General features: G+C 39.2%; 4 protein-coding genes and 1 long non-coding RNA gene across 5 annotated transcripts; 3 read left to right on the plus strand and 2 right to left on the minus strand.

Moving 5' to 3' along the window:
• Window positions 1-301: 301 nt before the first annotated feature.
• CIP2A (cellular inhibitor of PP2A) lies at window positions 302-18,744 on the plus strand. Its single transcript, XM_053454980.1, has 21 exons — window positions 302-491; window positions 2,088-2,235; window positions 4,187-4,299; window positions 4,853-4,947; window positions 5,722-5,818; window positions 6,671-6,793; window positions 8,916-9,061; window positions 9,586-9,661; window positions 10,668-10,904; window positions 11,558-11,717; window positions 12,162-12,303; window positions 12,660-12,759; window positions 13,016-13,134; window positions 13,864-14,050; window positions 14,322-14,396; window positions 15,365-15,475; window positions 15,868-16,064; window positions 16,308-16,421; window positions 16,598-16,680; window positions 17,165-17,304; window positions 17,949-18,744. Exons 1-21 carry the CDS (start codon window positions 390-392, stop codon window positions 18,117-18,119), a joined length of 2,736 nt encoding a protein of 911 aa, XP_053310955.1. The 5' UTR covers window positions 302-389; the 3' UTR covers window positions 18,120-18,744.
• An 8,132-nt stretch (window positions 18,745-26,876) lies between these two features.
• Window positions 26,877-60,800, plus strand: MYH15 (myosin heavy chain 15). The gene is made up of 43 exons (XM_053454984.1): window positions 26,877-26,985; window positions 27,159-27,283; window positions 27,678-27,781; window positions 29,450-29,593; window positions 29,701-29,857; window positions 30,106-30,133; window positions 32,099-32,195; window positions 33,160-33,180; window positions 33,329-33,421; window positions 33,904-33,967; window positions 34,651-34,749; window positions 35,098-35,201; window positions 36,341-36,479; window positions 37,326-37,444; window positions 37,726-37,875; window positions 38,399-38,569; window positions 38,694-38,873; window positions 39,382-39,514; window positions 40,517-40,584; window positions 41,152-41,239; window positions 41,472-41,589; window positions 42,211-42,334; window positions 42,696-42,832; window positions 43,095-43,350; window positions 43,706-43,948; window positions 44,098-44,274; window positions 44,702-44,847; window positions 45,424-45,514; window positions 45,950-46,339; window positions 48,267-48,393; window positions 48,670-48,788; window positions 49,857-50,053; window positions 50,455-50,804; window positions 51,069-51,193; window positions 51,659-51,774; window positions 51,949-52,141; window positions 52,658-52,861; window positions 54,024-54,149; window positions 54,345-54,515; window positions 55,502-55,606; window positions 57,336-57,431; window positions 57,999-58,133; window positions 60,595-60,800. Exons 2-43 carry the CDS (start codon window positions 27,193-27,195, stop codon window positions 60,610-60,612), a joined length of 5,814 nt encoding a protein of 1,937 aa, XP_053310959.1. The 5' UTR covers window positions 26,877-26,985; window positions 27,159-27,192; the 3' UTR covers window positions 60,613-60,800.
• A 37,149-nt stretch (window positions 60,801-97,949) lies between these two features.
• Window positions 97,950-115,401, plus strand: IFT57 (intraflagellar transport 57). The gene is made up of 12 exons (XM_053454982.1): window positions 97,950-98,216; window positions 106,303-106,530; window positions 106,754-106,916; window positions 107,016-107,134; window positions 108,065-108,155; window positions 108,348-108,419; window positions 109,724-109,843; window positions 110,467-110,538; window positions 110,801-110,932; window positions 114,281-114,343; window positions 114,714-114,780; window positions 115,111-115,401. Exons 2-12 carry the CDS (start codon window positions 106,376-106,378, stop codon window positions 115,269-115,271), a joined length of 1,215 nt encoding a protein of 404 aa, XP_053310957.1. The 5' UTR covers window positions 97,950-98,216; window positions 106,303-106,375; the 3' UTR covers window positions 115,272-115,401.
• Window positions 115,402-116,445: 1,044 nt separating this feature from the next.
• Window positions 116,446-128,914, minus strand: HHLA2 (HERV-H LTR-associating 2). Its single transcript, XM_053454983.1, has 7 exons — window positions 128,664-128,914; window positions 123,244-123,355; window positions 122,762-122,853; window positions 120,764-121,091; window positions 119,453-119,695; window positions 118,176-118,487; window positions 116,446-116,788 (listed from the first exon to the last, which is right to left on the minus strand). The coding sequence occupies exons 3-7, from the start codon at window positions 122,813-122,815 to the stop codon at window positions 116,631-116,633; spliced, it is 1,095 nt and encodes a 364-aa protein (XP_053310958.1). The 5' UTR covers window positions 122,816-122,853; window positions 123,244-123,355; window positions 128,664-128,914; the 3' UTR covers window positions 116,446-116,630.
• On the minus strand, window positions 121,746-122,754 carry LOC128472987 (uncharacterized). Its single transcript, XR_008346233.1, has 2 exons — window positions 122,121-122,754; window positions 121,746-121,981 (listed from the first exon to the last, which is right to left on the minus strand). It is a non-coding gene; the product is annotated as an uncharacterized LOC128472987 (long non-coding RNA).
• Window positions 128,915-144,179: the final 15,265 nt, after the last annotated feature.

Genomic DNA, 144,179 nt, shown 5'->3' on the forward strand with positions numbered 1-144,179 from the left:
CTTTTGAGATATCAATAAACATATATGTTTCACTAGCGCCATCCCGTGGTTGCCCAGTATTGTTCACGAGTACTAGCTCCGAATCTCTGGTTTCAATGTAAAACTTCGTAGAAATGTGGGCATTTGTAAACAGTTGGTTTTTCATCAACGCCGTTTACAGTGAATTACATTTTCATCATTTCCCCCCTTTGCAACTTATCCCAAGGGACAGAAACGGGAACCGTCCGCATGAGACACCTTTCTGAGCCCGGCCGGCCACCACCGTTCTACGCGTTTGACGTCATATCCTTCGCTCAACCAAAATGAAGGCTTAGGGCGCCAAATACGATTTGCCTGTCGCCTGTTTTGCTTCTAAGCGGGACCGGGATCCTGAGGTTTGCGTTTTAGTCATGGATCCGACCTCCTGTATGAAGACCCTACTGATGGCTGCCGCGCAGTATAAGAGTGCAAAAAGCGACAACAACGCGGCAGCTCTGCAAAGACAACTGGAGGTATCGTAACGGGGCCTTAACAGTAATCGTTTTATACAGTGACACAACGAATTCACCGCGATACACATGCACAATATACACACTGCAGCGAGGGTCGTGGGGACAGTTATTGTGACTCCTAAATTCTCCTTTTACCTGTCATTTACTACGCGGTTCTTTATACTTCACAACATCTGACGTATAAACAACTGGATACAGCATTAGGGTTTCTAGAATCTCAAATATTGGTCAAAACTGGTTCTTGTGCAGTTTACCTTTAACTACCTTCCAACATTTCAAAAGGGACACTTTTTTTTTTTTTAATCGCTCTCGCGGAACTCATCAATGCAATTGCACTTTACAGTGCATCGCTACTTAAAACACTGTACATTTTTGTCAGCACAGCCATGCATATTAAAAATAAAGAACACATCAAATTCCCAGTAGGCTCAGCCAGACATACTACTTCCATGATGCTGGCTGGGGAAGTGCAGTTAATAGTAGATGTTAGCTGTGAATTACAATTCCCACGATGCTTGGCCAGCCAAGTGTCCACCATAATGCTGAATATCATTGGAAGAGTAGTCCACAACAGCAGAGATTAAAAATAAAAAGGCTAATGGTAGCCACCCTTACACACTGCCTTTACACACACCTGCCCATAAACACACATACACTCATACACTGTCCTTACACACGCGTATAAACGTATACTGCCCTTACACACAACAGCCTTTACACGTGCATTGTGCTTACACACACATATACACATAGACTGCACTTACACACACCTGTTCAAACACATACATTCAATATACCCATTTCTCCCCATCTCTTACCTCTTCCACCATCCTTTCTCCATCCTGTTGTGGGAGCGCGAGCCCTGTCACTTCAGGGGCTGTTGCACCCAAATTGGGACAGTTGGGGGGGGGGATTAGTTTGTCAGTCCTGGATAGTCGTTAATGCCCATGCCCCTGGGAAAAAATATGTGGCCCTGGTTATGCCTCCCCTAATGCTCCACACCTGGGTACCACTTATGATCTGCAACACCAGATGGTGAAGGAGTGCTCTTCGGATGGCCTGTTCTGGGGCATACACAGACCTAATAGCATCCTTGGCTGTTGCTGAGGGGACCCTACAGAGAACTTCTGAGAGTGAACCAGGGCATTTGTCCCTTTTGCCCACGAGGAGGCATCCCCTGTGCCTTATTGGCAACCGGCCCTTTAGACTTTGGAAGTCTGTGCCTAGCCCCCCAGTCCTGAGGAAGAATGCCGGGGTATGACGTGCCCCTGCACAGAATACAGAGAGCACTAGGAAGAGACCCTGGTCCAAGGTTAGGTCTAAGGTAGCGTCACTCGGAAATATACTATTTTCGAATTGGGGGAAAAAAATCCTTATCTGTGTTTATAGTTGTTTACATAGAAAACTTATATATACATGTTTGATCACTAAGCACCAAGCTAAAATGAAACATCAACTTAAAAACACATAATAAATAATTAGTAAGATAATGACTAAAACAGATTTGGTGCTTCGGGCGACTGTTTTTGTTCTGGGGATCTGAGCAGCTAAATTGTGTTTTGTAGGTTTAACCTATTGTCTGTAATTTATTTCTAGGTGATTATTGGATTGAAACTGAACAAATTATTTGCGTCCAGTCAAATATTACCAAGTGAATGTTTAAGCAGTCTTGTGGAACTTATTGAAGATCCAAACACCAGTCCAGCAATAACTGTGAAGACTCTTAATCTGCTCTCTAGTTTAGGTATGCTCTCACACAGTGGTCGACCAACTTTTTTGGATCTATGAGCCAGCCAAAAAATACAGGAGCCAGTGGTTTTTTTTTTTCCTGTTCAATCATGTTTTTAGTTAACGTTTCAGTTATATCATATCTTTTCTAAGGTGATGCTCCGCCGTCATACCTCCCGTTAATATAAAATGTTATATAAATTGTAATGAATAGAAAACATGTTTGATAAATTATCGATTCATACATTAAATATTCGGCAAATATATATCAATGTTAATCCATATCATGAAGAATTGATAAATCAGTGAAAACATCAATTTAACAAGCTGATTAATACAAGTTATTACTAAATTGATAAATATTACATTGATGCATTGATTTTTCTCCAGTTATTTAAATGTATTATTCACCTAAGGATTGGACAGTTTTTAACATTTCTGTGGTGTTTGTGTTTAGCTGCAATTTTCTTTCTCGTTTAGTGCATTCATACAAAAAAAAAATTCAGGGCAAGAAAGGCTTTCTTTAGATACCATTATTTTAATTATATCTAATTTACTAATAAAAGTAAAATAAGGTTAAACATTTAAAGAAAAACACTTGCTCTGACTTATTTAAAAAAATATTTTCCACGACTACAAAAGCTAATGAAAAAAAACATGCTAAATAGATTCTAATATCAATCCTGATTTTACAAATACGCAATGTTTTTAATTTTATTTTTTATTTTTTGCAGTTTATAGGGTGATAAGTACAAGTAGTGTATTGCTATTGCAAAACCATTTTTTCCCAAATCTGCCCATCCTTTGCCCATTGTCCCCCCTTCCACACACACATTGTAATTTAGGTATGAGTTATAACTCCTGCCAAACACCAATAAGTAGTCAGCAGCATCTCCTGAGTACAGTGATACCACCCATGCATAGGTTTGTCAGGTTGTTTGGGGCTTTAAATGCCACATTTGGTATTAGCTCATTCTTTCTGGTGGTAGAATTAGTGCCTGGGAATCGTTTAAAATGCCACCATTTTAAATATCTGGGTGTCTAGTTTTAAAAAAATATGGTATGTATGATATTTCTTTTTTAATTTGTTGTAATATATATATGTTTAAAACCCCTAAAAAATAATAATAAAAAAAACCCTCAAAACTCACAGGCAGCAAATGCTGGGTTAAAACCCTATTCCTTGCCAATGAATATGCCAATAATCACCATTAGATGTTGCTAATTGCTTCCATACTGCCTTTCAATATGGCGCTTGTGATCACTCTGGAGATCACTTTGGGTGAGCGAAGAAAGCAATCTTTGTATACGCTCGAGTACACACATGCTAACACTATACACTAATATACCCTCTCTAACACCACTGTGCGGTCAAATTCAACCATTTGGAATATCCTGGTGTCTAGTTTTCAAAAATATATGGCTGGTTTGATGGGGTAAATTGAATTGGCTGGCTTCAAAGATAATAGAAATAGGACATGGGCAAAGGATGACCAGATTCAGGAAAAATGGTTTTGAAATAGCAATATGCTACTTGTACTTTTTGCCTTTTAACTGGCAAAAAACCCCAAAAACATTGGTTATTTCTAAACTCAGGGCAAATCTATTTAGCAGTTTTTTTTTTCCATAAGGTTTTGTAGACAAGTAAAAACAATATATATATGTATACATTTTTACCATATTATACAATTTTTTTAATTGGAAATTAGATAATGGTATCTGTCTTCTTGTCCTGGAAAAAAGCCCAATGTATAATTTTGTGTTGGTTCAGTAAACGAGAAAGAAGGAAATTACAGCTAAACACTAACACTGCAGGAATTCTAAAACAGCCATAGCCATGAAGGATACAAAAATGTAAAAAACACCCGGTCCTTAAGGGGTGGAATTCTTTAACACAAAATTAAAGGATGGCAAATATCACTTATTTAATTTGTTGTCTTAATCAGCGTTTCTTTTCCATTTAACAGCTTCTGACATTGAGACAAAACAAGCACTTCATTCAACCTACCATCTCACCAATGTTTTAGCTGGAGTTGTTCATCGTTATAGCTGCATACTTAATGATCCTGTTTTGTTGCAGGTAGGATGTACACGTTGAAAGTATCTGGACTGTACTTCTCCATATTTCCATATTGGACTCTAGTAATTGTTGTCATGACACGCCTAGATTTTTCCTTATTTTTTTTTTCTTTTAAATGAAATGTACTGCCTAGTTGCTTTAACCTTGTCAGTGCCGTCCATATATGTCCCCTTCCTGAACTAAAATGTTTAGTTTGTAAGCTATAGAGAGCAGGGACTCTGTCTGCCCGTGTAAATATTTTTTTAAATGGGGGGTCTGGAAGCATGGGGATCCACAGCAGGGATTGTTCTTCTCCCATACGTCATGTCTACCTTTTCATTACTACCTTTTTTCCTTTTTGTTTCCTACCCTCCCCTCATTTTTCTGATCTCTCCTGTCAGTACATACATAGTTATATTTCATAACAGCCCCAGTACTTAAGTAGATAGAAATTTAAGAAACCTATTAAAAGTCCTGACGGTGGGGAGTGTTCCTGTCTCCTATAACCTTTCATTGCTTGATACTGAAAGTGTTATAAAGACACTTGTTCAGATTGAGTATTTATTCATTTCAGAGTATTCAGCTGCTGCAGAGATTGACATATAATGTAAGAGTTCTGCATGCAAGTGTCAACATCGAGGAGCTCATAGTATTTCTGATGAACCGTATGTAAGTAAACTTACACGAGGGTTGTAACTATTTTATTTATATTGTTACTTTTATGTTAACACAAAATAAAAAAACATTTGGTAGTACGTATGTTAAGAACTGGCTGTTGCAGTATGGTGTATCCCACAATGTACTTCTCCTGTGCCAGTGTGCTTGTGAAAAAACACTTGTTCTCTCGCTGATTGGTTAATTCAAGCAGCCAATCAGTGGCAAGGAAGCGCTCCCAGTCTTGCATATTCATAGACACAGGTGGACTAGAAAAATATTCTAGTAAATAAAATGAATAAATGATAAATTAAAAGCAAAATGTTGCATTTTTATGGTACTATTCTCTTAATGCTACATTTCCATTTTTTCTTATAAACTACTTGCACTACTTGCCACTATTTAAATTAAGCTCACTGGTGCTGGTACTTGTGACAGGTTTGTAGTTCAAGTGAGAATAAAGTTCTGGGTTAGGTTACCTGAAATCAGACCTGAGAGTCCTGATTTTGTCTGACGAGAGTAGACATTTTTATGTATAAATGTGGTTAGGAGAAAAAAGTATTACATTGGAATCACTCTTTCATTAAGCAGGTGGCTGTTGAAATTCAGTGTGTGTAAGTTTCTTGCTTTGTACATGCTTTAAATGTATTGGTGCATTTTTCACGTTTTATCCATGCTTCTTTTGCATAGTTCTGCAATCAATTATATACTTCAAACCCTTTGTTTACTAGACAGCAGGAGCAGTTTATACATTTTTATATATTCATTCACGTTTTTTTTCCTTTTTAGTCAGTCTTCAGAAGATGAACTAAAAATGCCATGTCTTGGTCTCATGGCAAACCTTTGTCGGCATAATATTTCTGTCCAGTCATATGTGAAATCTTTGGTAAGAATTTGTTTAATTGAACAAGTATTGCAAATCCCCCCCCACTATTACTCTATATTAGCGTAATTGTTATGGCTTTTATTGTGCCATCATATACTAATTTAAAAATAAATTTAAAAAATGTGGGTTAGGCTTATTTGCCTGATTTGTAAGCATTTACCTGTGTGTGTATGTATATGTATGTATGTATGTATGTGTGTATATATATATATATATATATAGATAGATAGATAGATAGATAGATATAGCTGTCGGGATTGTACACTTGTGAACAAAAATACAATTGCAAGTTTTCAACTTAATTATTAATAGTAATGCTAATGTGAGTCTGTTCTCACAAAGCACTGAACAGATAATGCTAGTAAGACTCTGGGACTATGCCATGAACACATGATCGCTCACAGAACAGAAAACTTAGCAGTAAGTGCCATTTGATAAAGGCAATGCATTTTTCAGTGCTAGTCTCCTTTTTCTATGTGAGGAAAATTTAAACTTTTGTTCTTTAACTAGACAACTTGTACCCCTCCCCATAGATGGATAAAAATTTACCATTTAGAAAAAAACAATGTTTCAGATATGACAGCATGCTATATGAAATTCATTGCTAGGTCATATGGAACATGGTTTTCCATATTTTTAGAAATAGTTAAGCCATAGTTGCAATTATATCAGACACTGATATTATATACTAATATTATAGAATATATGTAGTGGAAGTAGCATCATTGTTTTATTTCCAAAACTGTGTAGCTTCTTTTTCCTCTTATTTATCTGCTTCTCTTAATGGTATATAAATAGTCACAAACTATTATCGGCTGATTTTCTAGTTATTTTTTGCCTTCTTTTGTACAGAGTAACGTAAAGGCATTCTTCCGAACGCTCATTAGCTTCCTGGCACACAGCAGTTTAACCGTTGTGGTGTTTGCTCTCTCAGTACTTGCAAGCCTCACGTTAAATGAGGAGGTTGGTGAGAAGGTAAGATCCACATTTCAATATTTATAAAGTTGTCTACAGACCTGAATAAACTCATCTAGCCTTTCTGAAACACAATTATTTCAGTAACCGCAAAGGTGATGTTGGATATTAGGAGCTATTTCTACATATCTTTTTAAATTTGGTTCTGCTGAATATAAATATCAAATGTTTGCATGTATGTATAGATATGTTACTGTGCATGAGTATACATTTTATAAAACAAATGGAAGAATACAGCTTGTGACTTGTATCTGTTGGCTTGGACTCCAGGCTTCTAAGCACTGCTGTTTATTTTAGAACACTGGCCAGTAGCCTATCTACAAGGACTTAATTCTAGGTATGGGGAGCCAATGATAAACAATAAGGTACTTAAACGTTCTGCCAGAAATAGAGAAATTGTAAATTCTTATTTTCCAGATTCACTAGTTTAACTTAATGATCCTAACAGATGTGAGACTTGGTATAGGTATATATTTGTAACATAAGTGTGGTGTGTGTGTATATATATATGTGTGTATATATATATGTGTGTATATGTATGTATATATTTTCTTTTATATTATACTTTTTCCCCCCACTTTAAGTCTTTAAAGTGGGGGTGCGGCCTATATTCGGGGTCTAGCGCCCCCGGGCAGGCAGCGGGGTTAGGATACAGATCCCCCGCAGGGGACCTGCATCCTACTGTCTGATACGCTCAGACAGCCTCCCGTGCCAGCACTTTCCACGGGGGGGGGAGGACCGGCACGGGAGGTTGTCTAAGCGCATCGCACGGACGTTCACCGGCAGCGGCGATGCGCCGTTGCCGGTGAACATCCGCACGATGCATTTTAACCCCCCCGACTTACCAGAGCAGAGCAGCAGATGGGTGTCTTGCAGGGCCGGCGGAAGACATCTACGCAATACGCGTATACAACTTCCGGTTCCGGTACTTCCGCTGAGTGCCGGCACCGGGAGTTGTATACACGATGTGCATAGATGTCCCCCTCTGGCCCCGTAAGACACCCGGGAGTCTACTCTGGTAAGTCGGGGGGGGGGCAGAGTGGCAGCATATCGAGGGGGAGGACAGAGTGGCAGCATATCGAGGGGGGGGAGGACAGAGTGGCAGCATATCGAGGGGGGGGAGAGGACAGAGTGGCAGCATATCTCGGGAGGGGGAGAGGACAGAGTGGCAGCATATCTCGGGGGGGGGGGACAGAGTGGCAGCATATCTCGGGGGGGGGGAGGACAGAGTGGCAGCATATCTCGGGGGGAGGAGAGGACAGAGTGGCAGCATATCTCGGGGGGGAGGACAGAGTGGCAGCATATCTCGGGGGGATGAGAGGACAGAGTGGCAGCATATCTCGGGGGGGGAGGACAGAGTGGCAGCATGTTTTTGGTGCTTTTTTAAAGAAAAAAACTTTTTCTTTAAAAAAGCACCAAACTTTTAGGGTGCGGCCTATATACGGGGGCGGCCTATATCCGAGCCAATACGGTATATATATAATTTATTTACACATACAGTGTTTGTGGTGAGCAAAAACATGATAAAAGCCCTACAGCGTACAGCAATCTCTACCTAGGATTACTTACCTAGAATTACTTACCTAGAATAATGCATTGGAAACTGCTCTTATGAATTCAGATCATTTAAATGAAGCTTCTTGCCAAATTTTGAAACTCCCTATATGTTCTGGAATGCAAGCTGCTGTTATTATATTGTTGATAGCAGAACACTGTGTGATAATTTCTTTTGGCTTTCAACTTGCTTTCAATTGTTTCTGTAAAGCAAGTGTTGTGAATTGGAGTGAGTGGAGACTGCAGACAGCTGTCACTAGAAGGTCAAGCCTCTCTTCAACATCTTCTGTTACTGTGCATAGGTCGCTTGTCTCCTTAATGTCAAGGGGTTTGAAGTGATTCTCTATTAATTCATCTTTCGCAATCATGTCGCTTGCTTCGCAAAAAAAAAGTTTTTAGAAATTGAGCCCTTGGACATTTAAAATGGATTTTCATAGTCTCGTAAATGGTACCCTCACATTTAACAATGATGTTTAGGTGCATTGGACTGCTTTACGCAGAATTGCAGAATGAAAAAACTAGTTACTACAGAAAATAAAGTAATTTATAATTTTTTATATTTTTTTAGCTTTTCCATTCAAGGAACATCCATCAGACTTTTCAATTAATATTTAATATTCTTTTAAATGGAGATGGAACGTTAACTAGAAAGTACTCAGTGGACCTACTGATGGACCTCATAAAGAACCCCAAAATTGCAGATTACCTCACCAGGTAGGAAATATTGCTTTGTGGTTTATATAGTTACAAGTGGTGGTGTTGTGATAATAGCAGCTGTTTCTAGCCCATTCTTGCCTTATAATAACTATTTATAAATCACGGACTAAAGGACAGATGTGGTTTAAGGTTGAAAGGACAATTTGAATTCCAAGTCCTTTTAGTAAATATTTCCTTTGCCTTGGCTTTTGACAATGAAATCAATGTGTAATGGTGTGTGTGTATATGTGTATATATATGTGTATATATATACATGTCTGCACTTAAAGCAGCTTAATGCATGCTAGTAACAGTTTCAATACATCACAATTGCAGCAATAGGCAATGGTCTCTGTCAAAGTCTATGAATTGTTTTTCCTTAGAATTAAGTCTGTCTATATTTACTATTAAATTCATCATATTACAGATGCCACCCACATAGGCCTTTTACTTGTGATGTCTTCCATTGAATAACCAAATCTCTCAGTCTCAGTTCTTTACCTTTTGATAACCCTAAAACTGCTCTGTTTGTTTTCACATAGATATGAACATTTTAATTCTTGTTTAAATCAAGTGCTTGGTCTTCTTCATGGGAAGGATCCGGATTCTGCCCAGAAGGTACTTTTTTCCATTTATTTTGTGGCGACTTATTTTCTTAAATGTACCGTATTGGCTCGGATATAGGCCGCCCCCGTATATAGGCCGCACCCTAAAAGTTTGGTGCTTTTTTAAAGAAAAAGCTTTTTTCTTTAAAAAAGCACCAAAAAAACATGCTGCCACTCTGCCCCCCCGAGATATGCTGCCACTGTCCTCCCTCCCCGAGATATGCTGCCACTGTCCTCCCTCCCCGAGATATGCTGCCACTGTCCTCCCTCCCCGAGATATGCTACCACTGTCCTCCCTCCCCGAGATATGCTACCACTGTCCTCCCTCCCCGAGATATGCTACCACTGTCCTCCCTCCCCGAGATATGCTACCACTGTCCTCCCTCCCCGAGATATGCTACCACTGTCCTCCTCTGCCCCCCCCCCCCCCGACTTACCGGAGCAGACTCCCGAGTGTCTTGCGGGGCCGGCGGGGGACGTCTACGCAATACAACTTCCGGAGCCGGCACTGGATGTTGTATACGCGTATTGCGTAGACGTCCCCCGCCGGTTCCGCAAGACACCCGGGAGTCTGCTCCGGTAAGTCCGGGGGGGGGGCGGTCCGCACGATGCGCTTAGACAACCTCCCGTGCCGGCACCCCCCCCCCCCCGGGAAGTGCTGGCAGGGGAGGCTGTCTGAGCGTATCGGGGAGTAGGATGCAGGTCCCCTGCACCGCTGCGGGGGATCTGTATCCTAACCCCGCTAGACCCCGTATATAGGCCGCACCCCCACTTTAAAGACTTAAAGTGGGGGGAAAAAGTGCGGCCTATATTCGAGCCAATACGGTATATTCAATTGTGAAATATAATTTTTCCTGTATTTTTTTTTTTTTTTTTTAAGTCCTCTATTCCTATGTGGAGAAGTCAATAGGTACCCCAATCTCTGATGACCACTGGTTGTATAAATCGGAGCTTCACATTATTATTATTGATTATCATTTTATTTTTTTTAATATTTGTTATGTTGGTATATTTTTCAGGTTTTAGAATTGTTGCTGGCTTTCTGTTCTGTCACTAATTTACGTCACATCTTACGGCAAGCAGTATTGGAACAGTCTGGCATTTCAGGATCGGGAAATGGGAGACTGGGACCCCGTGCCAAATCCACAGAAAAGCTTGAACCAGCTGTTGCACTTGTTCATTGGTCAAGCCAACCGCTGGAAGCACCTCATAACTGCACAGTGTTGGCCCTTGAGCTCTTCAAAGAAGTTTTTGCGGTGCGTGATATTTTAGCATTTCAAGGCTTATAGCTGCCCAGATCATGGCTTTGTCGTATCTTTCCTCCCAGGGCTTCATACACACGCTTGAGTCTCCAAGTGAATGAAGTTTTTTTTTTTCTCTTAAAGTACTGCCACCTACAGCGACATTATGAATAATATCCATGGCATATGGTAATTCAGCAGTAGACTTATCATCTCCACCATTTTCACATCCGCGCCTATTTTATTAGCACACTTTTTCTAAAAACCTGCCGCCTCTTTCCAAAAACGTTAATTGTCATTCACTTAAAGGAAAGTGCATAGTGTCCCTATTTTCTCAGTATATTGTTTTAAAAGGAAGTGGGAATATTTTCTCTGTACATTTGTGGCATTACTTGTTAAGAGCAATAGAAATACTGAACATTTTTGGAAATTACTGTTATTTTTGGTATTTTTTATTTTTAAGGTGCTTTTACTTGTGGCTTTTTAGTGTTTCATTTTTTTTCAGTTGCTGTAATGGATGGGGCAGGTCTTTTGGTGTAAAATGGCAAAAAAAAAAAACTATTTTACCAGTGGTAAAACCTGTATAACTGATTATCTTGTGCTGAGCTCTTCTCCTACCGTCTCCAAAGATTGCCTTAGACAAATATTAGACTAATTTCCTCTTCCAGGATTCTATTGACATAGCCAATGGACATTCAGCGGAGCGAGTTGTAGATCTACTACTGCCGGTTATTCTTGAGCACCTCCATATTCCTGATCAAATGTTGGATGAAGTATTTGCAAAGAAGCGATGTGAAAAAATAGCCAAAGCCACAGAAGTTTTAATAAATATCCTTTTAAAATATGTTTACATATGTTTCTAAATGCAAAAAAAATGCTACAGATCGATAATTATGGGGAGGTTCCTTCTAATGGCCCACACATGGGAAGAGAACACCTTGTGCTTGTTAGACAACAGCCTCGGTATTTGTGGGGGGATAGCCTCAAATTTATAGTTTTGGTTGTATTATATTGGGTAACTCTAAGAGAATTTTAAGACTGTATTCTTAGCACTTCCCCTGTTTTATCTGAAAATAGATTTTCGTATGGATAGATTTTTTTTTTTATTTTATTTTATTTTAAACCTCCCAATAAGTCATTGGGTAATTAGAATTTTTTCAGTAACATTTCTGTTTTTTTCATGCTTAAATAAACAAAAATGTCTAGTTTATTAGTGTAATGTTTTTGTACTACTACAACACTGTTGCATTTATGCTCCTTAATCATGTCTACTTCTATGTGGTGATGACAGTTTAAAGTCCCGTGTTGCTAAAAAGATTTCTGTCAACAAATGTGTTTCCTTGGTGGATTATCAATTCTCATGCAGTGGTGTGGATTCAGGATTTGGTACCCCAACAATAGATTCAGAACTCTTGTAAGTATTAGAAGACTTGGTCTATGCAACAGGCAAAGTACTTGGGTTTTAAGTGAAGAAAATATGTTTGATTCAAGCAGCTTTTGTAAGATGATCGTGAGATATGAGAGGTAACTTTAGAAAAGGAAATGTGTTAGATGCAGCTGATTCTGCCACTCAGACACAAGTCTCCACTGTCCCGAGTTAGGTTTATACTAAGAGTAGGTAGTTTTAATAAATTTACTTATGCTACAAACTGACAGTGACTTCCCTTTAGACTCTTTTGCTACCACCTGTCTGCCACAATAATCTGTTATGGGTAAGGTAAGAATGGTGGATTGGTTTGCTGAACTAATAAATATTCATCATTTTTTAAGCAAAGTTTCTGCAGATGTTCTTCTGAAGATATTGGATCTGATGAGTAGATTAAAGCAGTTGGTAACAAACATGGAAGCTGCCTTTTACAAGATACTTCAGGTATGGATTCACTTGCATATCAGATCGTGTTGACAAATTACAAACCCACCAAAAAGTCTATATATCTATTTCTTCGGGTTTGTAAGTGCCTCATTAAAGGTGAAATTGTGTAATTTCTCTCCTCAGTATATTTGCAAATGTATTAGAATTATGAAGACCCATCAGCAATTCATATGACTGTTTAACTGAGTTTGGTATTCATTTAATGACACTTTTTTGTGTTTTGTTTTTAATCTATTTGCTTTTCTGGTTTTAGGACCATCGTCTAATCACCGCATTGTCATTTGCATTAACATCTGATAACAGAGAGAGGGTCCAAGCCGGACTAAGGATACTGTTTGAAGCTGCACCCTTGCCTGACTTTCCTGCTCTCCTGTGAGAAAATACATTTATATTTACCTGCTGCAGACTTGTGTAATTGTCCTCTCCCTTGCTTTCTTTTCTGGTTCATTGTTTTATGGCTTGATTAACATCTGCAAAAAAATCCATTAAGACTTTCTGTAATATTACTAGCAAAAATATTAAAAAGTACTTATCCGTGAGGTACCCCACTAATAACAAGTTCTTCCTCTGAACATACACCATTAATTAGAACCTTTTGCCTCCTATCACACAAGCCTTATCGATTTAACGATTCTGGCATCCAAACCCAAAGATTGTATGAGGGACGGTGTTGGATGCCTTACTAAAATCTAGATGAAAATTCAACAGCTCCTCCTTGTGGGTTCTCCAATATGGCCTTTTCTTTGGTTTACTGCCATCAAAACCTGAATGCATATTAAAGTACTCTGAGTACTTTTAAAATGTGTTCTTCAAAAACTATAGCCCTCACATAAGGTAAAAAGCTGCAGCTACCCTACTCTTCTGTGGTCCAAAAGTTCTCGCTACTGATTGGCTTTTTGAAACAGCCAATCAGTGGCTGGAAAGTGCTCACTTTTAAATTAATGGGAGTGAACCCAGCTGTGTTTTAAATGCAGCTGTCCTATAAATGCTGTAGTGTATAATGCCATAAACCTGGGTTGCAGTTCACATTTTGAAAGTGTTAAATTATTATACCCTGAAAAGAAATAACTTTTTCAGTAACATTAGTAACTTATTTTTTAGCCTTGGTGAAAGCATTGCTGGTAATAATGCGTATATACAGCAGGAAACGGATCACCCAGCAAAAAGATTTGGAATGCCTGTTCCTGCCAACAGCTTTAAAATCCAACACAGCTCTACTGTGCAGAATATTGATATTTCAACCCCAAACATCCAGGACCTTATACTGAAGCTTCAAAATGGAATGGAGGTATGAGAATCAGGTTTTTTTGTTGTGAGTTTATACATGTAGCCTTTTAGCACTCAAGTGTGTTTCACGCCTAATCAAGACCTAGTTAAATAAAAGGGGATGTAATTTACTATCAGCAATATATGTATAAAGTCGCAAAATGCCAAATATAGAACCATCAGGAAAAAGCATTTTTTTTGTTTTGTATTGCATTTTAACAATTTATTTTTAAAAATCAATGTGTGTGTTTAGCAATTGCAAAGACCACAAGAAATACTTTTTTTTTCTTCAGCTGAAAGAGCAAGTAAATGATGTGAGGATTTCCGATATTATGGATGTGTATGAGCAAAAACTATCGGCACTTGCTGTAAGTATCTGGCTTCAACTATTTAAAATTCTGTCTGCAAGCAATTATTCTATTGCATTATAGGACCATGGTTTAAAATTGTTTATCTAGATTATTATTCCTGGATGTGCATAAATTGGTAATGGTGAGGCACACGTCCTGATATTATGCAGTATTGTACTCAATGTATTATGCATAAGAGGACAGGCAACTCATTGAAGTTGATAGTTGCAACGGTCATGTTCAGTATTTCTGATGACCAGTCAGGGTGTCTCATGCTGCGCAGGTAGACCAAAGCTGCCTCCGATACTGCCATGGTAGCAAATAAACAATTTGTTTAAACTTCCTTGGAGTTTGACATTTTGGCAAAATATTTTTTCCCTTCAAATTGTCTGAAGGGTTTACCTTTACCATCGCTTACAAAATAAAATGAAGGGAAACACAGCAGAGCAGCCATCATGAATCTGGTGTAGCAGTTACTTTGAGGCGCCCGGCGAGGTCACATAAGGTACGCTACACGTAGTGCCTCATGTCACTTGCTTGATTGCACACTGGTAGGGAAGCATAGTGTGCCTGAGTCACAATGGCAGGTGATTGGGGAAGTAGTGTGTGTGTGTGTCTGTAATGTGTATGGTGTTTGTTACAGTATGGCAATGGCATGAATCTGTATGTTGGTATATTGCATGTATTAGTATGTGGTGGTAGCATGTGTGTTACTGTACTGTGTTTGTGAGCATTTAGCGTGATGTAAGATTTTAGCGTGTCTGTTACTGTATGTTAAAGTGGATAAATGTATGTTAGTGTATGGCAAGGATTGACAAACCATGGGCTCCAGGTTGGGTAATATATGAAAATAAAAATATGATTTAGGGAAGAAGGGAAAAAAAAGCTGGATCCTAGATCCAAACCAAATTTGTCGGCCTCAATAAGCTGATAAATTGAGTATTCTGTAGTAATGTGCTTTTTTATGTATTGTATTTTCTTCCCAGTCTAAAGAAAGTCGGCTACAAGATCTTTTGGAAGCAAAAGCGCTGGCCCTTGCTCAGGCTGATAGGCTGATTGCTCAGTACCGCTGTCAAAGAGCCCAGGCTGAAGCAGAGGTGAGGAGGATGCATTCAAGAGTTATCTGTCAACACCTTACCTTAGATGTACAAACTAGTTAACTTTATAATTGCTTGTGGCTTTCTAGCACAATACTTGGCTCAAGCATTTATGTCTTGGCAAAGTTTATAATTGTAGTGTCCTGAGCTAAATTGATGAGCATATTTGGAATTGGCAATATTGCCAATTTTTAGCAGTGTGTAACTCATGTAAGACATTAGCCAATATACAATTAAATGAAGGATGTATGTATTAACAAAATGTAACAATGAATTTACTTTATTGGTTTGCCAAATTGTATATACGCATTATGTGTTAAACGTCAGGATAGGAGGCATATTAAGCATTCTTGAGCTAGAAGTAACTGTCCTTACTTTGTGTTACATTGTAGGCAAGAAAGCTTGCTGTGATGCTGAAGGAGACAGAAAGAAAGAACGAGGAGCTGAGTTTGCTGTTGAAGTCTCAGCAGGTTGAGTCTGAGCGGGCAAAGAGTGACATTGAGCAGTTGTTTCAGCACAGCAAGAAGCTGCAAGCTGTTGCGGAGGAACACGAGACATTAAAGATCTCTTATGCTGATCATCTTGTGAAGTAAGCACAAAGATTATTTGTGTTCTCTAAATTAGTATTTTAGGGCAACGTGTGTGTATATATATATATATATATATATATATATATATTTATATATAAATAATAAAATATATATATATTTTTATTTTTTTTTTCCAAAAATGGTTTGTGGTCACATAAGGGGGCCTGCAGCAGACATATACATTTAGGTTGATATGAAAGTTAAAATGATGTAAAATACATTCACCTGATTTTTCTTTTTAGGTATGAGCTTTGTGAGAAGCAATACAAGGAGCTGCAGGCATCATATAATGCATTAAACAAGCAAGCTGAAACGATAAAAAAGTTAAATGATTCCCTCAAAGTGCAGAATGAAAAGTAAGTTTTATGTTGATGTTTCCTCGTTTTATATACTGAAATCATTACAAGAAGAACAGCTAATATTTATATAATATATTTAAGAATATTTAACATAGGTTTGGAAAGGGGTTATTGTCTTGCAAAAAGGGTCTTGTGTCTGGGCTCAAGCTTGATTTTCGCTTGATCGTTTTCAGGACCATTTCACAGCTAGAGGATACTGAAAACCAACGGAAAGATTTGGCCAAACAACTACAAGACAGAGATACTAAAATACTGAGTAAGTAATTTCCTTTTAATAAAATCGGATCATTTCAATTTGTGTGCGTAGATTTTAAATTGTGGGGTTTACCAAACGTCATATACACTAACTCTAGAAAGAAGTTACAATTTCAGTAAGTATTTTTTACTTAGTAAATATGCACACTCCGTTTTTAATGTTGACTGTTTTGAGGGATGAAAGTAAAACCCCTCAAGTGCCACATCACTTTGCCTTCCCAGCATGACATGTGCGACGTGGTGTTTTGAAACCAAACTCCATGTAAGGTTGTAGCCCGCTGCGTAACACAAGTATGCATATTTGTAGCATGTCCCCCCATGGCCATGAAAAGGCCTCTTTACATCAAAATTTTCATTTAATGTTCCTCACGTCTGTAGGTGGAACAAGGTATCATTTTAGAAAGGCATGTGGGGTACATACCTATGGTAATATACATTTTACAAGCAATCATAGTTTGGTAATTACAATGCCTTTGTTTTTGTAGATTTGCAGCAGAAGGTTAAGACTTTGGAGGAGAAAATGAAGTCCAAACAAAAAGAGAAAGAGGACATGGAAGAAACCATTGACATTCTGCGGAAAGAATTGGGCAAAACAGAACAAGCGAGGAAGGAACTCAGCATTAGGGTAAAAGGGTCACATGTGACTAAACTACAGCTAAACATTCATACTCGCCAGCTCCTCATAGTTCTATTAATATTGGGTAATGAAAGAGGTGTATTTTATTGCAATCCTATTTTGCTTAGCGGTACGCAAGAATGGTATCTTACGTAACTAGCAACCAGTTGGATGTTAATGCTACTACCATTCGAATGGTTGCTATGATGATTAGGCCACTCTTGAAATAAAGGGATTTTAAAGCAAAGTTTTAAAAGTGGATTTATTACCATACCAATCAATGAAATGATCAAATCAGCTGATTATTAATTTTTGTTTTATATAAAAAGAACATTGGCTTTTTTATTTTCATTAGTGTGAGATTTAAAATGTTTTAGAATAAAAAGTATTGTGATGTTCCCATTATTTAAAACAACTCCAGGTTGTGCATAATATGATGGTTTCAGGCAACTGCTGTTTGAGTTAACGTTCTTTGTCTGGGTTCAAACCTAGTTAGCCTAATAGGAGGATTCCAATGCAATCTTCTTACATGAAATAACAACATGTGATGGTTTTTCAAAGATATATTTTTATTATGCTTTGGCAAATGTAGTAAGTAGAGCTTTGGTGTCTATTTGTTAGATTGTCTTCGTAATTTGCTCTGTATATCACAGGTATCCTCTCTAGAAGTTCAAAAGACGCAACTGGAAGCACGGTTGGAAGAAAAGGAAGCTTTGGTGAAATTACAGCATGAAGAACTGAACAAGCACTCTCACATGATTGCTATGATACACAGTCTCAGCGGTGGTAAACTGAACACAGAGAATGTGAACCTCAGCCTGTAGACATCTATTGATAGCTGTGACATTTACTGAATAGCTGCGGGGCAAGGACTCGGGAGCCCCGCTTTCCATCTGATTAGTAGATTCCAAAGATGTGCATTTACTATGCATGGAGTTCAAGCATTGTAAAAGACCAACATCACTGAACATTTTCTGCTAAAAAACAGTGTGTGTTAGCCTTGCATGGCTTGTGGCTAACACACCAACTTTTTCTTAAAGGTCTTCTCCCTGATTTATCTATGTGCTATACAGAACCAACACAGCCCTTTATTTATTAGACACTAACTGGGGATTGCATGGTAAACAATGAGTTAAAATGTTTAGCTCTCTTGCAATAGAATAAACTTAATAGAACAATAGAATTTTTTTCTCTCAACACCTTTTTGAATAACTTGCCTAGCAGTGTATCTGTCATCATCGGTATGTCACCTGTATACACAATAGGGGCAAATTAAATATTTAAACTGTAAGTCATTTTAACCAGTAACTAATGTACAGATATTTTAAAACTATTTTAGAAACTGTCATGCTAAATAATTTCATTATGTATCGCTTGTATGAAAAGTCTAAATTTCAGTGTGTGGCCAAATGTATTGCACAGCTGAAGAATAAATTAACTGTATTGCTATTATGTGTATTTCTTTCCCCCAAGATAACGTTTTGGATGCACTTTTTGAAAAGATACATTAATAAAAGTAGTCGCATTTATTTTAGATCCTTTTTCCCCATTTAGTTCACTTGCACTGACACTAAACCAGCTATTTGTTTACAAAACAAAAAATTGGTGGCAACTTTGACATGGTTGACCATAGTTTGACACGGTTGAACCCTTCATGCTCATGGCATCCGTGGCATAGCTTCTTCCAGACAAAAATCTTACCTCTCTAACCGTACTTTTAGTATCTCCTCTGGAACTTGTTCCTTTCCCATTCAACTATCTGTTGGTGTTCCGCAGTGCTCTGTTCTAAGGCCTCTATGCTTCTCCATTTACACCTTTTCTTTTGGCTCCCAATGACCTAATCCACATTTCCTTTCCTGAGATTTTTACTCTCTGTTCTAACTCGCCTCACAACTGTCTTTTATGGAATTGCATTATGGATGGTGTTGCGCTACCTGAAGTCTAAAATGTCAGATGTGTGCTTATAGTTATTCTGCCATCCCCTCTATGCAATTCGACATCTCTATTACTCTTGACAATTCCACAATCCAACCAGCTGACCAAGTTTGCTGGCTGGCTCCCTACTTCATCCCTCACATCCTGTCCCTTATGAAATCCTGCCACCTTCACTTGAAAAACATCTCCCCCGAATTCGTCCATTCCTCGCACACGAAACAACCAAAATATTAATCAATTCCCTTATGATATCCCATCTGGATTATTGCAACCCCCTACTTAATTGGTCTCTTAATTAGCTTAACTAATATTTCTGTCACTGTTCCTCATCTCTGGAAACCCACCCTTTTCGAGAAGCATATAACCTTTCTTCTTAAGACTCGGGCAGCATCCTAATCAAGCCATCCGAACAATCAACAACCTCTACAGATCACTCTGATGCATTCAACTCATCCCTGTCCAAGCAGTCTTCTCCTGCCGACTTCCACCATAACCACCGACTAGATTGTAAGCTCGCAAGAGCAGGGCCCGCTTTTCCTTTTGTACCGGTTTTATTGTGTGCGATTTTAAATTATTTTACTGACTCAGTGCTACAGAATCTGCTGGCGCTATGTAAATAAATATAATGAAAATTGTTAGAACGTCAGATCCTAATCCACATTGTTTAAAATCTTATTTGTATAACAAAACTTGCAATTAACCATGTCCTGTAGTCTTCAAATTCGAGTAAGCATACTTCAAGTATACTGTCCATAATTGCAGAGTAACACGGGTCAAATGGCTACAAGCTGAATTTGCAGAACTAAAACATTTGTTTTCTAAAAAGCGCCCCTTATAATATAAATAAATAATATAATAATAAAAAAAAATTGACAGCATGGTGGTGGCCCTCTTGCAAGAATATTATTTCTATTTTAATTTGTGCAGGTTCATTAAATATGGGAAAAGGGAATCATGGTTTAACAAACATGGTAAAAAATGAAGGGTTTTATACTGCCTTCGTTAATGGAATCAGACAAGAGAATAAAAGTCATAAGTATATTAAGTTACATTTATAACTTTTTTTTTTGTTGTTGTTATTCTTTCCCAAGCTGGTGCCACAGAGTTGGAACAACTGGTCTGCAATGTCTTTGTATGCTGTAGCATTAACATTTAACTTTTTTAACTCTTTCTCCTCCGGTCTTTTCTGGTACACCGGTACAAAGAAGAAACTCCATTCCCCAGAAGGGGCTCTATGGGCTTCTCAACAGAGGAACCTATTGAAGAATCCATTTTAATGAATTTAAGTATTTAATTTCCGCACATATTGTGGTGTCGTTTGTAAATTTTGCGCAGCACTTTATTTCTTTGTTTTGTGTAGCATTAACATGACCTTTCACTGGAATTGTCATTTTTTATATTGACCAAATCTGTTTCATTACATGTTTTGTTCCAGGTGATATTGTAAATGATGTACAAAATATTTAATGGTGCCAATAATGTTGAACGGTTGGAAGCTTATGACTGTGTGAGATCTAGCAATCCCAAGCATGCCACGGTCAAAGTGAATGGTTCTTATGTAGGCTTAACAAGATACTTTTCCTGGTGTGCTTGCTTGAAAAAAAGACTGCAGAATATGTAAAATGACAGCCAGAATAATAGGAACACCCATTATACAGCGCTATGGAATTTGATGTGCGCTATATAAAACAATAAATAAAATAATAAAAATGTGTGTGTCGTTACTATGGACCTGCTCTATTGTCTGTGCATAATCCCTACCAAAGGCAATGAGTGATATACTCTGCCACAGCACATTAAGGGGCAGCTACAGCAGTTGCAAGCAGGGCTCATGAAGGCACCAACATGTGTATGGCTGAGAATGCAATGTGGGCACCATGCCACTGAAATGGACATTTTATAACATCATCGCAGATGCTCCCTAACAGGACTGAACTAGGGCTTGCTGGTGGTGATGGTAAAAAGTCTGTGGGACTTGCTGCCAGAATATGGCTGCATCAGTTACACAGGATCATCTCATCTGTCATGCAAGAGGTGATCTAAAAACAGATAGGACCATGGGTGTCCACAGAACTTGGGAAAAATATTTGTACTCTCCAGGAGGTGCACAGGCAGAACAAGAAAACTTTCTCAGAGAATTTCTGGAAGGAGCCAGTGCCTCACCTTGCGAATGCCTACGAGCAGGTCGACTGCTTGCAAACGATGGAACGTTTGAGTATAGGCGGTAAAAAGTCTCTGTCTCGACTCGAAGTAATGTTTAGCCCAGTAAAAACATTTAGCTGGCCACCAGTTAGCACATTATTCTCTTTCGGTGAGTTTCTCTGTTTTCATTAGCAACACTGGTGTTTTGACAATCTGTGTGGCCTGGTCTGCTGCCTGTGGATTTAAGATCTGTGCCAGGTCCCAAGTATTCTTTTTTTGGTCATTTTCTGGTCAGGGAGTTTCTCTCATTAATCAAAATTACAGATTCAGGGACAGTGGCATGATGTAGTAATAGCCTTGGTGAATTTTGTAGCCTGGCTGGCGGCCTAAAGTTGCATGTTTTTTTTCTGGGCCAAACATTTCTGAGGCCTTGAATAGTTAAATAGTTATGTAATTACAAAGGCTGAAAAAAGACATGCATCCATCAAGTTCAGCTTTTCCCATATCTGTTAATTTCTTGTTGTTGATCCAAAAGAAGGCAAAAAAAACCCCAATTGTGGCTCTTCCCAATTTTGCACAAATTAGGGAAATAAAATGCTTTCTTGACTACAGAATAGCAGTCAGATCTCTCCTTGGATCAAGAAGCTGTTTCCCCATAATTTAAAAATGATATCCCTGAATATTATGTTTTTCCAAGTATCCATCCAGTTGCAGTTTAAACGTCTGTACAGACTCCGATAAAACTACCTCTGCAGGCAGAGAATTCCACATCCTTGTTGTCCTTACTGTAAAAAACCCTTTCCTCTGCCTTAGACTAAATCTCCTTTCTTCCAGTCTGAACGCATGACCACGTGTCCTACGCATAGTCCTGTTTATGAATAGATTTCCACACAATGGTTTGTATTGGCCCCGAATATATTTATTCTGAGGTGCCGTATTTCTAAACTAAACAGATTTAAATTTGTTAACCTTCTTTCATACCTAAAGTCTTCTATACCTTTTATTAATTTTGTAGCCCTCCTCTGCACCTTTTCCAGTGCTATAATTTCCTTCTTTATAATAGGTGCCCAAAATTGCACAGCATATTCAAGGTGCGGTTTTACCATTGATTTATAAAGAGGCAAAATTATATTTTTATCCTGCGAGTTGTTGCCCGTTTTTATACACGACAATACCTTACTGGCCTTAGCAACCGCAGACTGACATTGCACATTGTTGTCTAGTTTGTTGTCTATAACAATTCCCAATCCTTCTCATTTGTTTTTATCCCTAATTCACCAATTCATTTAGGGTGTAAGTTGCTTGTGCATTCCTTACCCCGAAGTGCATAACTTTGAATATGGGGGGCGGGGGGAGTCAGATGGGTGAACTGGAGTAGGGTAGGAGTAGGGTATCCTATGCATACTGTAGTTTTTTTTTTTTGGCTCAGTCTACACGCAAACACACATAGTTCTTATACTTCCTGACCAATTGACTGTCTTAGTCATATTCAACCAAAGGAAAGCAAGACTTCAGTGCATACCCAGCGAATACCATTTGAAAAACAACTTTCTAAGACGTATTGGGGATTCAATCGCCCTACTTATATTGTTTAGCCCGCCACTACATCAAAGTACCCCAGGTTTGGCGAGTCCTATCTCCTTAAGTAGCATTGCCTTAATTAATTAGCTGAGTGTGATGTTTGAGTTTGGAGTGTAACTGAAATGTCTCCATTGTAGGTACTCAATGTCATGGTATGAAATATAATTTCATGACATTGGCTATCTACAATGGCTTCCTCCAGTTTTGGTGATACAGCTCACTGGAACATTGAAACAAAACCCTGTTATCTTCAGTGCTACAGTGTACTGTATTCAACACTATATAACGAAAATATGAGACCTTTACCTTTGTAAAGGTTAAAAAAAACAGTTTAAATGTGTGTTTTTGTGTGTCTGGGCACATATTTGTATAGCTGAGCCTGTTCGTGTTATTGTCCAGCCAGTTTTGTTGGTATTGTACTAACAGAATTCTATGAGCTAGCATAGTTATGAGAAGCATCTTACTAATGTTGCTTCATCACAGATAAAACTGTCATCAGTCTTTCCTCAAAGATTGTTTTCTTTGGTAGAAAGCACTGCACTCATAAGTGACAATACACAAACTTGTGTTTGATGGGACTTAATGTACTTCTGGAGCAATATTGTGATTTTATACATATGTATAATATATATACAGCTGTGATCAAAAGTTTGCATTCTCTTGGAGAATTGGTAATATGTGTACCATTTTTAAAGAAAACATGAGTGAACGAAACACATTTCTTTTATTTCTTATGGGATTCATATTCAACTGTAGGTTATAACAGAATGGCACAATCATAAAACAAAACATGGCAACAAAGAAAAAAATGAAATGACCCCTGTTTAAAAGTCTGCATACCCTTAGTTCTTAATACTGTGTATTGCCCCATTTAGCATCAATGACAGCGTGCTGTCTTCTGTAATAGTTGTCTATGAGGCCCCAAATTCTTGCAGGTGGTTTAGCTGCCCATTCCTCATGGAAGATGCCTCCAGGTCATGCAAAGTCTTCCATCGTCTTGCATGAACTGCTCGTTTCAGATCTCCCCAGAGTGGCTCGATGATATTAAGGTGAGGAGGCCGTGATGGCCACTCCAGAACCTTCACCTTTTTTCTGCTGTAACCACCGGAAGGTCAACTTGGCTTGTGCTTGGCATCATTGTTATGCTGGTAAGTCCAAGAGAGTCCCATGTGCAACTTTGGTGCGGAAGAATGCAAATTGTCTGCCAGTATTTTCTGATAACGTAACACGGAGGGGAGCTTTTGATATAAGGCTATATGGGACCTTATCTAAAGGCGGTGAACAGACAAGTTATCTCCATTATTTAAAACCATATTTTTCTTATGGTTTTGTTTAAATTATGATTATCGTTGATACACCTTTAACATAACCAGTCACCTGTCAATATTCTAAATGAGTAAGAATGCCATGACCTGCAAAAGAGCCTAAGATCTTTATAGCAAGCTACTACCCCACTCTGATCGTTTACATTATTTTGGAAATTATATTTTATTTTGTTTTCTATGCACAGATTATTAAAGGAGAGTTGCGGCAAACTGCTATAAGTATATTTATGGATTTATAATGTGGCTCCCTGTTGCTTTTAAGCATTGATAACATGAAACCAATAAAGTGCATGTTATTTGGACAAGGTCAAGATTAAAACGCAGCTCAACAGAAGTTTGGCAACCACATTGTGCATTATCACGCTGTTAGACTAGATATAATCCATGTTTCCACATTCTTTTCCTACATGCTGTTTTATGAAAATAGCCTCATGGGAGTCTCATCAAATATAGTCTTTAGAATCTGAGAATCTACTTATGTTGACTTCCAGAGGACACACAAACCATGGAGTGTTTCGAAACTGATTCTTGTGGACAGTCACACTAGCCTATATTTAATGCATACACAAATATTTAGTTCCATCACAAACATACATAATATATCTATAGCTACCCTTTTTCTAACCATTCTAACTGTAGTCTCTACACATTTATGGTTTATTAATAAATTACTGGACTTGAAAATGTGTGGTCCAATTAAAGAAAAAGAGAGATTGTAGAGATGCACAAAAAGTTATAAAACAGGAAAAAAAAATACGAGGTGCAGTGCCCTAATTAGCCCATAGAAAAATAGAAAAAATGAGGGTCTTTGGCAAAAGATGTTTTGCCAAAATGTTGATGGATCTCCACGATCTCATCACTACTAGAGCTTGTTTTTGTATTTTATATTTGCCTGCTGGTGTGTGTGTAGTTTTTACTTTATATACTTATTTTTCTGTACGTTCTTGTTTTATCTTTGTACTGAATAAATATATTTTAGTGTGTGCGTTTGCTTTTTTTTTCTATCTTTGATTTTAGTAAAGCTGCAGTGGTGTGGTTTGCTCTGACGAGGATGAGACACAAAATCAATGGATGATCGGGAATAATTAAGTGAGATCCTAAACACGTTAGCAATTGTTTTGTGGGTCTGTGCACTTGGAGGTGCTAGGGAGCATGTTTTTAGTATATGATTTGTGTAATGCATCACATGTGTAAAATTAGTAATGGATTCATTATTATGTGAAATTTTGTAGCGATACATTTAATCTCGCCTGCTTTTTCCGCTTAATACATTTTGCTCTATGTGTTATTGCAGAATCGTTGGGATGAAATGTTTTTGTACACCAATTTTCAATAAAGACATGTTCATTCTATTTATGAATGGGTTTAAATACAATTTATGACATTTTCATCTGGCTTATGTCTAACTGATGTGTGGGGTGGGGGTCATTCATTTATTTAGTGCTGATTTTAACACTAATGTGCTAATAAACATAAGGCTTATATATATATATATATATATATATATATATATATATATATATTATTTAATCATACATTTGCTTTAGAGCCTGATCATTGGAGTTTATTTGCATAAACTAAACTTTAGATATTTAAGCAATGTTTCCACATATACAAAACCAAATATTTTTGATTTGTTAAGCATTCTATTTATACACCCCAATACTAAATTAATATTATATGATCTATGAATACCATAAATCAAAAGCATGTGGTGATGAGGTTAGTATTATTAATATTGTTAATGTGTATATTTTTTAATAATATATATATATTAATATATTATGGCTTTTATGTATATAACAGTTTGGATTTGTGGTTTGGAGTTGGATAGTGCAAAAAGTATCTAGGTGATTGTATTATTATTATTAATAATAATAATAATAATCATAATAATAATATATTTATTTTGTAGGGTTTGATACATATACAGATGACTTTTAGATACCATTATTTCTAGAAAGTGTTACTAGAATCATACCATGACACTTTTATAATATGACAAAGGTAAATTTCATTGTTCACCATGCAATTATTCTCGATAAGGCTAGAAATCAAAATTGGAAACTTTACCAAAAATAAACTAGCCACAAAGGAATAGCTAAATTACCAAATTTGTTTTTTGGGGACCACGTGAGATTATGTTAAAAGCAAAATAGTAAGATCTCTTAAAGAGAAAATCAAAACATAAACTACCTGTATATTTTGGGGTTTTTTTTTGCACTTGCATTGTTTTTGCAAGTAGTATTTTTTTTTTTCGTCGTGGATGTTAAAATCAATGGCAAAAGGTGGCAGGACTAGCACGCCAATGAATGTTCTGTTCTGTTACCAACAGAATATAGGATTATTCATATTTGGGAAAAGTGATAGACCCACTTTAAGTTTGTCATTAATGCTGAAGTGTTGTTCTGATAACAGAACGTTTGGGAGCCAGGGAACACATATCCAGCCATGTGTTTTTGTTACATGTGATTTGGAAAATAAATTTGCAATTCCATTAGGTCATGTACTAACAATGAAGGGATGACACAAATTAGAAGAGGGATAAACCACTCCCCCCGGAATTGCATGTATATTGTCACTGGAGCTTCCATTCTCAGCAGATTGTTTTCGGATCAAAGGAAAGGTGCTTGGTCTGAGTGACCTTGACTTGATATAAAAGTCAATAGTATCCAGGGACTAACATCTGAATCATTTACTTAACCGGGTATGTATATTAAACTTTTTTTTTTTTTAATCTTATTATATACAGCTAACTTTTTTTTTTTTAGTATTAACCAATATATGCTTAATTATTTCAAAAAATATGATTTTTGTTTTTTAAAGGAAATTGATTAGGTTGTCATGTTTCAAAAAAAAAAATGTCTTTGTATATTTTAGTACCTGATTCGTAATATTACCTAAAGTTGCCAAAATGATGGACATGTCGGACTTTGGGGAGGCAGCTCCCTTCCTTAGGAAGAGTGAGAAGGAATTAATGATACAACAGACGGTGGCATTTGATGGTAAGTTTTACAAACCATTCTCATTCATTCTTTTTGTATGATTGATAAAAACCTATGGTATGCTTATAATATAACCCCAGTTATAATGATATATAGATTATACTCCACAAAATAAAACACATTAATGCCGATATAGACATGTCTAAGACACACACAAAGACTCAAGGTATGTGACTTTCTGATTCTTTAACCAAGGGCTTCCCCATGTGCACGATTCTCCTGTTTTTAAGCCTTTGAGCATGGCATAGGGTTTAAGATGCATGGGCCTCAGCGTTCCACAGACATACAGCTGCTTCTTTTTTGATCTTTTGAGTGCAGGAGAAGAACAACTCTATTAAATTATAATTATGTGTCTACTGCTTAATATTAATATGCACATTTTTTGTACTAACAGGTAAAAAGAAGTGTTGGATTCCAGATAATAAGGAAGCCTATCTGGAAGCTGAAATCAAGGAGACCAGCGGTGACAAAGTCACCGTTGAGGTAGCAGATGGAAAGGTAAATATTGGCTTTTGACATGGTCTTAAGTAATATAAATTTGAGTTGATTTAAGATAATGAAGGGATTATATTTGTTCTTCTGGAGTTATTAAAAGACAGACGCCTTACTTTTGTAGAATAAGTGTCACATTATGGTGTACAAATGAAAAATGTAGGTTGCCTTCTTGTCCTGGCTCTGGAGTAGAACTGTCCACTCTGGGGTAAAATGTGCTCAGTCCCAGTTTCCAAGCAGTACCATAGCATGGATTATTTATGAGAGATCTGGAAAGTAATTAATTCAAGCATCTGAAATATATTGATATATGAATAAACTCATTGATGTTACATGAGACGTGTGATCAGTTTTAATGTTTGAGTTGATTTTTGAGATGTCCTCAATATCGGACCTGTTTTTTAATGCTTTTGCTGCATTCAAATATTTTATTTTATAAATTATTACAGCAAGTACCCTTGTTAATTCTTATTAATATGAAATAATATATGAACAGTCTGAACATTTATATCGTTGTTTCAGTATAATACAATATATAATACAAAATGCACAAATGCACAACATAGCATGTTCTGACAATCTTTCAATCATATATTTTTCCTTAAAGCCTAAAGGATACACTAGTTTTGCAAAGTTCATTTAAACTTAATTACTGCTTGCACAGTGCTGCAACCTATGAGGATGCTGTATAAATTAGAAAACAAGAATAAGCATTAGTATGTGAAATCATTTAAAAAATATATTATAAATAGCTTCAATTAAAAGGAAACCAAAAAAGCTTGGAATTTGCTTTCTTTGACAATCTTTCATATTTGTGACTACAATTATTTAACTTATTATTATATCATGTTCTTAACATTTTATTAACTAGCATAACATCATAACATAACAGCATAACATCACTTTTCAATTCATAAAGGCCTTCAATTGTCTTTAAGCAGTGGACAGACTTGAGTTATATTGGGTACTTTTTCTCAACAGCAAGCACAAGTAGCTTCTTACAGGATATAGGAAACAATTGCTACTTTTAAGTGTAAGCATGTGGTCCAAAGCTCCCACCATTGAGTATAGCAGCAGAAAACCATTCTGCAAATATTAGCACCATTAGCCTCTGGGATCAGCCCTAGAAGGTTTTCAAGAAGCAGTCCTCTCCTATTGTCTCACTTCCCCCTCAACCACCGACTTGATTGTAACCTCGCAAGAGCAGGGCCCTCTTCTCCTTTTGTAGCAGTTTGTTATTGTATGGATTCTTGTATGTGAAATTGCTCTACTGACGGTAACAGCGCTGCGGAATCTGCCGGTGCTTTATAAATAAGTGTAATGTAAATGTAATAAAGATCTTCAAGTTGGTAGTCCTTGATATGAAGATAAGAGCTGATAAATTGCGAAGATTAGAAAATGTTTTACAAAAAGTGTCATATCATTTTCGAGGTTGACTGGCCCCAGCAATTTTGCGTTGCTGACTTAATTGTTTCCAAAACTAAGTTAAACGATCTCACAATGACGCTATAGACACGGCAAATTGATCATGAATCAATTCACTGCAAATCAATGGGTAGCCTACATATTGTAGTATATAAAATTGTGCACTACATATCTTCAGTGCTCTTGAGAGCATCAGTTTAATGACATGTGTAAGAACTGCATTATTTGTATCTCTGTTTCTGTGTTTAGACTGTCATTGTGAAGGATTCAGATATTCAGCAGATGAATCCACCTAAGTTTGACATGATCGAAGACATGGCCATGCTTACGCACCTAAATGAAGCGTCTGTGCTATCTAATCTGAAGAAACGCTACGCTAACTGGATGATCTACGTAAGTTATTGGAGTTAGTGGAGATTTTCATAGCATCCAAAACGAGTATCTAGTGATGTAAATCATTTGTCATTAAAGTTCATGTAATTTTTTTAAATTCATTTTAGACCTATTCTGGCCTCTTCTGCGTGACCGTCAACCCATATAAAGCCCTTCCGGTCTACAAGACTGAGGTGGTCAGTGCTTATAAGGGCAAAAGACGATCTGAATCCCCTCCTCATATCTTCGCCATTGCCGATAATGCTTACCATGATATGTTACGTAGTAAGTGCATTGCTATGTTATCCATTTAAATGAAACTAGTCATAAACTGTTGATACAGGGCTGGAGAATGCTATAAGCATGTCTTAATAATTGTGGGAAATCATTCAGTCCTTAACCTCACCTTTTGTTCAATATAACCTTATGCCTATCCTACACATACTTTACTGCTTATACTTGAAGTTCATGAATATTGTTTGCAGCTATAGTGCTAATTCCAAGTAATCCTCACAGTTATACCTTTCTTTTAGATCGGGAAAACCAATCAATGTTGATTACGTAAGTAAACGTTTTCATTTATTGTAAATTTGCTTGCAAACAAAATAGAACGAAATTTGACTTTTTACGGCAAATTGAGAATTGACAACAGTTCCTACTATTTCTATGGCTATCTATATGATTTCAATGAGAAGTTAATCTGACAGCCCATGCATCTTACATCTCCATGCTCATACACTTGGCTGCAGAAGGCAGGAGAAAGGACATTCAAAGCCCAAACCTCAAACAAAAGAACAGACAACAATGGTAGGGTGAGAATGGCCACAGCTTTATTATATAAACATATAATAAATCACTTGCCCATACCATGGATAAATTGCTCACAAAAATAGCATACATATAAATAACAATAATAACCAGAGCTGAAGCAGGGAAAAATTGTCCACCTTCAACCAGTGATAGCCTTGGATACCCTACACTAGAGATACCTCCTGGCTTTTTCAACCTGCTTCCAAACAATCACACAAGGTGAAAACATGGGCGAGGTTCTAACAAAATCACCCAGTATACAATTAATTAAATCAATTGTCTTTCTCAGCCCCAAATAATTCCCCCTGCTTGCAGAATCAGGATCATCGGCTTAGGTGAATTATTCCTCATGTAAAACAACTCTGTAAATAACTGTGACCAACAAAGGCCCCGTACACCATTCCACACTACCTCCAAATCCTGAAATCGTTAACAAGTACCGCCGGGATAAACAAATGGCCACCAATCCATAAGCATGGGGGAAAATGACCTTCTTTGGATTTTAATGACAATAAAAATAACCGTGATGTCTTTGGTAGAGGCCAAGGCTATGTTTAGTTGGCCTGAGGTATATGACATTTTCTCCAATGACCAAACAAAACTACTTAAAGCAGCAATGTAAAGTGGCACTTGGCAGCATGTGAAATGTATAAACTAACAAAATGGAATCAGCTACCAAGTTATGCATGTGCTGGTCAGTAACGTCAAAAATATATGTGTCCTAGAAGAAAAATGGCCAATATGGTCACCATATTATTACACTTTAAATATGTTTATTCACATGCTGCCAATGTTAATTTTAAGATTTAGATACTATTAATAAAATGTGTTAACAAAAGCTATGCATGGTTTCAGTTTATTGATTCACAGCCAATGGCTTCTTTGGATAGAATACCCAACATCCATCTTAAATCAAACACACTTCTCTTTTCTGAATGCCAGCATCTCGTAAAAAATCATTATATGTCAATCACAATAGCTGCCAAGATACTCAAATAAACCTACCTACATAATTCACAAAGTGACCAGTGTCATTAGTGATATAGCATGTGCTAAACATGGTTGGAAATAGAAAACTATATGAAAGTAGAAGCAAAAAGGAATAGTGTTACAGGCTATAAGAAGATTAAAAAAAAAAAACACATTCATGTTTAGTCTCCAAACCAGCGCACATATTTGAGAATCATATATTTTGATTCAAGAACTTCGTAATGATCTGTAATTGTTGTGATTTAACTACTTAATCTAAGGGGATGTTCTGCTAAAACAAAGTATTTAGGTATCTTGCAAAAGAAATAAACTTTAGCGGCTTTATCATTTTAGTCTTTCCACTAAAGACTAAAGCCATAAAAGCAACTTTCGAGGGGTTCTTCTGTGTTCTTCTGTTTCCTTGACAACCAACCTGTCAATTAAGAAAATTGAGAAAATATGAAGGAGATAAAATTTAACATGATTAATTTCTGGAAAGGGTATTCAACAGTACTAGGAATTGTTTCCAATGCACCTTAAATATTGTATTATTCTGATGCTGGTTTTTTTTATTACCAAGTTATCTCAGAGAAACACCTTTTACCATTATTACAATTTTAACTGCTAATTTCTGCATAACATGTAATGGTGTGCCTCTCTCGTTTGCTGTTAGTTATAATTGTATGTTAAAGAGAAACCAATTAATATAATTAATGTAATTAATTATATTTTGTTTAATTTCTTTAGTGGAGAATCTGGGGCCGGCAAAACTGTGAACACGAAACGTGTCATTCAGTACTTTGCCACTGTTGCTGCTATTGGAGACCCAACTGGTAAAAAGAATGTAAGTAGTACAGTGTTATGCTAGAACATTTTTGGTCCACTTGTTATTCTGGTGTTTGGTAACAGGTATCTAGTGTCACGTCAGATATTGAGCCAGGTTCTACCTCCTAAAATGAAGGTGCATGGAACCAGTCCCTGTGGCTGACCAATGTTGGGTACCTTCAAATATGTGAGAACTGAAAATCTCCCCATTTATTGTGAGTTCTTCCATCAGGTGTAATATTGATGCCCGTGAGCCAATACATGGTAACACCTCAAACTAACATCTATGCTGCCCAGCATCTTGCAACAGGGAGCAGATGTCAAACCTGGCACCCAACCGACCCCTATGAAATTAGGAATTTTTGGGCCTTGATCCTAATCATGGGTATTTTAAAAAAAAACACCATGGACCCCTATTGGAACACATACCCCAATTTTGGCACATTTCACATATAGCATAGGCCTAGCGGAACACCCTGACCCAATATACTGGCATGTTCTACCTTGTGTCCTGTGACATCCAGAAAACCAAAAGAAAACTATGCATGTGGGGCATTTCCATAATCAGGAGATGCAGCTGAACAATTGTGGCTGGATTCCCCTGCAACAACACATAATCTGTGCAAAGAGCTCTGTCTCTTCTCAAAAAAAAATATAGTTTACATGGGTACACTATTCACAGGAAAAGGGAATAATGGTTGCACTGGCATATGGGCGAAAAAATGGCAAAATAATTCTGGTATTTGAGGTACTGAAAAACCCCGGTAGTGAAGGGGTTTAAGAATTGCCTGGGATGCTGTGATGCTTTCTTGATATCTCACAAGGTTCAAGGCACCATATGAGAATATCTCCCTGTGATTTAGGTGCTGCACGGTCTGTTCACTGGTTCTATGTGTGTGTTACAGGGGATCTGTCATTGTATATACATTTTATATTTTGTTATAAATGAAGCTCTTAATTATTATATTTTATTCTCATTCCAGCAACCAGCAACCAAGACTGGGGTAAGGAATTTTATTTTTAAACATTTCAGTAATAAAACCAAGAGCTGTTGAATGTAAAGATTTTTGTAAACATTGCATGTTAAACAATATTACAATTTATATTACAAAAACATTTATGCTCCTTCTGAAATATTAACTTTTACTGTAGGGAACACTGGAAGATCAAATCATCCAGGCAAACCCCGCTCTGGAAGCATTTGGAAATGCCAAAACGCTGAGAAATGACAACTCATCCCGTTTTGTAAGTATATTCTTCCCTCATTATTTTCCATTGCCAGTCAAACATTGTGTTCTCATACTCTGACATTTGCTCATCCGCTTGAGGAACTGATTTGTATACTTTATCAGTAATTAACCTATGCTTTTTGGGTAAAGCATGGCACAACGCTAACAATGTATATCACTTTACCTGATGCAGACACAACTGGAAACCCTTCAGTAAAACCTTAAATGAATTGAATGTTTTTGTGGCCCCCGTGTTAAAACATTCCATTAGTTAACCTGAATAGGGTGACCACGTTGTCCGTTACTTTGCATGGGCTCATTAGCAACATTTGAAGTGTTTATGCGCAGTGGGAAAAATGGCTGATGTCGCCCAAATACCGTTCATATAGACATTCAGTTTCACCCATTCTTCATCTCCTTTTCACCCACATTCATGCAGATTTGTGTTGATTTTGATTAGCAAAGTATGTTGATTATTTTCCATTTTGTGCTGCTTAGGGTAAATTCATACGAATCCATTTTGGCACTACTGGCAAGTTGTCATCTGCTGACATAGAAATTTGTAAGTTTGCGATTCATCCTTGTTTTCAGAACACTGGCTTGTCAGAAAGGGTTAACTATATACTTTGTATTGAATTCAAAGTTATCACCCGTGATTTGCATAATTGAGATACCTGTAAAATTTCTTTTATTGACAGATTAGTTATCTAAGTTATATATGCGTCCATTATGTTAAATTACTCACTCACAAGGCCACATTTGATACTTTTCCTATAGATTTTGCTTAATTAATTAATTAAATTAATTACTATTGATTTGCAATCCCCTAATATCTAGAACACTAAATATTTATGATGTTTATCTTAGTGCATTGTTGTTTATTACATTATATTAGTCATATCTCTTATTAATGTAAATCATATTTTCCTTCGCATATATACAGAAAATGCTATATAGAATTTTATATGGTATGGACTTATATTAGACATTTTACAATGTACCAGTCATAGACAGGTAAAAATATTGATTCTATATAGCTATAGTACTAAACCTACCACAGAATCGATAAAGGTTTATATTTTATCAACACATCATCTGAACTTCATGTACCAAAAATGTGCCCACAATGTTACCAAATTTTTATGACTACTAATGTTCTTACGTGATTTAAAATATATATATATATATATTTAGTGTTTGAAGAATGGATTGCCAAACTTTTTTTTCTTTTATATTGTCATGCAGATTTACTGGAAAAATCCAGAGTAATTTTTCAGCAACCTGGAGAGCGAAGTTATCACATCTTTTACCAGATAACAAGTGCTAAAAAGAGTGAACTGCAAGGTATGGCCCAGTTTGTAGCCATTGTAACATTAGAACGTGACATGCTAGAGAAGTTGTTCCTCTTTATAACATCTACTTATGGCCTTATAGAGATTCTTTTTAAAGTTGGTAAAACATTTTAGATCCCATTTGTATTCTTTTAAATTTAAGACAAAAGATACACTGTAATCATAATTCATTGAGGAACCAGTGTCTAGAGGAGCTACAACCTTTGAGGGAACACCATAAACCAGAGGAGTCCCTGAGCAGCCACTTAAGCTGTTTATATGATCTAATATGATAAATCACATTTGTACACATTTACTGTATATTATTAGTTAAACTACATTTTTTGGCATTTATTTACAGATTTGTTGTTGGTGAGCACAAATCCTTATGACTTTCACTTTAGCTCACAAGGTGTGGTCACAGTGGATAACTTGGATGACGGGGAAGAGCTTTTGGCAACTGATGTAAGTAGTGTATTTATTTACCCACTTGGTTATGAAGGTAATGTTGACTGTTACTTTTACTGCACACTGCTAGAGGAACTGTGGCGGGTTGGGGAGATCATGGATCTCCCTCTAATTGCCCCATTATAAAAAAGGAGCATGAGGTCTGTTCATACATATGTCATGTCCCAGCACTCAGCACTGAAGCCACACTCACTGTGATGGAGCAGTAAAACTAAAAAGAACAGACCTCATGCTAGAGGACTACAGAAAGGTAAGAGGTGGGGAAAAACGGACAAGATAGATAGTAGGAAAATTGAGACATAGAGAGAAAGATATAGGGGACAATAATAAGAGAGATGGGGATTAAGGGTAGAAAAAAGAAATAAAAGGAAAGACGTGAGGTGGAGATAAAGGGGGGGAGGATAGTGAGAAAAAGAAAGATAATGAGAAATGGAGGAAAGATAAAGAAAAAAGAGAGAGATGAGAGAAATGGGAAACATAATGAGAAATGGAGGATCAAAGCAAAGGGAAGAGATGGCAGAAAGGGGAGTGGTATTAAGAAAGATGAGAAATAATTAAAATGGTGAAACATTATGACAAAAGGGGAGAGAGAAAGTGTGTGTTTGTGTTTTCAGAGTGGTTGTTAGGGTAAGTATGTCTAAGGGCAAGCAAGTGTATGGATCCAAGGGCAAGTGAAAGCCCGGATGTTTATATGAAAGGACAAGCGCGAATATGCATGTGTATATATGGCCAGGCATGTGTGTTTATGGACAGGCATTTGTAAGGATAGAGTATAGTGTATCTGTTAATGTTTTGGTGATATAAAGGATATGGAATAAATACAGGGTGCACCTTTGCCAGACTGAGAGGAGAGCTGAGGATCATTGTGGGTAAAATCCGGTTGCTAAGTAATTCCTGTGGATGCAATCAGGGCAAGTCCGGCGTCTGAGTGCTGGTGCAATTCTTGTGGGTATGATTTAGATTCTGAGGCAAGTCCGCTGGATGCAATATGGGTGCTGGGGTAAATCCTATGCGTGCAATCTGGGTGCTGGGCAAGTCTTCTGGATGTAATCTGGGTGCCGAGCCTAGTCCTATTTGTGCCCACGAGCTCACGGATTGTTAATTTCTATATACATTTCTATTCTTACTTTTTCCAGCAAGCATTTGATATTTTAGGATTTATTCCTGAAGAAAAATATGGTGCTTACAAGCTGACAGGTGCCATCATGCATTTTGGAAATATGAAATTTAAACAGAAGCAAAGGGAAGAACAGGCAGAGGCTGACGGCACAGAGAGTGAGTCCGCTCTAAAGTATATTTTAATGGCATATAAAACACGTGCTTTTATTGGAACGATACAATAACCTTCTCTAGGGTTGTAGCGTTATAAAACCATAAACAACATATATTTGCTATTCTTTATAGATATATCAATAGCTATTTTGACCAAATGCACATCTAACAAAACACTAAGACATACGAATGAAATGAGCATATTACAATTAAATACCAGTAATAAAAAAATACGCTGTAACCACACAAAATAAAATACAGGAAACAGAAAAGCCTGATACCTGTTCATCTGGTAAAGCCACATAATATCTACGTAGGAGCGTTCTGTAAAAACAAATAACTTTCTGCACTTTATTTTCTGTGGTTGTTATTATTATTCTTTTTTTTTATGTTTTTGTAGTAGTGGTGCTGCATTTTTGTCATTTTTCCGGTCAGTGAGCTAAAAGAATGTTTTCTCTCATAAAAAGTTTATAGGTTGCATTGAAATGCTTTACATGAGTCAGCTGTTAAAATATTTTTAATAATAATGCGTTTCAATTGTATTTAATGTAAGATTTGAATCTTTCTATATTAAATCTTACTAGCATACCTGGTACTATTTTATAATGTCCCTATTAAATGTCTGTGGGTATCCAGTATTATTTACATGCAGCAATAGTAGATATGAGCTAATCTGAGAGTTAAAAGTTGAAATTCTATTGTTGGTTTTCAAAATGGTAAATATGTATATATCTTTAGCCAAGGCTGACACAATTAAAATGTCAGACAACATTGCATAAGGGGGACATATTTCTATTGTCTTCTTTTTCTCATAGCACAAGTAACTTTCTTTATTTCTAATCCTGTTAGATACTGACAAGGCTGCCTATCTGATGGGTATCAGCTCTTCTGAGTTGGTAAAGGGCTTAATGCACCCCAGAGTAAAAATTGGGAATGAGTACGTGACCAAAGGTCAGACAGTAGAACAGGTAAGATCTGGTTCTGTAATGATAGTCCAAAAAAGGGTAAAAGGTAGCTTAATCTAGAGTCAGATCACACGAGTTGTGTTAGTCATATGCCATGACACATTTTCATTCTAAAGTAAAGCAAATTACAAATTTTAACCCACATTGAAACATTGTCAAGTTATCAGGTCCAGTATTTCTTAATTGGAGCTCTCTTTGTCTCACCTCTTGATTGCATGATCTCAATATTTTTTAGTATCAAATATATTCTACCCTTTAAAAAGTCAAACTGTTGTTTTCTGTAGGTTGTCTATGCAGTCGGTGCATTGGCCAAAGGCATTTATGACCGAATGTTTAAGTGGCTGGTGGTTCGCATTAACAAGACACTGGACACAAAGTTACCCAGACAGTTCTTTATCGGCGTTCTTGATATTGCTGGATTTGAAATTTTTGATGTAAGTTTGTTAAATGAAGTTATTTTGCCTCAGACACACTGTAATATTTAGAACTATGTTTTGTGAAAGGGTCCTTAAAAATGAGATGCGCAAAGAAGGATTCCTACCCATATTGGTATGGGAGGTTTAGCAATGTTCTATGAATGTCACAATACACATCTTTTATTTTAACTGCAGTTTTCCTTTAAGTTGTTTAACACACAAGACAAATTCTGTTATTGTTTGTTTGTAAGAGTCCTTAAATCCTGGGACCCGTACGAAAAAGCTTATATGAGTTTTTCATTTTGACTTAATGTATTGTGTTTATATAATTTAATAAGTATTATGACTATTAAAGCGTATACATTTAAATTTGAGCTTATAATATATGATATACTGGTATAAACAGAATTTTTTTGTAAAGTAAGAATCATAGTATCATTTACAATTACGATATGTAATTTATGTTTCATTTACTTTATACCTTTTTTATTTTTTTATTTTTAATCATGTTAAATAATATACCATATTCCCTTTTGTGCAGTTTAACAGCTTTGAACAGCTTTGCATTAATTTCACGAATGAAAAACTGCAACAGTTTTTCAATCACCACATGTTTGTCTTGGAACAAGAAGAATACAAAAAAGAAGGCATCGAGTGGGAGTTCATTGACTTTGGGCTAGACTTGCAGGCCTGCATTGATCTGATTGAAAAGGTAAAGCTGCCTCATTGCTGCTATTTAAAAGATACAGATGTATATTTTATATTTCTATAACCGCAAGTGGAAGATTTTGTTTAATATCGGTCAACATTTAATGTGTAACGTGTCCTTACATTAGCCAATGGGGATCTTGTCAATCCTTGAAGAAGAGTGCATGTTCCCTAAGGCTACAGACATGACTTTCAAATCCAAACTTTATGACAACCATGTTGGAAAATCACCCAACTTCCAAAAGCCCAGGCCAGACAAGAAAAGGAAATACGAAGCTCATTTTGAACTTGTGCATTATGCTGGTGTGGTAAGTACCCTTATAGTAACGCTAAAAGTTTACAAAAGCTTACTCTCTAAATTTACTTAAATACATCTACTAATTGTAATGATTTAGTAGATATTAAGGTTGGCTTAGTACACATTGCATATACATTGCATATACTGGGTCTACTAAAGCATTTTATCATGTTATTCTTATTGTGACTATTGGCATAAACATACTGACCCCAAAGGCCATTAAAATTATGTTTACGTTTGTAAATTAGATTGCAAAAAAAATGATTCCACCAAATTTCAAAACAGTCTTTCACCAAATTTAAAGGAGCTAAAAACTCCTCCAGGTTACTTATATTGTATTAGTAGGACTGCCTGCAATTTACAGAAGTGTTCTGTGGTAATCTATGTTACTGTCCCTAATGTCTTTAAGGAGACAGTTTAGTGTTAAATGCTTATATGAATATATAACTACCTCCATTTATTAACATTTTATTTTCCTTTTTACAATGGATTATGTTTCTTCTCTGTGTGGCTTTCAGGTACCATACAATATTATGGGCTGGCTAGAAAAAAACAAAGATCCACTAAATGAAACAGTGGTGGGTCTCTTTCAAAAATCTTCCAACAAATTGTTGGCTTGCCTTTTTGAGAATTATATCAGTTCTGATAGTGGTAAGTAACAAGACTCATCTGTAATGAAGTAGGTTGTCTTCAATAGAAATCTACATGTTCATGAATAAATCATTTGTCAATATGTAAGGTAACTTAGTTACATATTTAAAATATGCTAAAAGAGGTCTTTAGGTATAACAAGCCATTAACATCAAGGCAAAAGGGACAGTCCTTTAAGTTGCTTTGGAGTCTCTTATTTTGCCCCTTGTCCATGTAGCAGATACTTAAGAAGTCAGAACACAGTCTTCAATTAACAAAATGCACCATTAATATTACTATTACTATTAATGCATGGTAGAGGGCTGCGTTTAGCAAGTGTCCCTAAGCAAAAATCACAAGGCCAGTGTCATGATTGACCAAAGGAATGGGAAATATTTATTTTTACCCAATGAAGTGTTCTTTGGAAGGGAGACTAAACAATTATGTGATCTAAATTAAAGTGAGGCGTGCATGAAGACTATAAAAATAGGAAGTGGTGGTAAAGGTGAGGGTTTTGCCCACCTTTTGGAAGAAGTCTGTAAATGTTCAGTGCATGATGTCTTAGAAGTAACAGGGGAAGGCAACAATGAACTACCCAGTCCAAGCAGGACCACCAGTGGGTCCAACATGTAGAAATAAAAACAAAACTGATTTGTATTAGACTCTTGGACTTTAAGAACCAACTTCTTTAGGTTTACCTTTTATAACTTTCCTTTTAGATTTAGATGTTTCACCCTCTGACTAGTTATCCCCAGTGTCCGTAGTCTGCATGTGAAATAGATTGCTAGAAAGCAAGGTTTATTTTTGATTCTACACTAGCGTAAAGTGTTCTTAAAATGTTCTGCTTATGACTTATGGATAATAAGAACTGTTAACCAAATGTATCATCCCTCTCTGTTTGGTCCGAGTGTAAAGATTTCAATATTTTGCACCCACATATGTCATGTCAACATATTTACACAATCTATTATTGAATAGTTCCATTTATACTGTAATGATTAAATGTGTTTTATTCATATCCAGCTGACCAAGGTGGTGAGAAGAAGCGCAAGAAGGGTGCCTCCTTCCAAACAGTGTCATCAATGCACAAAGTAATTGAATATTTTTGGGGGGGGCCAAAAATCATTCATTCTTTCCTTGGTGTCTGACATTTTACACCCCCTTCAATCATGTGCAAATGTTGGTTCAACAATAAAAAGTTGTTCTTTGCCTTTTATGTTATGTGACCCTTGAACAATGAATATCAAGTTTATATATATATATATATATATATATATATATATATATAATAGGGCATGTTTCAAATTTTGTAACGTAATATTTAACCACAAAAACGATTGCCCTAAAAAAAGGTAGCTCAAGTACTCTCAGTGTTTCTCATGGAAACACAGCTTACAATTTGAAAACGTTGGAAAACAAAGATAAGCTTGCCCTTATTAAGAAAGAGAATTATTACAACTTAAAGAGTCACTAAATTGTGACAAATTACATGTAACCACCATTACATTAGAACTTTTGCAGGGATTAACATATAATTATTTCTTAGTAGAATTATGGCTAGAAGTGTGTTAGCCTATAAATATAGACAAGTAAGAATCATTTTATTTATATATTTATTTAAAATGCATTTGTTGAACTAATTCCTCACTCTTTTTTAGGAAAATCTGAATAAATTGATGACCAATCTTAGATCGACGGCACCACATTTTGTGCGTTGCATTATCCCCAATGAAACAAAGACCCCAGGTACCCTTGCAACTCTCCATCAATACGCTGAAGCAGTCTGCCATGCAACAATAACACAATGACACCATTTGTATCTTGCTACTACACACACACACATATCTATATATATATATATATATATATTATTTTTTTTCTGCTTGAAACCCACAAATTGAATGTAATTTGGTAATTAAAGGTTGTGTTAACGATATTGCTTCATGCAATGAGGTTGCTACATTTTTTTTCATACAAGGGGCAATGGATCCATTCCTTGTTCTTCATCAGCTACGCTGTAACGGTGTCCTGGAGGGAATTCGTATTTGCCGTAAAGGTTTTCCAAACAGAGTATTGTATGCTGATTTCAAACAAAGGTATTTTTACATAAATAAAAGTATCGATGCTACAATCTTTGCCATCTCTTTATCTCACAGTCCCTGATCACTGGGTACACAGACATACAGTACATAACACTACTACTACTACTAATAAGATAGCAGCAGCTTAAGGGTACGTTGTCTTCTCTAAGTAGAACAGTACTTTTAATGTGAATCTATCCTTTTTTCACTTTTCTTCAGAAATGAAAATGTTTTTCAAAACAGTAGAATTCTTTTAGAGGCATCGGTTATTCTTTATAGACTACCTTCTGTTAAATTGCAACACTACATGTTTTTTGTTCTCTTCTACTCAACCCCTCATTGGATATAACTGCTTCCACGGTTTCAATAGATTGTGTTAAAAGAGGACAATTCCAGATACGTAGCGTATTCAATACTAAATGTTTCAACGCCCTTTTTCGGATTTAATGGTGAAATTATTTAGAATATAGCCTGTAATATTTGGATTTTCAATGGGAAAAAAAGTTTATTTGTAAATATTGAACGACATGGCCATTTATAGCCTACAAATACTCGTTACTCGTTCCTTCCTAATTACTCCGTATTTGCATGAGCTGGCATACATGTGCCTAATTATAAACTCACTTGTTCTATCAGATACCGAATCCTCAACCCAAATGCTATTCCTGAGGACAAGTTTGTAGACAGCAGAAAAGCCTCTGAAAAGCTTTTGGGCACTTTGGATATTGACCACACTCAGTATCGTTTTGGACATACTAAGGTAAAACCCACATTGAGAAATAGACAGGCTGATAGATAAATGGATATCTGAGTAGATTGATTGACATATATAGACATAAAGAGATACTGTAGAGTATATGCCTATATTAATTACCGCATTATATAATAAATGTATGTAATGAACATAATGCATAATATAATATAATATTATATAATATTTGTATTATTTCTTTCAAATGTAAAGAAAATATGCGATGCAAAATGTTGAAAAGGTTCTTTTTATATATAGCAATGAGATGGTAAGATTACAGCATTCCTTCTGTGGCCGTAGTGATAAGACCAGATTTTCAAACCTTGTTATATCTTATATTATTATGTAATCACTATATTTTATAATACAGGTATTTTTCAAGGCTGGGCTCTTAGGCCACCTGGAAGAAATGAGAGATGAACGATTAGCAAAGATTCTCACACTGATTCAAGCAAGAGCCAGGGGTAAACTAATGCGCATTGAATTTCAAAAGATCTTGGAAAGAAGGTAAAAATCTACATACCCTATTGTAATTTGTGTCTGAGAAACCTATATAAAAATATATGAAAATGTGCTATAATAATTTGCCTATATCCATAATCCTACATTTTGTTTCACTTTCTGTTGGATTTTTTTATTTTAAAATAAAGCAAGCATTTAGACCTCAGGTAAAAATATATTGATTTGGTGTTACACCTCTGAGGTTCTTCCTCAATAGTTCTTGATCATTTGTATTTGTAAATTTCACACCTAATTTCATCCTCACTAGGGATGCACTGCTTGTTATTCAGTGGAATATCCGGGCTTTTATGGGCGTCAAGAATTGGCCTTGGATGAAACTGTTCTTCAAGATCAAACCTTTACTGAAATCTGCAGAAACAGAGAAAGAAATGGCAAACATGAAAGAAGAGTTCTTAAAGCTGAAAGAGGCTTTGGAAAAATCTGAAGCAAGAAGGAAAGAACTTGAAGAAAAACAAGTGTCTTTGGTGCAGGAGAAAAATGACCTAACCCTTCAGCTGCAAGCGGTAAGACCATAGATACTTTATTATGTAATGTGTATATTGAAGTGTAGACAGAAGGGTGAGCGAACAGTATCGGGGTCAAACCACGTTTTTAAAATACTTTTAAAATATGACATCTGGTCACATAATGACACAAACACTGTTGGAACAAAGCAAGGAGTCCATGCCCTGATTTGGCTGACAGTTATTAAATAAGTTAATTAATTAATTAACTAACTGTCAGAGAATGGAATTAGTATTAAAAATAACCTATTTTTTTGAAAAAAACCTCTCAGCATGGGAATTGCCACCTTTTAGGTTCTGCAATAATTAAACAAAATGTACATTAAGGCTACAATGACTAGCATTTGTCTCCCAGGAGCAAGATACTCTGGCTGACGCAGAAGAGCGATGTGACTTACTCATTAAAACCAAGATCCAAATGGAGTCAAAAATCAAAGATCTCACAGAGCGCATAGAAGACGAGGAAGAAATGAACTCAGAGCTAAGTTCTAAGAAACGAAAGTTAGAGGATGAATGTTCTGAACTTAAAAAAGATATTGATGATCTTGAAATTACTTTGGCAAAAGCAGAAAAGGAAAAGCATGCTACTGAGAATAAGGTATATCACTGTGTTCATGCTGGGCAATTAGAGGAATATTATTTTATTATTTAAATAATCTTGCCTTTTCATGTTATTAATGCCATCGATGTGGTGCTTGTTTATATCTCATTTACATGATTCATTTTGAAATCACTGCTTTTTCTAAGGTGAAAAACTTAACAGAAGAAATGGCAGCTCTTGATGAAACTATTAGCAAATTAACTAAGGAGAAAAAAGCTTTACAGGAGGCTCATCAGCAAACTCTTGATGACCTTCAAGCTGAAGAAGACAAGGTCAACTCGTTGACGAAAATGAAAACAAAACTTGAGCAGCAAGTGGATGATGTAAGGATGAATCAAATCCACTAATCTGTATGATTGTATATCGGTTCTAATATCTCCAGATATGGGTGATTAGCCTTATAGACAAAAACTAAAAACTAAATAAATAAAAGCATGCATTGCTCTTTTTTATACATGCTATTTTATGTCCTTACATGCATTATAATTTCCTATGCATTCTCCACTGTCCCTTCCACATTATAAAATCCAATCAAATGCCCTCCTCTATTGTATACTCTATTGTATACTTCTGCTGTCAACCAATCATATAAAATGCAATTGCATGGGCATGTAGGTTGCACATCCAGTGTCACCTAAATAAGTTTTACCCACAAACGGCTTTTTCATCCTTGTTTAAACTCTTGATATTTATTGTTAGCTGCTGCTTTAAGTCATTACTGTGTGTACTTATTTGTCTTCCCATGTTCAGCTTGAGGGTTCACTAGAGCAAGAAAAAAAGATCAGGATGGATTTGGAGAGGGCCAAGCGAAAGCTTGAGGGGGACCTGAAGCTGACACAAGAAAGTCTCATGGATGTTGAAAATGATAAGCAGCAAATGGAGGAAAAGTTTAAGAAGTAAGTTTATTTTGGAATGATGATTATGCAATATACAGTATTCCTGTTATGCATTATTTGATGTGTTCATACGCAAATGAAAAACAATATCTTATAGGTAATCTTCATGGAATAAATGTTTTTTCCCCCCAAATGCAGAAAAAATTACCAGTACTCACATCCAAATCCAAAATAAGTCTTTAGGCCCAGAAGGTCACTTGCCTCACTAAGACATTAAAGGTGGGTTCCAACTCACATACAGTGTCACTATACCAACCAAGACAAAGTGGTTGGGCGTCCAAGGCAAGCATCTGTGATAACAAATAGCTGGAAACTCTTAGGGTTTCGCCAGTAGACTCTATGGTGAAACTCCAGATTACAGGAATGGCATTGCGGCCATCATTGGGACTGCCCACCAATGTCAACAGAACTCCACACCAACGTCAGCAGGACCTCCTACCACCCTTTAAGGTTAATGTATTTCTGTCAATACGGTACATTCTTTCCTTTCTGCACAGGTAGCAGGTATTGCATGGATATTATATGGTACATATAAGGCACACTAAATGTGTTTTTTTTCTTTAATTACTTTGACAGAAAAGAGTTTGAAATGAGCCAGCTAACTTCTAAAATTGAAGATGAGCAAGCTATAGTGATTCAGATGCAGAAGAAGATTAAGGAGCTTCAGGCAAGGAGCGTTTCATATTTGTTAATTGCTTTGGAATTCCTGTAACAACTGTGCAGCCATAACTGATTTTCTCTCCAAATGAAATATCCAATGCTGTGTGATAAAGCACTTGTAACTTTTTAAACCCTTTGCAATAAAAGACTAATGTACTCATTCCAGAAATAAATTTGCTTGAGTAGTACATAACTTCTTTATTTTCTGACTATTTCCTCAAATGTGGGAATGGTAGCTTGTAGGCCTGGGGAAAGCCCACAAAGTTACCCCAAAAACATCCCACATGCAGATCTGTCACTCTGTAATTGTAATATAATATAATATAAATCTATATAATGTAATTATATAAAACCCTTAGTCCAAAACACGTGCAACACAGTTATTGAAAGTTTCTAAATTGATATTATCCAGATCTCTGTTTTTACCAATTTATTGTTTTAGGCTCGTATAGAAGAGTTAGAAGAAGAATTGGAAGCAGAGAGAGCAGCTCGAGCAAAGGTAGAGAAACAGAGATCTGATCTTTCCAGAGAGCTGGAAGAATTAAGTGAACGACTTGAAGAAGCTGGAGGGGCAACATCTGCCCAGTTGGAAATGAACAAAAAACGGGAGGCAGAATACTTAAAATTAAGGAGGGATCTTGAGGAAGCAACTTTACACCATGAGGCCACAGCTTCAGCCCTTCGAAAGAAGCATGCAGACAGCGTGGCCGAGTTGAGTGAGCAGATTGACAATCTACAGAGAGTGAAACAGAAACTGGAGAAAGAGAAGAGTGAACTGAAGCTTGAAGCTGATGATCTGGCTTCGAATTTGGAGCAGCTAGCCAAAGGAAAGGTAAAACTATTCCTAAAAACAGATTTTAGTGATAAATATATTAAAGAATGTAAAATGATACTCATTGGTGAATATGTAAAATAACCCATTTAAGCTACAAATTCAAAAAGACACTCCGCCCATCATGTGCACTTTAATCTGTTTTGCAGATGCATGGGAGCATTCTGCACAATCCCCCAAATGCATTTGCTCCCCCCCTCCCCCAGCTAAATGCCCTGCAGGAGATCAATTTGTCAAATGCTTCTCCAGCACTGGCTCTGCTAAAAAATACATGGGGTTTAGCCCCAGTGCCTAAGTGTAAAGTCTTTTCATCAGTCAGGAGTTAAAGGTCCGTATAAGCGACTCTATTGGTCGCCCGCACTGAGCTCTTCTTACATCAACCAATGAAGGTTAGCTGCTATTCATTGGTTAATGCCAGAGGAGGTGTCTGCCGGCGACCAATAGAGTCAATCGTATGGACCTTTATCTTCTGGAGCCACGTTGCTCCATGGTGTACCTTGCCCTTTTTCACAGAGACTGAAATCCCCATTCCAGCCAAGCTGCTCAGAGCAGTTGTGTGCGACAACTGCTCAGAGCAACTTGGCCTGGGGAGCCTAACGGCTTTGGCGCCAGGATTTTAAAGGTCCGTAAGAGGAACTCTAAGATGAGCCCCCTGCCAGAGACCAATAGAGTTCCTCTTACGGACCTTTAAAATCCTGGCGCCAAAGCTGCTGCATACTGTTACCACATTAACCCCGTATTAACTCCTGCTAAAAAAACAAACACAAAGAATGTACACGGATATTCACCGAAAAGAACATGGGAACGGGCGATGAACACGAAGACCTTCACAAAGACTTGGCCGGCACCCAAATCTAATTATAACTATGACCGTAACTGTAATTCTTTCCTTTATATTCTATTAAAACTATTGTATCTTTCACAAGCCTCTAAAACTCAATGTGTCATGTGAATACAAAAATTTCTGCTATTTTTGATAACATGCCACCAGGATTGTAAAACAGGTTTTGCACCAATTGAGACTGGCTTGTGCTAACATTGGAAAAACCCTTGCGTCTGTTTTCATAATTGAAATACACACATGCAATAACTAGGATCTATAAGATGTACTTTACAGAGACAGGGAATCTGTTCAATTATATAATTCTAGTCATATTTCCATGTATTTCTGTTTTTATATATTTCTGATAAAAATACTATGGCAGTGAAATAAATGTATTCATCGCACTGAAAGGGCGAAGGTTTTCAATAAAAGAAAAACAAAGAAAAATCAGCCAAACCCAGGGTTTACAAAACCAGCACTACAGAGAATGCGACCGACTCCTGCAACATTCGTTTTTACTCCCTATCATTATATCTTATATAATTGTTATGTAATGTTTTATAAGTCATATGGTTTCAAGATGGATGTAGAAATTGAAAAGCAACCAGGATGTCAATGGTTTATTTAATATTATTATGTAAAATATTTTCAATAGTACTGGGTCTGCCTGTATCTGTTTCTAAAACAACCGGAATCCTTTCTTTTTTTCCTTCTCTTCTTCATTTCTTGAAGAGACCTCTTAGGTTCCAAAAGGCTATGTTACTTTACATAGTTTTCTATTCCATCCCAATACTAAGTATATCAACTTTGACTAGAGATTCCATTATTTATACAGAAATGACAGACAAATGTGTTTGTGAGATACTGTAACCCATGTAATTACATTTGATCATTCAAACTATATGTTGTTTCAATCAATATATAGATGCAGATATAAAAAGGCTGGCACATAGATAATTTAATTTAGCAAGACCTCAAAATTAATGTTAAAGTTTTGTAAAGTATTTTCATATAGTGATGCGTTTCAAAACGGATTTGTAACCTGGTTTTAAAAGAGAAAATGTATCACCTCTAATATAACGCATCAAAATATCTCTCTTTTAGGGTATATCAGAAAAGCTTTGTCGTACATATGAAGACCAGCTAAATGAAACTAAGGCAAAGTTAGATGAGATGACCCGCCAGGTGAATGAGCTGTCCAGCCAGAAAGGAAGACTCCAAACTGAGAATGGTAAAACCATCTTTAAAACATTGTCAGTGGGTCATTATATATATATATATATATATATATATATATATATATATACCGGTATATATACACACGGTATATATACACACACATATCTACTGCCCGACCATGTAATATCTATATAAGTATGTGAAAAAACTATCAAATCTTATTAAATAAAACTTACTATGCTGTTTACATCGAATAAATGTCATATGTAATGTGTATGTGATGAAATATAAAAACATATAAAACATTGCATGTGTATTCTTGTAACAGGAGAGTTTTCTAGGCTTCTGGAAGAAAAGGAATCTTTAATAAGCCAACTATCTCGGGGAAAATCTTCTTTCACACAACAAATTGAGGACCTTAGAAGACAACTAGAAGAAGAAACTAAGGTAATATTTATAGAGTTGTATATATTCTTTTTTTAGTTTTCCATGTATTTTACATTGAAATATTTGTTAATTATTAAGCAGTAATTTAAAAAATTGAGATATAATGTGTTTGCATGAAAGCACCACATATAAGAATGTTTTAAAAGTTATTTATCGAGTATCAATAAAAGTGCAATCAATATTTTTGTTATTTATTCTTACAGATGAAGTTATTCTATAATGTGTGTCCAGCAGCTACATACTAAATACTGTGTTAATATGTAATAGATTTATTTTTTTTTATTTTTTTTTTTACAATTTTCACTTCGGATTTCTTCCACATCATAATTACAATAATACCCCGCATACATAGATTTTTATGTTCAAGAGGGCCATTTCCATTCCTTACAAATTACCTCATAGTGTATTGGTTTTTTTTAACACTACTGGTTTAAGGGGTTTGGGAGTAGTGAAGGGTTTTTGTTTATATAATATTTGTTTTTGCAGTATTCATAGTGCACTATGGGTATTGATCTCTCTAATATCTTATGGACGTGAGAGATATCACAGAAACATCACTGAACTTACCTTTATAGTTTATTTTGTTTATTTTTCTTTTTATTTCATTTTATTTTGCATTTAACCATTTTTTTTGGAAGAGGGAGACATTTTCTCTCTGATCTCCCTTGCACTGATCACACTATGATCAGCAAGCTTTGCTGCACATGTAATTGCCACTGCAAAATAGTCAGGACATACGTCCTAAGGGGTATCTTGTCACCCTTTTTGTTGTAGTACCTACACGTCAATAGGGACATGAAGTAGTTAATTGAATCAGTCTTATCGTATTCATAATTTTGCTGGGAACTTTTAATTGTCTTGTGACACCAAAGCAGACACTGAAACTGAAAAGGTTTTTTAAATGTCCCTGTGTTGCTTTTATGTAATTAAACCTTAAGAATAACCCGTTAATGTTCATTTGCTTAACATACAAGAGTGCACATTTTTTTAGGTCTAAGTAGAATATAATCTTTAATCAATGTCTATATATTTTTATTATGTTCGCCTTTAAAATACGGTTTGTTGTAGGCCAAAAATGCACTAGCTCATGCTCTGCAGTCTGCAAGACATGACTGTGATCTTCTTCGAGAGCAATTTGATGAGGAGCAGGAAGCTAAAGCTGAACTCCAGAGGAGCTTATCAAAAAGCAATGCTGAAGTGGCATCATGGAGAAATAAATATGAAACAGATGCCATCCAGAGAACAGAGGAGCTTGAAGAAGCAAAGTATGATAGCTATCTGTGTATTTCCAGTTTCTGTGGTAATTATAAATTACTTATATAAGAACCAGTCATTGTGCTGATTCAAAATCACTGCATGTAGGGTTTGCACCTGCATTTGCAATACATAAATCAACGTCTGAGGCATAATGTTAAATTGAAATTGTGCAAAACAAAAAATCAGATGGCAGAGGAGCTCCCTGCCGGCGACCAATAGAGTCGTTTGTACGGACCTTTAACTCCTGGCATTGAAACCCCACCTGGGGGGGTCTCCCTGCTCCAGGAGTTAAAGGTGTGTCTTCGTGTACGTTTTGGACAAGTCTAATTATCAGTCTTAATTCCTTATCCTATACCAGTTAGAAAGGAAAGGTATAGTTGTATCTTAAACTTATGTCTACTTTTAATAGGAAAAAGTTGGCTGCGCGTCTTCAGGAAACAGAGGAAGCAGTGGAGGCAGCTAATGCCAAGTGTGCCTCTCTGGATAAAACAAAGCACCGTTTGCAGAACGAACTTGAAGACATGATGATTGACTTGGAGAGATCAAATGCTGCAGCGGCAGTCATGGACAAAAAGCAGCGCAATTTTGACAAAATCATTACTGACTGGAAGCAGAAATTCGAGGAATGCCAGGCCGAGCTGGAATCCTCTCAGAAGGAAGCACGTAGCCTAAGCACTGAGCTGTTTAAGTTGAAGAATGCTTATGAAGAAGCCCTAGATATTTTGGAGACTGTCAAAAGAGAGAATAAGAATCTTCAAGGTAAAAATAAAAAATGTTTACACCATAAACTTAAAGGGGCATTCAAGCCACCATTGCATGGTCCCTTAAAATCTTCATGGTGCCTCACTTGCAAACTAAATGCCACTAAGCTACTTGAAGGGCAATTACAATGAATATATTGTTCTGCAAATCGAGCCAATACAGTATATTGTCTGAGCTGCATGTACCAAATATAATTTTAGGTTTATAACACAGATCACCAGATCACTCAATAACATAACTTCTGAAATAATATCTTTTTAGAGGAAATTTCAGACTTGACAGATCAGATAAGTGAAGGAAACAAGAGCCTCCATGAGATAGAAAAAGTGAAGAAACAAGTGGAGCAAGAAAAGTCTGAGGTGCAGTTAGCTTTGGAGGAAGCAGAGGTATGAATTGAGTTACTTACAAAATGTCCTTGCATGTGAACTGTAGACTTTACATAAACACAATCATAATGTGCTTCTATGATTGCTAAAGAGTGTGAGAGCAACGAAAGCATAAACAGTGGTTATAGGGTGGTCTTATATTCAGGCCTTTTTCTTTCATTAAGATCTAAAGTTTGGGGAGGCGCGTCTTATACTCGGGGTGGTCTTATAATTGAGCAAACGCGGTGTTTCTTCTCACCAGCAAGAACTACATCATATATCTATATATGTGCTTTGGTCATGTGCTCAACTGTGTTTTCTCTGTTATGTTAGAGGTCCATAATATGATCGTATGTGATTGAGTTCAGCAAATTCAAAGTTAAACTTGTTAAAACAACTGACTTTTTGTTTTTGTATTCATCTTATTACAAATTACATTGATATGTAATTTAAAAAAGTCATATTTCTCACTGGTTTTAATTTAAGGGTGCGTTGGAGCACGAAGAAAGCAAGTCCCTTCGCTTCCAATTAGAATTGTCTCAGATCAGAGCAGAATTTGAAAGAAAACTTGCAGAAAAAGACGAAGAAACAGAAAATATAAGGTGTGTATCGATACCTACTGAACCGAAATTTTAATGGTGTGTCATCCTCAGCCAGAGAGGAAAAGTGTATTATCATAAGCTATTCATATAGTGATTTAAGCAGCACTTCTCCTATTGTATGGGAAATCAACACAAGTTGTTCATAAAGTTTCAACACCTCTTTCAAAAAATTAGGAGAAACCAGCAACGTATCATTGAGTCACTACAATCCAACTTGGAATCCGAGGCCAAGAGTAGAAGTGAAGCAGTTCGAATTAAGAAAAAAATGGAAGGGGATTTGAATGAAATGGAAATTCAGCTAAGTCATTCTACTCGTCAGGCAACAGAAGCCACAAAGGCACTACGTACTCTTCAGGCCCAGATCAAGGTATTACCAAATTTCAGGAGGAGAAATATAATATTTATTAAATTATGATATATTGTAATGACAGGTCAGATTTCCATGTAGTCAGACTAGGCATGTGTCTTCATTGACATTTTGTTTAGGAGTGCCATGTGAGCTGGACTTAGTAGAAGTCCAGGCTTCTCCCACCAACAACACCTGTTGTGTAAACATCCACTCCCATCCTGTATATTTTCTCCTTACTCACTGCCTGTTTTATGTCTACGCCCTCCCGTCAAAGTCTCCTGAAAAATACTAGGTATGACATGGTAAGAAAATTAAATAATTCTCCTTCGTGCTGGCAGCTGATGATTGATCAGAAAAAAGTTGCAGAAATAGTTGCTTGATACTTGCTTACAATCAGAAGATTCAGAGTAACCTCTTTAGCATTATTTTAAATTAATGAACTATGTAAACCAGAAAATGCTTTAAAACATTAGCTTTCATGTTTTAGCTTGTATTTTAAATTGCATCAACCAAAAGTGTTTTTGTTTTCTATAGGATCTTCAAGTTGAGCTGGATGATTCCATTCACTTTAGTGAAGACCTGAAGGAACAGCTGGCTGTTGGTGAGAGAAGGAACACTCTCCTCCAGTCTGAGCTGGAGGAACTTAGAGCCGGCTTGGACCAAACAGAGCGAGCTAGGAAACTGGCAGAACAAGAACTTCATGAAGCTACAGAGAGAGTTAATTTGCTCCATTCCCAGGTGATGACAATACATTGCTTAGAATCAAATTTGTATGTGAACAAAAATCTGTATGTAAACCTTAACTTTAACTGTAATATCAAGTAATACATAAAACAGCGCAGGGGAGAAAACCCAAGAACAATAAGGTGGCTCAAATATCATGGCAGACAAAATGAACCAAGTGTGCTATCCAGCCCTGACCAAAATATATTTAGAGAAAGAAAAATCTAATTGTTAGAGTTTGTTAGAATAAAAATTGTTAGAATTACTTATCAGACCAGCCCAGGAGGCGAACCGCCTACCCTCCCCTGTTAGTGCCACAACTGTTTTGAATATGGTATAGTCTAGTGATCAGCAGGTGGTGTGGTAAGGTTGCCCAATTTATTTTAATATTTAACATGCTTTTTATGTATTATTTTTTTAATGTATGATACATAAGTACATATGGTTTTTGTTTGCATTTCACTCTCACATTCTCTCACAATCTTTTACGCTCTCTCTCAATGTCTCCCTACCTTCTCCAGTCTCACTTTCCAAAGGTCCTTTTCTTCTCTTGCCTTTTCTTGTTCTTCGGTCTTCTTTCTTCATCTGTTTTTAACCGGTAATAGCTCTGTTAACCAGGCCTCCCAGAGCACTTTGGCAGAGCGAGGGAGAGGCTGTCCTTGTGGCCTTTTGCGGTAGTACTCAAGAGGCCAGAATAAAGCAGATGGATTCACAGAGAAAGAAAGATGCAGAAACGCTTCCGTTTCTCCTTGGATCCATCTGCATTATTATTATTCTTTGCTCCAATCAGGAGATTGTGTGAGAGTATGTGTGGAGGCTCCACCATTTTGGGAAAGTGTTCCAGGAGGCTTGATGAACGCAGCTCATATAGGGGAGAAGCCAACAAAGAAAGAAGACAGAAGAACAAGAAAAGGCAAGAAAAGAAGCGGAGCTGCGAAAAAGGATACAGGGGCACAGAAGTGGTTGGTGGATTAGGTAGGGAGACATTGTGGGAGAGAGAGTGAATGAGAGATTTTGTTTACGCATAAGAAAAGCCCTCCAAATTGTGTCCGAGCCGAGAGGGCAGGAAAACTAAATTCATTGTCCAAAAACGAATGGACCAAAAATTAAACAAAACAATATATTGTGTGACATTTAAACAGCAATGTAAAGCTTAACCATCTTGATTTTTTTTTAGAACACCAGCCTGATTAACCAGAAGAAAAAGTTGGAGAGTGACCTTTCTAATATGCAGAATGAAGTGGAAGAGGCAATTCAGGAATGCAGAAATGCTGAAGAAAAAGCAAAGAAAGCAATCACTGATGTGAGCCTAGTAGTTTTAATTTTACTATGTAAAGCTTTTCCAGTAGAATATTCTATTACACAACTTTATTAGTAAAGAAACAATTGTTTCATTCACGTCTCTAACATTGGGGTCTGATGCTTTTTATAACTGCAACATCACCAGATATTCCTACTATGAGATATGTGATTTGAAACAAGCCTCGTCTATTTTAAGGCTGCCATGATGGCAGAAGAATTGAAGAAGGAACAAGATACAAGTGCTCACCTTGAAAGAATGAAAAAGAACATGGAGCAGACAATCAAAGATCTGCAAAAGAGGCTGGATGAAGCAGAGCAGATAGCACTGAAAGGGGGCAAAAAGCAGATTCAAAAATTGGAGTCCAGGGTATGATGCTTATTTTTGTGTAGTGTCACTTTAGGGTCTATTTACCAAGACATAGAGTGGTCAGTCAAATCAATTGTTAATACCATTCATGCTAACACTTGCTAGAGAGTGCTGGAGGAGGAACACTCACTACGGTGAAGGCGTGCAACTCAAGTTCAAAGGGCTCTCCTTATTACCAGGAGCTCAGTATGAGCTGCACCCACCACCAGATAAGAAACAATGTGTGCGTGTAATATATGTGTGTATGTGACTGTGTTTGTCTCTTTGTGTGACTGTATGTGTGTAACGTCTGATAATGAAGGGTGAGAATTGTCTGAGACTACTCATGTGTTTCTAAGTATCAGCTATTGTTATGCTGTTTGTTATTGACTACCCAAAGGAATGTATTGGGAGATTTGGTATTTCGCAGTCTACTTCTTAAATACCTTTTATACAAAACCCATTCATGGACACTGCAGAACTGCCATTACTTGCGGCAAACACGTCATCTCTAATGGTAGTTATATAATAACAAGGCGTGAAATTATCTGTTGGAGCCATCAAACATCATTTAGATATTCACTTTTTATTTGCCCTTTACAGTTACTTGTCATTTTCTGTAGTAAGCGAGACCTCATTGCTTTGTGTGTTTAAAATCCAGTTACTTATCACATATTTCCATTAAAGTATATCACATTTGGTTAAATAACAGTATTGTGGTAGGGGCATAAGGGTAGTTTGACCCCAACATTTTATTAATTTAAGATATTAGATGATATGCCATTTAGAAATTAAAATGAACACAAAGGAGTAAAATCAATAGTAAAAAAGTGTGCTTTCATGTTTCTGGCCTTTACATAGTTTCTTGTTTTGTTGTGCACAATACCTTTAGTGCAGCTCCATCCTGGTTTGTTGTATTGGTGCTATGGCATACCAAAAATGACGCACGCACTGCTCTACAGTTTAGAAATCTTGATCAATTCTATAATAATTATCCTTGACTTTAGGTACGGGAGTTGGAAAGCGAACTTGAAGTGGAGCAGCGTCGTAATGCGGATTCACTGAAAGGAGTGCGCAAGTTTGAAAGACGCATCAAGGAGCTTACATACCAGGTTGGGCCACTACTTTGATCTGTGAGCTGAAATGGCAATTGTGACATCTACTCTACTGAAAATGAAAGCAGCAGGGCTTTACTGCAAATGTGTTTAAACAAAGTTAGCGATCTAGGAATTTAGGTTTCCTTAACATAACAAAAACTTAAAGGAAAATATTCTGCTTTTAGCTCCTTTATCTGAGGACCTTAAGTGAGTAGTGAAAAAGGATAATTATATAACACAAGTCCTTTATTGCTGATTCCAATAGTAAAAATAAAGTAAATTCCTCCATGACACAGGACAAAAAAAACAAAAGAAAAAATAAATCCAAAGCCTCAATGGAGTAGTGGTCACTGACACGTTTCTTCCATGTTGCTTGACTCTATGGTGTCATAGATATACACCAATCCCTTTCAGGTGGTATTTGTAGCAAATGTTTAATGAGGGGGTGTGTATAGCTTGGGCCACTCTCCCACATCAATTAAAACAATTACAAGTAAAAACAATCTTTGAGATATTTATAAATCATTGAAATAGAAAAATAGTATTTAAATAGGATACTAGGACCTATTAAGTATTTTTACATGGTATGCATTTATAGAAAATATGTGAAAAGATAAATAAATAAACTTAACCAATAAAATAATATTGGCTCCTATCCATAACTAATGAGAATGCACTATGACCATGTCTAATAGCCAATACAAAATCTATATAATAGTTGGTTACTAAAAGAAATTACCTAAATTCCATTCAGAATTTAAACCCACTGGTATACGGGTACCTAACTCAAAAATCCAAAAGATCTCCCTTTGACAAAGTAATCTCATCCTATCACCACCTCTGATAGGTGTTCTAACTTTTTCTATTATTTGACATTTGAAGGGCTTAGTCTGCCTTCCAAATGGCTGTGAAAATGTATACCCACTGGAAATATTCTTACTCTGGATTTTTTCTTCTCTTGTTTGTTTGATCTAATTGATGGCATCAGGCAGCTGGCCAGAAGGCAACAACTACTATTGGAGTGGGGTTGCTATACTTAATATTATCATAAAATATGTCTAATAAAACAGACATATCTAAATGACAGAATGGGACCCTAAACAGGTCTACTACTAATATAGTAATATAGCAGCCACCTCTGCCTGCTGCTTTGAGCCTTCAGATGTGTAACAGGATGAAGACACAGTGGGGTATGTTGGACATTGTCATACCAACCGTCAGGACTGGCCTTGGAGCTCTCCTCTGCCTGCTCCATGGGGGCTGGAGTAATGCTGCATCAGTAGTGTGCTAGCAACACACAAGGACAGAGGTAGCCATAAAAAGATCAGAATTGGGGATGCAGGGAAGCCAAGGGAAAAGCATGTGAACTACTCTCCAACCTAGTGATTGAAAGCTGTCTCAGAGATGCAGTACTACAGCCTGGTGCCTGGCTAAACCTAGAGAGTTCCTAGGCATTGACATAATTAGTAATTCTACACGGGTACTATGGTCTATGTTTTAGATACCTAAGGAAAAAATAAGTTAAACAAAACTAAAACGTGTATTTTTGTTGTAACTCTTTGAAAACCTGCATACGCTTTCACAAAATAATTGTGTTTTATTTTTACCTAAATTCAGTGATCTTCGAATAGCATATATATAAGGAAGACATAAGTCATAGGGAGAAGGAATTGGAAAAACCCCCTAGACTTTCCTACAAAGTTGTGAATTATATTGTTCGATTATGTTTTGGTTTTTCTTGTAGTCAGAGGAAGATAAGAAAAATCTAATTCGTATGCAAGATCTGATCGATAAGTTGCAACTTAAAGTAAAAAGCTACAAACATCAATGTGAAGAAGCGGTGAGTGACTCAAACGATAATCTATACTCAGCAAAGGAATTCTACTTTTACTTATATTGAAAGGTCTAGCTTGGGTCTTAAAGTAGACCAGTCACTTGCTCAAATCATTCATGCTGCAGTTCTGGACAGTCTAAACCATATACTGTTGGGATAACTTAATGTCCTGTTTGCAAGATCTGCATGGTAATCATCTCTATTAAGTTACCTGTTGCCTTTTGTTAATAAAATGTAATGCAATATACTAAACTGCGGGTCTGCTTCCACATTGAAGGTTCAAAATGAAAGTTACATAGCTTTCAGTAAGAGCGGTTTATATAAGAACACTCAGTGAAGATGAGGACTGTCATTGTTCTGCATTTTTCTTGTTACATATTTAACAAGGGAAAAGATAAATTGGGATGTGAGCGTTCTTTATAATGTAGGTAACATTACTGGGGCTCAGATCTCAATTGGATATGCCAGATCTGCTCTGTGCCACAGGGAACATATTCCATTACTAGTGTGAAGAGGGACAAAATCCAAATTAACTAACTGTATTTTTTCACAAAAATAATCTTATTTGTATAGGAAGAACAGGCCAACCAGTATTTGGCTAAGTACAAAAAACTGCAACACGAGTTGGATGAGGCCCAAGAGAGGGCTGACATTGCAGAGTCTCAAGTAAATAAACTCCGGAGCAAGACAAGAGACGCTGGAGGAAAGGTGATTTTTCTTTAAATTTAATAGTATATGATAAACCTAAGACTCAAGAATAATAGTGGCAAAAACCTGTGATGACAGAAAAGTAATCTTAAAAATTGTGTTTGCCTTCATCTGTATGATATAGTTGTGTAAGTGAATGAATGCAGTGAATCGCTCATACTACTGGAACACAAGGGTCAACAATAAAAAACAATCATTGTAATAAATGCTATGGAATCCTTACATCTATATAAATACTGCATCACACCCTGTCGAAGAGTGATTTCGGATTCCACCGACATAGATCTTACTTCTGCCATCTGAATGGTCAACACATTGCTAGGGACTTTAGGAGTGGCATTATATGAGGTCATAACCTGGCAGTTCCTGTTGTTCAGCATTGGCAGGTTGGGTGAAGTACAGCTATTTGTTATAAAGTCTGTCTGTCCCGTACATTGCTTGTGAACATTAGATTATATTACCTATATTACACTTCTCCCTGCTAAACTACCAATGACCGATCTTTATTAAATATTCACGTCTTTTGCTTGGTAATGGTGTGCTTGTCAATGTGCCCAGTGTGCAAGCATCTATTAAGAGCCGCCAAACATAGAAAGGGGGTAAAGGAGAGAGTATGTATGTATAGTATCTCACAAAAGTGAGTACACCCCTCACATTTTTGTAAATAGTTTATTATATCTTTTCATGTGACAACACTGAAGAAATAACACTCTGCTACAATGTAAAGTAGTGACTGTACAGCCTGTATAACTGTAAATTTGCTGTTCCCGTAAAAATAACTCAACACACAGCCATTAATGTCTAACACCTTGGCAACAAAAACGAGTACACCCCTAAGTGGAAATGTCTAAATTGGGCCCAATTAGCCATTTTCCCTCCCGGGTGTCATGTGACTCGTTAGTGTTACAAGGTCTCATGTGTGAATGGGGAGCAGGTGTGTTAAATTTGGTGTTATCGCTTTCACACTCTCTCATAATGGAAGTTCAACATGGCACCTCATGGCAAAGAACTCTCTGAGCATCTAAAAAAAGAATTGTTGCTCTACATAACGATGGCCTAGGCTATAAGAAGATTGCCAGACCCTGAAACTGAACTGCAGCACGGTGGGCAAGACCATACACTGATTTTACAGGACAGGTTCCACTCAGAACAGGACTCACCATGGTTGACCAAAGAAGTTGAGTGCGCATGCTCAGCGTCATATCCAGAGGTTGTCTTTGAGAAAAATATGAGTGCTGCCAGCATTGCTGCAGAGGTTGAAGGGGTGGGGGGTCAGCCTGTCAGTGCTCAGACCATAAGCCATACACTGCATTAAACTGGTCTGCATGGCTGTCGTCCCAGAAGGAAGCCTCTTCTAAAAATGATGCACAAGAAAGTCCACAGTTTGCTGAAGACAAGCAAACTAAGGACATGGATTACTGGAACCAATGAGACCAAGATAAACTTATTTGGTTCAGAGGGTGTCAAGCGTGTGTGGCGGCAACCAGGTGAGGAGTACAAAGACAAGTGTGTCTTGCCTACAGTCAAGCATGGTGGTGGGAGTGTCATGGTCTGGCACTGGGGAGCTACAGTTCATTGAGGGAACCATAAATGCCAACATGTACTGCGACATACTGAAGCAGAGCATGATCCTCTCCCTTCGGAAACTGGGCCACAGGGCAGTATTCCAACATGATAACAACCCCAAACACACCTCCAAGACGACCACTGCCTTCAAAAGAAGCTGAGGGTAAAGGTGATGGACTGGCCAAGCATGTCTCCAGACCTAAACCCTATTGAGCATCTGTGGGGTATCCTCAAACGGAAGGTGGGGGAGCGCAAGGTCTCTAACATCCACCAGCTCCGTGATGTCGTCATGGAGGAGTGGAAGAAGACTCCAGTGGCAACCTATGTAGCTCTGGTGGCTACACAAAATATTGACACTTTGGGCCCAATTTGGACATTTCCACTTAGGGGTGTACTCACTTTTGTTGCCAAGGTTTAGACATTAATGGCTGTGTGTTGAGTTATTTTGAGGGGACAGCAAATTCACACTGTTATACAGGCTGTACACTCACTACTTTACATTGTAGCAGAGTGTCATTTCTTCAGTGTTGTCACATGAAAAGATATAATAAAATATTTACAAAAATGTGAGGGGTGTACTTACTTTTGTGAGATACTGTATGTTAGCATGTGTGTGTGTGTCTAAGCGTGTAAGTACAAGTGTGTATTCTCGTAAAGACACATTCATTAACACATATACGTATTTACTCTCACACTAAAACACACTTATGCTAACACACACATACTTACACATATGAGCTCATGCTAATTGATACACACTTCACTGTGCCAGTCCACTCTGACATTGTGGCTAATAGTGTAAGATGGCTTGTTAAGAGAATATTCATGAGTCCCTCCATTGGATGCTTTTTGTTTCATTTTGCCACTGGGTTCTAATAGAGTTCTGATTTTCCAGGTGCGTGAAGAGGAATGAAGATACTGCAACCTAACGTTGTGTGTGCCTTCAAGTAGCACAAGGGGAGCTTAATATAAGCCCTTCTTCTGAGAATCAGGAGATACAAAGTTCAAAAACAGCTGGAGATCTTCCTTTAAGGCAACCCTTCTGTTTCTTGTGCACTTTGAGTTATAAAAACAGCATTGCAAAATAAAAATATCAATCATTGTTGTGCTGCTTGATACTGACTACACAAATAAAGGCTAGCTCTGCAGCCAGTTGCATAATATGGCCTAGGCTGGGTATTTGGGTCTGCAACTTTCCAGTTATAGGCCAAATCCAAACTTAATTCAAATCATGCAATAAATGTGGGCATCAAAACAAATCCTAACTTGAATCAGCCAATGAGAGAAAAGGCAGAATAAATAAATGGCAAAAAAAATAATTAACAAAGAAAAACATATGACACACTTAACACATATATATTTGTATTACATTTTTTAATTAATGTCAGTTTCTGAACTGGGGCTCAGACCAGTGTCTGAATTTAAAACCACATTCATGTCAGCAAAGCAAAGCCTGTACCAACAATGGTTTTCCAAGCAGTACCGCTGCGATAGTATTGTTGGGAGGCAGACCCCAGGACTACAGTACCCAGTGCTGGTGGTACAGTTTGACAACCCCCTTCCCCTTCAGTTGGACCTTTGGGTACATATACCGTATTTGCTCGATTATAAGACGAGGTTTTTTCCAGAGCAAATGCTCTGAAAAATACCCCTCGTCTTATAATCGGGGTCGTCTTCTAATCAGACCCCAAAAAAATGCTGGCGCCATGCTGCTTACCGGTCGCGAGCAGCGTCTCTTCTGTTAGAAGCAGGGCAGGAAGCTTGCAGCGTCCTCACAGAACTCTATCTCCCCCCTCCCTCCTCTGAGGGCGGGGCCAGAGAAGTTGCTACAGCCGGTCCCCTGCAGAAGTCTGCGAGTGGGAGATCTGCAGTTCAGGTGAGGGGGTGGGGGAGGGTTTTTGAGTATGTGTGAAGTGTGTGTGATTAAGGGAATGAATGAGTATTTAAATGTTTGTGAATGAGTGTGAGTGTGTGTGTGATAGCATGGATGTGTAAGGGGGGTGGGGGTTGTAGCATGGCATATGGAGGCTGTAATCCCACTGCTATCATCCCCAGGTTCCAGCATGTACTGGCTGCCTTGGCTTGATAGGAGTGTGATTGCTGTTAGCAGTTTGATATATATATATATATCAAACTGCTAACAGCAATCACACTCCTATCAAGCCAAGGCAGCCAGTACATGCTGGGTTAAAAGGCATATCATGGGGCTGAGTGGCATATAGGGGGTTAAAATGCATTTCTGGACCTCCAGAAATGCATTTTAACCCCCTATATGCCACTCAGCCCCATGATATGCCTATATACCTCCAGAAATGCTTTATACCCCCCTATATGCCACTCAGCCCCATGATATGCCTTTTAACCCCCTATATGCCAGAGTGGCATACAGGGGTATAAGGCATATCATGGGGCAGAGTGGCAAATAGGGGGGTATAAAGCATTTCTGGGGGCAGAGTGGCATAACTGGGGGGGGCAGGTTGGCAAATAAAAGGAAATTTAAAAAATATATTTTTCTCAATCATAGCTTTTATTAAATATGAAAATAATTTACATTAATTAATATTTACTGGTAAAACTTTTCCCTATAGGGTAGTCTTATATTCAGGCTTTTTGTTTTTTTCCTAAATTAATATTTTGATTTTGGGGGGTCGTCTTATAATCGGGGTCGTCTTATAATCGAGCAAATACGGTATTTGCCACACACAAAAACTAAAGGTGTTCCAGAAATGATCTAGGTAAGATATAGTTAGATGTAAAACCATGATTGGTACATAGATTATTGTAGTAGGACCCGCCACCATAACCCAGGGACTAGAGATGATCATGGTCATAGACAATCCAAAGGTAGGAAAATACATGATGCAGAAAACAAATATTGGGGGCCATTTTCAATAAGCCTCCTCAGTACAGCATGGTTTCTGTGAAAGGGAAAAAAACAAATTAAATATTAACATATTAGAAGGAATAGTATTTGCATTTTAATTTATATTAATATTTAACAAAAAGGAAATTATCATAGCCTACAGAGTTTTTCTATGAGAAACAGTCTACAGAGCTGATAAGTGCATTGTTTGTCTCACATTTATACCCTAACCTGTTCACTGGGCTTCTGTGCCACTAGCACTTATGAGGTACCATTGGGTTCAGTTTTGAACCCTGCTGCCCTGTACAGCTTACATTTTATAAGGCCTGAGATCATTATCAATGACCCAAATCACCAAACAGCATCCAAATGCTATCCACTTCATTTTTGCCCCTTTTATTTTAGCACCTCTTTTCTTTCCCTACAGGCAAAACAGTGCTAACCTATATATAATTCAAGTAGAAAATAAAGGGCAATCCTTTCCACAGTCTCACGTTATTAGTTATAAAAATACAAAAATAATAAATGATGGTGCCCATAATCCCCTACATTCGTAGTACAGCTGAAGGACCATTTGGACACACAACATGTGCATCCCCCTGCTTTGGCATCCCTAATTATAAATACCGTATTTGCTCAATTATAAGACAAGGTTTTTTCCAGAGCAAATGCTCTGAAAAATACCCCTCGTCTTATAATAGAGGTCATCTTCTAATCAGACCTCAAATATATATAATATAATAAGACCTATATGCCACTCAGCCCCATGATATGCCTTTTAACCCCCTATATGCCAGAGTGGCATATATGGGGTTAAAAGGCATATCATGGGGCACAGTGGCATATAGGATATAAGACATTTCTGGAGAAAGAGTGGCATATAGAGGGTTAAAAGGCACATCATGGGGCAGAGTGGCAAATAGGGGGGTATAAGGCATTTCTGGGGGCAGAGTGGCAAGCCTGGGGGCAGATGTGAATAACTGGGGGGGGCGGGTTGGCAAATAAAAGGAAATAAAAAATATATATTTTTCTCAATCATAGCTTTTATTAAATATGAAAATTAGTTTACATGAATTAATATTTACGAGCAAAACTTTTTTACTATAGGGTAGTCTTATATTCAGGCTTTTTGTTTTTTTCCTAAATTAATATTTTGATTTTGGGGGGTTGTCTTATAATCGAACAAATAAGGTAATATTAATTAAGGGCACAACTGCACAAATGTATTTTGTGGTCTGCAAAAATATGAGGTGCGGCGGTTGTTTTTTTTTTGTATGTGCAGTATCTCGCAAAAGTGAGTTCACCCCTCACATTTTTGTAAATATTTTATTATCTTTTCATGTGACAACACTGAAGAAATGACACTCTGATGCAATGTAAAGTAGTGAGTGTACAGCCTGTATAACAGTGTAAATTTGCTGTCCCCTCAAAATAACTCAACACACAGCCATTAATGTCTAAACCTTGGCAACAAAAGTGAGTACACCCCTAAGTGGAAATGTCCAAATTGGGCCTAATTAGCCCTTTTCCCTCCCCTGTGTCACATGACTCTTTAGTGCTACAAGGTCTCAGGTGTGAATGGGGAGCAGGTGTGTTAAATTTGGTGTTATCGCTCTCGCACTCTCTCATACTGGTCACTGGAAGTTCAACATGGCACCTCATGGCAAAGAACCCTCTGAGGATCTGAAAAAAGAATTGTTGCTCTACATAAAGATGGCCTAGGCTATAAGAAGATTGCCAAGACCCTGAAACTGAGCTGCAGCACGGTGAGCAAGACCATCCAACGGTGAAAATGTTTCGCCCCTCCTCTTATGGAGGACACCTCTCTTGAGCCGAAAGCCTCCCGGGAGCTCTTGAGTAAATCTGAGGAACCTTCAGAGTGGCAAGCGCAGATATCTGGGAGAAGCAAATAATTCAGACACACTAACACAAGGTGTTCGTTCTCAGTCACTTCTCAATTTACTCATTGTTGCGAGCAGGTTTAAATACTGTTTCAGGGAGACTGCTACAAAAACAATCACAAAGAAACCTGCAACACTCAGCATAAAGTGGGTACTACTAATCCACATCAAACACAGACTAAGGTCAAAAGTTCTTATTTACACAAGAGTAATTATTGTCATGTTATCTCGTTACTTAAGGATGAGAAAGAAATCATTAACAAGACTTGTCTACATTGGCAAAAGTGTCTATAACAAGATGTATATTTAATACAAAATGGTGTTCATTTAAATTCCACAATCCTTCCTTTTATCACAATGTGATAACTTTACTCTCTATCATTGTATTGAAGCATAATGTCTTCAAATGTAACTTTTGGTCAATCCAGGCTTGACTCGAAATGTGTTACTATTACTGTACATATCACTCTGGGTGGTAAGGCCAAAAACCTGTGTGGCCATAACAATAGCCACAACTATGATAGCCGTCCCACTGATTGTCCAGATGACGTAATTCGAGAGTTTCTTATCCCTTTCTGTCATGGTAGAAGTCCTTTGACTCGTGAAGCATGGATCCATGATGATGACTCTTCTGTAAGGACAGCAGTTCTTGTTACAGCCAATATGGTGGTTGGGTTCTCCGTGGGGTGGTTCCAGACACTTATTTGTTTTTGTCAACTGCAGTTTCGTCTCCAGGCTTCAAACTGGGCTGCTTGACATAAAGGTAAAGGAAGAGACAGAGAAACATCACCATAGATACCATTCAATTTCTCTATCAAATGTTGTACATAACCTTCCTGCATCTGTCCTAAGTCCCCAGACTCCACTGGGCAATACTTACCATTAGCCCCGGGTGTTGGGAACGGCCTCCCCATTAACACTTCATAAGGTGCTAGTTTGGTGGTGATATTAGGGGGTCATTCTTATTTCAGCCAATACGGCTGGTAGATGGTCAGGCCATCTATGAAAGGTTCCATTTGTACCTTTGCGCAATTTGTCTTTGATGGTTCTGTTAGAGCGTTCTACCTGACCAGAGGATTGTGGGTGATATGGGATATGAAATGTCCAGTCTATGGCCAGAAGCTTAGATATCACTTGAATCAGCTTAGAGTTAAAACGGGCTCCTTGATCACTGTTAATCTGTAGTGGACATCCCCATCGTGGGATGATCTCTTTACATAATATTTTAGCTACCGTTTTCGCATTCTCATTGGTGGTAGGGAATGCTTCCACCCATTTACTGAATTGATCCACAATTACCAGAAGGTACTTTAAATTCCCTGCTGCCGTGGGCATATGTGTAAAATCAATCTGTAGTTGTTCTATAGGACCTGTATATGATAATTTATTGAGACATGATCGAGTGGCTCCTGTATCAACTAGAAATTGTGTGGGGCAGCCATTCACATATAATGTCATTAGGAGAGTCTCATACCAGTCATGGGATACAGAATAAAGAGGACAGACGAGGGCAATTGTCCTCAGGCATCCCTATTGGGGTTTAATACCAACACCTTGACTCCAGGGAATATTGTACTGGTACTGACTTGGTGCCTGTGTGAGTGTAGGGCATGCATGGCTACCGGTTGAACTGTTACCTCTCTTGGTTGTGACTTAGGAAGCAAAGAAGCAAATGTTAGAAGCTTTTCATTTATACTTATAATATACTTTAACCCTATAGGGACTCTAACCCTGCATAACCTCAGGGACTCTAACCCTGTAACGCCAGGGACTCTAACCCTGTATACACCAGTGAGACTCTAACGCACTGCCACAATACTTTCGGCTCAGAGGGGGGAACAAAAAACTCTAATTTGAGAATAGATACAGAGACACCGGGAGTCATACGGACAAAATATCACGTACTCATCCGATATGTCTGTATCCCACTTTTGACACCATCTGAAAATGTTTCGCCCCTCCTCTTATGGGGGACACCTCTCTTGACGCATGGCCCCCAACTGTCCCGATTTAGGCGGGGCAGTCCCGATTTTGGGTCTCTGTCCCGCCGTCCCGCCTATACCTTCCTCTGTCCTGTTTTACAGGGGCAGAGGTAGGGTGAGACCAGGGCCGGGCTGGCCTACCGGGATATCGGCGGCCGGAAGAGGCATCCAATCCCGTTCGCAGCCGCTGAGCAGCTATGAATGGGATTGAAAACCTCTTCCGGCTGCGGGCGTCTAATGAAATTAAAGGGGCTGGCGTGCACCAACCGGGCCGCCCAATGGCCGTGCCTCAGTGCTGAGGCACCACGGCCATTGAGCGGAGCTGTGCATTTAATTTCATGAACGAGTGGCATATAGGGGTATAAGGCATTTCTGGAGGCAGAGTGCCATATAGGGGGTATAAGGCATTTCTGGAGGCAGAGTGCCATATAGGGAGTATAAGGCATATAGGGGTTAAAATGCATTTCATGAGGCAGAGTGTCATATAGGGGGGTATAAGGCATTTTTGGGGGCAGAGTGGCAAGCCTGGGGGCAGATGTGCATAACTGGGGGGGGTTGGCAAATAAAAGGAAATAAACAAAAATTCTCAATCATAGCTTTTAATAAATATGAAAAAATAGTTTACATGAATTAATAAAGAAATAAAATTTTCTTACAAGAATATTGTGACATTAGCCTTTTTTAATTAAAACAAATCTCTGCTGCTATGGACTACTCTTCCAATGATGCTCAGCCAGCATTATGGTGGACACCTGGCTGAGAATCATAGGAATTTTAGTTCACATTCACAGCTAGCATCTGCAGGTTTGCTGTTGCTGCAGTTCTCATGACGCTCAGCCAGCATCATGGAAGTAGTATGTCTGGCTGAGCCTTATAGGAATTAAATTCAATGTGTTGGTTATTTTTAATATGTATGACTGCTGACAAAAATAAAGCATGTTTGAAGTGGCGATGCGAGCGCGACATTTTAAAGTGCAATTGCTTGTATTGGTACTGCAAGATTTTTTTTTTTTTTTAAGTGTCCCTCTTTCACATTTTGAAATGTTGGGAGGTATGGGAGCGTCCTTTAAAAAAATAAAGAAGTTTTGAAAGTTTCCAAGAGGGTCTCTTCAGACAGGTATTGCATTCAACCATGCAAGTCAATGGAGCCCATCTTTCTAATCACAATGTGATTAGTAAAATATTTTAAAATAATAAAAGAAAAAAAATATGGAAAAAAATTAAAATAGCTAAAAAAATAAATAGAAAAATGTGGTAACATTCAAAAATAATTATGCATTGATGTCACCATCAGGGGAACCATCCAGTTCCGGCAAAATGTTAAAAAAGTTCAAAAATTATAAAATGAATAAAATATAAAATAAAGTTTATTATTAGGAGCAAGTGCTAAAATTAGTACTGTATATTCCACAAAATCTTGACAGGGAAAGAATTAAAATAAAAGCATTTCAAATAGCCAAGGGGTGTCTACTTTAAAAAAATGAATGGTTTGATGGGGTAAATTGGAGTGGCTAGGTTCAAAGATAGGGCATAGGCACAGACTGACCAAAATGGAGGAAAAACACCAAACAAACCCATGCATTGTGGTATCACTGAAATCAAAAGCTGTTGCTGAACACATATTGTGAAGTTCGACAGTGAGGTATACCAGGAGCTGTAAATTCACACCTGAAGTACAATTTGTGTGATAAAAAATAAAAATTACTACCACAAACTTTGCTAAAGGCTGGTGGTAAATTAGTGCATGGAAAGGGTTAAAATACCAGCATTTGAAATACCTTGAGGTGTCTAGGTTTAAAAAATATACAGTTTGATGGGGTTAATTGCATTGGCCGGCTTTAAAGATACCCGAAATAGCACATGGGGCACAATGACCGGATTTGGGGGAAAACGCTGATTCTATACTGTAGAGTATATTGATTGCATTCATATTGACATGTCCTACCTTATACAATGTCCAAAGAAGATATGACAACAATAGAACCATCACAACCAATGATATTGCATCAATCCAGTGATGTCTTTCTTTGGAATGTACCTTTTCTACAGAAAGAACCAATTATTGAACAAAGTTAGATACCAACTGTGTTGGGTCATTTTAGTGAAAATTCTTCATCATTAAACATTATAAGAAATAACTTTAAAAAGTTAACTATTAATTTATTATAATACTGATAATATCAGAATACTATACAACATTTTGCATACTTTATCCTTAAAATATTAGGAACCCATTCATAAAAATGGGTTTTGTTCCCTTTTTGTCCTCAGAAAACCTCCGCTCATTGAGGCATACATTGTAGGTGTGATAGTCAGGTGTCCACATACTTCTTGTCATATAGTGCATTTAGGAAATAGGGTATCCCCCGATGTGTCCTATTTGTTGGATTGGGACCTTTGACATTGTAAAGTGATCTATTATCTGTCAACATTTGCCCATGAATCCAGTGTGAGTCAAGGAGACATTATTTTAAGGTATATAAAATCAAAGAGCATGTTAGACGTAAGCTAACAGGCTCACATCTCCAATCACTTCAACTGACAAAGATGGGCATTTGGCTAGAGGCATGGTTTAGGGACACTTGTTTACAAGACCTAGCATGTGACCCATCAATAGCTATTTAGGGAATGAAGAATTTTATCATAGAATAATAGAACTTGACAGTAGCAAAGAACCACCGGGTTTGCCTGTATATTCCAGCTGTAAAGGGAAAATGTATTTTATAGAAAAATAATAATATCTTGTGTTTACATTTTTTGATCTAAATTAAACAAGGAGGCAAAAAGCAAAGAAGAAGGTCAAGGAATTAGTGAACGGCAGCTATAATTATGGTTACAATTGGTGATAAATCTGGCCATCTGATAGAACATAATGAGAAATTATGTTTTATATCACAGCCTATGCTTTCTTGGTAAAAGTATTTAAACAACTGTAATTTCTTAGCAGAATTTATATCATTGACTATATTTGCAAAATATGTATTTTCTAAAAAAACATATTTAACCAAGAATGCCTTCTTTTTCAGGAACCATTGCTCCGCAATAGCATGACAACATCTGTTACATCATAGAACAATACAACATTAAAATGATTTAGCTCTGCAGAACAAACTAGCGGAAAAAAAACATGTCTTACCATTTTCTGCCTTGATATTGATATACGTAACATTCATATGCATGCGTTGTGCTGACTTAACAACACACACATATTCTCTATTACTTTCTTCAATGGGTTTGTGTAATTCAAAATATACTTCTTTATCATCATATGCTAAAGACTGTTGATCATTTCCACTAATATTGTAAGTGAGTGGTGGGTTTTTCATTGAGGCAATGGTAGTCTGGCTTGAGCTGTGCTTTAAAAACCACATGACTTCAACACTTGTGTTTTTCTCATCATACAGTTGGTACCCAAGTTTTATAGGCGTTAGCTCGGTCCAATTCAATTCTACAAAGAATAGAACAAAAGTTATATAGTATTCATATATGGATATAGGTATATATATAAAGATATAGATTCTTGCCAGAGAAAAAAAAAAGAATGTAAATCAGGGGTGAAGTATATTCAGGTTGGGCTCTGTGACAACACTGTTACAAGGCTTTCCTTCAAATATATATGTGCATATATATATATATATATATATATAAGATATTGGTGTTTTTGGGTTTGGATATTTTCACTACTGTCACTAAGGTATTCCTTCTGTGTATATCAGGCCCTTTGGTCCTGAAAGGCTTCTTTTATAAGGTTTCGGAGAAAGAGGGTGAGAGTGAGAAAGTGTGCTCATGACTTTATGTAAGCTGTATTTTTTCTAAATTTAGTAGGTGGGGACTTAATGTTAGGCTGGAGTATTGCTTATTACGTCTTCCACAGAAGTTTTCCAGTAGAAAAAATGCCCCAACAGCAATGTCCCTGATGCACAGTAATACACCACACCGATAGTTTGTTTTGGACGTGATTAATGAGCCTGGATTTGCCCCTGCATACTTCACTATTTTTTAATACTTCTTGCCGATAAGCAGGAAATCTGTATTTTTTATATTTCATTTTTACTGGGAGCAATACAAGGTGATTATATTTTTACTTTTTTTTTTTTTTACTTAACCAATCCTTGGGGTCTGCGTAAGCCCCAGGCATCTGTCTTTTGACAAGAGATATGCTAGAACATAATTCTAAATTCTAAGAATATATACTATATAATAATATATAATAAAATGTTACTGTATGGTTTTGAAAAATAATGAATTTAATACCTACCCTTCTTTTCCCAGGTACCCTGCCAGGTTAAATTGAGAATTAAGTGATGTATGAGGCACTTATAAGAATCACTCGCATTTGTAACCCTTATGGAACAATCAGAGGTAACAGTTTCATTGACAATGTTATTGTCCTGAAACCATTTTATACTGGTTTTATTGTCTGGATATGAATATTTAACAGAGCAGTTGAGGTAGTCTAAGCCATCTTTGGACTCGTAGTGTATTGACGGTTGTTCAAATTCTAAAAAATAAATAGAAACATAGATTAGCTGATTCATTTATGAATTTACCCAGACTTTTTCACACAGAAAATCAGTCACCTACTCAGCATCTTTTGGATGTATACAGGTCAGAATAATCCGTGGCTCCTCTGGGTCTGAGATCACTGATGATCTCCCTACATTGCATAAGCCTGAACTCTAGGATATAACACAATATCCTTGTGCTCAGTATTGAACAGTGCAAAGAGGAAGGACTGTGAAAGAGGGGCTGAATTAGTGGAAACATTAACTGAGGAGAGGGACGAGAGATGGAGTAGGAAAATAAAGATGTAGATGAGACAGGAAAATATGAGGTGGGAAAGAGTAAGAAATATATAGGACAGAGAGGTAGGACAAGGATAATTGCATGAGACAGGGTAAAGAGGAGGATGTGTTAAAAATGGGAAGCCATATTGAGGCCACGAAGGGAGTGTAATATGTTAAACAGACACCTAATTTTCTTTAATAAAAATAAAATACATCAATTTCACAATTTCATCTGAAGATGAGTCCATGGTAGCTCCTAGGAAGAAGTTATTTTTCCTTTTTCCAGTCAAATTCGCCATAGAGTTTTTACTAACTCTGATCCCTACGGAAGGGGGACCTTTATGGTGTGTTCCTTACACATTTGTGGGTTATTCTATGTTTATGTCAGGGAATAGGTCACCTGTGCGATAATATTTGAGTCACACAGACTCACTTTGCACTCCAATTGTTACTAAATATAAAATATTTCTATAGTGCTTGTTCACAAAATCTAAACAAATCATCTCCCTGGGGCTTCCAGTGTCAGAGTAGTAATTCAATAATTATGAGTTTAGGGATATTTGTCAAGGTTGGTGAAATTAGTGAATCCAAAAAAAATATACAATGTTGCAGTTAACAGGAGGTTAAATCATATAGTGGTAAAAGGAAAAGGAACTTCGTATTAATACCAGGAAGGCAATAGCAATCACCTAGTACAGGGGTAGGCAAACTTTGGCTTTCCTGATGTTGTGGACTACATCTCCCATAATGCTCTTACAGTCATAATGCTGGCAAAGCATCAAGGGAAATGTAGTCCACAACATCTGGAGAGCCGAAGTTTGCCTACCCCGGACCTAGTAGAACAGACACTACACAAAAAAGGCAGATTTGAAGTGCAATAAGTATTCCCCCCTAAATCTCCTTTTATCATTTTATAGGTTCCCCTTTATTTCATTACTCATCTTTTTGTCCAGGGAGATAAGAGGTAGTGAGTACCTCAAAGAAAAGATGGAGCTCAGTTTTTCTAGTCAAGAAATTAGATAACTTCATTCCTTCAATTATGTAAATGGGAGGGCTGCTGGACTTTCCAAATGCTTTAGATTGGGGTTTCGGATGTCATAAATGGTCACCTCAGAGATGCCTTTGTCTGATTTATCCTCCTCATCAGAGGCTTTTGAGGATGTGTTGCAGGACAACAAATAGCAAGTTACTGATTATGATGTGTGACATTTCCGATAACTTGTCTATACTGAATGGTCTATAATTTCCTTTCAACCCTACAGATTGGGGTTTGAGGCCCAAATTTAAACCCTGTTCATGTTTCCTGGTTTCCTATAGTGCTATGATTTAAATCTCTGTGCATGATTTTCTTTAACAAGGAAGAAAGGTGATAGAACAAACCTGTATCTTAAAAACCCTTTAACTTAAATACACCAAGACAAATCACAACAAATGTTTGAGGAAAATCTTCTTACGTGCAGTTATTAAATTCAGGTATTTGTCGCTGCCTGCCACATAGCAACGATACAATTTTGTATCGCTCTTTTGCAGATTTGTTATTTTAAGAGATGCGTTTCCTTTGCTCACTTCGCTTAAGAAGAGAGATGTTCTGTTTTTGTATTCCTTATCTTGAAGTGTCAAATTATCCTCATTTTTAAAGTAGCTATGTACATACTTTGTTTCTTCAAAAGTCCATTGAATAACTACATTCTGTGTGTTTGGGTCAAATGAACATGGTAAAACCACATCTTTTGATAATTCACCCACAATTGTAGTCTGGCCTGGAATACATAACAAAGACATACAGGTAAGCAATCACAATTGGATTTGAGTGACAACTTCTACATTTCATTTTCTCGTACTGTTTGCATAACTAATTGCTGTTTAGGCATTGTGAAACTGTCAATATGATTCTGGTGCTAGAATCCACATACCTGTATTATTTCATAATATTCACTATATTAAACATTAACACTTGACCATATATCTAACATTTATTGAAGAAATTGTAGTACTTTAGTATAGGGTACTGTAATACCAACCACATGGTCTTGTGGTGGGAGCATTAGGTGTGTTCCTACAGACCACTGTTTCAGTGCTCTCTAACGAAACACATAGGTTTCAGTTCTGAGCGTAAAGGAGCATTAAAACAGAGGTCCCTTGCTCTCCCTTAGTTTTTGGTCATAAGAGATCAATGATCTTCCCAACTAGCCCTCCACCACCAGTTGCCAACAGATCAGTTGGCCTTTGACGGGAATGTCAGTGTGGTGGCCACCTTGTCAATCTCTGACTGTGGCAGCACCCCCAAGCGAGCAGGCACCCTAGGTACGCCTCTTGGGATGGTGCTTAGTCAAATAAAAATTCTCTTCTTGAATCAGTGTTTCTGATGTAGAACGCATTCATTATCTCTTTTTACTCACCTCTCCTTTTCTAAACATGCCTAATGTGAAAAAAAGCACATGTACATGTAAAGTCCTACATGTAACTCACTTACATTGCAGCTTTGTCAGATGTATTGTAGGTACACTTTTGCTTCAGGTTGCGTATTAGATAAGTAATGGACAGAGACACTGCTATTGGTGCACCATGTTTGCACATATGATTGGTTGAATCTTTATGAAGCTGTCATAGTACAGAACAGGTATGAAGAAGATAAGTTGTGACAGAGACTTTTTTTTGGGGGGTTTGGAACTCTAGGCCATAAAGCAATGTTTTATGTGCTGCTAATATGTGGGCTGTATTCAAAGCACCGTTACCAAAAAGGTGCTTTTTCTAGCTATAGTTACTCCATATTTTTCACAGGTTCCTGGTCTATCAATGTTTTTTTAACTGTAGGTCCATTGCACAAAAGCTGGTCATTTTTCCAGAGTGTCAGGCCCTACGTGTTTAACTAGGGCCTTGTTTGCAGATAAACACGATTATTCTATGTTAAGGGTGAAATTGCAATTTAAATGCTGTCCAAGAATTCTAGATATATATTGTATGAATGATAAATACACAGCCCAACAGAACTTACCATATACTGAAAATCCATGTAATAATATAAGAAAAATTACTGAATTTGCATCCATATCTTGCTTTTATAATTGGTTTGCAGAACGTATCCTAGAAGAAATAAAATGGTTTGAATTTTAATGAAATGTGGATTGCATCAAATTGTAAGTCAGAAGAAAGTTAAACCTGAGTTTAAAGGTAGAGTAAAAGATCTCATTTATACTTCTCTCACACAAATTTCCCAATGGCTAGATTCTGTTCTACATCATCTTTACAACTTACAAACAGTTTGAGTTTGATTGTAGAGAAATTAGTTGCTCTTATTCTAGTTGATCATGTGCAATATACAATGATCTCGCAAACACTTTTCTGAGTTTATTTAACTGAAGGGTGCTCTATTTTTCTTTCTTACCCACATATAACCTAAAAGGTCATCATCTTCCTTCACATACGATTTCCTTTAAACCTTCCTTCAAACAAACAACCCTATGGATATTTCTACTTTGCATCACCCTCTGTTGGGGGACATTGTTGAATACACTGACCCCTTTGTCACCTTGTGCTTACTGTTTAAGATACTCTCATTTGAAGAAAGTGAGAATCCTAGCATAGAAATGTCAATTGATTATAAATGGGATATGTTGGTGAATGAAAAAGCAAAAAGGTACACTTATATTTAAACATGAATAACAACGTGTCACCTTAAAAAAGTGTGCAAATTAACCTATTAAATTCCCCTGGTTTGTCTGTTTTTCCAAAAAAAAAAATATATTATTGTTTTTTTTTAAATTGTTGGAATACTAAAAGAATGACAGCTCAGACCATGCATAAATATGTTGTATGATGGTAAGGCGATCTCTCATGGGTCCTCAAGCTCAAATGGAGCATTCACTCCAACCGTAAAGCAAATCAAAGGGTGAAACGCTGGCAACGAGGATGAAATAATCAAACAGTGTGACTAATATTAATTCCTTTATTTCGATTCTTGATCCAATATTAAAAATTCATGTATAACAAAAGAAGAAAAAAAATAAAAAAGCTGACCTGATCATTGAAACACCAGTATACACCCCACCAGAATAAATGATCCAGGATGTTAAATATATAAGTGTAACTGAAACATAGATTAACAAAAATATCAAATATATACCCATAATAAACCTAAATAAACCAAATAAATAAAATATTATAACAATAAGACAAAAATATAACAAATATAAAATAAATAAGCCATACATAAAATGTATCAAATATATACCAATAATAAACCTAAATAAACCAAATAAATAAAATATTATAACAATAAGACAAAAATATAACAAATATAAAATAAATAAGCCATACATAAAATGGAAAGCAAGGGGTTAAAAAACATCAAAGAAGCAAGACACATCATACCGAGAGCAGGGGCGTACCTAGAGTATTTGGCACCTGGGGTGGATCCTGTATGTGGCACCCCCCCACACACACTTTAAAACTGCATCCCTTCTGTCGTTATATACTGGCGCAGACACTGAAGGTGGTACAGCATTACTGTTATCATTATATACTGAGGCAGACATTGACAGTGGTACAGCATAACACTTATCACTATATACTGAGGCAGAAATTGACGGTTGTACAGCATAACACCTACCACTATATACTGAGGCAGACAATGACGGTGGTACAGCATAACACCTATCACTATATACTGAGGCACACATTGATGGTGGTACAGCGCAATCCCTATCACTATACATTGAGCCAGACATTGAAAATAGTGCAGCATAACTCCTATCACTATATACTAAGCCAAACATTGATGTGGTGTAGGCCTACCACTTCATTGTCTGGCTTAGTAGTAGGGATGCACCAAAACGAATTCTGGACTGAAACCGAAAATGCAGCATTTACCTGGCCGAAGCCGATTATGACCCCCCCACACACACACACCATAACAAAATCTAACACTTTTATTTAAAGTAAGTAACACACCAAAATAGGACAAAAAAAATAAATAACAATATTAATATATATATATATATATATATATATATATATGATTGTTAACAGCAATCACACTCCTATCATTCCCAGGCATACCCAGATTCCAGCATTTACTAGCAGACTTGGCATGATAGGAGTATGATTGCTGTCAGCAATTGTTATTATTAGGGCTGCAACTAACGATTATTTTAATAATCGATTAATCGGCCGATTATTTTTTCGATTAATCGATTAATCGGATAAAAAAAAACAATATGCAAATTTTTCGTTTATTTAAAAGAATTTAATGAACTGGATGTTAAAAAACAACTTAAAATTTACATTAACATTCTTATTTTGTTATGATGTAATAAAAAACAATATTTTCAAAGTACAAGAACCCAAACACAATATTTATGAAACAAAATAACCCCAAACATTCTGAAAAGAGGTGGACTATTACTGTTCAAGAAACTTTGCCCCAGCACTTTGCACTTTGCACCCAGCACTTTGCACCCAGCACTTTGCACCCAGCACTTTGCACCCAGCCCTGGCACTTTGCACCCAGCACTTTGCACCCAGCACTTTGCCCCAGCCCTGGCACTTTGCATCCAGCACTTTGCACCCAGCATTCAGCACTTTGCACCAGCACTTTGCACTTTGCACCCAGCCCTGGCACTTTGCACCCAGCACTTTGCACCCAGCCCTGGCACTTTGCACCCAGCACTGGCACTTTGCACCCAGCACTTTGCACTGTGCCCCTGCACCCAGTCTCTAACTCTGCCCTGCACCCAGCCCTGCCCCCACATTCTGCCCTGCCCCCACACTCACACTCTGCCCTGCACCCACTCTGCCCTGCACCCACACTCACACCCTGCCCTGCATCCCCACCCCCACTCTGCCCTGCACCCAGTCTCCCACTCTGCTCTGCACCCACACTCACACCCTGCATCCCCACCCCCACTCTGCCCTGCACCCAGTCTCCTGCCCTGCACCCCCCACCCCCACTCTGCCCTGCACCCCCCACCCCCACTCTGCCCTGCACCCCCACCCCCACTCTGCCCTGCACCCACACTCACGAACCGCTCTGTGCGAATGGAGCCACTCGCACAGAGCGAACCGCTCTGTGCGAATGGAGCCACTCGCACAGAGCGAACCGCTCTGTGCGAATGGAGCCACTCGCACAGAGCGAACCGCTCTGTGCGAATGGAGCCACTCGCACAGAGCGAACCGCTCTGTGCGAATGGAGCCACTCGCACAGAGCGAACCGCTCTGTGCGAATGGAGCCACTCGCACAGAGCGAACCGCTCTGTGCGAATGGAGCCACTCGCACAGAGCGAACCGCTCTGTGCGAATGGAGCCACTCGCACAGAGCGAACCGCTCTGTGCGAGTGGAGCCACTCGCACAGAGCGAACCGCTCTGTGCGAGTGGAGCCACTCGCACAGAGCGAACCGCTCTGTGCGAGTGGAGCCACTCGCACAGAGCGAACCGCTCTGTGCGAGTGGAGCCACTCGCACAGAGCGAACCGCTCTGTGCGAATGGAGCCACTCGCACAGAGCGAACCGCTCTGTGCGAATGGAGCCACTCGCACAGAGCGAACCGCTCTGTGCGAGTGGAGCCACTCGCACAGAGCGAACCGCTCTGTGCGAGTGGAGCCACTCGCACAGAGCGAACCGCTCTGTGCGAGTGGCTCCATTCGCACAGAGCGATTCGCTCTGTGCGAGTGGCTCTGTGCGATCCGTGCACATAGACATGAAGAATACTTACCTCCGGAACGCGTCACATCCGTCACGTAGCTAGAAGAAGGCGGAGACTGCAGAGCGTGTAGCAGAAGCGGGGAACGCTCGCGGAGGTAAGTAAAAGGAGCCGAGTGCTCCAACAACGAATTGATCACTCGATTAATCGATAACGGAAATCGTTATCGATGATTTCCGTTATCGATTATTATCGATTTTATCGATTCGTTGTTTCAGCTCTAGTTATTATTATTGTTCACATGTGAACTCAGCACTGGAGGCATAGAATCAGACATAGAAATCCCGTATTTGCAAGTATACAATAATAATATGGAAACATAGCATTGCAGGTTTAGATCAAGTGGAAATCATATAAAAACTCAGCAATAAAGGTAGAGATAAAACTACAGGCATAGATGATAGGTTGCACAACCCAAAGCCAGCCCTGGCGTCCACACTGCCTACATAGAACCTGACCAGCACCCAGATTACACACATAGGACCTGCCATCTTTGTCCCCAAACAGCCTAGCATGAGTCAACTTTGTCCCCAAACAGCCCGGCCTGTGCCATCTTTGTGCCATAACCACCCTGCCTGTGTCATCTTGGTCCCCAAGGCTCAAACATCCTGCTTGTGCCATCTTTGCCTTTCCACAAATCAATTATACATCTATCATACACACAAACACTTTTACAGTCACTCACTAATTCACACTTTTATTCACATAATTAATTCACACAATCATTTATTATCTCACTCATTCTCACTGTTCATTAATGCATTATCACAAACTCATTAATTATTTCCCTCATTCTCACAATGCATCCACACATTAATTTATTCTCTCACTCATTCTCACTGTTTATTTATTCCAATATACTTACTATCCTCTTTCTCACTATCTACCTTTCCCCCTTCTCACTCCCTTCTGCCCTATCTACCCCTTCTCACTCCCTTCTGCCCTATCTACCCCTTCTCACTCCCTTCTGCTCTATCTAACCCTTCTCACTCCCTTCTGCCCTATCTACCCCTTCTCACTCCCTTCTGCTCTATCTATCCCTTCTCACTCCCTTCTGCCCTATCTACCCCTTCTCACTCCCTTCTGCCCTATCTACCTCTTCTTACTCCCTTCTGCCCTATCTACCCCCTACCCCCCTTCTCACTCCCTTCTCCCTATCTATTGTAAATTATTATTATATGAGGCAAAATGGTTGCCAATGGGAGAGGTAAATACACCTGTCTCAATGTGTGCAATATGTTCCCTAATTCTATCTTTAAGCCTACGTGTGGTACGACCCACATATTGAATGCCACATTTGCTACATGCAATCAAATAAACAACATTCCGTTTAGTGCGATTGATAAATTGTTTGATGTTATGACTACACTTAATAGCAGTGGACATAAAGGAAACATTTTTATTAACATATGAGCAGCACTTGCAAACACTATGTCCACATGGAAACATACCCACTAGATTTAACTAAGTAGGTTCCTTAGGCTTGCTTATGAACTTAGTTGGAGACAAAATATTGCCCAACATTTTAGTTTTTTTAGGAACATATTTAACCCCTTTGGATAGAATAGTATCATAGATGGCATCTGATCTTAACATATTTAGGTGTTTACGTATTATAGATAAAACAAAGAAAGTGCTGCGCAAGATTTACAAACGACACCACAATATGTGCGGAAATTAAATAATACTTAAATTCATTTAAGTGGATTCTTCAATAGGTTCTTCTGTTGAGAAGCCCATAGAGCCCCTTCTGGGGAACGGAGTTTCTTCTTTGTACCGGTGTAACAGAGAAGACCGGAGGAGAAAGAGTTAAAAAAAAGTAGTAGCTTTAATATAAATAAAAAAGTAGTATCTTACATATAAGAATACTTTAACGCTCCCATGGAAAGGACCGGAATAATGCTGTGTTGTAGCAGTAACAGCTTGGTTCTCACAGGATTCCTCTGTGTCCACTTCCTCACTGGGCATATTCAGCACAACGCGTTTAACCATTCGGCTTCCTCAGGGTCATTACACCAGATGTCTGGAATTTTTATTTTAAGCGCTGAATATCACTCTTTTCTTTCCACTTTGTTTACTTATTATTGCCCTGATTTTATTGAACTGATTACTATATGAGGTGGAAAAAAAACAATATGATTCATGTTGTGTTTACAAGTAAAAGTAATATTCAATTCATTAGAATTGACATTATGGACAAAAATATGTATAGAATTAAGATCACCTTCCCAAATAAATAATAAATAATCTATATAATGTCCAAAATATTTAATATAATTAATACACGGCTTACCAGACCTAAACAAAAAATGTTCCTCCCAAAAATTCATATAAAGGTTAGAATTCAAGGGTGCAAATCACTGAAGATATATGTTACCATCAAAACTAAAGAAATTATGTGTGAGTAAAAATTAAATAGCCTGTAATAAAAAAATTATAGTGCCAGGAACATATTCACTATATTTCTGTAAGCACCGCTCAATGGCTCATAGGCCCTTTGTATGTGAAATAGTGGAATAAAGTGAGGTAACATCAAGTGACAACCAACGGTATTCAGGTTGCCATTTAAATTTGCTCATATGTTGAAGCACTTGCTTAGTGTCATGAAGATAACTCTTTTGTTTGGTGACTAATGGTTGAAGATAACAGTCAACTAACTCAAAAGACCTTCACCAAGGCTGCCTATGCCAGATACGATTGGTTTGCCAGGAGGGTTAACTAGAGTGTTGTGCACTTTTGGTAAAAAAATGGAACAAGGGTAAAGCTGGTTTAACCCTATATATATACTGAACCTCATCGATGCATAAAATACCTCTAAAAACACCAAGATCCAATATATGCGATAAATCATTTAAATAATTAGAAGTGAGATCGAAGGGAAGTTGCTGGTAAACATTTGAGTCACATAATTGCCTATTGGCTTCTTTGATATAGTAGGATTTATCCATGATAACCGCTGCACTGTCTGTTAGAAAAATGCTTATGTTAAAAAATTTATGTTATCAGAAATATTATTGCTGACAGGAACATAAAAACAGGAAACGTCTAGACTATGATATATATTTTCGGGGAAACACAGTGTGTGTATATATATATATATATATATATATATATATATATATATATATATATATATATATATATATATATATATATATATATATATATACCGTATTTGCTTGATTATAAGACGACCCCCAAATCTTAATATTAATTTAGGAAAAAAGAAAAAGCCTGAATATAAGACGACCCTATAGGAAAAAAGTTTTACCAGTAAATGTTAATTCATTTAAACAATTTTTTTAATAAAAGCTATGCTTGAGAAAAATATTTTGGTTTTATTTCCTTCTATTTTCCAACCTGCCCCCCAGTTATGCACATCTGCCCCAGAAGTGCCTCATACCCCCTATATGCCACTGTGCCCCATGATATGCCTTTTAACCCTCTAAATGCCACTGTGCCCCATGATATGCCTTTTAACCCTATATGCCACTGTGCCCCATGATATGCCTTTTAACCCTATATGCCACTCTGGCACTTAGAGGGTTAAAAGGCATATTATGGGGAAGAGTGGCATATAGGGAGGTTTAAGGCATTTCAGGAGGCAGAGTGGCATTAAAGGGGTTAAAAGGCATTTCACAGAGCACTCTGCCTCCAGAAATGCCTTACACCCCCCATTTAACACTCCCTCTCCCTCCTCCAAACTTACCGGTGCTTCTGAGTTGGGGGGGCGCATAACACAGGAGGGTCCAGGTCCCCTGCATCTGAGCCCCAGGTGCTTAGTCCGGGCAGCATGTAGAGCTCCACGCGAATCGCATAGAGCTCTACACGCTGCCCGGACTAAGCACTGGGGACTCAGAAGCACCGGTAAGTTGGAGGGGGGCATAACACAGGAGGATGCAGGTCCCCTGCATGCTCCTGTGTTATGCCCCCCTCCAACTTACCGGTGCATCTGAGTCCCCGGTGCTTAGTCCGGGCAGCGTGTAGAGTTCTACGCGATTGTATCGTGTAGAGCTCTACGCGATTATATTGCGTAGAGCTCTACACGATTATATTGCGTAGAGCTCTACACACAGCCCAGACTAAGCACCGGGGACTCAGATGCACCGGTAAATTGGGTCGGGGGTTAACACAGGAGGATCCAGGTCCCCTGCATCTGGGTCCCCAGTGCTCAGTCCTGGAAGCGTGTAGAGCTCTACGCGATTGTATCGCGTAGAGCTCTACACGCAGCCCGGACTAAACACCGGGGACTCAGAAGCACCGGTAAATTGGGGGGGGGGGTTAACACAGAAGGATCCAGGTCCCCTGCATCGCTGCGGGGGATCTGGATCTTAGTCTCATAATCAGACCTATTTGAGGTCTGATTATAAGACGACCCTGATTATAAGACGAGGGTTATTTTTCAGAGCATTTGCTCTGGAAAAAACCTCGTCTTATAATCGAGCAAATACGGTATATATATATATATATATATATATATATATATATATATATATATATACACACTGTGTTTCCCCCGAAAATAAGAACTGTCTTATATTTATTTTTCCTCAAGAAGACACACTATGGCTTATTTTCAGGGTACAACAATGAGAGAGACCCACATTGTTAATGACCCATGTATATTGAACCCAGCCACCCACCTTTGTGTATTGATTTATGTGGTGCCCCAAGCACCCTATTGTGTACTTATACCCCCTAGCCACCTCCATTTTGTATTTAATTGTTGTCCCAATGCAGCCCCCCCTTTAAATATGGCTCCCCTTCCGCCTATTACATCAAGTATTTTTTTAATACTTACATTTTTGCTGCCATCCTTCACTGCTGCTGTCCTCCAAAGTGCTCTTCTAGCTGTCACGAGGAACTGTTCCATGTGACTCCGCCCCCTTGAGAGGCCCATCACATTGACGATGTGACGTGCCGCTCAAGGGGGCGGAGTCACATGGAACAGGAAACTGGGCGGCACTGTGCAGGAACGTGTCTTACCGCCGCTTTCAGACTCACAGCCATATCGGCTGCAATGGCATCTCGGTGTGCCGGCCACGGGAGGAGGCGGCCTGGGTACCGCTTTTAATCCTGCTAACAGCCGCTCAGCGGCTGTTTTGAAGGTTGATCTGCCAGCCCTGCCTATCACTATGTCTTATTTTCGGGGTATGGCTTATATTGCGCAAATTCTTAGAAATCCTGCTACGGCTTATTTTATGGGTATGTCTTCTTTTCAGGGAAACACGGTATTATGATGTGCTTGAAATTGCGCCGAAACGTCTAGAATACGCTTCTCTTGGAATTGTGCTTGACATCTTGACGTTGTGCAAAGAGGCGATAGCTGCTTGAAATAGACCAATCAGAATATATATTTCTAGGAATAGATAAGATGCTATATAAACCATATACTATTAACATATATTCAGACAATGCTTCGATTTATGTTTGTTGTGTGTCTTGTCTCGATTATGCACAAGAAAACTTTCTGAGGAGAATTTGACCATTAATTCAACCAACACTATCTTTATCTGCATTTTTATAAAGATATCGGTGTTTGTTAGAAGATAAGTCTTTCAGAGCTTTATGGGGAGATGTAAGATAACTGTCAGGGTTCAGCCCCAGCCCTGCAAACTGCCAGGCGTGGCCGCCCCTTTAAGTGGTCTGCCTGGAGTTGAACTCCTCTCCACAGCTTGCTGTGTCTGTATTTTATGTACTTTTGCCCTCTTTCCCTCATAGATCTGATGATCTCAGCTCCTCACTCCATCCCCTGTGTTCCTTGCCTTGTTCCCTGTCCTTTGTGACATCCTGTACCATGTATGCATGTCTCACTATGTATATAATTAATGTTCTGTGTAATTATGTTCAGCTGTGTTTGGTTATACTGTTACCCTTCCTCCCTCACCTGAAGCCTAGACCACTCACACCTGATCTAATGAACATGCTTTATACCCCTGCCTCCCAGTAACAGAGTTATGAGTTAATTAAATTCTTTTGAGCTACAGTTCATACCAGACTCTGGATCTGTCTATTGGATTTACCTGGTTGCCAGTTGCCAGTTGCCTGTTGCCAGTTGCCTCTTTCCTCTTTGACCCGGACTGCCTTTTGGATTTACCCTTTTGCCAGCCTGTTACCTGTTTGACCTGAACTACCTACTGGATATCCCCTTTTTGCTTGCTACCTGTCCCAGACCCCTTTTGGCTACTTACCTAGACTTTTCTACCTTCATGAGCCCCAGTAGTCTGTATGCATGATATGCCTCCTACTCTGCTGCTTGTGGTGAGATGTCTTGCTTTGATTTGTGTAATATACCTATAACCAAACATTCCACTTGTGTCATTTGTGAAGTGTTTGTCTATCGCTGCGTTCTTACACTACTGCGCTCTGGACTCCAACATCCAGTTAAGGGCTGCAATATGATGTGCCTGGCAATTACCATATAAACCCTCTTATAGTTTAATAATCTCATGTTCAACTGTATCCTAAAACATGTCCATTAGGGGACCTCTGCTATTAACTGGATAAAAAATAGATTTAGGCTTTTTAACCAGTTTTAATGTTAACCACATGACCAGAACTAAAAGTTTCACTCTGTAAGTCTTCTAACAAAGAAAAAGTATAGTTATCATGAAATTGTAAATCCTCAGATCTAGAACCCATATTTGATTTAATTGTTGGGATACCACTACGGATTAGAAATAATATGCATGGCTGAAAGCAAAAATATCATACTTGATCTGGGTACACAGTAAGCTCAACTAAAAGGCAATGACAAACAGAATATAGAAACATAGAAAAATAGAATTTAATTGCAAATAAGAACAATTTCACCAATTTAGTATTCCCATTGATATGAGAACTCAAACCTTAATAAACGGTTGATCTTGTCTTAGATTCAGGATAGCCATATATCAATTCTACACGATTTAATGATTTCTTTGTATTGGCCTCTGCCGTTTTCAGGTAAGTCCTAGGAGTTATTGGCCCATCACCACAGTCTCAACCCCTTAACCCCTTAACGACAATCCACGTACATGTACGGGGTTGCCGTGCAACGGGTTAACGACAATGCCCGTACATGAACGGGCTGCCGTTAAAAAGCTGCATCGCCGCGATCGCGGCGTTTTGGCCGCGATCGGCGGCTTTGCAGCATCCACGGAAGCCTCCCAAGTGAGGCTGACCGTGGATCCGGGGAGGGCAGCCCTTGGCAGCCCTCCCCGGAAGAAAAATGGCCGCCGCCGCACCGATCATGAAAGATCGCGGCGGCGCCCGGCTAAAACAGCTTAGGAAGCGATCTGAATCGCTTCCTAAGCATAAATGGTGTTACTGACATGCCTCGATATCGAGGCATGTCAGCAACACTACCCCCCTACCCCGATCACCTTGTGATTGCTCCGAAGAGCAACCACAAGTGCCATCCTGTAAATGACGTTGCCGTCATTCACAGGATGGCATCAACAATAGATATGAGTTCATAGAGGGTCTATCCAGACCCTCTTGTGAACTCTCGAGCTCCTCCTGCAGGTTGAATGCAGGTACTGCATCCAACCATGCAAGGTCAATGGAGCCCAGCTCACTAATGAGTGATTAGTAAAAAAAAATTAAAAAAAATTAAAAAAAAAAAATTTAAAAAAATGTTTAAAAAAAATAAAAATAATATGGTAACATATAAAAATCCCCACTGTCACCAAAAAAAAAAAAAAAATGAATAAGCAAGTCCTAAAATTCTTTATCTTTACAAAAATTCCAGCATGGAAAGAGTTAAAATATTGGCATTACAAATGCCCATAGGGTGTATCGTATTAAAAAATGCATGAGTGGATGGGATAAATTGAATTGGCCGGGTTCAAAGGTGTCCCAAATATGGGACATGGGGGCAGTAGGATCAGATGTCTAAATGGCCAAAAAATACACACCTCACAAAGGCGGCCTTTTGCCTCCCAAATAACCCAACAAACCCATGCATGTGGGGTATCACTGCGCTCAGGAGATGTTACTGAACACATATTGGGGTGTTGTTTGACAGGGACATATACCAGGAGCGATAAATTTATACCTGAAGTACAACGTGTATGAAAAAAATACAAAGAAATTTACTACCATAAAGTTTCACAAAGGCTGGTGGTAAAATTAGTGCATGGAAAGGGTTAAATTACCAGCATGTGAAATACATTGGGGTGTCTAGTTTTTAAAAATATATGACTTGATGGGGTAAATTGCATTGGCCGGCTTCAAAGATACCCGAAATGGCACATGGGGGGAAGAATTACCAGATTTGGAAAAAAAGGTTTTGAAATAGCAAAACGCTACCTGTACTTATTGCCCCATAACGTGCAGAAAAAAGCAAAAAAACATAAAAACATTGGGTATTTCTAAACTCAGGTCAAATAGTAGAATCTATTTAGCAGGTTTTTTCATTCGTTTTTGCAGATGAGTAAAAGTTTTTTGTTTAAAAAGTGAGAAAAAGTAATTTTTTAACAAAAAATCCCCATATTTTATCATTTTTTTTATAGTAAATTAGATGATATGATAAAATTAATGGTATCTAAAGAAAGCCCTGTTTGTCCTGAAAAAAACAATATATAATATGTGTGGGAGCACGAAATGAGAAAGAAGAAAATCACAGCTAAACAGGAACACCGAAAAATGTTAAAATAGCCATTGTCCCACAATATACTACGAGTAATAACCCCTATTGTCCTTAAGGGGTTAAGGACCGGGCTCATTTTTCGTTTTGTACCCTGTGGGACCGAGGCTGTTTTGACACTTTTGTGGTGCTTGTGTTCAGCTGTAATTTTCTCCTCACCCATTTAGTGTACCCTCATAAGTTATATATTGGTTTTTTTCAGGACAAGATGGGCTTTCTTCAGATACCATTATTTTGATTGTATCATCTTATTTACTATAAAAAAAACCAAAAAAAACATGGTAAAAAATTGAAAAAAAACACATTTTATGACTTTTATTTGAAAAATCTTTTACTCACCTAAAAAAGCAAGTAAAAAAACTAGCTAAATAGATTCTACTACTTGTCCTGAGTTTAGAAATACCCAATGTTTTTATGTTTTTTTTGCTGTTTTTTGTAAGTTATAGGGCAATAAGTACAAGCAGCGTTTTATGATTTCCAAATCTTTTTTAACAAATCTGGTCAGTCTGCCTCCATCTCCTCTTTGGAACATCTTTGAAGCCGGTTAACTCAATTTAACCCATTCAAACCATATATTTTTGAAAACTAGACACCCCAGGGTATTCCAAATGCTGTTATTTTAACCCTTTCCATGCACCAATTATACAACTACACTTTGTCAAACTTTGTAATAGTAATTTTTTTTTATTTTTTTTTCCACACAAATTGTACTTTAGTTATAGATATACAGGTCCTGGTATATGCCACTGTCAAACAACACCCCAATGTGTATTCAGGAACATCTCCTGAGTACAGCGATACCCCACATGCATGGGCTTGTCAGACTGTTTGGCTGGTAAAAGGCTACTTTTGGGGCATGCGTAATTCAGGTGGTCATTTGGTCATTCTGCCTCCATCTCCTCTTTGGAATATCTTTGAAGCTGGTTAACTCAATTTAACCCATTTAAACCATATATTTTTGAAAACTAAACACCCCAGGGTATTCCAAATGCTGTTATTTTAACCCTTTCCATGCACCAATTATACAACTACACTTTGTCAAACTTTGTAATAGTAATTTTTTTTTATTTTTTTTTCACACAAATTGTACTTTAGTTATAGATATACAGGTCCTGGTATATGCCACTGTCAAACAACACCCCAATGTGTGTTCAGGAACATCTCCTGAGTGCAGTGATACCCGACATGCATGGGTTTGTCGGGTTGTTTGAGATTTAAAATGCCACATTTGGGAAGTGCGCTTTTTTTGTCCATTTTGGAAAGTCTGTACCTATGCCCTATCTTTGAGCTCAGCCACTCCAATTTACCCCACCAGCATTTTTTTTTTATATATTAGACACCCCTTGGGTATTTGAAGTGCTTTTATTTTAACTCTTTGTTGAGATTTTTGAGAAATTTTAGCACTTGCTCAAAATACCGTATTTGCTCGATTATAAGACGAGGTTTTTTTCAGAGCAAATGCTCTGAAAAATACCCCTCGTCTTATAATCGGGTCGTCTTCTAATCAGACCTCAAATAGAGGTCTGATTAGTAGACTAAGATCCAGATCCCCCGCACCGCTGCAGGGGACCTGGATCCTCCTGTCGTCGCCCCCCCCCCCTCCCCACACACTTACCGGTGCTTCCGGAGGTGAAGTTGGCAGCGGGGGTTTGTATGCGTCCGTCGCAAATACCTTCCCCGGCTGTCAGAGGTCAGAGTTCCAGAGTTCCTGATCTCTGACAGCCGGGGAAGGTATTTGCGACGGACGCATACAAACCCCCGCTGCCAACTCCACCTCCTTCCGGCTGCCGCGGAATGAGAGGTCAACCCGCTGCCCCGGCAATACAGGAGGAAATTCGAAGCACCGGTAAGTAAGAGTGTGTGTGTGTGTGTGTGTGTGTGTGTGTGTGTGTGTGTGTGTGTGTGTGTGTAATGCCTTACACCCCTATATGCCACTCTGGCACTTAGGGGGTTAAAAGGCATATTATGGGGCAGAGTGGCATATAGGGAGGTATAAGGCATTTCAGGAGGCAGTGTGGCGTTAAGGGGGCATTTAATAGTGCACTCTGCCTCCTGAAATGCCTTATACCTCCCTATATGCCACTCTGCCCCATAATATGCCTTTTAACCCCCTAAATGCCAGAGTGGCATATAGGGGTATAAGGCATTTCTGGAGGCAGAGTGCTCTATATAATGCCTTTTAACTCCCTTAATGCCACTCTGCCTCCTGGAATGCCTTATACCTCCCTATATGCCACTCTGCCCCATAATATGCATTTTAACCCCCTAAATGCCAGAATGGGATATAGGGGTATAAGGCATTTCTGGAGGCAGAGTGGCACATAGGGGGTCAAAAGGCATACCATGGGGCACAGTGGCATATAGAGGGTTAAAAGGCATATCATGGGCCACAGTGCCATATTGGTGCGGCAAGCCTGGGGGCAGATGTGCGTAACTGGGGGACAGGTTGGAAAATACAAGAAATAAAAACAAAAAAAAAATATTTTTCTCAATCATAGCTTTTATTAAAAAAAATAGTTTACATGAATTAACATTTACTGGTAAAACTTTTTTCCTTTAGGGTCGTCTTATATTCAGGCTTTTTCTTTTTTTCCTAAGTTAATATTCAGATTTTGGGGGGTCGTCTTATAATCAGGGTCGTCTTATAATCGAGCAAATACGGTAATAAACTTTATTTTTTTATTTTATTTTTTTAATACTTTTTTTATTTTTTTTATATTTTTTTTACACATTTTGCTGGTACTGGATGGTTCATGTAGTGACATCACTCCATAATTATTTTTAAATGTTAGCATTTTTTTTTTTTTTTTTGAATATTTTACTAATCACATTGTGATTAGAAAGCTGGGCTCCATTGACTTGCATGTTTGAATGCAGTACCTGTATTCAACCTGCAAGTGGAGCCAGAGTTCTCTAGACCATCTAGCGAACTTTTAAAACTTGATTGTTTTTTTTACAGGGCGGCCGCCATCTTGCTGATGGCGAAGAACACCGGCAGCTGCGGCTGTGACCGCTCTCCGGAGCGGTCACAGCCCACCCAGAGGTAAGTGTTTGGTGTTTAAGTTTAAGTTAAACGCTTTTAAAACGGGCGTCCGCCGCCATACAATGTATGGCGGCTGTTGACGCCCCGATGAGGGGCCAGACATGGCCCCCGATGCCGATCCCGGCCTTGCTGAATGCCTCGACATCGAGGCATTACAGTAAAGCCGTTTAAGCGTTGATCACTTTCTAAGCTTATTTAACTTTTTGACGGTTCAGGACCGTCAAAGGTCATTTAGTGACCTGCATGTCATGACGGTCCTGAACCGGCAAAGGTCGCAAAGGGGTTAAGGTTAAAATAATCCATCATTTTGTCCTGCAATGTACTATATAGATTGTAAGTCTAAAGGTATGTCCTTGTTGGTTCTGTGTTTAGGTTCAATGTTTAGTTTTAGCTTATTTGTAATTCAGTAGGCAGGGTTTAGCGTTAGGACCCACCGAATATTGGAGTACTTTGGCGTAGTGGTGGGCTAAGCATACTATGGCCATATGATGTGACGGCATCTCCAATTGTTATCATATAGTCCTAGGCTAGTTCCTGTATTCATGTTTGTCTGTCTCTTATGTGCTTTTGCCCTCTATTCCCTGAATCATCTGAGGATCTCGGTACCTCTTTCCTCTCCCCATGTCCAAGTTAAGATTTCCTATCCTTTCTTAAAGGAGAAGCGTCTGAGGATCTTGGCTCCTTACTCCATCCCCTGTGTTCCTTGCCTTGTTCCCTGTCCTTAGTTGTGTCCTGTACCATGTATGTATTGTCTGGTTATGTTTCTTGCTTAGTCTCCCTGTTCCTTGCTCGTTCTGTCCCCCTTGCTCGCTATGTTTCAGCTGTTACTCTGCTTAACTTCCATACTCCCAGCCTGCAGCATCCTGCACATGATTCTAGTGCTATGTTTCATGACGGCTCCAGGGTGCTTGCAGGTTATCACTTTGTTTTGTTCTGGACAACATCCGCTGCTATGTCAGGGCATTGGCATGTGATTGCACAACCCTAGGTGCTCATCACCCGGGTGAGTGCAGTCGCCCTGCATCAGGTCCTGTGGCTCCGCTTCTGCATACTGAATAACATCTTTGGGCATTCTGGGTCATTACAGTTGTCTGTATGGACCCAGTTCCTGACAGTTATCTTCTTCTAGTGTGGACACACGTTCCCTAATATGTTTCACATCTTGTTTTATATCCACTGCTTGCACTCCATATAAGGCCTGTTCCAGGGCTCTGTCGATTACTGATACTAAGTTGGCTTTCGTTGACAGCTTTTTTAGAGTGTCCTGCCATGAAGTTTCAGCAGTCTGGGGATTAGATGGGCCCCTGTCGGGATCGATAGAGATGTCATCGGTGCAGTCACTGCCGCGGCTTGATGAAGAGTACTCCATTTTGAGGTCACTGTCCCTCACATGTGGGTCCTACAAACTCTGGAAAAATGCCTAACCAAAGGTGAGAGAGGTCTCTCTCAGTAGCTGGAGGGTTTAGGAGTACCCCCCTAGACTATTTGATCTGCCCATTATTGCTGTGTGCGGCTCAACAAGACAAATTGTAGCAGATGTTATACAGAGCTGTGAGGCCAAGCGGCTATCTTGGTTGAGCCCTAAGCCCCGCTCCCGGATATGCTCTAAATTATTGATCTGTTTTGTGTACTTATTGGTCATTATTATTCTAGCAGCGACCCGGGATACTGAATGTGTATGCCTTATATGCTATTTGGGCTGTACTCCCCTTTCTGTGTGATTTTTGTTGTTGTACTCTCACATATACAAGCTCACTCATACATCTCCCCTCCGTGTCCCTCCACACCTCCAGTGTCTGAAATTATACGCAACGTTTCTTCTTTCTTGAAAAGTTCTGTATTCTTCATGTACATATAACTATACGTGAGGGATAGTAACCTCAAACCCCGTCTCTCGGACAGGGGATCTTAATGCAGTGCTTCCAACGGAGAGAGCGAACCCTCTCATTCCCAACAAGAAATATACTGTCTAGTCTCCAGTGATTTCCCTAAAGGAACTACAACCAATCAGGGCCTTCTATCCTCCATAAATCTATATAGGCAGAAAGACCGATAGGGAGTACATACATATTTTTATGTATTGAAAAAATAAATAATACCGTATTTGCTCGATTATAAGACGAGGTTTTTTTCAGAGCAAATGCTCTGAAAAATACCCCTCGTCTTATAATCGAGGTCGTCTTATAATTAGACCTCAAAAAAATGTCTGGTGGGGCCAGGCTGCTTACCGGTGCTTTGGTCCCGAGCAGCGTCTCTTTTATTAGCAACAGGAAGCTAGCAGAGTGTCACATAATTCTGCCTCCCCCTCCTTCCTCTGGGGGCGGGGCCAGAGAAGTTGCTCGCACAGCCGGGCCCCTGCAGAAGTCTACGAGTGGGAGATCTGCAGTTCAGGTAAGTGGGTGGGGGGTTTGAGCGTGTGTGTGTGTGTGTATGTGTGATTAATGGAATGAATGAGTATTTAAATGTTTGTGAATGAGTGTGTGTGTGATAGCATGGATGTGTAAGGGGGAGGGTAGCATGGCATAGGGAGGCTGTACTCAAACTCCTATCATCCCCAGGTTCCAGCATGTACTGGCTGCCTTGGCTTGATAGGAGTTTGATTGCTGTTAGCAGATATATATATATATATAATATATATATATATATATATAATATATATATATATATATACCTCCAGAAATGCCTTTTAACCCCCTATATGCCACTCTGGCATATCATGGGGCAGAGTGGCATATAGGAGGGCATAAGACATTTCTGGAGGCAGAGTGGCATATAGAGGGTTAAAAGGCACATCATGGGGCAGAGTGACAAAATAGAGGGGGATTAAGGCATTTCTGGGGGCAGAGTGGCAACCTTGGGGGCTAATGTGCATAACTGGGGGGGCAGGTTGGCAAATAAAAGGAAATAAAAAAATATATATTTTTCTCAATCATAGCTTTTATTACATATGAAAAAAATTGTTTACATGAATTAATATTTACTAGTAAAACTTTTTTTCCTATAGGGTAGTCTTATATTCAGGCTTTTTGTTTTTTTTCCTAAATTAATATTTAGATTTTGGGGGGTCGTCTTATAATCAGGGTCGTCTTATAATCGAGCAAATACGGTATAACCAATAAACAGAAGAAAAAAGAGAAAAACAAAAGAGAAAAGGTATGATAAATTGAAATTCTAATCCATAAATGCTAAGACATCAATTTCTGTGTTAAGACCCTCCTTTTTAAAACGCTTCAATTTAAAAATTCACTCTTTCTTTTTTTATAAGCATTGTGCTTCGCTCCCTCCTCTCCAGGTGGGACAACTAAGTCTATACCAAATATACTTTCTAATTTAAATTCCGGACAAGAGTTACAGTGACGTGGTACACTATGTTTAGTATTTTGGTTCCTAATATTTTCCAGATGCTCCAATATTCTTTCCTTAAGTGCCCTTGTGGTCCTACCCACTTATTGAGTTCTACAGGAACACTGAAATAAATATACATTACACTTATTACAGTTAATGAATTTATCTATGGTGTGATTTTTATTATTCTTATGCGGTACTGCCATGGGCACCAGATGTGGACCAAGTTATGCAAATTTATTTGTGGCTGAATGGGAAGATCAACAGATCTGGAACAAGAACCCCTTTGGTGCAAACCTGGTGCTCTAGAAAAGATATATTGATATATATGTCCTTATTATTTGGAGAGCTCATATTAATGGAAATGATTTTAATCTGAGATTCACGTTCAATATACAAGAGGAGAATATAGTTTTTTTTAGATCTTTATTTATTGTGGAGAATCAAATTCATTCTAGGAATTTCTCCAAATTTACTGATGCTAATGTTTTTTTATTGAGTATATCAGCTGCCATCATCCAATGTAGCTAAATAATATAAGAGATACACTGTACCACCCTCAGTGTCTGGATCAATATATAATGATAGTAGTTATGCTGTTGTGGTTGTATATTGATGGGAGTTGTACTGTACCACAATCAGGCTCAGTATATAGTAATGGAAGTCTTGCTGTACCACCCTCAGGGTCAAAATGTGAATAAATCACTTGGCTATTTATTTATCTACTTTCCTCAAAATAACCTTGGTAAACAAATAGGGGGGGATAATTTTCTGTTCTTGCCTTGGGTGCAAAAAGAGCTAGCTTTACCCCTCTTGCTCAGCGGCTTCTTTAACCCCTTCGTTCCCCTATAGACGTACCGGGACATCCAAAAAACGCCCACAAAGAAACCCCTATGGACGTCCCGGTACGTCCAGCCCTTCGTGCAGCGTCAGGGACACATCCCTGCCGCTGCACGGGAGACCAGGCTGTCGTTTGACAGCCTGGACTCCCCACTGACAGCAGAAGCCGGCTTTGCCGGCTTTCTGCTGTCCGATCGCCTGTAACAGCTTCCGGCATGAAAGCCGGTAAGCTGTTACCGGTAAACTGCCCGATCGCGTGATCGTGCAGTTTCAAACGCGCGATCGGGCATTCCCTTCCGGGTTGTGTCACTGCTGACGTAACCCGGAAGGTCATCGGAGGACAGGATATCCCCTGCGGGGATATCCTGCCCTCCGATGAGGCACAGAGACGCTACGATCTCTATACAGGTCTGCCCCCGTTCACAACCCCCAAACCGGTTAAGCCATAGGCATAAAAATTGTATAATTTTGTATAATTGTATAATTATACAAAATTGTACACCTAATAGTATGCTCCCTGGTGCTGGAAAAGTCTGGAAAATCTATATAAATTAGGTATTTCTGAAATCAGGACACCTGAATTGATAAACTTGGAGGGGATTTTCCATCACTTTACCTAATTTTGTGAGGATTCAGAGGGAAAATGTAAAAAAAAATTAGTTTATTTTTCTTATCTTCGCTAGTTTTTACTAAATTTCTCATTCTAAATTTTCAGCTAATCATCCAACTATGGTATCAAACGAAAGCTATATCTCTCCTTGAAAAAACAATATATAGTTTACATGGGTACACTATTCACAGGAACAGAGAATAATCGCTAAACCGACATACCCCAAAAATGGCAAAATTGCTCTGGGCTTTGAGGTACCAAAAACCCCTGGGATTGAAGGGGTTAAAGTCAGAGCGCCTGATGTCACTGACGCATTTAGTGTAATACTGTTTGGGGGCAAATATATCACTGATGACATGTTTGGGCCCTAAATGACACTGACAGGCTGTTTGGGGGACAAAGATGGCAGCAATGAACTGTTTGGGGGCAAAGCTAGCACTGTGGGAAGTGAGTGACATGTACTGTTTGGGGGCAAAGCTAGCACTGTGGGAAGTGAGTGACATGTTACATCGTGAAGTTGGGGGCCCAAAGAGGTGGAGTAGAAATATTGCAGGGTGGGAGTTTATACATGGTGGTCTGCAAAATGTGAAGATCAAGTCTGTCCCTGAAAAATGGCTAGTATAGTCACCTTCCTGTGACAGAGTGAACAGTGACAGTACATACACTGCAGTGGGACCCTGGAAATATGTTATGATAACAGAAAACATGGATTCTTTCAAAAAAATAAATAACTTTTAACGTGCCAGCATTAAGATTCAGAGTTACATAAACTGGAGACCTGAAGAATAGACCTCTGAGGTCCTAGAACAGGGGCGTCCAACATGCGGCCCGTGGGCCATCCACAGGACCTTGAGGTGCGGCCCGCGTGAGATCCGCAGGCAGGGCAATCAGAATTGCAGAATCGCAAGGTCCCTGTTGCTTTCCTGTGAGTTGCTTGCACTGCAGTCTCTTTTATACCGCACAGAGGAAGCTGAACCCAGCAGAGTCACATGAATTTGTCATATCAATGACTCCACTCCCTTCCTGCTTCTGCTGTTCGGCACAAGAGAAGTTGCTCGCGAGCTACACAGGGAGAAACAGCAGCCCCTGCATAAGTCTGCGAGTTAGAGATCTGCAGTGCAGGTAAGAGGGTGGGGGTGTGGTTGTATGTGTGATTGAGGGAATGGATCTGTGAATGAGTGTATGTGTGTGATAGCATGGATGTGTAAGTGGGGGGCATGGCACAGTTAGTCTGTAAGTATATATTAATATTGTTATTTAATTTGTTTGTACAATTTTGGTGTGTTACTTTTATTAAAAGTATATAAAAAAATTATTTTTAAAGATTGGGGGGTCATTTTCTGTTTCGGCTTCGATCCAGAATTTTCATTTTGGTGCATCCCTAGAAGAAATAGAACTATTTCATTTTTACGTATCCAGAGATAAAATGCCCTCCTGAATTTGTAGTCACGTCAGAGGACAAAACCTTCTAGGCCCAGAAATCAGTGAGAGGCATTGTAAAGGATTTTGTGTCATTTACTTTATTTCGATCTGCATGTCCTATTAAAGGCCGTTTTTTCTCTGAGTGCGTCCCCCGAACATATACATTTCTGATGAAGTGGCCCGCTGCAGGAAAAACTTGGACACCCCTGTCCTAGAAGATTATGTGACACTACATCTTTTTCTTTATTGGTATAAGCTTTGTTTTTTCCCCATTTATATTTTTATTACAAAAGTTTCTTAAGACAATTATAAAATTATAGCATTCTAACTACCAAATATAATAGACAACATGACATACATTATATCATACATAAAAGCCCATAAAAATATTGTATTTGCATGGTAGAGGGGTTTAGATCTTTAAATAGATCAAATACTAAAACTAAAACCATAGCTAGGATATATAAGCGCTCTAGATTTCCCAGGCCTCTTGGCTAATCCTATCCTTTGATTTTTTTCATACCTACTGATCCCGTTTGGGAATTACATCTCCAGCATATGGGAGACCTGGATTCATAGCAGAAAGCCTCAGCGGGACCAGGTACCACCTCTGTAAGATCTTATATTGTAATTCTATTCGATTTAAACCATGGACCGATTTGCTATTTGTTTTTATTTTTTTTTTTACATTTTTAAATGATCTCCAGCCAGTCTATGACATCTATAGAGAGTCCCAGGTCTTTCTCCCACCTTGCTATAACTCCTCTTTTACATTTCAAAATTCCTACAAGTTTAACACCATCTAAAAATCTCCTGGTCAAAAGGGCAGACTACATTTCTAAATAATATATATATATCACTTTTTTTCTCAAAAACTTAATACCATCTGGCATTAAATCTTTTAATCTTCCAGTTGGCATACAGTTTACAATTTGTGAAATAAATATTCTTGCCAACATGATTTTTTTTGTGGGTGTCTTTTCATTTTAAAGTAGGGGTGGGGATAGCCACATACAAGATCTGGCCAAATACTCTTCACTTCCTTTGGACTTGAGCATCAAAAAGCATAACCCTCAACATTTCAAATGTCCAAATCAGCACATCTGGTTTAGTGGATGTCCGACCCTGTCTTACATGAATTGTGCAATGGGGCAAAATAAGAGCTACAAGTAAGTGCGGGGCAAAGTAATAGCTACACTGCTTTTTCACCTCCCTGGGCTGGTAAGGGGGGATCAGAGGGACAGCTGCCTGAAACAGCAGGAGAGTTGCCAAAAATCAGGACTGCCTGTGAAATTGAAAGGAACTGTAGGGAGCTATGCAATGTACAGCGCTACGGAATATGATGGCTCTATGAGATAATAAATAATTATATTTATATTTTTATTATATTTATAATTATAATGCTGTCCCTGCCATTCTGAGTCTCACCTTCCATGGAGTTAACAACTAAATACTTCTGAAACATTAACCTGATAACCGATCAAAAAGCATGCACTACAAGTAGTTTTAATGAACGAATCTAGCTTGAGCTGTAATAGAGACATTCCTTTGAAGCTCCAAAGGTGGAAACACCATTTTAAACATACTTACAATAAAGTGCCATCGTATGTACTGTAATGTGTATGACAGCTGAGTGATCCCTTTAAATTTACATGGTACCCGCTGTACAATGTTCTGCAGAAAACAATCCCATACATTAGCCTCTTTCCCTGCCCTTCACCCGTTATATGCAAGCTTTTCCAACTAGTATTTACTTCACTATATTACATTTTAAACAACGTATATTGAAGTGCTCACAGGGTTCTTTACTTTGCATTCTTTCTTGTTAAGGCTGCTGTGCCTTTAATTAAAACATGCAAGGCCTGCTTCGTGCCCACACCAAAAATGGCACCGATAACGCTCCACGTGATTGCCGCCTTGCAACTTGGAATTACTCAAATACCTCTATCTTTTTATGCTATACAATTTTACTATCATAACAAACGACTGTTGAAAAAGGCACGTAGATTCCATAATCTATAAACACTGTCAAAAGCAGCCAAAAATCGACAATTCCCAAGTGCAAGATGGCGGACCTAGTTAATTACGTCATTACAACGCGCCATAGCAGAAAATCTTAGGTAATGGTTGTACCGTTTCTACATGGGGATTTTTCTTGTCGCCTTGGCTTTTTTTTTTTTTGCATTATTGTATCGTTAGCAATGTGTATAATAACTGTCTTTACATTTTTATAAGCAGTGCTCATTTACACAAGAATATTTGTCCTCACATAGCGACGCGTTTCCAAGGCAACAGTGCAGCTTGCGTTTGTTTGTGTTTCGGAGCTAGTTGATCTCTCTATTCCGTGGTTGTCGTGATTTGAGATTTTACAATTATTGCTACTTTAATTAAATGTGAGGTAAGTGCTAAATCTAAGATTTTTTTAAATGTCTTGTTTAGGGCGTAACATAAACCATATTTTGTCCCCAAATCTATTTTGAAGGTGTTATTATTATGCTATATAATTTTAATATGCCGGGTCGTGTGTGTGTATATATAGGGCTTAATATAGATCAATCATTAAAATAATTAATATAGCTCAAACATCAAAAACCAGAGGAACATTCCAGCTGATTTTATTCATTTCAATTGCTTTTAATTTATGAATGTGGCCTGTTTTATTTACCCCTTGCTAATTGTATGGGAGCCTCACATCATTTTTAATCCAGCAGATGATACATTATATGTGTGTGTGTGTGTGTATGTATATATATATAGTGAGAACATTAGCTTTCAGAAGTTACCTCTGCTTCGAAAACCATGTATTCCATTTCTCCAGCAGAAAATGTGTCGTATTTGTAAAATATTGTTATTAAAACATTTAGGTGGAATCCTATATAAAGAGCGATTCTTGTATAATGGTAAAGGTGAGGCAAGAACATTCCAATAAGTACTATTATTATTACTAGTTTGAATTTATAGTTACAATACATGTGACTGTAAGGGAGATGCATTAATCATAATAACAACAGCAAACCAAATGTACAAGATTGAAACGTTTAAATTAAAAAAAACACTTGACACAGATATAGGATAAAGCAGGCCGTGGTCTTGTATGTAGTTTGTAGTTTACATGTACACAATAAAAATCAACCATCAAACTATAACCGCTTGACTTAGACCACAGAGCACACCAAGTTATTAACACAAGCCATCCGCCCTGTAAGCTGGAAGGCAACACTTATCATTACCAGTTCACCCCCTTTTTTGCAGGCAGCACCTATCACCCCAATAAAAGCCAGGACAATTTTTTAAATAATAATAATATATATATATACTTCCTGCTGCTTACCAGGCTCAACAGTCAGTGCAGACAGGTAGCAGTTTGCCTTAAGCAGTGAAGTTTTATTCCAAAACCTCTCTATCTATAATTGTTATTCCCACCAATAGCGATGCCCGCGACCAACTCGGGCAAAAAAATGCTACCTAGTGACTTTTCCTATGCCTAGCATAGCTGATCTCTCAATGACCCTTATCTCCACAGCCACGTCACCCTGTACTAAAGGTTACATGGCCTTGTCAATCTGTAATGTATAGGGTTATACATAGTAACATAGTAACATAGTTCATAAGGTTGAAAAAAGACAAAAGTCCATCAAGTTCAACCTATATACATATTGTGTCCCTACTGTGTTGATCCAGAGGAAGGCAACAAACCCTTATGAAGCAGATGCCAATTGCCCCCATACCAGGGGGAAAATTCCTTCCCGACTCCAAATATAATATTAATATCAGAATAAATCCCTGGATCAACGTTCTGTCCCTATTAATCTAATATCCATAATTTGTAATATTATTGCTTTCAAGAAACACGTCCAGGCTCCTTTTAAACTCTTTTATTGAGTTTACCATTACCACTTCCTCTGGCAGAGAGTTCCATAGTCTCACCACTCTTACTGTAAAGAACCCCCGTCTCTGCTGGTGTAGAAACCTTCTTTCCTCCAGCCGTAGAGGATGTCCCCTTGTTATAGATACAGTCCTGGGTATAAATAGGTCCTGGGAGTGATATCTGTACTGCTCCCTTATATATTTATACATAGTTATTAAGTCCCCCCTAAGCCGTCTTTTTTCCAAACTAAATAACCCTAATTCTGATAATCTTTCTGGGTACTGTAGTCCTTCCATTCTCCTTATTACTCTGGTTGCCCGTCTTTGAACCCTCTCCAGCTCCACTATATCTTTCTTGTACACTGGTGCCCAGTACTGTACACAGTATTCCATGTGTGGTCTGACTAGTGACTTGTACAATGGTAGAATGATTTCCTTGTCGTGGGCATCCATGCCCCTTTTGATGCACCCCATGATTTTATTTGCCTTAGCAGCAGCTGCCCGACACTGGTCGCTACAGGTAAATTTACTGTTAACCAAGACTCCTAAGTCCTTTTCCATGTCAGTCGTCCCCAGGGTTTTCCCATTTAATACATATTCCCAGCCTGGATTTTTCTTCCCCATGTGCATAACCTTACATTTATCTGTGTTGAACCTCATCTGCCAAATCCCAGCCCAAGCCTCCAACCTATGCAGATCCATTTGTAATCGTGCACTGTCCTCTATTGTGTTAACCACGTTACAGAGCTTAGTATCGTCTGCAAAGATTGATACTGTACTATACAATCCCTCTACAAGGTCATTAATAAATATATTAAAAAGAATAGGACCCAAAACTGACCCCTGTGGTACCCCACTAGTAACAGTCACCCACTCAGAGTATGTATTATTAATAACCACCCTCTGTTTCCTATCACTGAGCCAGTTACTTACCCACATACACACATTCTCCCCCAGCCCAAGCATTCTCATTTTATGTACCAGCCTTTTATGTGGCACCGTATCGAATGCTTTGGAAAAATCCAGATATATGACATCCATCGATTCACCCCGATCCAGTCTTGAGCTCACCTCCTCATAAAAGCTGATCAGGTTAGTTTGACAGGACCGATCCCTTGTAAACCCATGCTGATATGGAGTCATACATTTATTTTCATTGAGATTCTCCAAAATAGCATCTCTTAGGAAACCCTCAAACAGTTTACATACAACAGAAGTTAAACTAACAGGCCTATAATTCCCCGGATCACTTTTTGTCCCCTTTTTGAATATTGGCACAACATTTGCTATGCGCCAGTCCTGGGGAACAGACCCTGTCACTATAGAGTCCTTGAATATTAGAAATAGGGGTCTGTCTATTACATTACTTAACTCCCTTAGAACGCGGGGGTGAATGCCATCTGGACCTGGTGATTTGTCTATTTTGATTTTTTTTAGGCGGCACTGCACTTCTTCCTGGGTTAGACAGGCGACATGTACTGGGGCATTTATCTCATCCTTCTGTATATTACCTGGCATTTCTTTTTCCTCTGTGAATACAGCAGAGAAGAATATATTTAATAGATTAGCTTTTTCCTGATCCCCGTCTATAACTTCTCCCTCATTACTTTTTAAGGGGCCAACGCTTTCATTTTTAACCTTTTTACTATTTATATACCGTATTTGCTCGATTATAAGATGACCCTGATTATAAGACGACCCCCCAAAATCAAAATATTAATTTAGGAAAAAACAAAAAGCCTGAATATAAGACTACCCTATAGGAAAAAAGTTTTACTAGTAAATATTAATTCATGTAAACTAATTTTCATATTTAATAAAAGCTATGATTGAGAAAAATATATTTTGTATTTCCTTTATTTGCCAACCTGCCCCCCCCAGTTATGCACATCTGCCCCCAGGCTTGCCACTCTGCCCCCAGAAATGCCTTATACCCCCCTATTTGCCACTCTGCCCCATGATGTGCCTTTTAACCCTCTATATGCCACTCTGCCTCCAGAAATGTCTTATACCCTCCTATATGCCACTGTGCCCCATGATATGCCTTTTAACTCCCTATATGCCCCTCTACCCCATGATATGCCTTAAACCCCTGTATGACACTCTGGCATATAGGGGGTTAAAAGGCATATCATGGGGCAGAGGGGCATATAGGGGTTAAAAGGCATATCAGAAATGTCTTATACCCTCCTATATGCCACTGTGCCCCATGATATGCCTTATACCCCTATATGCCACTCTGGCTGAGTGGCATATAGGGGGTTAAAATGCATTTCTGGAGATATATATATACTGCTAACAGCAATCACACTCCTATCAAGCCAAGGCAGCTAGTACATGCTGGAACCTGGGGATGTTAGAAGTGTGATTACAGCCTCCCTATGCCATGCTACCACCCCCACCCCCCTTACACATCCATGCTATCACACACACACTCATTCACAAACATTTAAATACTCATTCATTCCATTAATCACACATACACACACACGCTCAAACCCCCCACCCCCTTACCTGAACTGCAGATCTCCCACTCGCAGACTTCTGCGGGGGCCCGGCTGTGCGAGCAACTTCTCTGGCCCCGCCCCCAGAGGAAGGAGGGGGGAGGTAGAGTTATGTGAGGATTGTGCTAGCTTCCTGTTTCCTGCTGCTAATAGGAGAGACGCTGCTCGCGATCAAAGCCCGGTAAGCAGCACGGCCCCAGCAGAATGAGGTATGATTAGAAGACGACCTCGATTATAAGACGAGGGGTATTTTTCAGAGCATTTGCTCTGGAAAAAACCTCGTCTTATAATCGAGCAAATACGGTAGTTAAAGAACATTTTGGGGTTTGTTTTACTCTCTTTGGCAATGAGTCTTTCTGTCTCCACTTTTGCTGCTTTTATCTGATTTTTACATATTTTATTTTTTTCCCGATAGCTTCTTAGTGCTTCCTTCCTGTTTTAGTAGCTTAAATGCCTTTTTGCCATTTATTGCCACCTTTACATTTTTATTTATCCACATTGGTTTTCTCTTGTTCCTGACACTTTTATTCCCATACGGTATGTACTTTTCACAGTGAGAATTTAAGATATTTTTAAAAATCTCCCATTAAGTGTCTGTGCTTTTGTTTTTGAGGACATTTTCCCAATTTACAGTGTTAAGGGCTTCTCTTAGTTGATCAAACTTTGCCTTCCTAAAGTTCATAGTTCTTGTGGCTCCTCTAAGAGTTCCCTTATTGAAGGACAAGTTATAATGTATTATATTGTGATCACTATTTCCTAGGTGCCCTCTGACCTGCACATTAGTTACTCTGTCAGGTCTGTTGGTTAATATTAAGTCCAGTAGAGTGCCCCCTCTGGTTGGGTCCTGTACCATTTGGGACAGATAATTATCTTTACTTATAGTCAGAAACCGGTTTCCTTTATGAGATTCACAGGTCTCAGTTTCCCAGTTTATGTCGGGATAGTTAAAGTCCCCCATAATAACCACCTCATTGTGATTTGCTGCCTTGTTTATTTGCTTTAATAATTGATCTTCTGCTGCTTCAATTATATTTGGTGGCTTATAGCAAACCCCGATCAGTATTTTATTATTTTTCTTTCCATATATTTCTACCCATAATGACTCCACATCATCATTTCCCTCACATATATTCTCCCGCAGTGTGGCCTTTAGGCTGCACTTTACATAAAGGCAAACTCCTCCCCCTTTTTGTTTTTTTCGATCCTTCCTGAATAGACTATAACCTTGTATGTTAACCGCCCAGTCATAGCTATCATCCAACCATGTCTCTGTTATACCCACTATGTCATAATTGTCTGCAGACATTATTAACTCCAGTTTGCCAGTTTTATTGGTCAGACTTCTGGCATTAGTAAGCATACAATTTAGAGGTGTATGGTTTTTTCTCCTACGAAGCCTATCCCTATTAACTATTCTAACCCCTCCCTCCGTATATTTTTTATAAAGTATCTTTTATATTTTTTCTTGTACACTTTTTTGACACTGGTTTTTCACAATTCTTTTGTACCTACATCTTCTCCCTGAGCACAGCTGCACCCTCCCCATTGAGGTGCAGCCCGTCCCTACCGTAGAGCCTGTATCCGACAGAGAAGTCGGCTCAGTTCTCCATGAACCCAAACCCCTCCTTCCTACACCAGCTTCTGAGCCACTTGTTTAGCTCTCTAATCTCCCGCTGCTTCTCTGGTGTGGCACGTGGTACAGGTAATATTTCAGAAAATACTACCTTGGAGGTCCTTGCCTTGAGCTTGCTACCTAAGTCCCTGAAATCATTTTTAAGGACACTCCGCCTACCTCTTACTTTGTCATTGGTGCCAATGTGCACCATGACAGCTGGGTCTTCTCCAGCCCCTCCCAGTAATCTGTCAACCCGATCCCCGATGTGCCGAACTCGAGCGCCAGGCAGACAACACACTGTTCGGCGATCCCGGTCTTTGTGACAGATCGCCCTGTCTGTCCCCCTAATAATAGAGTCCCTCACTACCAGCACCTGTCTGGCCTGCCCTGTGCTCGTCCTTCCCTCCTTACTGGAGCAGACACCGCTCTGGAGGTCAGAGGCAGTGACTTGCTGCAGTACTTCTAACTCTGAACTAACATCCCCCTCATCTGCCAACCGGGCAAACTTGTTGGGGTGTGCTAGATCAGGACTAGCCTCCCTGGCGCTTTTCCCCCTACCCCGCCTTCTAGCTGTAACCCAGCTAGCTGCTTGACTGTCCTGTACCTCCATCCCGCTATCCTCCCCCACCTCTACCCGCGAGAGAGCTTGCTCAGTGAGCAGCAGACTCCTCTCCAAGTTGTCAATAGATCTCAGTGTTGCCAGTTGCTCCTCTAGACTCAGGATTTGTGCTTCCAAATGAGCAACCTGCACACATCTCGCACAGCAATATGCACCCTCGAAGCGCTGATCAAGGATTGCATACATTGAGCAAGATGTACACCTGACCGCATTGTCAAACATGGAGGACATCTTGGCAATGGGGATAGCTCAAATAACTGGCAAAAACAGACAGTAAGGTGCAAAATATATATAAATATATATGGAATAACAAGGATGGATACTTTACCCTCCTTTTTGCTTTTTAACTCCTTCTTTGCTTGTAACTCCTCACTTAGAGATGTCACTTAGGAGATTCGCCCCAGCTCAGGATTCGCTTGTGTGTCCAAGCTAAATGCAACTGCAAAAAGCCAAGCAGAACTCACATAAAATTACGTGTCACGAACGCACTCTACTCCAAGCGTGCGCGTGACTTGGTTCTGGTGGTAAAAGGGTTAAAATTCACTATCTGTCTGCACTAGACCGGAAATAGTGATAAAAATACCAATATCCACCCTTAATACCACCCGCGATTAACTATAATGATATAGCAAATATCAAAATAACGCTGCCACCACCAAGACAATTTAGAAATGGGGTGTCTTGGTACCCCAAATGAATCAGACTATAAAAACCCACACAGTATATTTTAACACAATAATTATGTGATTTAAAATTACCAATAAAACGGTCTCTTCAGGTAACGTGAGTCTTTACCAGACAAAGGCAGAACTTAATAAAGGAATATTTATTATGAATAAAAAAATCACAGTGCATACAAAAAAGATGATAAACAGATTTACACCAAACAGATAAAATAAAAAGGAGAAAATTACAGAAAACCTAACTACTCACTGAATGGTAAAGTAACAGTTTTTCTGTCCGTAGGGCTCCGGCAAGGAAAGATGGCGACTTACTCAAAATTAGATCTTGGCCCCTAGTAAGCACACTGACCCATGTTCGCTCGTTAATTTTATACACTTTCCCAGTTCATCTCGAGTTTCCAAGCCGGCCCAGAGGTGGTATAAGCGGAGGGAAGGTGTACCATAAGTGACCTCCCCCTTGTGTGGTGGAAACATATCAGTCCAAATAACTTATATTCATTTTATCGTCCCTCCTGTGCTCGCCACAGCCATAATTCATGCATTTATGAATTTCCTGTAAATTGTGAAGTCCATAGATATGTCACACTTGCTACTTATGACTGAACATCATAGACTTCACAATTCCTTCCAAACCGTTTATGTTGCGCCGTCATGTTTGTACTCTTTTCGTAGGCTGCGTTTTCCCCGTTCTAGGTATGCACACAAGGAGGTATGATAATGAATATATGAGTTATTATTGATATGTGTTGGATATGACCTGGATATGAGATGGTTTTCCTGACTGCTAGTGGTCACTTAGCATATCAAAGAATCCAGTATCTATGAGGGGGATCCAGGCATATGGTTGTCTACATTTGAACCTAGACAAAACGGCAGCTCCACTGCAGGACCTAACACCCCGTAGAAGGCCCCGGTTGGAGTCCGAGCTTCAAAAGGACAAATTTATCTCACAAGACCTTTTGGCACCACATGCCTGTACAATCAAATTAACCCCTCTAATACTGAAATTGGCCATACCATCTCTACCAGGTAGCAAGTCCATGTATGCACTACACAAATTGGTGTGACATTACGTATTTAGACAGATACCGGAGATATGGATATTGCTGCTTTATATCATTTATAATCTAAATGCCATAGTAATTGCAGCATGTTTACTATGTTTGCTTTTCTTCCATGCCAACTTTTCATTTTAGAGTCTCAAGGCAACTTGTGTACTTAAATATAGTCCTAGAAAGCAGAGACTGATCTCCATACATTTTAATAAGGATGTCAGAAGACAGTAGAAGAATGGAGGAGGATGATCGAGGTCCAGGAGCTGCCTTTAATGTCTTTGTGCTTATGGAGGATTTATTGGACAAATTGAAGTTGCTCAACTATGAAGAGGAGGTGTTGATAAAGAACAATATGAAACCGGTGTCCAGGTAAAGAGAGAGCAACGGATCTTCACCTGTTAGACATAACAGGTATAATGGTAATATGCATTTGGACAACAAGTATGCAAAATACTTTTCAGTATTAGTAAAGTGTGCGCAAGCTTTCAAGATACAAACTTACTGCTAAAGTCCAAGGCCCATAAACCTATAAACAGAACTCATTAAAATGTTATGCTGCATCTTAATATTTTTTCTTTCTTTCTTTTTGTAGGCTTTATTTTGCCTTGCAAACTAATCCTGGGGAGCAATTCTATATGTTTTGCACACTTGCTGCATGGCTTATAAATAAAGCTGGACATCGCATTGATCAGCCACAAGAATACGATGACCCAAACGCCACTATATCAAAAATTCTTTCAGAGCTGCGGGCTTTTGTAAGTTTGAAGTGCAAACGTTTGTCCTTGTCTTAGTTGTATAAAAGTTGCAATTAAAGGTGTACCGTTTTTATAACCCCAGACTTCTGTTACCTGCAGGGTGTCTCTGCAGATTTCCCACCATCCAAGTTAAAGGCTGGCTATGGAGAGCAAGTTTGCTATGTTCTAGATTGTTTAGCAGAAGAGACTTTAAAATATATTGGGTTCACTTGGAAGAGGTAAAGTGTGGTATTTTCGGTGTGTCAATTTTTAAAGTGTTTTCCTATATTTTTTCTTATTCAGTTTGCCTTCATGTTAAACGGTGGGGTCTGTTCACTTTAGGGATAGTTGTTTCACTCTACATTATGAAGAACCAATTACAGTGAGCTTCTGCTTCAGAGATACATTGACTTACTCTTATAATTTCATTTTCATTAACTTTTATTTCACAATTTCACTGGGAACACATACAGTACATAACAGTAATATACATCGGGTGTTGAGAATCCTGTCTGTGAGCTTACCATCCAACCTTACGGTACTTTTACACAGTTTCTGACTTTGAGACCTCCACTTGTGAGCTTACCGTTAAATCAGCTACATTTCTTCTGCTTATACATTGAATTATGCATTGACCAGGGCTAGCTCATCTCTTATTGCTGGAGCAAACTACTGCTGGTTGACTACAACTCTCCTGAAGACTGTTGTGAGCTCCTCCTTTAGTGAACAGACCCAAGTGGCTCTTTTGTCACAATTGATTGAGACAGAACAAGCATTTCTGTCTCAAAAAACGTTTTAGTTGTCTTATTACAATGATGTTTTATTTCTTGATCTCATCTCACAATCAAGTGCCATTTGAACCCCTGCAAGACTACTAGAAAGTAGTAAACTACTAGTTTACTTCCAGGGTTATCTAGTGCATAATTAATATCAAGCCATGTTTTACAATAATAATAAAAAATGCTATTCAAAATGAACCGAATTTCAGTGTTATATTCAGTGGGGTATAGTTGATATAAATTTAATAACAAAAATATTTGTAATGCAAGTGTTGACTATATTATTTCTTTTTCTTGTCTGTGATCATTGTCCATTTTGTGTGGTTTAATTATTTTCAATCCTCATTACTGTAATTATATATATAAATACACGGTATGTATATAATGCAGGCCGATATACCCATCCGAAGAACAAGATGAGGAAACTGTGGTGGAAGATGATGCAGAGTTAACACTGAACAAAATTGAAGATGAAATCGCTGTAAGAAATCATTTTTTTCATTTAACTCTTGATCTGCTTGTGCATAATAATAGAAAAAAGAACATCTGAAGCATATGTCATCAGGTTATACCAATAGAAACATTCCAAGTTGTGCTTTTATCAGTCGAGTTTTATTAATATTTGCTTACATGTACATAATAAGTAGTAATTTGATGTTGTATTTTTATTTAGGAGGATGATTCTGATGACGATGAAGATCACTTCATAGATTTAAATGTTCTCAAGACACAGACCAACAAATTGGTAAAGACTTCTGTTTGGAATAAAAGTAATCCACACACTAAAATCTGTAAAGGGGAGCCAACAGGTAGCCTTCTACACTGCCTATGAAGCTCAGCAGTCTTGTAAAAAATGAGATGTTTCTATGACTAGTTGGGCTGTATGACAGTTGGAGGGCTACTTGCTACCTTAATTTAAACCCTGTCTAAACCTGGTACGACATGGGTTAAAAGTGGTCCCACATATCTGTGAATGTTGGGCCAATGCTGTTGCTGACCACCCCATAACCAGGTGGTCAGTCTACAGCCATTTTGTTTTGCATTTCCATGCATTTTATCGCTTCTACAGCTAGTCACATGGACATATGATGCTAAATGTGCAGAGACAGTGCATCTGTTCTCATTTGTCTCTGTTCTCTCCTTCTCACTGTAATGATAAGCTGGTGAGACAGAGAACACTAAGAAACAACTATTCCCTAGGTCCCAAGACCCTAGGTTACCTGAAATACAAGTATTAGGTTACCTTATCCTAAGAGAATATATAATATACACAAACCTTACCATTCAAAAGTTTGGGTTCACTTGAAAATGTCCTTGTGTCGGAAAGAAAAGCAAATTTTGTCTGTTAAAATAAGATCAGCTGGATCAGAAGTACAGTGTAGGCGTTAATGTTGTAAATGTAAATATTGTAACTGTAAACGGCTGATTTTAATGGAATATCTTCATAGGCGTACAGAGGCCCTTTATCAGCAACCATCGCTCCTGTGTTCCAATTTAACTTTAAAAGGCTAATTGATCTTTAGAAAATCGCTTTGCTTGAAATGTTGTTTTCCATAAAAAGTGACCTCGAACTTTTGAACGATGATCTAGATATTTATATATGTGTATGTATATATATAATATATGTGTGTGTGTGTGTGTGTGTGTGTGTGTAAATGTTCTGGGGAGTGGAAAACATAAAATAAATGAAAATGATATAGGAACATCGGCCAAATCAGAGCAGCTTAAAAAATATACTTTTGGTATTTTTTCACGTTGAAACAAGATCTGTTTATTTTTAATTTAATTTCTATCAACATTATGTATTTCTCTTCCATATATCAATATGGTTTACAAAATATATATATCTATCTATATATATATATATATATATATATATATATATATATATATATATATATTGTTTGGGTATAGTAAATGGGAAAGAGGGAAATAATGGTTGAAAAAAAAGAAAGCAAAAGCATGAAATACTGTAGCCCTGTAAGATAAAATAGCTGATTAAACCTATATGCATACTGAGCTTTAATTAGCCCTATTCTGTGTCTTAAGGGTTCTGAATCTTCAAAGCCAGATGAGATTTTGGAGTCTAAAACTGATGCAGCAGAATGGAATCTTGAAGTGGAACGCGTCCTTCCTCATCTGAAAGTTACAATCAGAACTGACAACAAGGTTATTTCTTTATCCTATGCATGTAGATATTTCTTATTTGTACCCTTTTTTGTGTTAGGTTGTTTAACAATCTGTCCATATCCATAAAGCTTCTACAGTGCTTATTTGGGAGATCTTCCGATTTACTCCTTTTGCTACCCTAAATTTTATACTGCCTGATGCAAGTGAGAACTAAAATGCCAAAAACGTAAAAATCACGATAAATAATACCTGGTTTCACAGGATCGCTCGCCCGACACCCTGGCAGTATTACATACTGATTTAGAACCACAGTAAGTTTGTGAGTGTCCTATAGGGTTCCTAGGGAGATCAAAGATTAACAAAGTTACAGTCCAGAGTTGTTGCAAATATAATCTTTATTCTTTTAGTTAAATGATATGCTAAAGCTGAGGAGACAACAAAACAACAATCCTTACGTGATTCACGCCAAACAGGGCTTCATTATAGGCATGCTATCCGGACTTTGTAACTTTGCTAACGGATCCTAGGAACCCAATAGCCTACTTACAACCTACAATGAGGAATAAAGGAACAAACAGTATATTTTGTGTTCTGTTACCGGATATTTTTACTGTATATATATATATATATATATATTTTTTTTTTTTTTTTTTTTTTTTTAGGACTGGAGGGTTCATGTTGATCAAATGCACCAACACAAAGATGGAATAGACACAGCATTAAAAGAAACAAAGGTAAGTTGAATGCTATATATCAAGATTTAATTAATGTGTTATTCAGTATGTTTGTGGGTTCACAACTTATTACAACTATGTTTTCACTCTAATAACCATTTAATAGGACATCCCTACTCCAACATATGAATAGATACTGTAGTCATGTCTGTGTCATGTAAAAGTAATTTGTGTTATGGCAGGTGTGTGAATAGATATAGAATTTTTTATGGATGGATTTTGCTGTAACATTTTGGTATTGCTGTTTGAAATGTATTGTTAGGGGTATCTCGACAAGCTTCATAATGAGATCAGCAAGACTTTGGAGAAAGTGGGAAGTCGTGAGAAGTACATTAACAATCAGCTGGATCCTTTGATCCAGGAATATCGAGCTGCACAGGCCCAGTTCAGCGAGGTACAGTACATACACTTTTCAAATAAAACATTTTCTGCAAAACAAATTCTCTCTCTGAGTTTAGTGATGAGATAGTGAGTGCCTATTTGTGAGAAAATGCAATCTGTAAATATCCACAATTATCCTATCTTTAAAAGCAAATATTTAACCAAACCAAGAAACTATTTACACCAAAATATTTTTTCTATATTTTATTATGTTTACTTTGTAAATCGCATTACTTGCAAGCATAGAATTGTGCAACGCTAACTCTTACATAAGACACCTTATTAAACGTGTTGAAGTTGCCAGGCTTCTTATTTGGTCAAGTTTTTTTACCAGTAAGTAGATATTGGTCATCTCTTAAGGCAGGGCTTGACAAATTTGTTGTGAATCTAGGCGCCAGGTAAAAAAAGTTAGGCGCCAGGATTTTTTTAAACTAACAGTTGGTCAGGAGTGATCTGATCATCATCAGCCCACTTACTAAACTCAAAGCATTTGACCTGGAAGCACCCTGGACTTTCAGGTCAGTGCTGTTTTTTTTTTTAAATTTTTTTTTTTAACCCGTTCAATGCTGATGTTCCATTGGAGCACAGCATTGACTGATATTTAGTCCCCACAAGCTTGTGGGGACAAATGTTAACCCCTGCAATGCCACGAATGTGTCGCACAATTGTGGCATTGAAGGGGTTAACGCTGCACTGTCGCTCTCAGGGAGCGATAAGGCAGCAGGGGGGTGTTGGGCTGCTCTCCACACTCATGGGGAGACCAAAGAACCCTCTTCCCTGTCCCTGAAGCTGCCTCTGGCAGCTGGGACTCAAATTGCTGGTCTAAAGACCAGCCATTGCAGGGGGAGTCTCTTTGATGACTGCTGTAGGCTTCTATGCCTACAGGAATCATCAAAGGGCTTGTGGGGGCTCATTTTTGCTGTTGCTGGTCTGCCTGGGCTTCCAGGCAGACCACCAGCAGCAGAGCCCCGTACAAAAGGGGAATTAACCCCTAGATGCGGCATTGAAGGGGTTAACGCTGCACTGTCGCTCTCATGGAGCGATCAGGCAGCTGGGGGGTGTGGTGTCAGGTAACCACACTTGTGTGGGGACCCAATAAACACACAACCCACTTCCCTGAAGCTGCCTGTGGCAGCTGAAAACGCGATTGCTGGTTTTCCAGCAACCGCGTTTTCAGCCTACAGGCTCACTCCGTGGGAGTGATCTCAGGCTCGGGGGCGGGCTCGAAGTGGCTGTGCTGTCTGCCCAGACTCCTGGGCAGACAGCAGCAGCGCCCCTGTGTGGTGACTCAGCCTCTTACATCCACAATTTTTTCTGGATGTAAGAGGCTGACAAAACCTAGGCCAGGACAAAATTCTCTGTCGCCATGGCGACCTGGCGCCTGGGATTTGTCGAGCCCTGTCTTAAGGAGATTTGCTAGGACATAGTGTAGATTAGATGTTTTACCAAGCAGTTGCCTTCAAAATATGATCTTGATTATTGCTTGGCTATTAAAAAATATGAACTAATGGAGAAGTGATCCCTAATAATGTGCTTACCTTTTTACTCACTTTACTTGAGTTAATCGTGGTAGGGCTGCAACAACCAATCCATAAAATCGATGATAATCGATAATGAAATTCGTTGGCAACGAATTTCATTATCGATTAGTTGAATCGATTTTTATCGATTATAAAATGAGGGTTTTTTCAGAGCAAATGCTCTGAAACATACCCCTCGTGTTATAATCCGTTTAGTGTGACTCACAGGAGTCACAGCAGCAGTCACTGCCGATTGGCCTGCCCACTTCCTTTTTCCAGTCCCTCCCTGCAATCGCTGCTGGAGAAAGAAAGGGACGGGGCCAATCGGCAGTGGCTGCAGGGAGGGACAGAGGGGATGAAATGGGCGGAGCCAAATGGCTGGTTGGCTCCGCCCATTTCCTTAGCGTCGCCATGGCTGTGACACTCATCTAACTGTGAGTATAAAATTAATATTTGGGCTGCTGAAAGTTAGGGGAGGTGGGGGTTAATTTAGGGGCAGTTATAATTAATGGGGTGTTTAGGGTTAACTTAGGGGCAGGTATAGTTAATGGGGTGTTTAGGGTTAACTTAGGGGCATTTATAGTTAATGGGGTGTTTAGGGTTAACTTAGGGGCAGGTATAGTTAATGGGGTGTTTAGGGTTAACTTAGGGGCAGGTATAGTTAATGGGGTGTTTAGGGTTAACTAAGGGGTAGTTATAGTTAATGGGGTGTTTAGGGGTAACTTAGGGGCAGTTATAGCTAATGGGGTGTTTAGGGTTAACTTAAGGGCAGTTATAGTTAATGGGGTGTTTAGGGTTAACTTAGGGGCAGTTATTGTTAATGGGGTGTTTAGGGTTAATTTAGGGGCAGTTATTGTTAATGGGGTGTTTAGGGTTAACTTAGGGGCAGTTATAGTTAATGGGGTGTTTAGGGTTAACTTAGGGGCAGTTATAGTTAATGGAGTGTTTAGGGTTAATTTAGGGGCAGTTATAGTTAATGGGGTGTTTAGGGTTAATTTAGGGGCAGTGGTGATTGATGGGGTGTTTAGGGTTAATTTAGGGGCAGTTGTGGTTGATGGGGTGTTTAGGGTTAATTTAGGGGCAGTTATAGTTAATGGGTTAATTTAGGGGCAGTTGTGGTTGATGGGGTCTTCAGGGTTAATTTAGGGGCAGTTGTGGTTAATGGGGTCTTCTCTTCAGGATTAATTTAATGCTGAGGACTGAGGGTTAATTTAATTAATTTAATAAAGTTAACTTAAGGTGCAGTTAGAGGTAAAGGGGGGGGGGCAAACTGAGGGGAATCTAAATCCTGGGGGTAGTGAATATTAACCCTGTATTTATTTATAAAAGTATTGTGTCTGTGAACGAATCTGCAAATCCTATGAGGGCACTATGGCATATCAGGGGGGTATACGGCATACCTGGGGAGGACGGAGTGACATATCTGGGGGTATAAGGCATATAGGGTATATAAGGCATATGTGGGGAGGGCAGTGTGGCATGTCTGGGCTCAAATATGCATAACTGGGGGGCAGGTTGGGGAAATAAAAACAAGAAAAAATGTTTATTCTGCCATTTGTTTTTAACATCCTAGGTTACTTTATTAAATAATTTAAAATAAATGAAAAATTAAATTTTTTTTATCCGATTAATCGATTAATCGAAAAAATAATCGGCCAACTAATCGATTATGAAAATAATCGTTAGTTGCAGCCCTAAATCGTGGATCCCACTGAGCCTACACTCTTCTATGTATCTGAGGTTTTTTGCTAATATTGTAAGGATTTCAATACATGTCTACCGAAGAAAACCAAATCCACATTGTCTGTTTTGCGTTGAAGGATTTTATTTTTTTCCTTTAGGTTAAGGATCAATACCAGCAAGTATCCTCAAGAGTAACTGAAAAGACACGGATCCTGTCTGAGGTAGGTTGTTACATGTCTAAAGAACTGACTAGAGAGGAAATTCAGGATGTAACTAAATGTAATGTTGGGCATGTTTATCCAAAGGAAGCAATGTTGCTAGCATTAGGTATGAATCAATACACACACACCCCCTCCCAAAGTTCCAGTAAAGTCATGTGATATTCAGCTGCCATTGTTTTGTACAAAATTACTGGGATTACAAAAAGTTTGGTGCTTCATGTTTCCATAACAAATTGATTTAAAAATATTAAGGTAAGGTTAGGTTAATGGATCATATTGTGAAATGGCAGCATAGCTTTTCTTTATGTATATGCTGTTGTATTTTTTTTTTATTTTTTTTTTTAACTCTCTTTAAAATTCTCCTTTTAAGATTACAGAAGATTTGGAAAAGGTAAAACAGGAAATTGAAGAAAAAGGAAGTAGTATGACAGATGGAGGTAACTAGCTATTTTTTTTTCTTAAAAATGACACACTAATACATATAATATAATACATTTAATAAAAAACATTTGATGGAATAAATGGAGAAGTTGTTGGTTTTGGCTCAATGATGTACATAATATTTATAAATCTTTAGTTTGATGTTTGAGAACATTTTTGGGGGTGTTTGATAATGTTTCATTGTCTCACTCCAATACATTTGAAAAGTTAGTTAACTTTTTATTGTAAGATGCATATGATTTATATCGGGTATAACTGTCTACTGAAGGTTTACAATCATCACATAAAAAAACACTTGCATGTGTTTTTTTTTTTTTATATTATAGCTCCACTAGTGAAAATTAAACAAGCTTTAACTAAGCTAAAACAAGAAACTGTTGAGATGGATATCCGGATTGGTGTTGTAGAACACACACTACTTCAAGCAAAGCTCAAAGAAAAATCAAATATGACCCGTGATATGCACGCGACAGTTATTCCACAATAATCTATTGTACTTATTACTAGAATGTGTTAATATATATTGGAGTCGACATTTATTTGTTACGTATTTTACAATCTTTTTATTCCAAATGCGCGTGTACATATATGAATAAAATATTGATTTTTGTAGTTATTATTATTGTTTTATATAGCGCCATCAAATTCCGTAGTGCTGTACAACCCAGGACAGGACATAAGTAGTATGTAACATAACAAATTGACTAACAGAGACAACAGGTGAGGAGGGCCCTGCTCAAACGAGCTTACAGTCTAGGGGGATCTGGCGTTACATTCATTGTATGTTAAAAAAAAAAAAAAAAAAAAAAAAAAAGAATTGAAGTTCTTAAGTTCTCTCCTAGGAATTTATTCGCTAAAGTTAATGATTGCAGGTGGTAAGCTCACCAACTTCACTGCAAAATATGAGCTGGGCCTATATGAGGCATATTTAAATCAGATTTCTTGATGGTGGCCCTTAAATAATTTATATAAACATATAATACATAAATCTCAATTAATGTGCAGAATGCATTCAGTTTTTCTGTGTTCATTAAGTTTGTCCTAGATTTGTTCTTTTTTTGTGTTGTCTTCCCGCTCTGCTAGTTTTCATGTTTAATCTTATCTTTAGGCATCTCTGTTGGCAGATTGGGAAATTACGGTATTTGCTTGATTATAATACAAGTTTTTTTTCAGAGCAAATGCTCTGAAAAGTACCCATTGTCTTATATTCGAGATCATCTTATAATCAGATCCAGACCTGGGGGACCTGGATCCTCCTCTCTGGCAGACGGTGAACGCCTACGAGATGTGCGCAAACAACCCCCGCTGCTACCCTGCTAACCTTCCAGTGCTCCATCATAGAAGCGCCAGCGGAAGTCCCATGTAGAAGCAGAGGTTGTCTGCACGCATCTTGCAGATGTCTACCGGCTGCCCCTGCTAGACACCAGGGAGTCTGAAGCATGGACGACAAGTGTGTGTGGGGGGGCATATATGGGGTATAATGCATATCTGGGGAGGCAGAGTGGTGTATTGAGGGCAGATGTGTATAACTGGGGGGTGGCAAGTAGAAGAAAAAATAAAAATGTTTTCTCAATCATAGTTTTTATTAAATATGAAAAGTTTACATATGAATTAATATTTACTAATAAAACTTTTCTTATAGGGTAGTTTTATATTCAGGCTTTTTCTGAATTGATATTCAAACTTTGGGGGGGTCATCATTTTATAATCTAGCAAATACAGTAGTTGTTAGGTATGCAGGTTTTGCCACCAGGAGGCACACCTGAGCAAAATTAATATTTTTTTTCTCCATTGTTTTTATACTTAGGACTAGGACATGTCACAAGGTTTGTGCTGTAACAAACTCTTATAAAAGGAGATCATTTGTCCTCTGCGTGTCTTCAGCATGGTCCTCTGCAGCAGACATGTACCTTCTATTTTGTGAACGGCGAATAAAAAATATTGTCAATATAATGATGATAATGATGATCCCTGATATTACGAAAACAATGATTGTGAGATAACCTAAAAGTACAAATAACATAAATATATTAAAAAAGATTAGTATCACATACACAACCGACAGGACACTGTTCCATAAGTATTGACATGAAGACCTTTTTCTAGCAAAATAAGACTAATAAATCGACATGGTGTTTATGTACAGTATCTGGATTTTTTTTAATTGTGACAGGCATCTGGCAGTGTGACACTCCATGTATAATGAAAGGCTAAAGAGAATATCTTTCGGATATGTGTGCACAATGGATAGGAAAAAGCCACCAGCTTAATTGGCCTCTTGGGCTAGTGTTTCCAGCACCCCTGTGTTTTTATATATAAATATATATGGGAATTAAAAAGCATGGGATAGGCATATGGTTGTCCCGAATCTAAGACAATGACTGATTAAAATCCTAGTCTTTAAAGCAGGAAAAATGAGCAGACTAGATCAGCCGTCAGATTCTGTTTCCATGAGTTAAAGAATACACCATTTTGAGTGTTCAGCCAGTTGACAATATCCAAGAACCAGCCACTCGTTTCTATTTTTCTCTGTGGCAGTTTCATCTGAGAGGTGAGCTATGTTGTCAGTGATTGCTCTATATTTGATTTTGTCAAGAAAGCTCTCCCTTCCATATTAGACTTGTCCGTTTGTTTTCGTACAAACGTTATTTTAAAGAAAACTGCGTTTGTATGAATCAACAATAACTCTGACAAAACTGACAAAAACAAACTGCAAAAGCCAATCAAAAGTTGATGAGGTAAAGTGGAAAGGGACACAAAGGGGGGTACATATCAATGACTGACAGGTAGAAGTAGCCACAAAATGAGGGATGATTGACTATTTTAAAATTATTTATATATATATATATATATATATATATATATATATATATATATATATATGCAGTTTGTGTTAACAACTTTGCATTTTTAAGAGAATCAATTTCTCCTCCAACCTGACCGAATAAGACTCCCACCTTAATCTGCATACTCTAGATAGCTATGACTGAACAAGTCATGTTTCCAGACATGTTGTGGTAAGAGTGTGAACTAAGGAAATATTACAATGCATTTTGGTGTATTAGATAGAGGCGCTGAAAAGAGGATGTGTCGTGTCGCATCAATTTGTCACCCAGCGCTCGGCTCTATTCACTGAACAGGCCGTTGTAAGGTGTTATCAGGATTAAGAAAATGCAGCATCATGGAAAATAAACCATGATATAGCTGGTAGGTCAAATTTTATTAAACTGTATTAAATATTTATTACATTTACCTGTACTATATTTGAAAAAAGCAAATCACAGAGTTAGTTTTCAACTCACAGTAAATGACATGATACTATATATTGTTGGCGTTATCATGTCAGTGATACTACACCCCCCCCAACAACAACAAAAAAAAACACACTTACTTCTCTCAGCTGAGTTTATCGAGATAGATGTCACATTGATATGCATTCCTTTTGCTTCAGTGATAACACAAACATAGTCTCCTTCATCTTCTTCGGTGAGATCATTTATTTTAAAATGATTTACATCAATCAGAGTTATTCTGGGCTTATATTTTTCACTAAATTTTAACTTGTCTGTGGCATTGTCCAGTGAGGCTATTTCAGTTTCCTGTGAGTTATTCCTCAGTGACCATGTCACTGACACACTAGTGTTTTTGGTCTGGCAGAGCTCGCATTCGAATTCCGCACTTTGTCCTTCGGTCAAATTGTGTTCTAAAAAAAAATAAAAAAAATGATGTTAACTGAATATATTTTGTAACCATACAAAACTGTTAGATGCATTAATCTGTACTATAACGCATTGGTGAATAAGAAATTGTAGCGCAAAGCTGAAGACTTTGTATATTTTAGTAAGTATACTTAAGTGCATGTTTAAAGAGTAATCTGGTACACGGTTTGAAAAGTGTTGTCACCATAGCAACCACCAGTTACAAGGAGCATTCCACTGATTGCTCAGGTGATAAGTCCACATTTCAAACATTGTACTTTTTAATCACCCCTTACACTTTTTTGTGTGCTGCTACCTAGGATAATACCACTACTCTTAAATCCATAAGCTTTTATTAACTTGAATGTGCCATCTTTTTTTTTGTATAATCCATGTGCAGTTATTTATCTAGAGGATGCTGAGCAGGTTTTAGGTGGTGGTTGGTAAAGTGGAGAGGAACTACTAAAAAAATATTTTATGTGTGGATGAGTGTGACCGAACGATATGTTTTTATACGTATGCAACATGCATCTATGTGAATCCAGGCGGTGGCTGCACACTACAGGCCCCCATCTACCTCTGAAGCTGCAATATGGGTTAAGGATGGGACCATATGAGCCGGTGGCTAGTCAGGGCTTGGATTTGACTGTGAGAGATTGGGCTCCTTAGTGTGCTGCCAATCAATGGACTATTTGGGGAGATCTCCCTTGTATAAGTCCCATTTTCATTAGGTGGATTTGTATCTAGCTGACATAGCTTCCTTAGTGCAGCTTCCAGCCAAGGCAGAGCACTGGATATGGAAAAGGCACAGAGGACATTTGATGCAAGGAAGAGACACTCTTTTACGTAGCTCCTTGGGGCAGCTGCGGAAGTTGCTCTGGATCAGAACTATTTAACCTGACATCTATATAAGACAAAATAACCATTCCATGTTTTTAAGATAACACAGATCTAGTCATAATGTACTTACCAGTCATTTGCCAGTAACCCGTCCAGTTAGTGTTTAGTGATGTATGCTCGATTACACACTGTATTATGTCAGTATGATTTGTTATGTTTAAACTGCTTCTTGAAGCCATACTTTCTTTGTGAAGATTGCCATTCTGATACCATCTTATGTTCGTTGCATTGGCTGGAAAACTGTTATTGACATAGCAGCTCAGATGAATTTCTTTGTTCTTCGCTTCGTAGTGGATTGATTGTTCTTTAAATACTGCACAATTAATATTTCTTATTATTAAGTATTTCTTTGACTGAGAAAACACAATTTGCAATAACACGCTTTGCAATAAAAGGTAATCTTGACATTTAGATTCAACCATGTGTGTACATCAACTATTCTTACTCCTATACTTTATCTGGAGAGGTGAATCAAGCTACACTATCTGGAAGTATGATGGCCAAATGTAGGTTTGATGAATGCCAGGAGAATGCTACCTACTGGAATGCACCGTGCCTACTGTAAAGTTTGGCGGAGAAGGATAATGGTCAGTGGTTGTTTTTCAGGGTTCAGCATAGGCCCATTTGTACGTTGCAGAATTAACATTACCTTCACTGAGACTAAGACATTATAGACAATTGTTTTCTTCCAACGTTGTGGCACCAGTGTGGGAAGGTCCTTTCCTGTTAACACAGGAAAGGCACCGAGCAAGTTCCATAAAAACACTGTTTGATGAGTACCCTGACCTTAAACCCACTAAACACATTTGGGAAGAATTGGAACTTGATTGTGAGGAGTTCTCATACTACATAAGTGCCTGACCTCACTAATGCTGTTTTGGCAGAATGGGCACAAATTCCCACAGACATATTCCAAGATCTTGTGGAAAGCCTTCCCAGAAGAATGGGGGCTGTTATAGCCAAAAGGGAGAAGGACTAACTCCATATTAATGAAGATGGTTTTGGAATGGGATATCCAACAATCTCATATAGGTGTGATGGTCAAACTCCTGCATACTTGATCATATAGTGTATTCCCTATGTTCCCAGTGTGCAGATTTATCGTAATGTTACACTACTATAATGTAAGACTTTATAAACTAGCAAATGTATATGTTAAGTTCCCTGTTTGTTTACCTTGAAATCCAAACTGTGTTTGAGATTAGCTGTATATTTTAGACTATGGCTTTTAAAAAAAAAAATCTAGAGTGATCGCTGATAACTAAGCACCAACGAGGACCTTAAGGGAATTTCCAATGCTCTTTTATTTTTTCTATAAAGACGTGACTTACAAATACTCAAATAATCACTATATTTTAACATTGAAAGGGATTCATTTTACCTGCCACATGCAGTTTCACTGTAGATTCTTCTTGTTCTCGTCCTTCCTTTGTGCCAACATAACAACTATACTTTTCTTCATCGCTTCGTTGCACATTTATAATTTTTAAGGAGGCATTTCCTCTGCTCAATTCGCTAAGGAATAGGGAGGTTCTTCCTTTGTATCCAACATCCTGCTTCTCCAATTGGTCAGCCCCATTAAAATATCTATGCACATTCTTGGATCCAACATACCAATGAATAACCACATTGTCTCCTGGTGTAAATGAGCATGGTAAGGTAACTTCTTCTGACAATTCACCCCAAATGCTAGGCTGTCCCGTACAAATCTTGAAAAGCAAAAGTCTTATTTGTATGACACATGTTATTTTAATGAAAAATATATTAGAGAAGAAACAACATTAATACAAAATGCACACAGCTTCAGATTTCCAACTAAACACTAAAGTATGAGGTCTGAATGTTACAAAGTGACAGGTGTATTTAGTTAATGCTCTTTTGTTTGACAGAAATGAGCTTCGCAGTTTGCTTTGCCTCAGCATGAATATAACACACTAAATCAAATGATTTTAAAAAAAGCAAATTATATTAGATGAAGATTAGATCTAGAGTCTGACGGGTAAATAGATAGCGATGGTTAACAGCTACAGAATCAGTAGTATTACATACAGTAGCTCCCTACTTTCCTACAATCAAGGATCCTGTACTTTTGTTTAGTTAGGAGCGGGGCATTAGGAAGCCAAAAACAATTTGAAGGAAGTCAGCAGCCGGGAAACCTCTTGAGCTCTTCGAAAAGAAGGAAATCAAGGAAGGAAAGAGGACATACGTATTTAGATCCCAGAGAGTAACTGTTTCTCCTAAACATTGACCCTTGAGAAGTATTAATATATTAATTGTGGAAATGCCCACAAACCAGTGATAGGCGTTCATGTGCAAATAATATACTGTAAATGAAGGTAAACTGTAACTGATCTTTGTAAATGTTTTTCATTTTTTTATTCTTTTATCCATGACATGGTCTTACAGGACCTTTGACATGCATTACCTGATATGCCATGGCCATTTTGCACTGGTCAGACCAAATCTCTGATAGCATGGCCACCCACTGACAGCTGGTGCCAAAATTGTGGCCCCGGGCTGCCAGTTTGAATTTAAACAAGCTAAAAAGTACAATAGTTCTAGTTACCTATTGAATGTTATGAAGGTTGTAAATGTATACCTTTATATATGCATATAGTGTGGCTGACAAATTTTTGTATTCTACCAATGACGTGCATTTTGTTACATTTCGATTTCAAAAGATTAATTCCAATTTTCCACTCTATTTTTGTGTCAGCACGTACAAACTAATAAATTACAATCATATTATAAGTATTAATGGAAATGCCAGATATGAATAACCTGACACCACATCTGGTAAACATATATTATTGAAACAATAGGGTATTAATCCTTCAGGACTTAAGCAGGTATAACTCTTCATAACAAACTGGCTTTTTAAAACATAGTGAACATCTTAAGTATTCTGCCATCATCATCATGTAGCTTCATGAGTCACCATATGTCCATATGGTCCTTGATATGGTCGAATTTTCTAACACCATAGATCATCACTGGTTACACGTTACAAAATGTAATTTAAATGCCCTGCATAAACCACTACAAAATAATTACAGTATATGCAGTTCATATCCCCAACATTTCAGATGTCCAATGGATCTCTTCGTTGAGGCAAGGTGGGGGTAGACCTTGAGTTGGGGCCGGGGCAAAGCAATTTATCTATGTTGCCCTTCACAATGTACTGAAACACTGGTTATGACATCATACCTCCGCACAGTGCTTAATTATGTAAAAAGGCGGTCTTAGGGGTGCAGCAATTAATGTCTATCAATTTCACAGTTTGTTAGGCCAGTCAGGGGATATAAGAGGATAACAGTGAAATCTGGAATGTCCCATGGAAAGTGGCATTCATTTGAGGTATGCTATATATAACACTTACCATAAACGGAAAAATCACCACATAGGGTAAGGATGGTAAAATAAATGTACGCATGTTCAGTTAATCTTTTTTTCATAATGTTGTTTCATTACCTAGAAAAAGCAAATGAATTTGAATATATTACAGCAGGATGTCCAGAATTACTTTCAATTTTTTTTGTAAATAAGGACCATTTATTAAATTGATTCCTAATATATTTTGTGAAAATTCAGTCACTTTTAAAAATAAGGTAGTTAAGATAATTTAATGTTGGTCAAAGGTTCTGGAAACAAAATCAATTGCTCAAACGGCAACAACAATCCTTACTTCTTGTAACTGGAAGCTGGTCAGTAGAGGAAAACACGTTTACTTTTGCAAGCAAGAGCATATGTTTAGCTGAATACATTGTTGCCTACTTTATGTATGCGGATGCTACAGATGGAAATTCCTCAGTAAATCTCCTAGCGGAGGCCCCCAAATAAGAGCATGAGTATAATGACTACCAGGTTCTTCCAAGCCTGCACTCCACCTTCAGCCACTTGGTCTTCATCTGTCTGTTACTCCCCTCCTCAGTGGCCACCTCTCATCAAAAGCCAACAGAGGAAGTGGTAATGGCTGTTGGAACCAGGGGTTGTCCACATTGCCAGAAAATGAGATGACATGTAACAGTAATAGATTGACAATCTACAATTGCAGTAGATTACACAACACTTGATTACAACAGCACTACACAAATCTCATCACACTGTAACCATGCCCCCATTTTCCTGGCATTTGCGGCTGCTTGTAGCAGCCATTTAGTGTCAGGAAAGCGATTCTGTTGAGTTTTCATAAAGGATTTCTTTAGATCCCAAGGAACTGCTTGTGATCAGCATTGAAGCTGTCTGGCAATGGGGACACAATGTGTTTACTTTTGCAAGCAAAAGCACATGTTTGGCTGAATACACCTCCTGGAACCATGTGAGCAGGGGCAGGAAGAGAGACATATACTAAGGGGGATTCTGCAGAATCCCTACATGCATTTACAAGGGGAAGAAAAACAAAAAATATAGGTGATACTCAGCTACCGTATACATGAAAATACATATGATGGATGGAGTGTCCCTTTAAAAATTATACATAAGCCTCCCCTGTTTGATACAGTACATATTCAGGTGAGAATGTATGCGTATGATTTCTCATGATTCTCTCAAGTGGCTATACTTCTTTGTTACTATTATTTTTATTTTAGCACAAACAATATATGCAGCACTTACAAAATTATAATTGACAGACCAATACATTAGGTAAAGAGGTCCTGGCTAGCAAATTTACAATCTAGAATATGTGTATGTATGCATGTATATGCATAATGTCTTTTTGTGCCTAGGGAGTTTATTCACTAAACAGTGAGTTGAGCGGAGAGTTGTAATTTCATTTTACATTATGAAGGTCCAATAGCTCTATATAAAACATATTAGAGGTATTTATAGGACGTCACCTGACTGATTGCATTATGCCAGGGAGGGCCCTAATTATAACATATAGCAAATTTATAGGTTGAAATTCCAATTCAATCCTGTTGGCGTCCTCTTTAATGTGTATACTGCTAGGCATATCAGTATGTACTGGCACAATTATAGAAGTTGTATTTCTGGTTTAGTGACTAGAAACATGTAAATGTAAATATTTCTTTTATTTACTGTGTTGTCTTAAGAATACTTGTTTATGTTTGCACTTTCAGACAGCTTTGTAGGAACAAAAACTGATGGAAAAGTCCCAGAGTAAAGGGATAACTCCAGGACTGACCTCCTTCCAGTGATGATTCTGCGGAAGGCAGAGAGTGACTGATACTGTCTGAGTGCTAAAACTGTAGTTTTTGCTTCTTTAAGATGCATATTTTCCATTTTTTCACTCCCTCCTTTCTCACCCTTATCTCTTTCCTCTCTGTTCTCTGGGTTCTCCCTCACTTATCTATATCCTCTCTACTTTCTTACTGATAACTCTCCCCTCCTTTCTTTTTTTCTATCCTCCCTATCTCTCGTCTCTCTCTTCACCCGCCTTTCACTCTTCCTTCCTCCTCTCTATTTTTTTCCTCATGTGCCCTGTCTCTTTTCTCTCCTTTTTCTCTCATCTCTATCTTCTTAGAAACATAAGGAAGGTCCCGAGGTCACACGTGATTGAAATTCCCCTTGAATTCAGTACATAATTTCCTTGTGGGTTCTATGCTAAAGTAGTTTTTGTTGTGAATTGTTTTTAAACCAGTCTCAGGGTGAATGGTTAAGGGTCACGCAATCCGAAGCTGACACTTTTATATACTGTGTCTCTTGGGAATTCAAAAATTTGCGCTAAAGAAATACTTGTGAAGGTTACAAAGGTTATAAATCCTTGTTATGCAGTTAAGTAACAAGTAACTTGTTTAGCAAGTTTAGTAGCATGAATGTCAATTAAACTTAATCATTAGTTTCATTTTCATTACAGGAAAATTAACATTTAATGTATTTAAATGTAAGGGAGGTTCAGCCAAATAGATTTTGTGTTGACTGTTCTCACGTGATGTACTTACCTCCAGTCAGCTCTAGTTGCCCCAGCGTGGCGGTTTAATGAGGCTCACTGTGTGCATGTGCAGAAAGGGCTCCCTGGCGGGAGACCTTACCTGCCACTATTTGGCAAATTTAAGCGGCCAATCAGTTGCACAAATACGGGGCCATGGAGGGGATATCGTGAAAAAAATCAGAAGTATGACTTCAAAAGAAGAATCCCAGCTCACTCCTAGGTACCCTGTCTTCCACTATTGGCCTTGTCAGATGGACACACTGGCACATGAGAGTCCCACAACTAACTTTCTTTAAACAGTTTTTTAGTTCTGTTTTTTTGCTTCTTTTTTTTTTGAGTGCGTGTAATTTGTTAAGGAAGAGTTTTGTAACCAATTACTTGTGTAGTAAGTCACTGAACTTCTCATAGTAAGAGCTTGCATCTTTCCAAGTGACTTGCTTTCTGTTAGTGGCCAGTTTGTGCACCACAAAAGTTAGTGCAGCACAAAAGTTGTTTGAATTGTGTCAGGACTCACATTCCTACCATACATGATGAGCAAGCTTGGAGATCTCACTCAAATTCAAGCAGCCAATCAGCTGTACAAATACGAGGCCATGAAGGGGATATTGTTATCCTAAAGGTAAGCAATGTATCTATTTTAACAGTGTGACTAATGCATATTAAAGTCATTACACAGTACTTTAATATTTGTTCTTCATTTGTGAGGCTGCATAGCAGTGACTCTAATTATCTAGAGTTTTGTGAGACAAAGTAAGGGGAAGATAGAGAGTAATTGTAGGGGCGCGGGCAGCCGTGAACCCGCGGCCGCGGTCATTCATTAGAAGCGCAGCCGCGGCTTGCGGTCACTTGATGGGAGACAGCAGCCGGGAGCCGCCCGTGGTCATTCAGCAAGTGGCAAAGGGGGGGCTTGTGGGGTGGAGCCAGGGGGCAGCAAAATTATGTTTTGCCTAGGGTGGCAAAAATCCTTGCACCAGCCCTGGCAGCAGGTAATGCTAGTAGAATGCTTGGTTGTATCAGGAGAGGGATTAGCAGTAGAAAGAGGGAAGTGCTCATGCTATTTCTCACGCTTTTTTTTTTTTTTTTTTTTTAAAGTGTTGGTGATTTTTTTTAACAATTAAAAAATCACTAAAACAAAAAACAATAAAATTAGCTAAGTAATGTCATTGTGACATCACTGGCATAAAAAACATGTTCAAAACAAAGAAACAGAGTGCTGCGCAAAATTTACAAACGACACCACAATATGTGCAGAAATTAAATAATACGTAAATTCATTTAAGTGGATTCTTCAATAGGTTCCTCTGTTGGGAAGCCCATAGAGCCCCTTCTGGGGAATGGAGTTTCTTCTTTGTACCGGTGTACCAGAAAATACCGGAGGAGAAAGTTAAAAAAAGTGGTAGCTTTAATATAAAAAATAAAAAAATAGTATCTTACATATAAGAATACTTTAACGCTCCCGTGGAAAGGACCGGAATAATGCTGTGTTGTAGCAGGAACAGCTTGGTTCTCTCAGGATTCCTCTGTGTCCACTTCCTCAATGGGCTTTTCACCACCAGTCCTTCCCACGGGAGCGTTAAAGTATTCTTATATGTAAGATACTATTTTTTTTATTTTTTATATTAATAAAAAAGAAAAAAAAACATTACATTCCACTGCCCTAGCACAGCATCTAAATGCTATAACCCCCTGCCCCTGTATACAACCCCCAAACCCATTGTGGGGTATTTCTGTAATCGGGAAATGCAGCTAAACTATAGTGGTCGTAACACATACCCTGTGCACAAAAATTTAAGCGACACAGAAGTCATTGGTGGCCAAATGGGTGCATGAAAAATGTCTACATGCCCCCGATGAGATACAGGTTATCTGCTTTACAGAAATATATACTTTTATGGGGGTATTTAGAATTAGGGGTGTGCTAAACAGGCCCAAATGAGACATAGGGCCACCAAAACAAAATGTGAAATCTATAATGCACATGGCCCAGCTTATATGGCCCTGTAATATCCAGAAAACCACAAAAAAACTATGCATGTGTGGTATTGCCAGGAGATGTAGCTGAGCACTTTAGGCTGGATTTCTCTGCCACAAAACATACCCTCTGCAAAAAAATCCTACTAAAAAGAAATGTTGGTGAAAAAAGCTCAGGAATAAAATTCTGCGGACACCTTTGACAGTGATTGGTGGCAAATAGCTGGATGAAGAATGCCCAAATACCCCTGATACCATAGTCGGGGTTGTCTGCTTTACAGAAATATATTCTTTTGTGGGTATTTTTGGTTTATTTGTTTAAAATTAGAGTTGCAATCCCATCATACCTAATGTAAAAAATCTACAACTAATGTACACCTTATAGGATGTTCCCTTTAAGTGCTGGAAAGTATGGAAATTCTATATAAATTAGGCATTTCTGAAATCAAGACACTTGAATTAATACATTTGGAGGGGATTTTCTATCACTTTACCTAATTTTGTGAGGATTCAGAGGGGAAAATATATATAAAAAAATTAAGTTTAAAAAAAATAAATTAAAAAGAAAAAATCACTAGTTTTTACTAAATTTCTCATCCTAAATTTTCAACAGTATATCGACAAAAGGGGCGCATGGACATGTGGAGAAAAATAACAATACAATAGTGTAATAAGTTCAAAAAATATATCTGTGTGGTGAATAAATATTGCACTCACAAGAGTAACTTGTACAAGAGGCTCATCAAATAACTGCTGTTTTTCGTAAATTCTGAAATGCAGATAAGAAAACCACCAATGGTGCAGTATTGTAGAAGATATATTTAATAAGAAAAAACTGGATAAACTCACAAGTAAGTTGGCACAACACAATTGTTATGCTAAAAGCGCAGTATGGAAACAAGCATCAAGCAAAATAAGATGTATCCGTATGGAAAAATCTCTCAACGCGTTTCACCAAACTTGTTGGCTTCTTCAGGAGCAAAATACAGATATTATACAAATATAAAAAATAAAATAAGGTAGAATAAAGCTGCAGTCAATTGATGAGCCGTTATTTGATGAGCCTCTTGTACAAGTTACTCTTGTGAGTGCAATATTTATTCACCACACAGATATATTTTTTGAACTTATTACACTATTGTATTGTTATTTTTCTCCACATGTCCATGCGCCCCTTAGATTCACTTAACCAGCTTTGAGGGAGTTAATACAAATATCTACAAGCCCAATTCTAAACGTTATTAACACCCTTGGATGTAACTGATTTACAGGAGGTTAATATTTGATATGTGAAATCACGTCTTGGTTTATTATAACACTATCCTGAAAGGTCACATAAAAAAAATATAATAATATTAAAATAGTTAAAAAAATCTAGTAATAACTCTGAATGACAGAAGAATACCCAAGGTCTTACCTTCACGCTCCACTGTATCCTTGATACTGGAAAGTTACTTTAGTTGTTCTTTCTCAACGATGGTAAAAATGTATAGGGTGTGGCGTATGTGTGTCTGCAGCCAAACAGCCAGCTACACATAGAAAATATTTATAGAAAAAAATAACAGCCACCTGACTGTGACAACCCGTCACTGTTTACTCAGGGCTACCCTGAGGACTTGCAGGGCTACTAACCTTGTGGTCCCTGCAAGCATCAGTGCTCATATCCCGGTCCGCCACATGAGGAAGAGTCATAAATAGCCCCATTGTAGGGCAGAGCCTTCGTGCTCCTGCTTAAAGATTACCTTGATTAAGCAAGCACCTTCACGTACAGTATGTTTTTGGCTTGTGAATTGTAAGTTTTTTTTTTTGTTTGGTGTATTTTTTTTTGGCATTTTTGCAATGTGTTTAACTGTAATTTCCAATTTCTCATTAATACAGCCTGAGAGAGCCTGTCTGGAATTTATACACTTAACCAAATTACATTACATTATATTTATTTATAAAGCGCCGGCCGACTCCGCAGCGCTATGTGTGTGAAGGTTACGAGTTTAATATTTTGCTTAGTAATATTTGATTGATTTGTCAATCCGGACACTCATATTTTTGTTCAAGAGGGTCACATCCATGCTTTACTTATTGCCCTATATTATGTATTTTTGATACTATTAGGGTAAAGGTTTTGAGTAATGATTTTCTTAGTTTTTTTCTTCTTTTTTACTTATAGTGGAAGGGCTAAAAGGCCCTATTTTTAAGAAAATTTATTTTCCAGTGCAGTAAAGATCAAGATTCTTTTGTGGATCTTATACATTTTTATTTTAATAATATGTAATTTTCTCCCTTATATTTTTTAAAATAATTATGTTTAGTTTTTTCCCATTATTTGGAAGGAGAGACAGTATTTTTCTGTGCTGCATTGCTATTTGTGATATTCGCAATCAGCCAGCAAGGAAGCAAAAGGAGACCCCGCAGGGTCTAGAAAGACCCTGCTTAGGCTCTCCTGACCTCAAGTGAACTTACGGTTAGGTAGTCACCCCTACCTGAAGGGAATGCCGTGAACTGTTACACACAACCAGTCAGCAGGGAGCCAATCATTCTGGTTTCTGCTGACAGGGGACAGTCCAGGTTGTAAAAAAACTTTTTGCCTTGCCTTCATGCCACAGGTTTTAAAAATGCATCAGTATGTCTTAAGGGGACTGAAAGGGTTAAAATATCATCATATACATGTGTAGGTTGGAATCAATTTTGATACTGCTAGCCATTACAATAAGAATCCTCTGTAATAATGTTATTCATTACAATGTAAACATTCATTTTGTTTTCTAATTGAAACTATTTATTGCAAATTATTTTGCAGCTATGTAGTCACATAACATTTGTTATTTCTTTGTGGCCTTCGTGACCAAGGCTGCTTTAGTGCTGTCATTTTCTTCTCTCTCATTTAGAGTACCTCTCATTTATGGTTTTAAATTAAAACTTCATTGAATGTAATGGCGCTCTATTAGAGCATTGTTACATTCGACCTGAGAGCTCAGGGCCACAAATTTTGGCCCTGTCAGGGAGGAGACTAGGCTGTCAGATTTGACAGTCAGATATCGGTTCACCGGCATGCACTTAACCCTGCTGATGCCAAAACCCCATGATGTAGGTGATACGTCCTTGAACCTTAAGGACCAGTATTTTGGCGATATATCCCCTGTGCCCTCTGTCCTTAATGGGTAATTAAGCTTAAGCAGCTAAAGTAAATCTTTGCCTTTCATTTATTTGGAGTCTTCCTTATTATCCCTGTTTATTTTTGTAAGCAAAAATTTCCTCAGTAAAAATCAACAAACGATAAGTAAAACAGGAAGAAATGTATTGTGAATAAAATATGCAGATTACATACTGCTGAAGAAGCCCACCTGTTAGACATTAAATCTATGTCTCCTACATTTTTATAGATAAATATAGAAGACCACTTATCCAAAAAATAATATTGTGAAAACTATCAAACATAGTACACACTATCAATGTTTTTTCCTTAATGCTCTGAGTTTTTGTAAAAGCCACTCTAAGGCTAGGTTTCCACTTGGGTTTTTGTCCGGCGTTTTTTTCTTGATGAAAAACGCCAGGAAAACTGCCAAGAAAACTGCCACTGCATTTACCTGCGTTTTGGCGTTTTTTCTGCAGTTTTTTCTGGCGTTTTAGCCTTTCTAGGGTAAATCAATATTTATTGAAATTTTCAAGTTTTCAAGGTTGCAGGGATACAGAAAGGAAAAATCGGGGAAGGGAAATTAGGGAACACAGGCACCAATACCGCATTCAAGAGGTTACAGCAGTCGGCATACAGTAGCACAATAACTCGGGAAATCAACAAGAATGCGAGGCACAGCCACAGCATTCCATACGAGCAGAGTCACGGCGTCCCAACCTACGCAGTAGGCAGGTAGCAGCAGTACATCAGCACAGCATAGAACGCGCGACGACAGAAAAACAAGTTTTAGGAGCACACTAGTGAAAACCGACAGGGAACGTGATGAGGCGACATCCCCACGAAACAAATAGGACAAGGTATACCAGCAGATCACATAGGAGAATACAGAACACGGCCAGGTGCAGGAACTCCCAAAAGGAGGGGGAAAGGGGGAGGAGTAAGGAGGAAGGAGGGGGGGTATGAGGAATGCGGAAGGAGGGAGGAGGGACGTGGAAGGATGGAGGAGGAAAGGGAGGGAAAAAAAAAAAAAAAAAAAAAAAAAAAAAAAGAAAGAAAAAAAAAAAAAAAAAAAAAAAAAAAAAAAAAAAAAAAAAATAAATAAATAAACGGGGGTGGGGGGGGTGGGAAGGCCCAGTACGAATGTGCGACGGTCACACAGGAGGCTCTTCAAATAAGGAGCTGACCGGAGAATCAGAAAGGAGCCGCATCCAATAGAACCAGGTGCGCAGGTGCTTAGCTGTCGCATCCGAGGCGGAACACATCAGCTCGTCAAGGGTCCGCGCCCTCTCAACGCGCTGAAACCACTCCCGTATCGTGGGGGGGGCAGGATCACCCCAGTGTAAGGGGATCAGGGCTTTCGCTGCAGTCACTAAGTGGCGAATCACAGAGGCTTTATACCAAGAAATCGGGTAAGGCATGTGATGGAGGAGCAAAAACTCTGGGGTAAAGGGGATATTATCGTCCGAAAGGGAGCTCAAATACGAGTGCACAGTCGTCCAGAAAGGGCGTATGTTAGGACAGTCCCACCAAAGGTGAAGGATAGAACAAGGGGAAAAGCCGCACCTCCAACACGCGTCAGACACAGCAGGATTATAGCGTGCAGTGGAAGCAGGAGAGCGGTACCACTGTGCAAGGAGCTTATAGGACATTTCCTGGTCCCTATTGCTGATGGAGCAACGGTGTGCAAGGACACACATCTTCTCCCACTGAGCCACCGAGAAGACCATACTCAGAGAAGACTCCCATTTGCCCATAAAAGAGGGAGGAGCGGGGTACAAGGCTGACAGAAGGAAGCCATAAAGAAGGGAGACGCCATGAGCAGGAAGGGAGGCGGCAACGCAGAGGCGCTCAAACGCGGTAAGGTCCCTAAGGACATGATGAGGCCGACTCAAGGACTGAAAAAAGTGACGAAGCTGCGAATAGCGGAATCGAGCCATTAGGGTCGGGGACCCCGGGGCCACTAGGTCCCCCAAAGGCGCAAGACCGCCTCGAGACAGGTAAGCACGAATACCAGCGCCCCTTACCGCTGTCGCAGAGGGGAAGAGGTCGACACCCATGCCTGGCGGGAAATCCGGATTATCTCGAACCGGTGTGAGCGGCGAAGGGACGGTAGACAGCGTGGTGCCTCGCAGCAGGGAGTGCCAGACACGAAGCGTCGCCTTGATAAATGGATGACCCGAAGCCTGCCTGCCCGCCGTAGAAACCGCCAACCAAGGTAGGGACCGGGCAGGAAAGCCCAAAAGAGCATCCTCCACGCCAATCCACTGCTTCTGAGACGGGCTATGCACCCACTCCAAAACCCGGAGGAGGTGGCAGGCTCTATAGTAAGTACGAGGGCAGGGGAGCGCAAGGCCCCCCCTTGACTTGGGGAGGATCAGCGTACGGAAGCCAATGCGAGGGGAGCGGCGCCCCCACACAAACCGAATAAAAGTGGAGCGGACAGTGGCAAAGAAGGAGAGAGGAACGTGGATCGGGAGAGTTTGAAACAAGTATAATAGCCGGGGCATAGCAGTCATTTTAATGGTATTAATACGTCCGAGCCAAGAGATCGCAAGCCCAGCCCAGCGGCGCAGATCAGAACGCAAAGACGCCAGCAGGGGAAGGAAGTTATGAGCATAGAGCTGAGTAAGATCAGCGGACAGCCAGACGCCCAGGTATCTCAACTTCGAGCTACACCATTTGAAAGGAAAAAGAGCACTCAGAGCATCGCAATCTTGTGAGGGCAAGGTGACATTAAGGATCTCCGATTTCGCCATGTTTATCTTAAAGTGGGAGAGCGCACCATACAGCCGGAGCTCTCGCAATATAGAAGGAAGAGAGATCCGAGGCTGGGAAACCGCAAAAAGGAGGTCGTCCGCATAGCCCAAGATCTTATGAGAAGTGCGGCCCACCTGCAGCCCCGTAATATCGGGGTTCAACCGTATTGCCTGCAGTAAGGGCTCCAGGGAGAGCACGAATAACATTGGCGATAAGGGACAGCCCTGGCGGGTCCCATTGCGGATAGGAAATGCGTCCGATAGAGAGCCGTTGATACGAAGGCGCGCGGAGGGGGAAGAGTAGAGCGAGCTGACCCAGGCGAGGAACCCCGGACCAAAACCCATACGGCGAAGAGTAGCCAGTAGAAACGACCAGTCCACTCTGTCAAAAGCTTTCTCCGCATCAGTCGAGAGAAAGACAGTAGGCGTAGAGGTTAATTTCGCATAGTGCAACAAATTAAGCGCACGAATCGTGCTATCCCGGGCCTCACGGCCCGGTACAAAACCAGTTTGGTCCGGGTGGACCAGAGTGGGCAGCAACGGCCTCAGGCGCGTAGCGAGGATCTTCGCAAAGAGCTTCAGATCAGAGTTGAGAAGCGAAATGGGGCGGTAGCTGCCACACTGCTCCGGGTCCTTATCATCTTTAGGGATGAGGGAGATGGAAGCTGTCAAAGTATGCGCATGAATCCGGCCCCCTTCGAGGATGGAGTTGAAGGCAGAAACAAAGAAAGGGCCTAGGGTGTCACGGAAGCGAGAGTAATACCGCAAGGGCAAGCCGTCGGGTCCCGGGCACTTCCCGGTTTTAGAGGATTTCACCGCCTGAACGAACTCAGGAAGCGAAATGGGGGCGTCCAGTGCTTCCGCAGCGGCTGCAGGGATGCCAGTACGGACCGTACGGTCCAAATAGGCAGACAACCCCGGACGGTCGGCGGATGGGGAGGAGTCGCCAGGCAAAGGCGGGAGATTGTAAAGGCCCGTATAGTAATCGAGGAAACTCCGCGAGATATCCGAGTGGAGGAGGTGCAGACCTCCATCAGCCGATCGGACTCTAGGGATATAGGTAAGGCGGCGGGAGCCACGGAGGGCACGAGCCAAAAACTTGCCAGGCTTGTCGCCATGCTCACGAAACAGTGCTTTGTTACGCAAGTAAGAGCAGTGGTGTTTAGCGTTAAGGATCGTGGCCAGCTGCCCACGAAGAAGCGTAAGTTGCTGTAAGGCGTCTCCAGACAGAGAGGCCTTATGGGCCTGTTCGAGCACCGCGATACGCTCGCATAAGGAGCTGATCTCCCTCCCCGCTGCCTTCTTCCGCTGGGAGCAGAGCCGAATAAAATGACCCCTAATCACACTCTTATGAGCTTCCCACACTGTAAGCGCCGGGACCTCGGGGGACAAATTTTCACTAAAGTAAAGGGATAAGGCTTGAGAAGTCTCGTCGCTCACCACCTCATCAGAAAGAATAGCGTCATTCAAACGCCAGGAGCGCTCCACGGGGCGAGTCAGAGGCGAGGACATGGATAGTATCACAGGGGCATGGTCAGACCACGTCGTCAATCCAATAGCAGCCCGGCGCAGAAGGACAGCATGCTGATAGGGAACAAAGAGGTAGTCAATACGTGAATAAGAGTTATGAGGGGTGGAGAAGAAAGTATAGTCCCTTTCAGAGGGGTGCAGAGCCCTCCAGCAATCAACAAGGCGGTAAGAGGAGAGCAGAGAAAGAATAGAACGGAGGACCCGGCGAGGGACGCGAGAATGGCCAGATGAGGTGTCCATAGAAGGGTGGAGGGCCACGTTAAAGTCACCCCCCAACACCAGAATCCCCTCAGCAAAGTCCTGCAGTCGAGTCATGATCCGCTTCAAAGACACATGCTGGCCTCGGTTAGGGAGGTAAAGGTTAGCAAAAGTATACGTCTGGGTCGCGACAGTCCCCTTAAGAAACAGATAACGCCCGTCTGGATCAGCGCAAACACCTAGCTCCTGAAAGGGTAAAGACTTAGAGAGAAGGATAGCAACTCCTTTCGACTTCGCGGCAGGGTTAGAGCTAAAGAAACCGGTGGGCGTTTTAGCCTTTCTGTGGAAATTGCTTTTTTTGACCTTAGGCAGTTTTTCCAGCCTTTAGGCTAGGTTTCCACTTGGGTTTTTGTCCGGCGTTTTTTTCTTGATGAAAAACGCCAGGAAAACTGCCAAGAAAACTGCCGCTGCATTTACCTGCGTTTTGGCGTTTTTTCTGCAGTTTTTTCTGGCGTTTTAGCCTTTCTGTGGAAATTGCTTTTTTTGACCTTAGGCAGTTTTTCCAGCCTTTACAAGTTAGAAGTTTCACCCAGCTAAAAGGGATTAGGATAAATGGCAAGTATCTGCCTTCTCCTGATGTCATTTACTTGGTAGACCCTTTTGTCTCTTTTCTGTGGTTTGTAAGGCATGCTTTATTTCGAATGTCTGCTCCTCTGGGAAGATTGGCCCCAAATGATGGTGCAAATTGTTTGCTGTTGCTTTTGGCACGCAGGATCCGGTCGCGTATGTTTGTTTGTAATGGCATGTTTGTTCCAAATGGTGTAAAATTCAATACGAACCAGTCCAGGACTTTGTTTTGTGTGAAACTGTTTGTTTTCAGCCTATTTCTCGTAGGACACACAGATACTGGGTCCATCCTCTGCATTGTAACTGTGGAAAAAACGCCATAAAAAACGCCAAGGCAATAAACCCACATGGCTTTTTCATGGCGTTTTTTCTCTCCCATAGACTTCTATTGGAGAAAAAAAGCCAAGATTTCTTGCAAAAAACGCCAGAGTGTCAACATGCTGCAGTTTTGAAAAACTGCCACAGAGCCCAAAAAAGCAGAAAAACGCCAAAGAGGACTAAAAAAACGCCAAACAGAAAAACGCCAGGTGGAAATGGCATTTTGCGATTTCCTATTGAATTACAGCTAACATCTGGCTGCATGCGTTTTTCACAAAAAAACGCCAGGTGGCGCTATTGGCGTTTTTATAGGCGTTTTTAGCTAAAAAAACCCAAGTGGAAACCTAGCCTGAAAAAGCCATGTGGGTTTATTGCCTTGGCGTTTTTTATGGCGTTTTTTCCACAGTTACAATGCAGAGGATGGACCCAGTATCTGTGTGTCCTACGAGAAATAGGCTGAAAACAAACAGTTTCACACAAAACAAAGTCCTGGACTGGTTCATATTGAATTTTACACCATTTGGAACAAACATGCCATTACAAACAAACATACGCGACCGGATCCTGCGTGCCAAAAGCAACAGCAAACAATTTGCACCATCATTTGGGGCCAATCTTCCCAGAGGAGCAGACATTCGGAATAAAGCATGCCTTACAAACCACAGAAAAGAGACAAAAGGGTCTACCAAGTAAATGACAGCAGGAGAGGGCAGATACTTGCCATTTATCCTAATCCCTTTTAGCTGGGTGAAACTTCTAACTTGTAAAGGTTGGAAAAACTGCCTAAGGTCAAAAAAAGCAATTTCCACAGAAAGGCTAAAACGCCAGAAAAAACTGCAGAAAAAACGCCAAAACGCAGGTAAATGCAGTGGCAGTTTTCTTGGCAGTTTTCCTGGCGTTTTTCATCAAGAAAAAAACGCCGGACAAAAACCCAAGTGGAAACCTAGCCTAAAAGAATAACATTCACAAAAATATATTTAATCATTTATACATGATGACAGCACACAACAAATTAAAAACGAGTAACTCCACCTGCTTTGGGTAATCAAATTAGTTGCTCAACTATTTTACAATGCTCATGTTTCACGTAGAGCATTCTGAATTGTGTGTGTTTACTTCTGGTATACCTGTGAATTCATGAGCTGGAGGGAAGGTGCATCACAAGGGTAGCTAGCTAGAGCGATTGGCTGGTAAATACTGGATTTTACCTGGTCAAGCATTCAGAAGGTGAAAACCTGTAAGGTTAGCCATGCTTTGCACTGCCCGCCTTTGTATTGTTGAAGATGAAAAAAACTCCGCTAAACAGAAGTAGGAGGCCACACAGGAGTATCAGAACTGTAAGTAGGAGAATTTTTGGCAACTAATATAAAACTGGGATAGGTTACTCAGGATACAGGGATCAATCAGTGTTTCCCTCAAAATAATAAATGATATAAGTATTGGCGCTTATTCAAAAAAGGCTTCAAACCACACTTAAGGTGTTTAAGTTTTAGACACCCAAAATAATATTGTATAGCAAAACATATAAAGGGAGTGAGCATACCAAACTTATTATCTATAATGGAATTACAGTGTTGATCTTACCAAAAAGTGACACATTAAGATTAAAATATACCACCACAGTGAAAAATATAATAATAATACCGTATTTGCTTGATTATATGACGCCCCTGATTATAAGACGACCCCCCAAAATTTGAATATAAATTTTGGGGAAAAAAGAAAAAGCCTGAATATAAGACTACCCTATAAGAAAAAGGTTTTACTACTAAATATTAATTCACATGTAAACTATTTTTCCTATTTAATAAAAACTATGATTGAGAAAAATGCATTTTGTTTTTATTTCTTTTTATTTGCCAACCTGCCCCGCAGTCATGCACATCTGCCCCCAGATATGCCGTATCCCATCTTATATATGACACTCTGCCCCCCCCTGTTCCCAGGTATGTATATGCCTTATACCCCCCCATTAGGGTTGCCACCTTTCTTGCCAAAAAAATGCTAATTTGCATAATCTGTCATATAGGGGGTTAAAAAGCATATCATGGGACAGTGGCATATAGGGGGTATAAGGCATTTCTGGAGGCAGAGTGGCATATAGGGAGTTAAAAGGCATTTCTAGAGGCAGAGTGGCATATAGGGGGTTAAAAGGCATTTCTGGAGGCAGAGTGGCATATAGGGGGTTAAAAGGAATATCATGGGACACTCTGCCTCCAGAAAAGCCTTATACCCCCCATTTAACCCCCCCCCCCACACACACACACAATTTACAACTGCTTCTTACTCCCTGGTGTCTGCTGGGGGCAGCGGGTGGAGGCCGGCTTTCATGAAATTAAAGGGGTCGGCATGCACGCACCCTTTTAAGACGTGGGACGAAGTGCTGAGGCACCGGCCTGGCTCTGGACGCTCCCCCTCTTGCCAATCACCCTGACGGTCTGCCCCTGCCAAAAATACCGATACCGGCAGGGTGCTCTAAATACCGTCTGTGACGGTTAAATACCGGCCAGGTGGCAACCCTAGATGAGAATGAGGTTGACAAGAATCTCAGAAAAAAGTGAGCTTGTGCACTTTAAGCACATTACAACAATTTATCATTTGTGCACCTTTTGCCATTCCTGCATTCTGATATAAAGCTAAACATGCACGTATCCCTCATTACAAAATAGTAAAGAAACACGGTGCAAGCGGACCGAGACTAAGTATAATACTGCCATCCAGAGGACGTAGTTGGAAAAACATGCTTTCAGGTTCTCATTTAAAAAGGTCCCATGTAATGCACCAGGATTTGCTTTACTTAGCAGTAAATTTTGCATAAATATAATTTAATAAAATAAAAAATAATAATGCAATTTTTATTAATTATGTGTTAATTTAAAAATCTGTCAGGATCTGGGTGGCAAATATCAAGGTCAGGCTGGAAATAAAAACCAGCCCTGGAAAAAAAACAGCCTCAGATGACATTGTTGTGCGCAATATCCATAATATGACCAAATGTATGTGGACACCTGACCATCATACTTCTCATTCCAAAACCATGGGAATTGATACAGATTTCCCCCCTCCTTTTTGGAAGCTTCCACTCTTCTGAAAAGGCTTCCCACAAGATTTTGAGGTGGCATGTTTCTGCCCATTCAGCCAAAAGAATATTTGTATGGTCAGGCACTGATGTTGGATGTGTAGTCTTGGCCCGCAAACGGCTTTCCATTTCATCCCAAGGGCGTTCATTTGGTTAAGGTCAGGGCTCTGGACAAGCCACTTGAGTTCTTCCACACCAGATTCCTCAAACCATGTCTTTATGCACCTTTCACAGTGCACAATCATACTGGAACAGGAAAGGGCCTTCTCCAAACTGGTGTCACAAACCCGGAAACATACAAGTGTCTAAACTGTCTTTGTTTGCAGTAGCATTAACTTTACCCTTCACTGGACTTAAGAGGCATCATTCATACCTTGAATAACAGCCCCAGACCATTATCCCACATCCAACAAACTTTACTGTAGGCGCTATGTGTTCCATTAGGTAGCTTTCTCCTGGCTTCCACCAAACCTAGATTTGTCGACCAGACCGCCAGATAGTGAAACATTATTTATCATTCCAGAGAACATGTTTTACTGCTCCAGAGTACAGTGGTGCTTTACACCACTCAAGCCAACACATGGCATTGCGGATACTGATCTTCGGCTTGTGTGCAGCTGCTTGGTTATGGAAACCCATGAAGCTGCTCACATACAGTGCTTGTGCTGATGTTGGTTCCAGAGGCAGCTTTGAACTCTGTAGCAAATGATTCTACAGATGGCAGGCTATTTTTATGCTGAGTGATGTCACGAACCGGGGGAGCAGGTCTGATAGGAGCCCAGGTGCAGGGGATACGAGGGGCTCCGTCTGTACCCCACGATGCATGATGGCTTGGGGATGGTACAGACAGGCACAGGAAATAACTCAAAGACAGAAAATGCGGATTAAGAGTTGTATTGCATATGATGGTACAACAATATATATACAAAGAAAGCCCTCTGGTTGGGGCGCACACGGCAGGAAGCCCTCTGGTTGGGGCGCACACGGCAGGAAGCCCTCTGGTTGGGGCGCACACGGCAGGAAGCCCTCTGGTTGGGGCGCACACGGCAGGAAGCCCTCTGGTTGGGGCGCACACGGCAGGAAGCCCTCTGGTTGGGGCGCACACGGCAGGAAGCCCTCTGGTTGGGGCGCACACGGCAGGAAGCCCACTGGTTGGGGGGCACACGGCAGGAAGCCCACTGGTTGGGGGGCACACGGCAGGAAGCCCACTTGCAGGGCACACGGCAGGTTGCCCACTTGCAGGGCACACGGCAGGTTGCCCACTTGCAGGGCACTCGACTTGGGAGTCCACTTAGTGGGGCGCTGGCCGCAACTCAGGAACCAAAACAGGAACCAAAACAGGAACCAAAACAGGAACCAAAACAGGAACCAAAACAGGAACCAAAACAGGAGGTCCTCAAACGTCAATGTCAAGGCCCAGACTGCAGGGCTGGGCAGGTTTATAAAGGCTGTCTTGATCATGAAATCAACTGCAGCTGGACCTGATAATCAGTCAGAGTGGTTCTGAGTGGCAAGGGCGGCCACTAGTGGCTGGAAACATGAAAGGAATAGCACAAAGTTTAACCAAGTCCATACAGCGAAGGGTGAACGTTATATACCCCCACCGCAAGAAGCAGCCTCCGGATGCTCGCAGACCTGTGGTCTCACCATCTGCGGTGAGACTTTCTCGCACGTAGTGCTTTCTCAAACCCCTCCAGACCTTCACGACATATTACATTCCCATTGGAAGTCACTACAAGATCTGGTGGTAGGGGTTCTGTTGTGCTGAGTTGGGCTGGATAGACTTCAGCTACTGGATACACAGATGCGATGGTCCCGGTAAGTGCTTGTCTTGTCCTATCTCTACTCCTATATTCATCAGGGGTTAGGCAATCGCCCTGTGCACGGATCTCCTTCGATCGGCGTTGAATAGCACCAAGACAGGGCTGAGTTGCAGGTGGGATGGAGGAACCCTTACTGGACCTTTGGTCACGGAGGAGTCGTTTGTACTGTTGAAGCCCTTTTTTATGTACAATATTTCCATCTGACGCAAGGACGTCGCTAGGAACCCATAGGGAGTGTCGTGCGGTTTGGAGTGTCCTTTTCCTACTCCTGTGAGTGGTAGGAGTGGTGTTCCTTACCGCACAAACAGCTGGGGGGTTGATATCCATGGCTGTGTCTGTTACATCTGTCTCAGATGACGCACTGTCCATATCAGACCACTTGGGGGCGTCAGACAAGGTCTGGAGGTCATCTGACATCACGATGGAGGGCGTAGGAGTCTTAGGTGCTGAGGACTGGTTAACCCCTGCATCACCTGTCTGTGGATGCGACAGGGTATGCTCCTGCTTTGTGACGTTGCTGGCGTCATATGCAGGTTCCGGGGCATGGGGTTTCTCCAGGTGGGTTGCGGACGGTTTGACTGGTTTGTGTGGACAATACGCTATCCTGTGGCCAGTATCTCCGTAGTAAAAACATAAGTCGTCCTCTTGTCTTCTTTGTTTTTCTTTTTTGGTGAGCGGCGCTCGGTTAATGCTCTTTGTAGCAGCCTTCTTTCTTTGTATCTGGGTCTTGGTCTTTGTGTCCACGCAATCAGCTTCTAACACAGTCCTTACTGACTTGCATAAGTGGAGTACACATTCCGCCAACAATTCCAGTACTGCAGGTATCCCTGCGGACTCCTTGTATTGGGCTTGACATTCTGTCACGAACCGGGGGAGCAGGTCTGATAGGAGCCCAGGTGCAGGGGATACGAGGGGCTCTGTCTGTACCCCACGATGCATGATGGCTTGGGGATGGTACAGACAGGCGCAGGAAATAACTCAAAGACAGAAGATGCGGATTAAGAGTTGTATTGCATATGATGGTACAACAATATATATACAAAGAAAGTCACTTGGCAGGAAGCCCTCTGGATGGGGCACACACAGCAGGAAGCCCTCTGGTTGGGGCACACACGGCAGGAAGCCCTCTGGTTGGGGCGCACACGGCAGGAAGCCCTCTGGTTGGGGCGCACACGGCAGGAAGCCCTCTGGTTGGGGCGCACACGGCAGGAAGCCCTCTGGTTGGGGCGCACACTGCAGGAAGCCCTCTGGTTGGGGCGCACACGGCAGGAAGCCCTCTGGTTGGGGCGCACACGGCAGGAAGCCCACTGGTTGGGGGGCACACGGCAGGAAGCCCACTGGTTGGGGGGCACACGGCAGGAAGCCCACTGGTTAGGGGGCACACGGCAGGAAGCCCACTGGTTGGGGGGCACACGGCAGGAAGCCCACTTGCAGGGAACACGGCAGGTTGCCCACTTGCAGGGCACTCGACTTGGCCGCAACTCAGGAACAAATCAGGAAACAAATCAGAAACAGATCAGGAACCAGATCAGGAACCAGATCAGGAACCAGATCAGGAACCAGATCAGGAACCAGATCAGGAACCAGATCAGGTGGTCCTCAAACGTCAATGTCAAGGCCCAGACTGCAGGGCTGGGCAGGTTTATAAAGACGGTCTTGATCATGAAATCAACTGCAGCTGGACCTGATAATCAGTCAGAGTGGTTCTGAGTGGCAAGTGCGGCCACTAGTGGCTGGAAACATGAAATGAATAGCATAAAGTTTAACCAAGTCCATACAGCGAAGGGTGAACGTTACAAGTGACCACATTCTGTGAGTGTGCATGATCTACTGCATCGTGGCTGAGCTGCAGCTCTTAAAATGGACCAGGGGAGAATATTGCAGAATTTTTGTGAAACGACTTGTGTGGCATCCTATGATAGTGCCACATTTAATGTCACTGAGCTCTAAGCATGCCTATGTGGTCGCTTTTACCTTTAAGTAATGGGTATGGCTGAAACATCTAAACTTTATTTAGGGGGGTGACTACTTAGTTTTGGTTTATATAGTGTATGTAGAAAAAGTAGATACTGTAGATACTGGCAATGAGTAATGGATGTTTTTCACTCCAGCATTAAAGAGGTAAGATAATCACACACACGCACATCACCATAAAACATTGGCTTTACTCCCTCTGTCAGGATACTGCTGCTTCAGACATGCAAGGTCACAGTATTTTATGTGATGCCAAAGCCAGCCATGTGCAGGAAACGTTCATGTCGCAACTCTCATTTTGCAGTGTAATTGATAAAAACTCTTTAAGAGCCCCAACACAAGTTTCCTTCTTCTTCTGTGTATAAGGTCCTTTGCCTTTGGGGAGGATCCAACAACTAGGGTGGCCACATGTCTCGGAATCAGTGGCCTCCTCGCTTTTTTTTTGGGGACGCGGAGGAGAGAGGCGCCAAGGGGTGGCTCAATAATACGTTTTCAGCAACCTCTTGGTGCCCCTCACTCTCCTCCGAGAGGTCTCTAGCTTCAGCACCTAATTCAAGTGAAGCAGCGCGCGCCATAGCAGCGAAACAGAGGCCTTGCGCTCCACACCGTAGGACTTCTGCTAGGTAAGTGAACTTCAAAGGGGGTAGTGAGAAGGGAGAGAAAGGGGGTAGTGAGAAAGGGGGAGAGGGGGTAGATAGTGAGAAAGGGGGGTAGAGAGGGTAGATAGTGAAAAAGGGGGGAGAAGTAACTAGTGAGAAAGGGGGTAGTAATAATATTGAAATAAAGAATGAGAATGAGTTAGAGAATGAATTCATGTATGGATGAATTGTGTGAATGAGTGCCAGAATAAAAAAAATTCCTGTGTGGATGAACTGTGTGAATGAGTGAAAGTATGAATTAATGTATGGATGAATTGTGTGAATGCGTGAAAGTATGAATGTGTGGATGAATTGTGTGAATGAGAGAATTACTGAATTTGTGAGAATGCATTAATGAATATGTGTAAATGACTTGTGAATGAGTGAGAGAATAAATGATTGTGTGAATGAAAGTGAATTAGTGAATGACTGTAAAAGTGTTTGTGTGTTTCATAGATGTATAATTGATTTGTAGAAAGGCAAAGATGGCACACACAGGGTGTTTATGGGACAAAGATGGCACGGGGCAGGCCGTTTGGGGACAAAGTTAACTCATGCTGGGCTGTTTGGGGACAAAGATGGCAAAGATGTGTAAGATCTGAAGTGACAGACCTCACGCTCCCACCACAGGATGCAGGATACAGGATGGAGGCTGGAGGAAGAAGGATGGAGGAAGAGGTAAGAGATAAGAGATGGGGAGAAAGGGGTGTGAGGGCAGTGTACATGTATTTATGCTTGTATATGTGTATGCAGGGACGGCCCAAGACATAATGCCGCCTGGGGCAAAGTTTGAAATGCGCCCCCCCCCACCGAGGCCACTGCTCATTATCTACCCTTCCTCTCCCTACCTTCTCATTATC

This window comes from Spea bombifrons, chromosome 2, assembly GCF_027358695.1.
Source record: "Spea bombifrons isolate aSpeBom1 chromosome 2, aSpeBom1.2.pri, whole genome shotgun sequence".
NCBI classification, from domain to species: domain Eukaryota; kingdom Metazoa; phylum Chordata; class Amphibia; order Anura; family Pelobatidae; genus Spea; species Spea bombifrons.

Excerpts from the sequence above, each read along its gene's own strand:
- HHLA2 (XM_053454983.1), bottom strand. The coding sequence starts at position 122,815 with ATGCGTACATTTATTTTACCATCCTTACCCTATGTGGTGATTTTTCCG. Across the intron at positions 121,092-122,761 it reads TGGTGATTTTTCCGTTTATG|ATTTGTACGGGACAGCCTAG; the intron begins GTAAGTGTTATA and ends TTGCTTTTCAAG. Across the intron at positions 118,488-119,452 it reads GGGTTACTGGCAAATGACTG|AACACAATTTGACCGAAGGA; the intron begins GTAAGTACATTA and ends ATTTTTTTTTAG.
- CIP2A (XM_053454980.1), top strand. The coding sequence starts at position 390 with ATGGATCCGACCTCCTGTATGAAGACCCTACTGATGGCTGCCGCGCAG. Across the intron at positions 11,718-12,161 it reads AGCCACAGAAGTTTTAATAA|TTCTATGTGGTGATGACAGT; the intron begins ATATCCTTTTAA and ends AATCATGTCTAC. Across the intron at positions 14,051-14,321 it reads AGCTTCAAAATGGAATGGAG|CTGAAAGAGCAAGTAAATGA; the intron begins GTATGAGAATCA and ends TTTTTTCTTCAG.
- IFT57 (XM_053454982.1), top strand. The coding sequence starts at position 106,376 with ATGTCAGAAGACAGTAGAAGAATGGAGGAGGATGATCGAGGTCCAGGA. Across the intron at positions 109,844-110,466 it reads CAATCAGAACTGACAACAAG|GACTGGAGGGTTCATGTTGA; the intron begins GTTATTTCTTTA and ends TTTTTTTTTTAG. Across the intron at positions 110,539-110,800 it reads CAGCATTAAAAGAAACAAAG|GGGTATCTCGACAAGCTTCA; the intron begins GTAAGTTGAATG and ends ATGTATTGTTAG.
- MYH15 (XM_053454984.1), top strand. The coding sequence starts at position 27,193 with ATGATGGACATGTCGGACTTTGGGGAGGCAGCTCCCTTCCTTAGGAAG. Across the intron at positions 51,194-51,658 it reads TAGCTTTGGAGGAAGCAGAG|GGTGCGTTGGAGCACGAAGA; the intron begins GTATGAATTGAG and ends TTTTAATTTAAG. Across the intron at positions 54,516-55,501 it reads TTCAAAAATTGGAGTCCAGG|GTACGGGAGTTGGAAAGCGA; the intron begins GTATGATGCTTA and ends CCTTGACTTTAG.